This window comes from Mya arenaria, chromosome 12, assembly GCF_026914265.1.
Source record: "Mya arenaria isolate MELC-2E11 chromosome 12, ASM2691426v1".
NCBI classification, from domain to species: domain Eukaryota; kingdom Metazoa; phylum Mollusca; class Bivalvia; order Myida; family Myidae; genus Mya; species Mya arenaria.
The window spans coordinates 10,097,558-10,240,617 of NC_069133.1; the positions used below are offsets into that span (position 1 = coordinate 10,097,558).

Genomic DNA, 143,060 nt, shown 5'->3' on the forward strand with positions numbered 1-143,060 from the left:
TTTTTCGTCTTCATCATCATCATCATCATCATCATCATCATCATCGTGTTTATCATTGTTTATCATTTGTAGCAGCGGCAGCAGTAGCAGCAGATTTACATCATAACCATTGTCGTTGCCGTCATTATCGTTTGTATCATATAAATCATTCTCATTATCATCATGATGGTACCTCGACAATTCTGCACCAAAATTCTTCGGCATAGTCAATATGGCACAAACATATTCGGCAAGTAGTCGACTCGGCACTATACAGCTTAGTCAATTCGGCACATTATTCAAATTATCTGTATGCGGCCATGATTATTAGAATATAGTGATCATTTAGATAAAGTTGGCAATAAAAACCCAACTTTTCTCACTTCCAGTCGTTATGTTGTTCCTATATATCAACAAAAGTACCTTTCACAAATGTTTGGATTATTCAATAAGGGTACCATGTTTCATGTTTTCCGTCTTAACAAACGGCTCAAGATTACTGACATAAAAATAATGCACATCTGATCATTCTGTTCTATACAAACTTGTTTGTTTTCTATATATCTGATCTGATTTGTTTCAGCAGTTCGGATTTTAACTTTAATTGATTTATACGTATATACATTTGATCATTTGAGGATATTTTGCTTCTTCATTTTTAATCTAAAAATCATGTCAGTAAACTCTTACGTCGTGGACTAGGTAATGATAATAAGACACGCTAATTGTCAAACATTAAATTCGACATTCACATGCAATTCATCAATAGTCATTTGCAAATACAATATAGAGTTAACCAGTGAACATTTGTAAAGATTGGATCTTGAGGTGATCTTCCCTCGAGGCGTACGATTCTTCGTGTAGCTTAAACGTCCCAAAAATGGGTCTGAAATGAATGGGTATAAACACATTAAACAAAGTTATTTTTTTCCATTTTTATATCTTACATTGATTCTGATTTTGACAGTAAATTAGAACAGATGTAAAATAAATTGAAATAAAGAACAAATTTACAAATTGTAATATTTTTATGTATAATATACTTTTTGAAATATATTTTACTTGTTATTCATCTGCCATGAAATACATTTCAGATAATACCAAAATTTCCAGGCATCAACATTAAACATTTCAGTTAATGCAGCTATCAGACGGTTAGCTTATTTGTGCGTCGGACTTCTGAATGTATCGTTGGAAAATTATTAATTAAGACGTTGATGTTATGTGTGAGGGAATCCTTAAATTGTCCAACTGAACGTTTCATGTCAATTTGGTAGAAAAGGTATGCATCTAATGCACCATCTTATTCTAAATTTAGCCAAGGAGTACCCACAAACCCACATTTAATGATTAAAGGGTATATTTTTCAGTCCCTTTGGAAGGGGGAGACTCGAAAGAGTAATTGTGGTCTTGTGGTAAAAGTGTCCGTTAATCACCCAAAAGTTTTTTGGTTCAATTAGTGTACTTTCATATAGCCTCTAGGAATCGAACTTTCGTCACAATCGAGCCTAAGGAGATGTGTAAAAACTTAGATGGCGCACGCTCCTTCTAACGCCAAATCTAGGATATGCCCCTGGCCACTGTGGGAATTTCCATGCGTCACGTTGTTATGTAAAAATGGACAATACTCCCTCCCTTATATCTCGCATTTTGCATCGTGTGGAAGTAAGATAACACCAACAGTTACTATAAACGTACCAAGAACGCAAGGGCTGTCCAGGATTTGACATGGGGCGTAACTGGGGACACTCCTCCAACAGTTACTAGTAACGTACAAAGAATGCAAGTGTGGTCCAGGCTTTAATGTTGGGGCGTAACTTGGGACCTTCTACCAACCGTTACTAGAAGTGTACTAAGAACGCAATGGTGGTCCAGGAATTGACGTGGGGCGAAACTTGAGACACTCCACCAACAGTTACTAGAAACGTTTAGAGAACCCAAAAGCGGTCCAGGATTTGTCTTTGCACCCTGTCCCTTTTTGGGAGCATCCTTCTGCCCTCATGGAGACCAACCAGGGAATCCTTCTTCTTCCATTTAATTAAATAATTCAGATGCTCAAACATGTCTTTTGTTTTATTTAAAACTTAAACCATTATTATAAATTCATACAAACTTGACATATTTGGCAGTTAAAACATATCATTACATGTACTTCAATTAAACACAAATCCTACTTTTTGTGTATAATTCATGAAGTTTAAATTCTTCACTGCCAGACCCAATGTGCCCTTATCTACCTAAGCACCCCATTTTTTTAAAAACCTGGCTAAACCTTCTAATTCGATGATGATAATTAATATAATATGTCACATGATGTATTATATAGTTCTGGTATGCTTCAATGTCGCGCCATTTTGATTGATTATAATATCCACACGCTAGTTAAACGTATTTCTCTTATGTTTCGTGGTCGGTCCGTTTCTGAATAATGTTGAAATTGTTGTTTAGCTTTTCAAATAGATTCTAATTATCATAGACTTCAAGCTTAATTTCGAAAACGTCCAAATTGGGAAAAAAAAAAGAAAGTCAAAAGGTCTGTATATGTTTCGTGGATTTTGATCATTGTAGACTAGTAATTATTTTAACTCATATAACTCATTTGCACCAGAGGACCCGATCTACACCAGGGGACCGGACCCGATCTACACCAGGGGACCCGATCTACACCAGAGGACCCGATCTACTCCAGGGAACCCGATCTACACCAGAGGACCCGATCTACACCAGAGGACCCGATCTGCACCAGAGGACCCGATCTATACCAGGGGACCCGATCTACACCAGACGACCAGATCTACATCAGGGGACCCGATCTACACCAGGGTACCCTTCCAATAACGATAGTAGTCGCTAAGAGAACTTAGCGATTCAAATTTTCGATATTTCTATTTGCGAAAATAAAGCTATATAGCATTAGCCAAAATATAAACAGCATTTATCATAAGGCTAATTTCAATTTTGAATCTAAACACTCTCAAATAAATAAATATGACACAAATAATGAATTGTTTTTTTAGTAAAGCTTAGCTTGATCCTGTTATAACACTAATGAAGTTTCGAGAAATCGTGTCATGGGTACAACATTGAATCGTTGCCAACTGTACGTTCCTACATGATCTAAATAATAGACGTAAATGAATATAATTGATAAAAATTAGATGGTTATCAAAAAAGCCGTGCAAAACATAAGGTTAATATTTTCACCAAGAAACTAAAAGAATAAGGCACCAGAATGTTGATTCTTAATGCTCAAGTCAAACTTTTGCCATCGCTAGTTCATAAGCAGTTGAAATCACAAACCATTAAACTATTGTTGTTGTTTTTAGTTTTCAGTAGCCTAACGTTTATTTGTTACTAACGTTTCATGACGTGTATCCAATGAAAAATGAGTTAGAGAGTATATTTATATCCTGTTTAAAACGATGTGAATCTGTTTTACTACGCATGAAAAACGTTTACCTTACATGAGTGAAATCAACTGTTCTGATTGTGAATGCCGGGAATGAAGAATTTTGGAATTTTAATCGTTCTCTTGGTAACAACTTGTATTTCTTTCATTTCATGTGTTCAATCAGTATCTCAAACTATATTTGACAATATGTTCTTGTTTGAATAATTGAAAAGCCCGATCAATCAAATAAGTATACGTTTCTCTACATTATAAACAATGACACTGCATTATAAAATAACATTTTGACTTTTTCATATTGTTATTCTTGTTTGTTTCTTGTTGTGCACTACAATGACGATTACATCAATAATGAATGGAGGTAAAGGGGTGACAACATTTTAGTCTTTATTTGTTTTAATTTTACAAAAACAAAATTAGTAACGTTAGTAAAACGCCCCCTCTCTCAGCCTAGACCGATTTAGTGTAGGAAACTTTATATGGTTATTCTGATTTTCAGGTAGTCGGTGAGGAGACTCGGTGTGGAGTTCCCAATGGCTCCTATGGACGTAACAGGTAATGTATACGTCTCTATTTGGTTGTTGATCTTCGTTCAATTCAACTCGAGTACAAAGTTAAACTTTTTACATTTCGGCTATGCAATGTGGAATTTGATAAGAACGAACATGTTAACAGAGATTTTCATCTTCGAATCGGACGCATTTTGCTTCCAGGAAAACAAACAGTGACGTCAAAGAGCACGAGGTAGGGCCATACTGGTACTTTCTAAAGAAGTTTCATTCACTCTTTCTTTAGATATGAACGTCCAGTGATACCGTGCAGCAGCTCGAGCGAGTGCCCCGACAATTCGTGCTGTATGAACGCGGACGGACAGCTAGTCAATGGGGAGGGACAGGAATTATGGGGCGGCCTGGGGCCAGGATTGGGTGCGTATTTATATTATGTTAATCTTAAAAATAATCAGTCCGAAATCCTAAATGGCACAGAAATCATACATTATTATATTTCGAAAGAAAACAGAAAACGAATTAAAAAACGAGAATTTTAAAAAGTTGGAAAATATGGCTTCGATATATGAGCCAAATCTGATACCATGGCTAGTGTGATACTGTATAAAAGTCAGATCAGCAGATATCTTGGCTAGTTTGGTCCCCTATATATGCCCAATCTGTAGAATTCTGGGCTTGTTTTATCCCATATATATATGTATATACCAAATCTGCAAATACTTTGGCTAGTTTGATCCTATATATATATGCCAGATCTGTAGGTAACTTGGCTAGTTTGATCGCAAATCTTAGTTAAAACTGCAACTATATTGGCTAGTTTGATTCCTGATATGAGTCAGTTCGGCAGGGTAGTTTGATTCGATATATAGGTCCTATTTGTAGATACCCCGGCTAGGTTGATCCGATATATGTATTTATCGGATCAATCTAACCGGGGTATCTGCAAAAACGACCTATATATTCGATATAATTATTTACTATATGCCTTTAAAGTTCCTTTTCCATATCCAACAGTGAAAATACAGCACGCCGTATTGAAAAAACCGTATCACCAGTCCATAATGTCGTTTTCTGATTCCGTATCATGCGAGTACCGTCTGTAGTCTCGAAACTACTTTCGTGTTGATAATTTAATCCCATATATATCCCATATCTGCACCCTCCTTGGCCTGTTTGATCCCATATATATCCATGATCTGCAGATATCTTGGCTAGTTTGATCCCATATATATCCCAGATCTGCAGATACCTTGGCTAGTTTGATAATATATATATCCCAGATCTGAAGATACCTTGGCTAGTTTGATCCGATATATATTCCAGATCTGCAGATATCTTGGCTATATTGATCCCATATATATCCCAGATCTGCAGATACCTTGGCTAGTTTGATCCGATATATATTCCATATCTGCAGATATCTTGGCTAGTTTGATCCCATATATATCCCAGATCTGCAGATATCTTGGCTAGTTTGATCCCATATATATTCCAGATCTGCAGATACCTTGGCTAGTTTGATCCGATATATCCCAGATCTGCAGATACCTTGGCTAGTTTGATCCGATATATATTCCAGATCTACAGATACCTTGGCTAGTTTGATCATATATATTCCAGATCTGCAGATACCTTGGCTAGTTTGATCAGATATATTTCAGATCTGCAGATACCTTGGCTAGTTTGATCCCATATATATTCCAGATCTGCAGATACCTTGGCTAGTTTTTATCCCATATATAGACCAGATCTTCAGATACCTTAGCTAGTTTGATCTCATATATATTCCACATCTGCAGATACCTTAGCTAGTTTAATCCCATATATAGGCCAGATATGCAGATACCTTAGCTAGTTTGATCCCATTTATAGGCCATATCTCCAGATACCTTGGCTAGTTTGATCCCATTTATAGGCCATATCTGCAGATACCTTAGCTAGTTTTATCCCATTTATAGGCCATATCTGCAGATACCTTAGCTAGTTTGATCCCATTTAAAGGCTACAACTGCAGATACCTTGGTTAGTTTGATCCCATATATATTCCAGATCTGCAGATACCTTAGCTAGTTTGATCCCATATATAGGCTACATCCGCAGATACCTTTAGTTAGTTTGATTCCATTTATAGGTCAGATCTGCAGATACCTTAGCTAGTTTGATCCCATTTATAGGCCAGATCTGCAGATACCTTAGCTAGTTTGATCCCATTTATAGGCCAGATCTGCAGATACCTTAGCTAGTTTGATCCCATTTATAGGCCAGATCTGCAGATACCTTAGCTAGTTTGATCCCATTTAAAGGCTACAACTGCAGATACCTTGGTTAGTTTGATCCCATATATATTCCAGATCTGCAGATACCTTAGCTAGTTTGATCCCATATATAGGCTACATCCGCAGATACCTTTAGTTAGTTTGATTCCATTTATAGGTCAGATCTGCAGATACCTTAGCTAGTTTGATCCCATTTATAGGCCAGATTTGCAGAATGCTTGGTTAGTTTGATCCAATATATAGGCCAGATCTGCAGATACCTTAGCTAATTTGATCCCATATATATATCCCAGATCTGCAGATACCTTAGCTAGTTTAATCCAATATATATCCCAGATCTGCAGATACCTTAGCTAGTTTGATCCCATATTTATCCCAGATCTGCAGATACTTAAGCTAGTTTGATCCCATTGATAGGCCAGATCTGCAGATACCTTAGCTAGTTTAATCCTATATATAGGCAAAATCGTCAGATACCTAGGCTTGTTTGATCCCATATATAGGCAAAATCGGCAGATACCTTGGGTAGTTTGATCCCATATAAAGGCAAAATCGGCAGATACCTTGGCTAGTTTGATCCCTTATATAGACAAAATCGGCAGATACCTTGGCTATTTTGATGCCATATAAAGGCCAAATCGGCAGATACCTTGGCTAGTTTGATGACATATAAAGGCCAAATCGGCAGATACCTAGGCTTGTTTAATCCCATATATAGGCAGATTCGGCAGATACCTTGGCTAGTTTGATGACATATAGAGGCCAAATCGGCAGATACCTAGGCTTGTTTGATCCCATATATAGGCAGATTCGGCAGATACCTTGGCTAGTTTGATGACATATAAAGGCCAAATCGGCAGATACCTTGGCTAGTTTGATGCCATATATAGGCCAAATCGGCAGATACCTTGGCTGGTTTGATCCCATATAAAGGCCAAATCGGCAGATACCTTGGCTAGTTTAATCCTATATATAGGCAAAATCGGCAGATACCTTGGCTAGTTTGATCCCATATATAGGCAAAATCGGCAGATACCTACGCTAGTTTGATTCCATATATAGGCAAAATCGGCAGATACCTTGGCTAGTTTGATCCTATATATAGGCAAAATCGGCAGATAGCTAGGCTAGTTTGATCCCATATAAAGGCAAAATCGGCAGATACCTTGGCTGGTTTGATGCCATATATAGGCCAAATCGGCAGATACCTTGGCTAGTTTGATCCCATATATAGGCCATATCAGCAGATACCTTAGTTAGTTTGATCCCATATATAGGCCAAATCGGCAGATACCTTGTCTAGTTTGATGATATATTTAGGCCAAATCGGCAGATACCTAGGCTTGTTTGATCCCATATATAGGCCAAATCGGCAGATACCTTGTCTAGTTTGATCCCATATATAGGCCAAATCGGCAGATACTTTAGTTAGTTTGATCCCATATATAGGCCAAATCGGCAGATACCTGGCTAGTTTGATCCCATTTATAGGCCAAATCGGCAGATACCTGGCTAGTTTGATCCCATATATAGGCCAAATCGGCAGATACCTAGGCTTGTTTGATCCCATATATAGGCCAAAATCGGCAGATACCTTGTCTAGTTTGATCCCATATATAGGCCAAATCGGCAGATACCTGGCTAGTTTGATCCCATTTATAGGCCAAATCGGCAGATACCTTGGCTAGTTTGATCCTATATATAGGCCAAATCGGCAGAAACCTTGGCTAGTTTGATCCTATATATAGGCCAAATCGGCAGATACCTTGGCTAGTTTGATCCCATATAAAGGCCAAATCGGCAGATACCTGGCTAGTTTGATCCCATTTATAGGCCAAATCGGCAGATACCTTGGCTAGTTTGATCCCATATAAAGGCCAAATCGGCAGATACCTTGGCTAGTTTGATCCCATATATAGGCCAAATCGGCAGATACCTGGCTAGTTTGATCCCATTTATAGGCCAAATCGGCAGATACCTTGGCTGGTTTGATCCCATATATAGGCCAAATCGGCAGATACCTTGGCTGGTTTGATCCCATATAAAGGCCAAATCGGCAGATACCTTGGCTAGTTTGATCCGATATAAATGCCAGATCTGCAGATACCTGGACTTGTTTGATCACATATATATTTCAGATCTGCAGTAATATTGGCTAGTTTGATTTCATTAACATCCCAGATCTGCAGATACCTAGGCTAGATTGATCTCATATATAGGCCAGATCTAGAGATACCTTTGCTTGTTTGATCCCATAAATAGGCCAGATCTGCAGATACCTTAGCTAGAATGACCCATATATAGGTCAGATCTAAAGATACCTTGGTTAGTTTGATCCCATATATATGTGCCGGATATGCAGATTCCTTGGCTTTTTTGATCACATATACTAGTAACTTATAAAGACAGTCTACGTATTTATTGAATGGCCCTCGTACTTTCAGAGAACGGGACGTGCAGTAGGGCAGTTAGCGGGCCGGGGGCTGTGTGCACACAACGGTGTGGATGTCAGGTTACACATTTTATAGACGTTGAACATGTTACCATGGTGATGGAATGGTATAACCGTAAACAAGTAAAGTAACCTGATTGCACGACCTTTTGCCAACCAAAACTTACTATAACACGTATAGACGAGATCGCACCTGGATCACTAAATACGAAATACGATCGAACGAATTAATTAGAAGATATAAAGTAAAATCGTGTTGGTTAAGAAGGAACGGAGCAAGAGGAGTGGGCGCAACGAGCAAGATCTATTTTACCAGTAAGATTTGACATCTGCAAACAGACTAAGACTGTAGGCTACATTTTCATTAGTCATCGTATTCGGCACACAACCCCGATCATGCTGCATTCACGCATCTGAACATTGCCGCCTGTTGGCTTATGTTCCATTGCTGAAGTAGTTTAACATCATTTAAGAGTTGGAAGCACTTTATTTACTGGTCCTTCCTTATTAAATTTTTCAGTTTAGAAATGATTTTGATTGAAAATGTTCATGCAATGCTCGATTTGTCTGCAGTACACGAAATGTTCGTTCATCTCCATGTATATGAAATTACAAAACAGAATCTATTATTTTTCCAGTTTGCTACAATGCATTATTTTTTTCGATGTAAATGCAGTTGAACACCGCTATTCCGAACACCGTTTATCCGAAATTATCGCTGTTTCGAAATTTCTTTTCGGTCCCGATTTTACTCATTCTTTGAGTAACTCACTCTTTATTTTCACTCATTTTCTGAAAATTGTTAATTCGAAATATCGCTATTTCGAAATATTTTTTAGGTCCCTACGATTTCGGATTAATGGTGTTCAACAGTAAAAACAAACACCATGGTAACTTTTTGCTCATGTATAGCACAAAACAAAATTTCAAGTGCTGAAATGAACAAACAAATCAACCTCTTTTGGAATAAATATAAATAAAACAATATACAAACGATAAGTATAATGTGCTTTAAAATCAGTAAATGTGTTTTTATAATTGCATTTAATCGACTCTAGTAGTCCAGTTCATCGCACACTATACACCTGCGTTTTCCACAATATATATAAAGAACAGTATTTCGTGATATTAGATAAATATTTAAATGTATGCGAGTGTTCCAACTGCAGGTTACACCTGTTACCGAACCATAACAGGAGCCTGCTGCCCACCAACGACATGCTGGGAGGCAGAGGCGGCCCGGATTGACAGAGAATACTGGGAAAATTGCTTTAAAGACCCGAACTGCCAACTTCCGCCATCCGCGAACCCCGGTGGTCAAGGGATTGGCGGTCTGAAGTGAACATGGGAGAGAACTGAATTTCTTTTAGCGATATAGAAGCAAAGAAATCAATAATAAAACTATAAGTTAACACTGTTACATTTGTTCAAGAACACCAGTAATTACGATACTTGATATATATGAATGACGTGTTTAGTATAGTCATAGGCTTGTTAAATACAACAGAGTTACCGTTCATTGATTGGAGAAAATGCTCTTATGATTATTATTATTATTATATTATTATACCAGATTTGTTGAGCGCCCTTTTCATAAAAAAATGCGTTCAATGGCGCTTTACAATCAAACATGTGACATATCGCAGATATGTGGAAATCACAAAAATGACATATTTTAACATATTAAACCAATTCAAGTGAAACTCATATGTTGTAAAAACACACACACAAGTGTCTTAAAATGCTATATGCAATAAAATAAGCATAAAAAAGTAAAATAAGAATAAGAAATCAACAACATGAAACCAAATATATATATATATAAAGTTACTGTAGTTCTGTATCGTAAAAATAAGTAGGGATAAAAACAGTCACAGTTGTTATCTATACGTTGTAGGAAGTTTTGAAAAGTTGTGTTTTGATAGCTCTTTTGAATGAATTAAGTGATGATTCTTTTCTAAGAGTGTCCGGGAGAGAATTCCATAGTTTTGCGGCAGCAACTTTAAAACTCCTATCACCGTAAGGGACCAGTCGACATTTTTGTGGCACAAGGGTGGTTGCTGCACTTGCTGATCTCAGGTTTCTAGTTGGCACGTAAACCTTTACTAAGTCGCTAATGTAAACCGGCGACTGACCATGCAAGGTCTTGAACGTTTGAATGATAATTTTATATTTCATTCTATCTTGTATTTGAAGCCAGTAAAGATCTTTAAGGATTGGTGTTATGTGTTCAAAACGGATTGTTTTCGTAATGATACGTGCAGCTGTGTTTTGAACAGTTTGCAGTTTGTTCGTTGTTGATTTCGGCACGCCATACAAGAGAGCATTGCAATAATCTAACCGTGATGTCACAAGCGAGTTTATGAGAGTCTTTGTGGCATCAGCGGTCAAATATGGCCGAATGTTACCAATCTGTCGTATCTGACCATAGCATGTTCGAGTCACCGAATAAACATGCTGGTCCATGTGCATATTCGAATCAAGCGTAACACCAAGGTTTCGAACAGTTTTTGATGGTTTTATGCTCGAATCGCCAATTTCCAGTTCTAGATTTTCAACAAGTTTGGAGTGTTTTTGACTTGAAAAAAGAATTAATTCAGTTTTGTCTGTATTCAATTTTAACATGTTTGAATTCATCCATGATATGATTTCTTTTAGGCATTATTCAACTCGCGTGATTGTGACTACCTTTGATGCTTGGTCAGTTGGTTTAAACGAAAGATAGAGTTGGGAGTCATCTGCATACACATGGTGGTTTAGACGATGTTTTTTACAGATAGACCCGACCGGCTTAGGGCCCAGTACCGATCCTTGAGGAACACTGAATTTCATAAGGACCGGTTCAGAGAGTTTGCCGTCGATGCATACCGTTTGGTAGCGGTCTGTTAGGTATGAGGCGACCCATTGACGAGGTTTATCTACAAATCCAAAGTCAGATTCGAGTCTTTGAAGAAGGGTGTTATGGTCAATGGTGTCAAATGCAGCCGACAGGTCCAGCATCACGAGTACTGTAACATCACCTGTGTCTAATGATTCAAGAATGTCGTTTTGAACTTTTACCTATGCCGTTTCAGTTGAATGAAATTTCCTGTATGCTGACTGGTTTGTTTCATGTAATTGATTGTTTGTCAAATGTTCCTCAATTCTTCTGTTTACCACTTTTTCGAGGATTTTTGAGAGATATGGCAAATTTAATACTGGTCTGTAGTTCTTGAGTATGTTTTTGTCAAGACTAGGCTTTTTTAACAATGGCCTTATTCGTGATGCTTTAAATGATTTTGGCACGATTGAACTTTGTAGCGAGCTGATAACCATTTTTCAGCAAAATTGGTAGAAGTTCGTTTATACACGATTTCAAGAGCCATGTAGGAAGAGGGTCTAGTTCACAAGACTTGTTAGCTGACTGTTGAACAAGCTTTTTCACCTCCTCCTCTGTTGCTGGAATGAAATTATCCATTCGCGCAATATCACGTACTTCTGTGCGTCGATCTTCTGGTACTGAATCACTCTGATGCTGAGATGAAATGTTCGTTCTGATTGTTTCTATTTTATCTATAAAGAAATCGCTGAACTCCTGTGCTAGAACTTCTGGTTTCTTACCCGGTGGAAGTACAACTTCGCTTGGGCCATTCAATAAATGTTTTGTTAATTTGAACAAACTTATTGGTCCCGTTCACTTGATTCTACTTTCTCTGAGTAATAATCAATTCTTGCCTTTTTCAACATTTTGTTAACGATTGCGCATTAGTTCCTATACATTAAATGTTCAACGTTGAGTCTTGAAATCTGCCATTTACGTTCTAGCTTACGCTTCACATGTTTGGCACCGTGAAGCTCCTCCGTGTACCAGGGACAAGATGGTCTCAATGTAATGGTTTTTAAACACAATGGCGCGTGATTGTCTATTAAAGCTGAAAGTTCACTATTGTATGATGAGACAAGAGTGCCTGCATCTGACGTGCTGTTAATGTTGATGATGTTATGTTAGTCTACATATATATGTAAAAGAAAAGTTGCTAAAAGTTGGTTTAAATAATATGCGATATTTTCAAGCAAATGTCGTGTTTTGAACGCATATTTTCTCAGCTGTAAAATGTATTGCTCCCTGCAACTTTGCCAATTCGATGCAATACTATCGTAACGTTCTATGCGAGCGTTGGCCAATATTCGTTAAGATAACGAGGATAACGAAGACACGAAAAGGCTGAAGTTTCTACCTTCGGAGTTTTTATTTATGACACATGCATAATATATGAATCATACTCGTTGGCTCTTCTTGATTTGGATTGGAATTACTCTAATACGCTACAGTACAAACTAATGGTCTAGGATGAATAAAAAGAATACAAAGACGAAATGTGAGCCTGCAGGCAGGATACTATGTCAACACAGGACTGCCATATTTCTGATCTGCTAATTATGCTGTATCCCTGTCTTCTGTCTGACCCCATTTGGCGTGTGTATGTAAGCTTATTTATACCCGCACGTGGGCCGGTTAATCCGGCGAGTGCTCCGATATGACTGTTAGTTATTTTATGTTTATTGAGCATATTGTACAGACAGAATGTTATTCTTGTTAGAGCTACCCTGGTTCTTTTACGTTCAACAGAGTATAACGCTGTCACGGGACCCCCTTTAACATCCCTCCCTGAAGACGATAATTATTATTTTAGTGATGCGGCGGGGAATCGAACCTACGACCCATGGATGACAGTCAAAAGTGTTACCACTAGGCCACGGATCCGCCACAAATGGCACAGAACCGCTTGATATATTTTACTTGGTCCAGAAGTACCACGTGATCAAAAACCAGCCACTGACTACTTGCCCGGAGAGCGCTCATCCAAAGAAAGGAGGACCGCCCGGGCGCCCACAGATCAACCGATCACCGCCCACTGATTAATGGATGACCCCTCGGCACCAGCCAATCAAAGGCTGACCGTTCGGAAATTCCAAGGGAGCGTTGCTGGCAAACTATGACAGATTGGACTACGAACAAATATAAGCAAGTAAATAATGAAGTTGCTCTTTATGGATGCGAGAATACATCGAATATGAGCATGAAGTAAAGGTATGTTTATATTGTTACAATATAGTTGTTAAGAGCTGGAGTAAGATCAGAGAGGTATGATGAGGTTAGTCCATTTTTCCCCTTGTAGAAGAGCAGAAGTCTATGTTGGCGCCTTCTTTCAGTCTTAGAAAACCAGTTTAGTTATGTGAGAAGTCGTTCAATATTACAAAGTTTTCTGGCTCCTGTGATTATTCTTGCAGCTTCGTTCTGGACGGATTTTATGTCATTCTTGAGGTCATTGGAGCAGTTATCCTATGTAACAACACTGTATTTAGGAAGCGTGAAAGCCTGGTAATTGATATGTGCATGCGTTCCAGACTTTGGCGAGATAAATCAAATTTAAAAGATCCGATTCGATGACAGCATTTGGTTACTGAAAATGGTACATGTGATGTCCATTTGACGTAGTCCAGTAGGGTAAGACCAAGGTGTTTGTGTGTTTTGACTTGACTCACTGGTACTTAATCCATAACAATTTTTAGATGTGCTTGCCTATTGCATCGACTCTCTTTTTGCATAATTAAAAGATACCATTCAAGACATAGACCATTGTAGACATTTTGACAAATCGCTTTTAAGAACGGAGCTAGCTTCGATTGGATCGTCCACTATTATATATAAACTGGTGCCATCAGCAAAGAGGTGAATATTGACTTAGATATCGTCGACAATATCGTTAATGTAGACTAGAAAAAGGAAGGAGCCAAGAACGGAGCCCTGTGGTACGCCAGCGTTGAAAGGTTTACAGCTCGTAAAAGAATTTGAAATAACAACTCGTTGCTTACGATCCGAAAGGTAGGAGAAACACCAGTTAAGAATAGTACCCTAAATACCAATAGAAGAAAAACACGATGCCATACTCTGCCAAACGCTTTGGCTATATCACAAAATACAACGCGAACTTCTTTTCCTTTGCCCAGTGCTCTACAGATGTCGTCGTAAAGATACGTAAAATGGTTCACAGTATAATCCCCTTTTGATAAAGCCATATTTTTTTAATAAGTTTCATGAGAGTTTTGTTTCAAACCAGGTAGTTGTACATATATTTGTTGAACACGGCATTCCATGAGTTTTCTGACAGCTTTGGAGTGAAATTGGACGATAGTTGGACGAATTTGATAGATCTGACTGTTTAATGATTGGTGCAACATTTTTAAGTTTCCAAGAGGGAGGAAACAGTAAACTTTGAAGTAGTATGTCGTAAAAGCGAGGAAGTTGTGCAGCTTGTACATGTGCACCTTCTTTAAGTAGACTCGGCCTCCGTTTAAATATGCTTTTGGCTTCGGCACTGTTGAATAGACTTATCACGTATCCTAAAAGAGGTTGAATCAAACATACAAGGACATTAAGAACATTGTACAGTGGGGGAGGTGTTAGTTGCCTTCTTTGCATTTTCATATCAACAACACATAATGGGTTGATAATAGTGTTTAAAAATCGGACTCCATTTGCTATCGATAATCGAATCGAATTGGATCAAGCATTTCGATTTACTATCGGACAATAATCGAAAGTTCATGATATCAGTAAGCAATACATTCTTTATACATAGTATCATCATGATCATTTAAATGGTTTAACCTGAGATCAGTACGTGTGATGCTATAGTCATGCCATTTGCAACAGTAAGTAAATTTCCATAACCTTTTTCTGTCTTTTATAACTCAACGAAACAACATAACAACACAACAAATACTAATAATTGCACATTAATTGCGAATTGATGCATACCCCATCAAGAAAGTTATATTAGCGTATTATCCATGTAAATGCATATTAAATATTTGTGAACTAGCTTAACATTCAATAAACTGTTATATTGAACATTACATTAGAAAATCTTAATTTCATAAAACTTTCACAAAAAAAGTTAATTAATCAATTACAAACGATTTAAAAAGAAAATGCATCGAGCCGGGATCACCGGTAAGACCGGACCCATTACACCATAGAGACAGGTTATTGAAGAAGATTTTATGAAATATATAAACAATTAAATACAAGTTGTAATTTTGGGAGAGTTCTTACGCAAAAGTGTTTACATGCACCACATTTGTGTAAGAGAGTGACTTGCCATGTACAAATGACTTCAACGAGAATTTATGCACCAGTCAATTGTAATTTGTAACAACGCCCCCCCCCCCCCCCCCTCAGGTCCGGGGGTATACCGGGGATAGCCGGGCCGTGTTTTTACTTTCCAGGTGGCACCGCAGTGATGGTTTACTGCGGTGGTTTTGTCTTCACACCAAATTTAACGGGAAATTGGCCTTATCTAGGGTCCCTTGGGTACGGGGGCATTTGGCGGGGGTTTTACCAGCAGATTGTCCCCGCAGGGCTTGGCTGGACCGAAAGTCAAAGTCCCCGCTATTTCCCGGACCTGGGGGGCCGTGGTTACAAATGACTGGTGCATTACCGGAAACAAAAATTGACATTTAATCGACATTTACCACAACAAAAAATACGTAGTTACCGGAAGGAGCATTAGCGACATCGATTTTGGACAACCACTATCGATAGTCGTCGACATAGCATTGTCAGCGACGATTAATCGATTCTACTCGATTATCGTTTTATCACTAGTTGATAACCTCATAAAAGTATGATTAGGAATAACTACTTTCTTTTATATATTAATTATAGTAATACAGTATATATATACATAAATGTTTGAGAGATTTCATGTCACAGGCAGGTATTGGTACTGGACATTGCATTCCACAGGTAAGTGTTGAAAGTTCCTTTGACTGGTTCAGTAAAGACATAGTTATTACATTGTGTGTATACCACGTGATAAATTACGTTATATATGCTACGTCGTAGGCAATATTTTGCTTAAAATGAAGACTTAAATCAAAGATTCAGTATATTATTACTTTCTGCCCAGTCAGTTACTCTTTTATTTAATATTCCGGTAAAAATCTTTGCAAAACAGCTTACTAATGTAATCCCGCGGTAAATACTAGGGTTATCGAGTCGTTCTTTTTGTATACAGGAACAATAATACCTTTAGACCACTTCAATGGAAAGTGACCCGAATTAAGAATAGCATTAAATAAATCAACTAGATTTGACGACAGAACATCGACTGCCTCGATAAAATACTCATTTAATAATTGGTCATTACCAAATGCTTTACCCCTCTGGAGTGATTTAACTACATTTTTATTTCTTCAGAAGTAATAGGATTATCTAGTTCCTCGAACCTACAATTAATATTTTCAAAATCATGGTTATTGCTAAAAAAGCTTGCTTCATGGTTTTCAGCTGAAGGTATATCGTTTTGCAATGCTGAAAAGTGATTCTAGAAATCATCCATAGAAACATTGTTATTTGAATTAGGTTTATTCTTTTTAAATATTTTCCAAACATCACGTGGCTTAGAATGCCTCAACCTTTCAATTTCCTTAATTTTACTGTTTTCGTAGACTCTGCGTTTACGCTTAACTAAGCGCTTGTAGGCTATTTTATATTCAATCATAATTGATCTGTTATAATCATTCTTATCACAATTATAGACATATAAGGCATTTTGAAACAACAATTTGGCCTCTCGGCACGCTTGGTCGAACCACTCGGACTTTTTAAAATGACTATTTCGTGGACGATTTGAGGTATCAACACGGCTATTTATACGAAATAATGGGTCGACAACGCCCTTTATTAAACATGTAAAATCATGGACACTATTTTCAATACTTTCGGAACTGTGTAGATCACGTTATTAAAGTCAGTCAGCTTACCAAATAACCCCCGGTGAAAATCATTTTTAAGTGCGTCATTCAAATGAACTCTTAATCGCTCGGATGGAGGCTCTACAAAACATACATCACTATTTGTTTTGATAACAAATGACAGTGAGCAATGATCAGACCACTCACTAAACTCTTCGACCTTAAGTGTGTTAATACAATGAAAATCTTCATCTTTCAATAGCAGATAATCTATTACGCTAGAGCCCACGTGACTCATGAACGTGAATGACTCAGTCAGTAGTATGACCTATTCTACCGTTGGCTATTCGCAAAGAACTTGATTTACAAACGTTAATCAATTTTAGACCGTACTGATTATTAACCTCGTCATCAGTAAATCTAGGCGATGTCAAATCGGATATATAGTCTTCATGGTCAATGAAATTAATAGAATTATCGCACACTATATAATCGCGTTTATTTCCTACTCGGGCATTCATATCCCCTGTTATTAAAACTTTTCCCTGAGACTGGAAATTATCAATATCTTTCTGTAAAATATCAAAAAGATCGACATCGACAGTATTATAAGCAGGAGAATTTTCGGGCCAAATATACAGTCCCGCTAAAAATTATCAGATTCTAACTTAAAACATAGTTTATCAAGTTTCGACCACAAAATAGTATCATGTCTATTTAGAACAACAGATGCACCTTTATGAATTGAATTTCTAATATATAATACAATTCCGCCACTACAGCGTTTGACACGCCTATGTTGAAATTTCTAAACAAATTTAAACATTTATATCCTTCGACATCATAATTGGAATCAAAGTTACCCCATGATTCATACAAAAATATATATCATATTTAAACAGCTTATTTAAAAAGTCTTGGGGCCGAATTCAGAACAACCACTCTCACTCACACTCAATGAGTTAATCCTCTGTAATCACATAATGGTCGAGGTATTTTCGAGTGAAAAGTATATCCGTATTCACAGGTGTGAGTGAGACTCAAGTGTTTGCGTGAGTGGGACATTTGTGAGTGCTCGGCTAGGTCACTTGAACAGCCCTCGAGGATTGGTTGTGAATACGAATTGAATGAGTGTGAGTGATAAATGTACATGACAAGTAGAAAAGGTGAAATATATCAGATTTTGGAACTAACAAGGGTTATCCTCGTTCCAAGATTCGAGACCGGGATAATCCATTGAAGTACGTGTGCATCAAAAACGTTGCCTTCTACAAAAATCAATTTTTCAAAAAGATGCGCCAAACGTTATTTGTTTTGTTTCTTGAACGCCAAGCAAACTTGATGGTTGAGTTTCATCGATGGCTGCAAGAACATGCAGCTAAATGCACGCGAAGTAAGCAGCCTAGCGGCATGAAAGTAGCGGCCTAGCGGCATGAACTTGACGAACTAGCGGCCTAAATTTGTTCTCTGTTTCAGTTGTTGTTAAGTTATTGTTCATGCGTTTAATTGGGAAATACATTCGTACATAATCATAGCGGTCTTAAATTGTTTTTCGCATCAAAGCATGTTTATATGAGTTTTCCTCTAAAACAATGCTAAAATAATGTTTTTGTATGTAAAATTCATAACGCTGGAGCGATTTATTTCTTCAAAGAGTCGATCAAGCATTCCAGCGGCCTAGTGGCGTGTAGTTAGCGGCCTAGTGGCCAAAAATTCCCAAAACCACAATCCAGCAGCCCCCAAAAGGGGGAAATGCTGATATTCGCTAAAGGATGTGGATATATGAATATAACATTTAATTTATCATTGTTTTGGAAAATAACTCATATAAAATGTTTTAAAATAGGCAACAGTTTTAGACCGCTATGCACTCGAAGCAGTCAGGCCGCCTGGCTGCTATCTATACGCCGATAGGCCGGTTGACTTTATGTACACGGTTTAACGCAATGATCATGTTCATTTCAGAGCGTGGTCGGAGAATTGATTTGTATTTTCCAGCCTATATTCAGTTGGACCATTATTATTATTATTATTATTATTATTATTATTATTATTATTATTATTATTATGGTCATCTTCATCCCCTACATTTCATAAGTTGTTTTTCACTCCGAGGTGTAATTTCCCCATAAGAGGTAGATTCATTCGCTAATTTTATCCATGTGCTATTTTTAATAAAGTGTTTTCAACTTTCATATTATTTCCAAACGTCAAAGACCGCTTTATGCAGACTACAAAAGCAAGATTATATACCAGTACATATTTAAATTATGTGATACAATGGAAAACGGCTACATAATTAAAACAACAACAACAACAAAAAACATGCATTTAAAGTTTTTAAACGCATTTTGCAACAGTTATTTACAAGAGTTTTTTTCTTTACCAAATGTTTTAAAATGTTAAGTTTCAGAATAACAATAATTGTCATTTGTTTGTCGCCATATTTACCAGTAAGGTACTCAAATCGCAAATAAACATATGTTTGCTGTAAACATCACTTTAGTCAAACAGATAATCCGCTATGTTATCGAGGCGTGTGAATACGAACAGATCACTTGAGTGTCACTCCCCTTATTTCACTCAAGTCGTTGAGTGTCCCTTACGGGAATGTGGTTGGAGTATGAGTGAGAGTGGATGTTCTGAATTCGGCCCTTGGTCCAAAAGTTTATCCCGTGTAAGTCCATTAATGTTCCATGACAGGACATTTACCCCAGCCTCCTGAACCGCTACTCGGTTCCGTTCCTGTTATGGTCGTCACTTCCGTTGCTCCTCGCTTCGTGTCCCCCTCGTTCCCCACGCCCATTACTCCCGATGTTCCGGTCGCCGAGTCCCGTTTCGACGCGCCCCTGGTTAGCGTCCCCGTTGACATCGCGTCCCGCTCCGACGCTCCCACTGCGGACGTTTACAGGTTTACCTTTTTAAATAATAATCGGTAAACATAGCTTCAATTGAATCAGACAACAGTTTTGCATAGTGAGCTGTATAAAAAACTGTTGTCTGTATCATGTAAAATTTGCTTTTTTTAAAGTAAGGAAGGAAAAATAAACCTTAAACTCATAATTATTCGTTGAATAGTCTATCCAGGGGCGTAGCTAGGCCTAAAAAAGGCCCGATGGCTCTAGGTGGGTTTGGGGGCATGCGCCCCAGATTTTTTTTTTTTAATTTAAAAGCAAAATGGTGCAATCTGGGGAAAACAAAACAAACGGCTCATACATGTTATATGCACATTACACACACCTAATTAAATTTGCAGTGATTATAATAAAATCAAATAATTCACCCTGCACGTAGTTCAAATAAACTCTATTTCGGGTTTTGGCGGCAACAAAGCTTTCTACAACCGCGTCGCCATCTATGTCTATATCTCGGTGGATGTGCATGAGTCCCAGGCTAGACAGCCTATTTGGAGACATTGTGTTCCTTAGATAGTTTTGATGCGCTGAAGACTACTGAACGATCCATCGCATGTCGCGGTTGTAGCGGGGATGTTGGCTAACGTATGCGGTAAATATACAAGCTCTACACATTGTTGTTGTTTTTAATTTTCATTAGCCTAACGTTCAATTTTTACTAACGTTTCATGACGTGTATCCATTGAAAAATGAGTAAGTAAATATATATCCTGTTTAAATTGATGTGAATCTGTTTTACCACGCATGAAAAAACGTTTACGATTGTGAATGCCGGGAATGAAGAGTTTTGGAATTTTAATCGCTCTCCTGGTAACAACTTGTATTTCTATATTTTATTGTGTTAAATCAGTATCTTAAACTATTTTTGACAATATGTTCTTGTTTGAATAATTGAAATGGTCGATCAAACAAACAATTATACGTTTCTCAACATTATAAACAATGACACTGCATTATAAAATAAAATTTTGCTACTGTTAAATCCAACTTGTTCATATTGTTATTCTTGTTTGTTTCTTGTTTCTTGTTGTGCACTACAATGACGATTACATCAATAATGAATGGAGATAAAGGGGATGACAATATTTTAGTCCTTTTTGTTTTAATTTTATCAAAACAAATTTAGTGACAATAGTAAAATGCTCTCTCTCTCTCTCTCTCTCTCTCTCTCTCTCTCTCTCTCTCTCTCTCTCTCGTACGGATAAACATATATATTTTTGTACCGGGCATAGACTGGTTTAATATTCTAAACTGTATACGGTCAGTCTGTTTTTTAGGTAGTTGTTGAAGAGACACGGGGTGGGGTTTCGAAGATCCGGTATCCCCATGGGTCCTACGGACGTCGCAGGTAATGTATACGTATCTTTTTGCATGCTGATCAATTCGTGTACATTTTTTATAACAATTTGATTAAACGCTCTGTAGAGTGATTTGATAAGAAAGAACATTTTCATCTTCGATTCGGACGCAATCTCGGGAAAACAATCAGTGACGCCAAAGAACACGAGGTAGGGCCATACCGATACTTTCTGATAAAGTCTCATTCTCTTTTCTCTCTAGATATGGACGTCCAGTGATACCGTGCACCAGCTCGAGTGAGTGCCGCGACAATATGTGCTGTAGGAACGCAGATGGACGGCTGGTCAACGGGGAGGGACAAGGTGGGAGGGTCAGGCATCCGGATTGGGTGCGTACTTATATTATGTATATCTTATAAATAATCAGTCCGAAATCCTAAATGGCACATACATCATACATTATTATATTTCGAAAGAAAAAAGAAAACGAATTAAAAAAACGATAATTTCAAAAAGTTTGAAAATATTGGTTCGATATATCAGCCAGATCTGATCCCTTGGTTAGTGTGATACTGTATACAAGCCAGATCAGCAGATATCTTGGCTAGTTTTATCCCATATATATTTCAGATCTGCAGATACCTTAGCTAGTTTGATCCCATATATAGGCGAGATCTGCATATATCTTAGCTAGTTTGATCCCATATAAAGGCGAGATCTGCAGATACCTAGGCTAGTTTAATCCGCTATATATTTGTCAGATCTACAGATACCTAGGCGTATTTGATCCCATACACATGCCATACCTGCAGACATCTAGGCTAGTTTGAACTGATACATATATATGCCAGATCTGCAGATACCTTGACTAGTTTGATCCAATATATATCACATATCTGCAGATACCTTGGCTGGTTGACCCGATATATATCCAAGATCTGTAGATACCTTGGCTTTTTGATCCGATCTATATATCCCAGATCTGCAGATACCCTGGCTAGTTTGATCCGATATATATCCCAGATCTGCAGATACCTTGGCTAGTTTGATCCGATATATATCCCAGATCTGCAGATACCCTGGCTAGTTTGATCCGATATATATATCCCAGATCTGCAGATACCCTGGCTAGTTTGATCCGATATATATCCCAGATCTGCAGATACCTTGGCTAGTTTGATCCGATATATATCCCAGATCTGCAGATACCTTGACTAGTTTGATCCAATATATATCACATATCTGCAGATACCTTGACTAGTTTGATCCAATATATATCACATATCTGCAGATACCTTGGCTGGTTGACCCGATATATATCCAAGATCTGTAGATACCTTGGCTTTTTGATCCGATATATATATCCCAGATCTGCAGATACCCTGGCTAGTTTGATCCGATATATATCCCAGATCTGCAGATACCTTGGCTAGTTTGATCCGATATATATCCCAGATCTGCAGATACCTTGGCTAGTTTGATCCGATATATATCCCAGATCTGCAGATACCTTGGCTAGTTTGATCCGATATATATCCCAGATCTGCAGATACCCTGGCTAGTTTGATCCGATATATATCCCAGATCTGCAGATACCTTGGCTAGTTTGATCCGATATATATCCCAGATCTGCAGATACCTTGGCTAGTTTGATCCGATATATATCCAAGATCTGTAGATACCTTGGCTTTTTGATCCGATATATATATCCCAGATCTACAGATTCCTTGACTAGTTTGATCCGATATACATCCCAGATCTGCAGATACCTTGACTAGTTTGATCCAATATATATATCACTTATCTGCAGATACCTTGGCTGGTTGACCCGATATATATCCAAGATCTGTAGATACCTTGGCTTTTTGATCCGATATATATATCCCAGATCTGCAGATACCTTGGAATACTGTATATAATGAAAATAATACATTAACGATATCAATGCTGTTTTGTTTGTGATATACATGAGCGAATAGTTTCCATGATGTTTGTTTTTATTTACATCGAAAAAAATAATATAAAGTAGCAAACTGTAAAAATGATAGCAACTACTGTTTTGTCATGTCATAAACATGAGTAACGATTGTCAAACATATTGACCCTCAAAAATGAGTTGGATAAACATTTCGTATACTGCTGTCTAGTCGAACATTGCATGAACATTTTCAATCAAAATCATTTTTTAAACAGACAAAAATAAATAAGGATGGACGAGTAGGTAAAGCGCTTCCAACTCTAAAATGCTGTTAAACTGCTTCAACAATTCAACATAAGCCAACAGGCGCCAATGCGTTAATGCAACAGGGTATTGTTGTGTACCGAATACGGTGGGCAATGACAATGTATCTACATTCTTAGTCTGTTAGCAGATGTCAAATCTTACTGGTAAAATAGATCATGCTCGTTGCGCCCACTACTCTTGCTCCGTCCCTTCTTAACCAACACGATTTTACTTTATATCGTATTTTATCGTATTATGTGATCCAAGTTCGACTCCGTTTTTGCCTGGTATAATAAGGATTTGATGTCATGAGGTCGTAAAATAAGGTTACATAACTTTTTTACGGTTATACCATCCCATTACCAATTAACAAGTTCAACGTCTATAAGATGTGTAACCTTTTTGACATCCACACCGTTCTGTGCACACAGCTCCCGGTCCGCTCACCGCCCTACTGCACGTCCCGTTCTCTGAAAGATCAGTACGAAGGTCATTCAAATTATGAATACTATCTTAATAAGTTAATGATGTATAAAATATTGTGATTATATGTTTCCCTTTAATAATACAGTGAAACCAAATAGACATTATTCATTGACATGTTGGTATGTATGTTAAAACAAACGGCTAAGAGGAAGCTCATTGTAAAGAGTGGTTGTATTTAAATGGTATAGTGATTTAACATATTTGATAAACATGCGTAGAATGCTATTAAAATTTGTTTTTCATATCGTAACTTGGTGAATGAACTGAAAATACTCCTGAAAAAAACAATACTAAACTATTGATTGTAGGCGTATTTTATTTGTATAATTATTAAATGGAACATTGCCCACATGTATCGTGCCTAACACACTAGATATCGAAAACATAGCCAAGGATATGTATATCATATACCAAACCAGGTATCTGCAGATCTGGGATATATATCGGGTCAAATAGCAAAGGTATCTGCAGATCTTGGATATGTATCGGATCAACTAGCCCAGGTATCTGCAGATCTTGGATATATATTGGATCAACTAACCAAGGTATCTGCAGATCTGGGATATATATCGGATCAACTAGCCAAGGTATCTGCAGATCTGGGATATATATATGATCAACTAGCCAAGGTATCTGCAGATCTGGGATATATAGGATCAACTAGCCAAGGTATCTGCAGATCTGGGATATATCGGATCAACTAGCCAAGGTATCTGCAGATCTGGGATATATATCGGATCAAACTAGCCAAGGTATCTGTAGATCTGTGATATATCAGATCAACTAGCCAAGGTATCTGCAGATCTGGGATATATATCGGATCAAACTAGCCAAGGTATCTGCAGATCTGGGATATATCGGATCAACTAACCAAGGTATCTGCAGATCTGGGATATATATCGGATCAACTAGCCAAGGTATCTGCAGATCTGGGATATATATCGGATCAACTAGCCAAGGTATCTGCAGGTCTGGGATATATATCGGATCAAACTAGCCAAGGTATCTGCAGATCTGGGATATATATCGGATCAAAAAGCCAAGGTATCTACAGATCTGGGATATATTTCGGATCAAAAAGCCAAGGTATCTGCAGATCTGGGATGTATATCGGATCAAAAAGCCAAGGTATCTGCAGATCTGGGATATAAATCGGATCAAACTAGCCAAGGTATCTGCAGATCTGGGATATATATCGGATCAAAAAGCCAAGGTATCTGCAGATCTGGGATATATATCGGATCAACTAGCCAAGGTATCTGCAGATCTGGGATATATATCGGATCAAAAAGCCAAGGTATCTGCAGATCTGGGATATATATCGGATCAACTAGCCAAGGTATCTGCAGATCTGGGATATATATAGGATCAACTAGCCAAGGTAACTGCAGATCTGGGATATATCGGATCAACTAGCCAAGGTATCTGCAGATCTGGGATATATCGGATCAACTAGCCAAGGTATCTGCAGATCTGGGATATATATCGGATCAACTAGCCAAGGTATCTGCAGATCTGGGATGTATATCGGATCAAAAAGCCAAGGTATCTGCAGATCTTGGATATATATCGGGTCAACTAGCCAAGGTATCTGCAGATCTTGGATATATATCGGGTCAACTAGCCAAGGTATCTGCAGATCTGGGATATATATCGGGTCAACTAGCCAAGGTATCTGCAGATCTGGGATATATATCGGGTCAATTAGCCAAGGTATCTGCAGATCTGGGATATATATCGGGTCAACTAGCCAAGGTATCTGCAGATCTGGGATATATATCGGGTCAACTAGCCAAGGTATCTGCAGATCTGGGATATATATCGGATCAACTAGCCAAGGTATCTGCAGATCTGGGATATATATCGGGTCAACTAGCCAAGGTATCTGCAGATCTGGGATATATATCGGGTCAACTAGCCAAGGTATCTGCAGATCTGGGATATATATCGGGTCAACTAGCCAAGGTATCTGCAGATCTTGGATATATATCGGGTCAACTAGCCAAGGTATCTGCAGATCTGGGATATGTATCGGATCAACTAGCCAGGGTATCTGCAGATCTGGGATATATATCGGATCAAACTAGCCAAGGTATCTGCAGATCTGGGATATATATATCGGATCAAAAAGCCAAGGTATCTACAGATCTTGGATATATATCGGGTCAACCAGCCAAGGTATCTGCAGATATGTGATATATATTGGATCAAACTAGTCAAGGTATCTGAAGATCTGGGATATATATCGGATCAAACTAGTCAAGGTATCTGTAGATCTGGGATATATATATCGGATCAAAAAGCCAAGGTATCTACAGATCTTGGATATATATCGGATCAAACTAGCCAAGGTATCTGCAGATCTGGGATATATATCGGATCAAACTAGCCAAGGTATCTGCAGATCTGGGATATATATCGGATCAAACTACCCAGGGTATCTGCAGATCTGGGATATATATCGGATCAAACTAGCCAAGGTATCTGCAGATCTGGGATATATATCGGATCAAACTAGCCAAGGTATCTGCAGATCTGGGATATATATCGGATCAAACTAGCCAAGGTATCTGCAGATCTGGGATATATATCGGATCAAACTAGCCAGGGTATCTGCAGATCTGGGATATATATATCGGATCAAAAAGCCAAGGTATCTACAGATCTTGGATATATATCGGGTCAACCAGCCAAGGTATCTGCAGATATGTGATATATATTGGATCAAACTAGTCAAGGTATCTGCAGATATGTGATATATATTGGATCAAACTAGTCAAGGTATCTGCAGATCTGGGATATATATCGGATCAAACTAGCCAAGGTATCTGCAGATCTGGGATATATATCGGATCAAACTAGCCAGGGTATCTGCAGATCTGGGATATATATATCGGATCAAACTAGCCAGGGTATCTGCAGATCTGGGATATATATCGGATCAAACTAGCCAAGGTATCTGCAGATCTGGGATATATATCGGATCAAACTAGCCAGGGTATCTGCAGATCTGGGATATATATATCGGATCAAAAAGCCAAGGTATCTACAGATCTTGGATATATATCGGGTCAACCAGCCAAGGTATCTGCAGATATGTGATATATATTGGATCAAACTAGTCAAGGTATCTGCAGATCTGGCATATATATATATATCAGTTCAAACTAGCCTAGATGTCTGCAGGTATGGCATGTGTATGGGATCAAACACGCCTAGGTATCTGTAGATCTGACAAATATATAGCGGATTAAACTAGCCTAGGTATCTGCAGATCTCGCCTTTATATGGGATCAAACTAGCTAAGATATATGCAGATCTCGCCTATATATGGGATCAAACTAGCTAAGGTATCTGCAGATCTGAAATATATATGGGATAAAACTAGCCAAGATATCTGCTGATCTGGCTTGTATACAGTATCACACTAACCAAGGTATCAGATCTGGCTGATATATCGAACCAATATTTTCAAACTTTTTGAAATTATCGTTTTTTTAATTCGTTTTCTTTTTTCTTTCGAAATATAATAATGTATGATGTATATGCCATTTAGGATTTCGGACTGATTATTTTTAAGATATACATAATATAAGTACGCACCCAATCCGGATGCCTGACCCTCCCACCTTGTCCCTCCCCGTTGACCAGCCGTCCATCTGCGTTCCTACAGCACATATTGTCGCGGCACTCACTCGAGCTGGTGCACGGTATCACTGGACGTCCATATCTAGAGAGAAAAGAGAATGAGACTTTATCAGAAAGTATCGGTATGGCCCTACCTCGTGTTCTTTGGCGTCACTGATTGTTTTCCCGAGATTGCGTCCGAATCGAAGATGAAAATGTTCTTTCTTATCAAATCACTCTACAGAGCGTTTAATCAAATTGTTATAAAAAATTTACACGAATTGATCAGCATGCAAAATATACGTATACATTACCTGCGACGTCCGTAGGACCCATGGGGATACCGGATCTTCGAAACCCCACCCCGTGTCTCTTCAACAACTACCTAAAAAACAGACTGACCGTATACAGTTTAGAATATTAAACCAGTCTATGCCCGGTACAAAAATATATATGTTTATCCGTACGAGAGAGAGAGAGAGAGAGAGAGAGAGAGAGAGAGAGAGAGAGAGAGAGAGAGAGAGAGCATTTTACTATTGTCACTAAATTTGTTTTGATAAAATTAAAACAAAAAGGACTAAAATATTGTCATCCCCTTTACCTCCATTCATTATTGATGTAATCGTCATTGTAGTGCACAACAAGAAACAAGAAACAAACAAGAATAACAATATGAACAAGTTGGATTTAACAGTAGCAAAATTTTATTTTATAATGCAGTGTCATTGTTTATAATGTTGAGAAACGTATAATTGTTTGTTTGATCGACCATTTCAATTATTCAAACAAGAACATATTGTCAAAAATAGTTTAAGATACTGATTTAACACAATAAAATATAGAAATACAAGTTGTTACCAGGAGAGCGATTAAAATTCCAAAACTCTTCATTCCCGGCATTCACAATCGTAAACGTTTTTTCATGCGTGGTAAAACAGATTCACATCAATTTAAACAGGATATATATTTACTTACTCATTTTTCATTGGATACACGTCATGAAACGTTAGTAAAAATTGAACGTTAGGCTAATGAAAATTAAAAACAACAACAATGTGTAGAGCTTGTATATTTACCGCATACGTTAGCCAACATCCCCGCTACAACCGCGACATGCGATGGATCGTTCAGTAGTCTTCAGCGCATCAAAACTATCTAAGGAACACAATGTCTCCAAATAGGCTGTCTAGCCTGGGACTCATGCACATCCACCGAGATATAGACATAGATGGCGACGCGGTTGTAGAAAGCTTTGTTGCCGCCAAAACCCGAAATAGAGTTTATTTGAACTACGTGCAGGGTGAATTATTTGATTTTATTATAATCACTGCAAATTTAATTAGGTGTGTGTAATGTGCATATAACATGTATGAGCCGTTTGTTTTGTTTTCTCCCAGATTGCACCATTTTGCTTTTAAATTAAAAAAAAATAATTCTGGGGCGCATGCCCCCAAACCCACCTAGAGCCATCGGGCCTTTTTTAGGCCTAGCTACGCCCCTGGATAGACTATTCAACGATTAATTATGAGTTTAAGGTTTATTTTTCCTTCCTTACTTTAAAAAAAGCAAAATTTACATGATACAGACAACAGTTTTTTATACAGCTCACTATGCAAAACTGTTGTCTGATTCAATTGAAGCTATGTTTACCGATTATTATTTAAAAAGGTAAACCTGTAAACGTCCGCAGTGGGAGCGTCGGAGCGGGACGCGATGTCAACGGGGACGCTAACCAGGGGCGCGTCGAAACGGGACTCGGCGACCGGAACATCGGGAGTCATGGGCGTGGGGAACGAGGGGGACACGAAGCGAGGAGCAACGGAAGTGACGACCATAACAGGAACGGAACCGAGTAGCGGTTCAGGAGGCTGGGGTAAATGTCCTGTCATGGAACATTAATGGACTTACACGGGATAAACTTTTGGACCAAGGGCCGAATTCAGAACATCCACTCTCACTCATACTCCAACCACATTCCCGTAAGAGACACTCAACGACTTGAGTGAAATAAGGGGAGTGACACTCAAGTGATCTGTTCGTATTCACACGCCTCGATAACATAGCGGATTATCTGTTTGACTAAAGTGATGTTTACAGCAAACATATGTTTATTTGCGATTTGAGTACCTTACTGGTAAATATGGCGACAAACAAATGACAATTATTGTTATTCTGAAACTTAACATTTTAAAACATTTGGTTAATAAAAAAACTCTTGTAAATAACTGTTGCAAAATGCGTTTAAAAACTTTAAATGCATGTTTTTTGTTGTTGTTGTTGTTGTTTTAATTATGTAGCCGTTTTCCATTGTATCACGTAATTTAAATATGTACTGGTATATAATCTTGCTTTTGTAGTCTGCATAAAGCGGTCTTTGACGTTTGGAAATAATATGAAAGTTGAAAACACTTTATTAAAAATAGCACATGGATAAAATTAGCGAATGAATCTACCTCTTATGGGGAAATTACACCTCGGAGTGAAAAACAACTTATGAAATGTAGGGGATGAAGATGACAATAATAATAATAATAATAATAATAATAATAATAATAATAATAATGGTCCAACTGAATATAGGCTGGAAAATACAAATCAATTCTCCGACCACGCTCTGAAATGAACATGATCATTGCGTTAAACCGTGTACATAAAGTCAACCGGCCTATCGGCGTATAGATAGCGGCCAGGCGGCCTGACTGCTTCGAGTGCATAGCGGTCTAAAACTGTTGCCTATTTTAAAACATTTTATATGAGTTATTTTCCAAAACAATGATAAATTAAATGTTATATTCATATATCCACATCCTTTAGCGAATATCAGCATTTCCCCCTTTTGGGGGCTGCTGGATTGTGGTTTTGGGAATTTTTGGCCACTAGGCCGCTAACTACACGCCACTAGGCCGCTGGAATGCTTGATCGACTCTTTGAAGAAATAAATCGCTCCAGCGTTATGAATTTTACATAGAAAAACATTATTTTAGCATTGTTTTAGAGGAAAACTCATATAAACATGCTTTGATGCGAAAAACAATTTAAGACCGCTATGATTATGTACGAATGTATTTCCCAATTAAACGCATGAACAATAACTTAACAACAACTGAAACAGAGAACAAATTTAGGCCGCTAGTTCGTCAAGTTCACGCCGCTAGGCCGCTACTTTCATGCCGCTAGGCTGCTTACTTCGCGTACATTTAGCTGCATGTTCTTGCAGCCATCGATGAAACTCAACCATCAAGTTTGCTTGGCGTTCAAGAAACAAAACAAATAACGTTTGGCGCATCTTTTTGAAAAATTGATTTTTGTAGAAGGCAACGTTTTTGATGCACACGTACTTCAATGGATTATCCCGGTCTCGAATCTTGGAACGAGGATAACCCTTGTTAGTTCCAAAATCTGATATATTTCACCTTTTCTACTTGTCATGTACATTTATCACTCACACTCATTCAATTCGTATTCACAACCAATCCTCGAGGGCTGTTCAAGTGACCTAGCCGAGCACTCACAAATGTCCCACTCACGCAAACACTTGAGTCTCACTCACACCTGTGAATACGGATATACTTTTCACTCGAAAATACCTCGACCGTTATGTGATTACAGAGGATTAACTCATTGAGTGTGAGTGAGAGTGGTTGTTCTGAATTCGGCCCCAAGACTTTTTAAATAAGCTGTTTAAATATGATATATATTTTTGTATGAATCATGGGGTAACTTTGATTCCAATTATGATGTCGAAGGATATAAATGTTTAAATTTGTTTAGAAATTTCAACATAGGCGTGTCAAACGCTGTAGTGGCGGAATTGTATTATATATTAGAAATTCAATTCATAAAGGTGCATCTGTTGTTCTAAATAGACATGATACTATTTTGTGGTCGAAACTTGATAAACTATGTTTTAAGTTAGAATCTGATAATTTTTAGCGGGACTGTATATTTGGCCCGAAAATTCTCCTGCTTATAATACTGTCGATGTCGATCTTTTTGATATTTTACAGAAAGATATTGATAATTTCCAGTCTCAGGGAAAAGTTTTAATAACAGGGGATATGAATGCCCGAGTAGGAAATAAACGCGATTATATAGTGTGCGATAATTCTATTAATTTCATTGACCATGAAGACTATATATCCGATTTGACATCGCCTAGATTTACTGATGACGAGGTTAATAATCAGTACGGTCTAAAATTGATTGACGTTTGTAAATCAAGTTCTTTGCGAATAGCCAACGGTAGAATAGGTCATACTACTGACTGAGTCATTCACGTTCATGAGTCACGTGGGCTCTAGCGTAATAGATTATCTGCTATTGAAAGATGAAGATTTTCATTGTATTAACACACTTAAGGTCGAAGAGTTTAGTGAGTGGTCTGATCATTGCTCACTGTCATTTGTTATCAACACAAATAGTGATGTATGTTTTGTAGAGCCTCCATCCGAGCGATTAAGAGTTCATTTGAATGACGCACTTAAAAATGATTTTCACCGGGGGTTATTTGGTAAGCTGACTGACTTTAATAACGTGATCTACACAGTTCCGAAAGTATTGAAAATAGTGTCCATGATTTTACATGTTTAATAAAGGGCGTTGTCGACCCATTATTTCGTATAAATAGCCGTGTTGATACCTCAAATCGTCCACGAAATAGTCATTTTAAAAAGTCCGAGTGGTTCGACCAAGTGTGCCGAGAGGCCAAATTGTTGTTTCAAAATGCCTTATATGTCTATAATTGTGATAAGAATGATTATAACAGATCAATTATGATTGAATATAAAATAGCCTACAGGCGCTTAGTTAAGCGTAAACGCAGAGTCTACGAAAACAGTAAAATTAAGGAAATTGAAAGGTTGAGGCATTCTAAGCCACGTGATGTTTGGAAAATATTTAAAAAGAATAAACCTAATTCAAATAACAATGTTTCTATGGATGATTTCTAGAATCACTTTTCAGCATTGCAAAACGATATACCTTCAGCTGAAAACCATGAAGCAAGCTTTTTTAGCAATAACCATGATTTTGAAAATATTAATTGTAGGTTCGAGGAACTAGATAATCCTATTACTTCTGAAGAAATAAAAATGTAGTTAAATCACTCCAGAGGGGTAAAGCATTTGGTAATTACCAATTATTAAATGAGTATTTTATCGAGGCAGTCGATGTTCTGTCGTCACATCTAGTTGATTTATTTAATGCTATTCTTAATTCGGGTCACTTTCCATTGAAGTGGTCTAAAGGTATTATTGTTCCTGTATACAAAAAGAACGACTCGATAACCCTAGTATTTACCGCGGGATTACATTAGTAAGCTGTTTTGCAAAGATTTTTACCGGAATATTAAATAAAAGAGTAACTGACTGGGCAGAAAGTAATAATATACTGAATCTTTGATTTAAGTCTTCATTTTAAGCAAAATATTGCCTACGACGTAGCATATATAACGTAATTTATCACGTGGTATACACACAATGTAATAACTATGTCTTTACTGAACCAGTCAAAGGAACTTTCAACACTTACCTGTGGAATGCAATGTCCAGTACCAATACCTGCCTGTGACATGAAATCTCTCAAACATTTATGTATATATATACTGTATTACTATAATTAATATATAAAAGAAAGTAGTTATTCCTAATCATACTTTTATGAGGTTATCAACTAGTGATAAAACGATAATCGAGTAGAATCGATTAATCGTCGCTGACAATGCTATGTCGACGACTATCGATAGTGGTTGTCCAAAATCGATGTCGCTAATGCTCCTTCCGGTAACTACGTATTTTTTGTTGTGGTAAATGTCGATTAAATGTCAATTTTTGTTTCCGGTAATGCACCAGTCATTTGTAACCACGGCCCCCCAGGTCCGGGAAATAGCGGGGACTTTGACTTTCGGTCCAGCCAAGCCCTGCGGGGACAATCTGCTGGTAAAACCCCCGCCAAATGCCCCCGTACCCAAGGGACCCTAGATAAGGCCAATTTCCCGTTAAATTTGGTGTGAAGACAAAACCACCGCAGTAAACCAGCACTGCGGTGCCACCTGGAAATAAAAACACGGCCCGGCTATCCCCGGTATACCCCCGGACCTGAGGGGGGGGGGGGGGCGTTGTTACAATTTACAATTGACTGGTGCATAAATTCTCGTTGAAGTCATTTGTACATGGCAAGTCACTCTCTTACACAAATGTGGTGCATGTAAACACTTTTGCGTAAGAACTCTCCCAAAATTACAACTTGTATTTAATTGTTTATATATTTCATAAAATCTTCTTCAATAACCTGTCTCTATGGTGTAATGGGTCCGGTCTTACCGGTGATCCCGGCTCGATGCATTTTCTTTTTAAATCGTTTGTAATTGATTAATTAACTTTTTTTGTGAAAGTTTTATGAAATTAAGATTTTCTAATGTAATGTTCAATATAACAGTTTATTGAATGTTAAGCTGGTTCACAAATATTTAATATGCATTTACATGGATAATACGCTAATATAACTTTCTTGATGGGGTATGCATCAATTCGCAATTAATGTGCAATTATTAGTATTTGTTGTGTTGTTATGTTGTTTCGTTGAGTTATAAAAGACAGAAAAAGGTTATGGAAATTTACTTACTGTTGCAAATGGCATGACTATAGCATCACACGTACTGATCTCAGGTTAAACCATTTAAATGATCATGATGATACTATGTATAAAGAATGTATTGCTTACTGATATCATGAACTTTCGATTATTGTCCGATAGTAAATCCAAATGCTTGATCCAATTCGATTCGATTATCGATAGCAAATGGAGTCCGATTTTTAAACACTATTATCAACCCATTATGTGTTGTTGATATGAAAATGCAAAGAAGGCAACTAACACCTCCCCCACTGTACAATGTTCTTAATGTCCTTGTATGTTTGATTCAACCTCTTTTAGGATACGTGATAAGTCTATTCAACAGTGCTGTAGCCAAAAGCATATTTAAACGGAGGCCGAGTCTACTTAAAGAAGGTGCACATGTACAAGCTGCACAACTTCCTCGCTTTTACGACATACTACTTCAAAGTTTACTGTTTCCTCCCTCTTGGAAACTTAAAAATGTTGCACCAATCATTAAACAGTCAGATCTATCAAATTCGTCCAACTATCGTCCAATTTCACTCCAAAGCTGTCAGAAAACTCATGGAATGCCGTGTTCAACAAATATATGTACAACTACCTGGTTTGAAACAAAATTCTCATGAAACTTGAAAAAAAATATGGCTTTATCAAAAGGGGATTATACTGTGAACCATTTCACGTATCTTTACGACGACATCTGTAGAGCACTGGGCAAAGGAAAAGAAGTTCGCGTTGTATTTTGTGATATAGCCAAAGCGTTTGGCAGAGTATGGCATCGTGTTTTTCTTCTATTGGTATTTAGGGTACTATTCTTAACTGGTGTTTCTCCTACCTTTCGGATCGTAAGCAACGAGTTGTTATTTCAAATTCTTTTACGAGCTGTAAACCTTTCAACGCTGGCGTACCACAGGGCTCCGTTCTTGGCTCCTACCTTTTTCTAGTCTACATTAACGATATTGTCGACGATATCTAAGTCAATATTCACCTCTTTGCTGATGGCACCAGTTTATATATAATAGTGGACGATCCAATCGAAGCTAGCTCCGTTCTTTAAAGCGATTTGTCAAAATGTCTACAATGGTCTATGTCTTGAATGGTATCTTTTAATTATGCAAAAAGAGAGTCGATGCTTTTCTCACGAGAATGCAATAGGCAAGCACATCTAAAAATTGTTATGGATTAAGTACCAGTGAGTCAAGTCAAAACACACAAACACCTTGGTCTTACCCTACTGGACTACGTCAAATGGACATCACATGTACCATTTTCAGTAACCAAATGCTGTCATCGAATCGGATCTTTTAAATTTGATTTATCTCGCTAAAGTCTGGAACGCATGCACATATCAATTACCAGGCTTTCACGCTTCTTAAATACAGTGTTGTTACATAGGATAACTGCTCCAATGACCTCAAGAATGACATCAAATCCGTCCAGAACGAAGCTGCAAGAATAATCACAGGAGCCAGAAAACTTTGTAATATTGAACGACTTCTCACATAACTAAACTGGTTTTCTATGACTGAAAGAAGGCGCCAACATAGACTTCTGCTCTTCTACAAGGGGAAAAATGGACTAACCTCATCATACCTCTCTGATCTTACTCCAGCTCTTAACAACTATATTGTAACAATATAAACATACCTTTACTTCATGCTCATATTCGATGTATTCTCGCATCCATAAAGAGCAACTTCATTATTTACTTGCTTATATTTGTTCGTAGTCCAATCTGTCATAGTTTGCCAGCAACGCTCCCTTGGAATTTCCGAGCGGTCAGCCTTTGATTGGCTGGTGCCGAGGGGTCATCCATTAATCAGTGGGCGGTGATCGGTTGATCTGTGGGCGCCCGGGCGGTCCTCCTTTCTTTGGATGAGCGCTCTCCGGGCAAGTAGTCAGTGGCTGGTTTTTGATCACGTGGTACTTCTGGACCAAGTAAAATATATCAAGCGGTTCTGTGCCATTTGTGGCGGATCCGTGGCCTAGTGGTAACACTTTTGACTGTCATCCATGGGTCGTAGGTTCGATTCCCCGCCGCATCACTAAAATAATAATTATCGTCTTCAGGGAGGGATGTTAAAGGGGGTCCCGTGACAGCGTTATACTCTGTTGAACGTAAAAGAACCAGGGTAGCTCTAACAAGAATAACATTCTGTCTGTACAATATGCTCAATAAACATAAAATAACTAACAGTCATATCGGAGCACTCGCCGGATTAACCAGCCCACGTGCGGGTATAAATAAGCTTACATACACACGCCAAATGGGGTCAGACAGAAGACAGGGATACAGCATAATTAGCAGATCAGAAATATGGCAGTCCTGTGTTGACATAGTATCCTGCCTGCAGGCTCACATTTCGTCTTTGTATTCTTTTTATTCATCCTAGACCATTAGTTTGTACTGTAGCGTATTAGAGTAATTCCAATCCAAATCAAGAAGAGCCAACGAGTATGATTCATATATTATGCATGTGTCATAAATAAAAACTCCGAAGGTAGAAACTTCAGCCTTTTCGTGTCTTCGTTATCCTCGTTATCTTAACGAATATTGGCCAACGCTCGCATAGAACGTTACGATAGTATTGCATCGAATTGGCAAAGTTGCAGGGAGCAATACATTTTACAGCTGAGAAAATATGCGTTCAAAACACGACATTTGCTTGAAAATATCGCATATTATTTAAACCAACTTTTAGCAACTTTTCTTTTACATATATATGTAGACTAACATAACATCATCAACATTAACAGCACGTCAGATGCAGGCACTCTTGTCTCATCATACAATAGTGAACTTTCAGCTTTAATAGACAATCACGCGCCATTGTGTTTAAAAACCATTACATTGAGACCATCTTGTCCCTGGTACACGGAGGAGCTTCACGGTGCCAAACATGTGAAGCGTAAGCTAGAACGTAAATGGCAGATTTCAAGACTCAACGTTGAATATTTAATGTATAGGAACTAATGCGCAATCGTTAACAAAATGTTGAAAAAGGCAAGAATTGATTATTACTCAGAGAAAGTAGAATCAAGTGAACGGGACCAAAAAAGTTTGTTCAAATTAACAAAACATTTATTGAATGGCCCAAGCGAAGTTGTACTTCCACCGGGTAAGAAACCAGAAGTTCTAGCACAGGAGTTCAGCGATTTCTTTATAGATAAAATAAAAACAATCAGAACGAACATTTCATCTCAGCATCAGAGTGATTAAGTACCAGAAGATCGACGCACAGAAGTACGTGATATTGCGCGAATGGATAATTTCATTCCAGCAACAGAGGAGGAGGTGAAAAAGCTTGTTCAACAGTCAGCTAACAAGTCTTGTGAACTAGACCCTCTTCCTACATGGCTCTTGAAATCGTGTATAAACGAACTTCTACCAATTTTGCTGAAAAATGGTTATCAGCTCGCTACAAAGTTCAATCGTGCCAAAATCATTTAAAGCATCACGAATAAGGCCATTGTTAAAAAAGCCTAGTCTTGACAAAAACATACTCAAGAACTACAGACCAGTATTAAATTTGCCATATCTCTCAAAAATCCTCGAAAAAGTGGTAAACAGAAGAATTGAGGAACATTTGACAAACAATCAATTACATGAAACAAACCAGTCAGCATACAGGAAATTTCATTCAACTGAAACGGCATAGGTAAAAGTTCAAAACGACATTCTTGAATCATTAGACACAGGTGATGTTACAGTACTCGTGATGCTGGACCTGTCGGCTGCATTTGACACCATTGACCATAACACCCTTCTTCAAAGACTCGAATCTGACTTTGGATTTGTAGATAAACCTCGTCAATGGGTCGCCTCATACCTAACAGACCGCTACCAAACGGTATGCATCGACGGCAAACTCTCTGAACCGGTCCTTATGAAATTCAGTGTTCCTCAAGGATCGGTACTGGGCCCTAAGCCGGTCGGGTCTATCTGTAAAAAACATCGTCTAAACCACCATGTGTATGCAGATGACTCCCAACTCTATCTTTCGTTTAAACCAACTGACCAAGCATCAAAGGTAGTCACAATCACGCGAGTTGAATAATGCCTAAAAGAAATCATATCATGGATGAATTTAAACATGTTAAAATTGAATACAGACAAAACTGAATTAATTCTTTTTTCAAGTCAAAAACACTCCAAACTTGTTGAAAATCTAGAACTGGAAATTGGCGATTCGAGCATAAAACCATCAAAAACTGTTCGAAACCTTGGTGTTACGCTTGATTCGAACATGCACATGGACCAGCATGTTTATTCGGTGACTCGAACATGCTATGGTCAGATACGACAGATTGGTAACATTCGGCCATATTTGACGCTGATGCCACAAAGACTCTCATAAACTCGCTTGTGACATCACGGTTAGATTATTGCAATGCTCTCTTGTATGGCGTGCCGAAATCAACAACGAACAAACTGCAAACTTTTCAAAACACAGCTGCACGTATCATTACGAAAACAATCCGTTTTGAACACATAACACCAATCCTTAAAGATCTTTACTGGCTTCAAATACAAGATAGAATGAAATATAAAATTATCATTCAAACCTTGCATGGTCAGTCGCCGGTTTACATTAGCGACTTAGTAAAGGTTTACGTGCCAACTAGAAACCTGAGATCAGCTAGTGCAGCAACCACCCTTGTGCCACAAAAATGTCGACTGGTCCCTTACGGTGATAGGAGTTTTAAAGTTGCTGCCGCAAAACTATGGAATTCTCTCCCGGACACTCTTAGAAAAGAATAATCACTTAATTCATTCAAAAGAGCTATCAAAACACAACTTTTCAAAACTTCCTACAACGTATAGATAACAACTGTGACTGTTTTTATCCCTACTTATTTTTACGATACAGAACTACAGTAACTTTATATATATATATATTTGGTTTCATGTTGTTGATTTCTTATTCTTATTTTACTTTTTTATGCTTATTTTATTGCATATAGCATTTTAAGACACTTGTGTGTGTGTTTTTACAACATATGAGTTTCACTTGAATTGGTTTAATATGTTAAAATATGTCATTTTTGTGATTTCCACATATCTGCGATATGTCACATGTTTGATTGTAAAGCGCCATTGAACGCATTTTTTTATGAAAAGGGCGCTCAACAAATCTGGTATAATAATATAATAATAATAATAATCATAAGAGCATTTTCTCCAATCAATGAACGGTAACTCTGTTGTATTTAACAAGCCTATGACTATACTAAACACGTCATTCATATATATCAAGTATCGTAATTACTGGTGTTCTTGAACAAATGTAACAGTGTTAACTTATAGTTTTATTATTGATTTCTTTGCTTCTACATCGGTAAAAGAAATTCAGTTCTCTCCCATGTTCACTTCAGACCGCCAATCCCTTGACCACCGGGGTTCGCGGATGGCGGAAGTTGGCAGTTCGGGTCTTTAGAGCAATTTTTCCAGTATTCTCTGTCAATCCGGGCCGCCTCTGCCTCCCAGCATGTCATTGGTGGGCAGCAGGCTCCTGTTATGGTTCGGTAACAGGTGTAACCTGCAGTTGGAACACTCGCATACATTTAAATATTTATCTCATATCACGAAATACTGTTCTTTATATATATTGTGGAAAACGCAGGTGTATAGTGTGCGATGAACTGGACTACTAGAGTCGATTAAATGCAATTATAAAAACACATTTACTGATTTTAAAGCACATTATACTTATCGTTTGTATATTGTTTTATTTATATTTATTCCAAAAGAGGTTGATTTGTTTGTTCATTTCAGCACTTGAAATTTTGTTTTGTGATATACATGAGCAAAAAGTTACCATGGTGTTTGTTTTTACTGTTGAACACCATTAATCCGAAATCGTAGGGACCAAAAAAATATTTCGAAATAGCGATATTTCGAATTAACAATTTTCAGAAAATGAGTGAAAATAAAGAGTGAGTTACTCAAAGAATGAGTAAAATCGGGACCGAAAAGAAATTTCGAAACAGCGATAATTTCGGATAAACGGTGTTCGGAATAGCGGTGTTCAACTGTATTTACATCGAAAAAAATGATGCATTGTAGCAAACTGGAAAAATAATAGATTCTGTTTTGTAATTTCATATACATGGAGATGAACGAACATTTCGTGTACTGCAGACAAATCGAGCATTGCATGAACATTTTCAATCAAAATCATTTCTAAACTGAAAAATTTAATAAGGAAGGACGAGTAAGTAAAGTGCTTCCAACTCTTAAATGATGTTAAACTACTTGTGTGCACACAGCCCCCGGCCCGCTAACTGCCCTACTGCACGTCCCGTTCTCTGAAAGTACGAGGGCCATTCAATAAATATCGTACGATTTCTGTTGATTGTTTTGACAAAAGAGACGAGTAACCTTTTTGGCATCCACAAGATCCGCAGAGAGATCCCGGGCCGCCTGCGTCCCCAATGCACGTCCCATTCTCTGAAAAGTACAATATAACATACCGTGACGTAGAAAAATTACAATAAATTTTTCTACAATTGAATTTTACGCAACTTTGCTAGGAAATCAATATTTAAATATTACATTGTCAGCTAGTTTTTGTGACTTAAAAAGAATGATGATGCTCACATTTTGTTCCGGTCGGTATGGCAGCACAAGTATATATATAAATTATTATATATACGTGTGTGTGTGTGTGTGTGTGTGTGTGCGTGCGTGCGTGCGTGCGTACATGCGCGCGCGCGTGTGTGTGTGTGTGTGTGTGAATAATATATGATCGAATATGTATTATTTTACAAAATGACTCTCATATCTGGGTTTAACCGTACCCACATCTCTCCAAACTGTGTGAAGTTCTCGTTTTCTCGTTCTCGAATGAAGAATGGAGAATGGATGGTCTGTAATGCATATTTGCCTAACATGTTTGTGTGCAACAGAACTTTGCGTTTACTATTTTTCAAATTAACCTTATCATTAGACCCACCCAATCTGAGCGCCAGGCCGTCCCACCATCCCTGACTGTCCCCGCTGACAAATCCCCTGTCCGCGGTCCTACAGCACGTATTGCCAGGGCACTCGCTCGAGCTGCTGCACGGTATCACTTGTGGCTCGTTTCTAGAGAAAGAGAGAACGAAACATGTTAAGACAGTACAAGTATGGCCCTACCTCGTGCTTTGTGACGTCATTTTTTTTGTTTTTCATGGAAGCAAAATGCGCCCGATTCGAAGATTAAAATTTCTGTAAGCATTGTATTTGCTTTTTATTTCAACGACGTATAACGCACAGTTTAACGGATGAAAATGAATTCTGCACATCGTCAAGTAAATACAGAAGTGAACTTCACCTGCTACGACCATAGGAGCGGATCGCCGGAACCCCAGCCCGAGTCACCTTAACCACAACCTAGAAATAAGACTAACTATTTCAAGTTTCCTGTTTTGTAACAGTTGTTAAATAGAGAGAGAGAGAGAGGGAGAGAGAGACAGAGAGAGAGAAAGAGAGAGAGAGAGAGAGAGAGAGGGAGAGAGAGAGAGAGAGAGAGAAGGGAGAGAGAGAGAGAGAGAGAGAGAGAGAGAGGGGAGGAAACCCCCATCCAAAAAGATGTCAACGTCAATGTAATTAATATCATTAATTTCATTGTTTTCCCGCCAGCCCATCTATAAATATGTCAACGTCAAAGTAATTAATATATAATTGTTTTCTCGCAAGCCCCATCCAAAACGATGTAAGTACAAAAACACGTCCTTCTACGTAACATATAACAGGGTGTTTCCTCAAGCAGAACCATGTAACTTTTAAAATTCGTCTAGGTTTTATACATCATTGTGCTACCGCCAGCCTCATCTAGATAAATGTTATTACTAAAAAAACGCCTAGGAAAAAATATGGCAGGCTTCTACCTCAAGTCCCATCAAGAAAGATGCTACTACCAAAGGTTTAATCTGACAAACATGTTCCCTTTTGATGGAATTGTCAAAGGTCATTGTAGCAGTCGACAAAAACATTAGTGAAAATGTTGAAGTATTTAAAACGTAAGGTTAAATAGTGGGAAAATGCAATGTCATTTTTTATAGTTTAGTGAAAATATACGTGCTATATGATTGTTTTATTGATCGACCTTTACAAGAACATATGGTCAAATACTGTAAAAGATTCTGATTGTACACCATCAATGAATGAAATACAAATTGTTACCGTGAGGGCGATTAAAATTCCAAAATTCTTCATTCTCGACGTGCACAATTATAACAATTAATTTAACACTTGTAAGGTAAACGTGTATTAATGCGAGATAAAACTGATTCACATCATTTCAATCAGGACAAATTAACTCATCTTTCATTTAAAACACGTCATGAAACGAAAGTAACAAATAAACATAAGGTTACTGAAAACAAAAAAAACAACAACAGTAGTTTAAATCCGTGTTTGTCTTTGTGGTGTGGGCCAATGACAATCGAGGATTTTTAGGTAATTTTACGTATATCGATTCTGATGAATGCACCAAAAACACCAAATAACATATATTTGAGAAGCTAAATATTATAAATCATTCAGAAACGCACCGATCGTGAAACATATGGAAAATACGCACTACGGCGTGTGATTATTAAATAATAACAACTTGTTATAAAAGCGTGTAGACAGCAAATAAAGGTAAATGCATATTCCTAACGAGGATGCTAGATAAACGCAAATCGACCACAGTTGAATCATATTTCACATAATGAAATAGGGAGAGAGTACTCTCCACCCCTCCCCCAACCTTATGACAAGTATTGCTAAGAAAAATACAAAAATCATTTGGGACATTATGTGGAGGACCCAGATCCCAGGTCAAATTCTGAACCGCTTTTGTGTTAATTTAACGTATTTTTATCTAGTAATTGTTTATGTTTCCTTACCAATATAAGACTAAGAGTGTATGATATAATAGGTTAACACTTTCACCTCGTGGAGCAGCTCCCATAAGAAACGAAAATATTGTCTTTTATTGTCCCCCCCCCCCCAGGTTGTGGATATTCTTAAATAAAAGTTTGGATAATTTTATATTAGTATGCATTTTTTCTACCATATTGACATGACACATTCAGTTGGACAATTTTAGGAACAGCTTAACCATTACGTCAACGTCATAATAATATTGCAATGGCTCATTAGGAACCTGACCCTGACCTAATATTTTTTTTAAAGGCTGAACAATAATCAACAATAATTTCGTTCCCTAGATTAAGTCTTTTTTGGGAGGGGAGTAACCGTTGCGTGGCGTTTTATATTGTATATAGATCGGTGTATAATTGGGTTCAATGAATTCAATCAAAAAGGCTATTTCCGGTATAAACATCAAATTTCGGAAATTTAATCTTATTTTGGACAATAAATGTGTTGTGGGCATGATCAAACTCATTGTTCACCAATTGGGCATCGATTGCTTATTGGACCACTATATTGGATGGAACATACGTGTTGGTTGAACAACAGTTACTATAAATGGTTGGACCGGAAGTGTTGGTTGGACCACCAGTGTTGTTTGGACTGCTTGTTGGACAGAATGTGTATTATTTGAATCACTGTTGGAAAGACAGCTTTTGTTTAATCAGACAGTTATAATCAGTTGATTTACAAGTTCCTGGTGGATAAATATTCACTGTATAGAAGGAAACAAAAAAGCTCTTTTGCTAACTGTAACAATCACAAGGTTGGTGAATTGGTATCAGACAATTTGCAGCCAAGACAACACAGTGAAGTGATAGCCGATTCCTTAAACTCTAAATGGCAAATAAATTTACCGAAAATAGTTGATTTTTTATGTCACTTGTCTATTATAACATGCATTTACAAAGTATAAAGAGTGATTAATGAAAATATGAAGTGAACTTGTCAGATAAAGCAAAAACAAATGTGCACACACTTACATGTTGACTTGACAATAAAATAGAAAATCATAGAGAATACATCATAGCTTTTGCTTTTCTATGTGTTTTTTTCCCGACCAAAAAATAAAATTCCAGAAATGTAATTTTATTTTTATTTTTATTTCCTCCTCCTCTGACACTTCACAACTCTGGCCGTTCGTAAAACATATAATTAAAAAAAAGCCTAAACTATGGAAGGAAATTATTTTTGATTATTTTTCAGCCTTTAAAATTTTTGTTACCACTTAAGTTCTGGTTGGCGGTTAAAATATAGGTGCGGTCGTATATTTTTTTTTCGATTCTCAAACATATAGGTGTGGTAAATCCGCGGAACGAAACGTCAATTGAATGTGACCTTATATGGATAACAAAAATAGAACTGAACTTTGTCATTGCTGAAGTGTTTCGAACATATGTTTAACAAACATATACGAACCGCATTTTTCCATCAGCGATTGTACTCTATGTCATTTTACTTCCATTTCAATCTGAAATAATGAGCAAACTTACAAGCAGTAATAACTTTATGTATAATATACTTTTGTGCAATATCTTTTACTTATTACTATAATTATACCAATATTATATGGGCTACCAGGCATCAACACTTGAAATTAAAGTTAATGTAGCTATGAGAGAGTCAGCTTCTTTGTGGGTCAGGTTCCTTAATGAGCCATTGCAATATTATTATGACGTTTACGTAATGGTTGAGCTGTACCTAAAACTGTCCAACTGAATGTGTAATGGCAATATGGTAGAAAAATGCATAGAATGCACCATACTTTACTAAAATTACCCAAACGTTTCTTTAGAAGTATCAACAACCTGGGGGGGGGGGGGGGGGGGCACACTAAAAGGCAATATTTTCGGTTCTTATGTAAGGTGACAGTGTTCACCTTTTATATCATACACTCTTAGTCTTAGATAAAAACAACGTAAAATGTACGCAAGGGCGGTTCATTATTTGACTTGGGGGCGTAACTGGGGACACGCCCCTTCCTCATAATGCCCGAACTGATGTTTGATTTTTTCTTGGCAGTACATGTCAAAAGGTGGAGGCGCAGAGTACTCCCCCCACCCCCTTTTACCGTAAGAGAAACATTAATCAACTTTACGTTTATCTCGCATCCGCGTTAACAGTATGCATTTGCCTTTAATTGCTGTCTGCACATTTCATTACGAATGGTTTAATTAAATAATAATAATAAACTCACGCTGCATTACGTCTTCCCCATATGTTTCACAGTCGGTGCGTTTCTGAATTATTAATACCATTTAGCTTCTCAAATTGATTTTATTTACGAAAAGCTTCAATCTTAATTTCAAAACTTTTTGACCTGGTAAAACATCACATGAAAGGATTTTTTTATCTTTCGGGACCTTTGATCAGTCTAGACCAGTATTTATTTTTAGAGACAAAAACAATCTTATTAACAGGGGCACAAAGCTACTAGTGAAAAATTGAAAAGCTATTTTTAATTTAATTAAAGCTAACAATATTTTATACCGACAATACGGAAATGGGCAAAACAATTGTCTATATCTTATATTATGCTTTTGGTGAATTCATTAGAATCGATCTATGTAAAATTTATAAACAGAAAATTTGAATAATCCTCGATTGTCATTGGCCCACACCAAACAGACAAGCACCAAATTAAACTACTGTTGTTGTTTTTAGCTTTCAGTAGCCTTATGTTTACTTTCTACTTATGTGCCATGACGTGCTTCAAATGAAAGATGAGACAATGCATCCTGATTGAATTGATGTGAATCAGTTTTATCACGCATAAATACACGTTTACCTAACAAGAATTAAACTAATTGTTTTAATTGTGCATGTCGAAAATGAAGAATTTCGGAATATTAATCGCTCTCCTGGTAACATCTTTTTTTTATTGTGTTCAAACAATATCTTAATCTTTGACAATATGTCCTTGTTTGATTATTTGAAAAGGCCGATCAATCAAACAATCATAAAACACGTATATTTCGTTTTCTCTAGATTATAAAAAGGATATTTCATTATTTTCTACTTTTAAATCCTTCTATTTCAATACTTCACCATTATTTTACTCTTGCATTCTGTTGACCACAACAATGTACTTTGACGATTCTATTAATAGGGAACAGACTTAAAGCTGCACTCTCACAGATTGAAAATTTTGACAACTTTTTTATTTTTTGTCTTGGAACGAGCCAATTTTTACGAAAATCCATGGAAACCAGTGATATAAGACAAAAAATAGATCGCAGAATTTCCTTTTTAAGTTCAAAAACTCATGTTGAATGCATTTTTCTTAAACCGTTAGTAACGGTTTATGTCATAAAACATTAATTTTCGAACGAAAATATGCAAATCTGCAATATTACCTAGACGCATTTTACCAGTAACATGTTGCTGGGTGGGGCTTGAGGTAGAACGATATATATTACCTAGACGTATTTTACCAGTGACATGTTGCTGGGTGGGGCTTGAGGTAGAACGATATATATATTACCTAGACGCATTTTAGCAGTAACATGTTGCTGGGTGGGGCTTGAGGTAGAACAATATATATATTACCTAGACGCATTTTACCAGTGACATGTTGCTGGGTGGGGCTTGAGGTAGAACAATATATATATTACCTAGACGCATTTTAGCAGTAACATGTTGCTGGGTGGGGCTTGAGGTAGAACGATATATATTACCTAGACGCATTTTAGCAGTAACATGTTGCTGGGTGGGGCTTGAGGTAGAACGATATATATTACCTAGACGCATTTTAGCAGTAACATGTTGCTGGGTGGGGCTTGAGGTAGAACAATATATATATATTACCTAGACGCATTTTAGCAGTAACATGTTGCTGGGTGGGGCTTGAGGTAGAACAATATATATATTACCTAGACGCATTTTAGCAGTAACATGTTGCTGGGTGGGGCTTGAGGTAGAACGATATATATATTACCTAGACGCATTTTAGCAGTAACATGTTGCTGGGTGGGGCTTGAGGTAGAACGATATATATATTACCTAGACGCATTTTAGCAGTAACATGTTGCTGGGTGGGGCTTGAGGTAGAACGATATATATTACCTAGACGCATTTTAGCAGTAACATGTTGCTGGGTGGGGCTTGAGGTAGAACAATATATATATTACCTAGACGCATTTTAGCAGTAACATGTTGCTGGGTGGGGCTTGAGGTAGAACAATATATATATTACCTAGACGCATTTTAGCAGTAACATGTTGCTGGGTGGGGCTTGAGGTAGAACGATATATATTACCTAGACGCATTTTAGCAGTAACATGTTGCTGGGTGGGGCTTGAGGTAGAACGATATATATTACCTAGACGCATTTCAGCAGTAACATGTTGCTGGGTGGGGCTTGAGGTAGAACAATATATATATTACCTAGACGCATTTTAGCAGTAACATGTTGCTGGGTGGGGCTTGAGGTAAAACAATATATATATTACCTAGACGTATTTTAGCAGTAACATGTTGCTGGGTGGGGCTTGAGGTAGAACAATATATATATTACCTAGACGCATTTTAGCAGTAACATGTTGCTGGGTGGGGCTTGAGGTAGAACAATATATATATTACCTAGACGCATTTTAGCAGTAACATGTTGCTGGGTGGGGCTTGAGGTAGAACAATATATATATTACCTAGACGCATTTTAGCAGTAACATGTTGCTGGGTGGGGTTTGAGGTAGAACGATATATATTACCTAGACGTATTTTACCAGTGACATGTTGCTGGGTGGGGCTTGAGGTAGAACGATATATATATTACCTAGACGCATTTTAGCAGTAACATGTTGCTGGGTGGGGCTTGAGGTAGAACAATATATATATTACCTAGACGCATTTTACCAGTGACATGTTGCTGGGTGGGGCTTGAGGTAGAACAATATATATATTACCTAGACGCATTTTAGCAGTAACATGTTGCTGGGTGGGGCTTGAGGTAGAACGATATATATTACCTAGACGCATTTTAGCAGTAACATGTTGCTGGGTGGGGCTTGAGGTAGAACAATATATATATTACCTAGACGCATTTTAGCAGTAACATGTTGCTGGGTGGGGCTTAAGGTAGAACAATATATATTACCTAGACGCATTTTAGCAGTAACATGTTGCTGGGTGGGGCTTGAGGTAGAACGATATATATTACCTAGACGCATTTTAGCAGTAACATGTTGCTGGTTGGGGCTTGAGGTAGAACGATATATATTACCTAGACGCATCTTAGCAGTAACATTTTGCTGGGTGGGGCTTGAGGTAAAACAATATATAAATATAACCTCGACGCATTTTAGCAGTAACATGTTGCTGGGTGGGGCTTGAGGTAGAACAATATATATATTACCTAGACGCATTTTAGCAGTAACATGTTGCTGGGTGGGGCTTGAGGTAGAACAATATATATATTACCTAGACGCATTTTAGCAGTAACATGTTGCTGGGTGGGGCTTGAGGTAGAACGATATATATTACCTAGACGCATTTTAGCAGTAACATGTTGCTGGGTGGGGCTTGAGGTAGAACGATATATATTACCTAGACGCATTTTAGCAGTAACATGTTGCTGGGTGGGGCTTGAGGTAGAACAATATATATATTACCTAGACGCATTTTAGCAGTAACATGTTGCTGGGTGGGGCTTGAGGTAGAACAATATATATATTACCTAGACGCATTTTAGCAGTAACATGTTGCTGGGTGGGGCTTGAGGTAGAACAATATATATATTACCTAGACGTATTTTAGCAGTAACATGTTGCTGGGTGGGGCTTGAGGTAAAACATTATATATATTACCTAGACGTATTTTAGCAGTAACATGTTGCTGGGTGGGGCTTGAGGTAAAACAATATATATATTACCTAGACGTATTTTAGCAGTAACATGTTGCTGGGTGGAGCTTGAGGTAAAACAATATATATATTACCTAGACGCATTTTAGCAGTAACATGTTGCTGGGTGGGGCTTGAGGTAAAACAATATATATATTACCTAGACGTATTTTAGCAGTAACATGTTGCTGGGTGGGGCTTGAGGTAAAACAATATATATATTACCTAGACGCATTTTAGCAGTAACATGTTGCTGGGTGGGGCTTGAGGTAAAACAATATATATATTACCTAGACGTATTTTAGCAGTAACATGTTGCTGGGTGGGGCTTGAGGTAAAACAATATATATATTACCTAGACGTATTTTAGCAGTAACATGTTGCTGGGTGGGGCTTGAGGTAGAACGATATATATTACCTAGACGCATTTTAGCAGTAACATGTTGCTGGGTGGGGCTTGAGGTAGAACAATATATATATTACCTAGACGCATTTTAGCAGTAACATGTTGCTGGGTGGGGCTTGAGGTAGAACAATATATATATTACCTAGACGCATTTTAGCAGTAACATGTTGCTGGGTGGGGCTTGAGGTAGAACAATATATATATTACCTAGACGCATTTTAGCAGTAACATGTTGCTGGGTGGGGCTTGAGGTAGAACGATATATATTACCTAGACGCATTTTAGCAGTAACATGTTGCTGGGTGGGGCTTGAGGTAGAACAATATATATATTACCTAGACGCATTTTAGCAGTAACATGTTGCTGGGTGGGGTTTGAGGTAGAACGATATATATTACCTAGACGTATTTTACCAGTGACATGTTGCTGGGTGGGGCTTGAGGTAGAACGATATATATATTACCTAGACGCATTTTAGCAGTAACATGTTGCTGGGTGGGGCTTGAGGTAGAACAATATATATATTACCTAGACGCATTTTACCAGTGACATGTTGCTGGGTGGGGCTTGAGGTAGAAAAATATTTATATTACCTAGACGCATTTTAGCAGTAACATGTTGCTGGGTGGGGCTTGAGGTAGAACGATATATATTACCTAGACGCATTTTAGCAGTAACATGTTGCTGGGTGGGGCTTGAGGTAGAACAATATATATATTACCTAGACGCATTTTAGCAGTAACATGTTGCTGGGTGGGGCTTAAGGTAGAACAATATATATTACCTAGACGCATTTAAGCAGTAACATGTTGCTGGGTGGGGCTTGAGGTAGAACGATATATATTACCTAGACGCATTTTAGCAGTAACATGTTGCTGGTTGGGGCTTGAGGTAGAACGATATATATTACCTAGACGCATCTTAGCAGTAACATTTTGCTGGGTGGGGCTTGAGGTAAAACAATATATAAATATAACCTCGACGCATTTTAGCAGTAACATGTTGCTGGGTGGGGCTTGAGGTAGAACAATATATATATTACCTAGACGCATTTTAGCAGTAACATGTTGCTGGGTGGGGCTTGAGGTAGAACAATATATATATTACCTAGACGCATTTTAGCAGTAACATGTTGCTGGGTGGGGCTTGAGGTAGAACGATATATATTACCTAGACGCATTTTAGCAGTAACATGTTGCTGGGTGGGGCTTGAGGTAGAACGATATATATTACCTAGACGCATTTTAGCAGTAACATGTTGCTGGGTGGGGCTTGAGGTAGAACAATATATATATTACCTAGACGCATTTTAGCAGTAACATGTTGCTAGGTGGGGCTTGAGGTAGAACAATATATATATTACCTAGACGCATTTTAGCAGTAACATGTTGCTGGGTGGGGCTTGAGGTAGAACAATATATATATTACCTAGACGTATTTTAGCAGTAACATGTTGCTGGGTGGGGCTTGAGGTAAAACATTATATATATTACCTAGACGTATTTTAGCAGTAACATGTTGCTGGGTGGGGCTTGAGGTAAAACAATATATATATTACCTAGACGTATTTTAGCAGTAACATGTTGCTGGGTGGGGCTTGAGGTAAAACAATATATATATTACCTAGACGCATTTTAGCAGTAACATGTTGCTGGGTGGGGCTTGAGGTAAAACAATATATATATTACCTAGACGTATTTTAGCAGTAACATGTTGCTGGGTGGGGCTTGAGGTAAAACAATATATATATTACCTAGACGCATTTTAGCAGTAACATGTTGCTGGGTGGGGCTTGAGGTAAAACAATATATATATTACCTAGACGTATTTTAGCAGTAACATGTTGCTGGGTGGGGCTTGAGGTAGAACAATATATATATTACCTAGACGTATTTTAGCAGTAACATGTTGCTGGGTGGGGCTTGAGGTAGAACGATATATATTACCTAGACGCATTTTAGCAGTAACATGTTGCTGGGTGGGGCTTGAGGTAGAACAATATATATATTACCTAGACGCATTTTAGCAGTAACATGTTGCTGGGTGGGGCTTGAGGTAGAACAATATATATATTACCTAGACGCATTTTAGCAGTAACATGTTGCTGGGTGGGGCTTGAGGTAGAACAATATATATATTACCTAGACGCATTTTAGCAGTAACATGTTGCTGGGTGTGGCATGAGGTAGAACGATATATATTACCTAGACGCATTTTAGCAGTAACATGTTGCTGGGTGGGGCTTGAGTAGAACAATATATATTACCTAGACGCATTTTAGCAGTAACATGTTGCTGGGTGGGGCTTGAGGTAGAACGATATATATTACCTAGACGCATTTTAGCAGTAACATGTTGCTGGGTGGGGCTTGAGGTAGAACGATATATATTACCTAGACGCATTTTAGCAGTAACATGTTGCTGGGTGGGGCTTGAGGTAAAACAATATATATATTACCTAGACTTATTTTAGCAGTAACATGTTGCTGGGTGGGGCTTGAGGTAAAACAATATATATATTACCTAGACGTATTTTAGCAGTAACATGTTGCTGGGTGGGGCTTGAGGTAAAACAATATATATATTACCTAGACGCATTTTAGCAGTAACATGTTGTTGGGTGGGGCTTGAGGTAAAACAATATATATATTACCTAGACGTATTTTAGCAGTAACATGTTGCTGGGTGGGGCTTGAGGTAAAACAATATATATATTACCTAGACGCATTTTAGCAGTAACATGTTGCTGGGTGGGGCTTGAGGTAAAACAATATATATATTACCTAGACGTATTTTAGCAGTAACATGTTGCTGGGTGGGGCTTGAGGTAGAACAATATATATATTACCTAGACGTATTTTAGCAGTAACATGTTGCTGGGTGGGGCTTGAGGTAGAACGATATATATTACCTAGACGCATTTTAGCAGTAACATGTTGCTGGGTGGGGCTTGAGGTAGAACGATATATATATTACCTAGACGCATTTTAGCAGTAACATGTTGCTGGGTGGGGCTTGAGGTAGAACAATATATATATTACCTAGACGCATTTTAGCAGTAACATGTTGCTGGGTGGGGCTTGAGGTAGAACAATATATATATTACCTAGACGCATTTTAGCAGTAACATGTTGCTGGGTGGGGCTTGAGGTAGAACGATATATATTACCTAGACGCATTTTAGCAGTAACATGTTGCTGGGTGGGGCTTGAGGTAGAACAATATATATTACCTAGACGCATTTTAGCAGTAACATGTTGCTGGGTGGGGCTTGAGGTAGAACGATATATATTACCTAGACGCATTTTAGCAGTAACATGTTGCTGGGTGGGGCTTGAGGTAGAACGATATATATTACCTAGACGCATTTTAGCAGTAACATGTTGCTGGGTGGGGCTTGAGGTAGAACGATATATATTACCTAGACGCATTTTAGCAGTAACATGTTGCTGGGTGGGGCTTGAGGTAAAACAATATATATATATAACCTCGACGCATTTTAGCAGTAACATGTTGCTGGGTGGGGCTTGATGTAGAACAATATATATATATTACCTAGACGCATTTTAGCAGTAACATGTTGCTGGGTGGGGCTTGAGGTAGAACAATATATATTACCTAGACGTATTTTAGCAGTAACATGTTGCTGGTTGGTAGTTGAGGTAGAACGATATATATATTACCTAGACGCATTTTAGCAGTAACATCATGCTGGGTGGGGCTTGAGGTAGAACAATATATATATTACCTAGACGCATTTTAGCAGTAACATGTTGCTGGGAGGGGCTTGAGGTAGAACGATATATATTACCTAGACGCATTTTAGCAGTAACATGTTGCTGGGTGGGGCTTGAGGTAGAACGATATATATTACCTAGACGCATTTTACCAGTGACATGTTGCTGGGTGGGGCTTGAGGTAGAACAATATATATATTACCTAGACGCATTTTAGCAGTAACATGTTGCTGGGTGGGGCTTGAGGTAGAACAATATATATATTACGTAGACGCATTTTAGCAGTAACATGTTGCTGGGTGGGGCTTGAGGTAGAACGATATATATTACCTAGACGCATTTTAGCAGTAACATGTTGCTGGGTGGGGCTTGAGGTAGAACGATATATATTACCTAGACGCATTTTAGCAGTAACATGTTGCTGGGTGGGGCTTGAGGTAGAACGATATATATATTACCTAGACGCATTTTAGCAGTAACATGTTGCTGGGTGGGGCTTGAGGTAGAACAATATATATATTACCTAGACGCATTTTAGCAGTAACATGTTGCTGGGTGGGGCTTGAGGTAAAACAATATATATATTACCTAGACGCATTTTAGCAGTAACATGTTGCTGGGTGGGGCTTGAGGTAGAACAATATATATATTACCTAGACGCATTTTAGCAGTAACATGTTGCTGGGTGGGGCTTGAGGTAGAACAATATATATATTACCTAGACGCATTTTAGCAGTAACATGTTGCTGGGTGGGGCTTGAGGTAGAACAATATATATATTACCTAGACGCATTTTAGCAGTAACATGTTGCTGGGTGGGGCTTGAGGTGAAACAATGATATATATTACCAAGACGCATTTTAGTAGTAACATGATGCTGGGTGGGGCTTGAGGTAGAACAATATATATTACCTAGACGCATCTTAGAAGTAAAATGTTGCTGGGTGGGGCTTGAGGTGAAACAATGATATATATTACCAAGACGCATTTTAGCAGTAACATGTTGCTGGGTGGGGCTTGAGGTGAAACAATGATATATATTACCAAGACGCATTTTAGCAGTAACATGTTGCTGGGTGGGGCTTGAGGTAAAACAATATATATTACCTAGACGCATTTTAGTAGTAACATGTTGCTGAGTTGGGCTTGAGGTAAAACAATATATATTACCTAGACGCATTTTAGTAGTAACATGTTGCTGGGTGGGGCTTGAGGTAAAACAATATGTATTACCTAGACCCATTTTAGCAGTAACATGTTGCTGGGTGGGGCTTGAGGTAAAACAATATATATTATCTAGACGTATTTCAGCAGTAACATGTTGCTGGGTGGGGCTTGAGGTAGAACAATATATATTACCTAGACGTATTTCAGCAGTAACATGTTGCTGGGTGGGGCTTGAGGTAGAACAATATATATATCCTAGACGCATTTTAGCAGTAACATGTTGCTGGGTGGGGCTTGAGGTAAAACAATATATATATTACCTAGACGCATTTTAGCTTGAGGTAGAACGATATATATTACCTAGTCGCATTTTAGCAGTAACATGTTGCTGGGTGGGGCTTGAGGTGAAACAATATATATTACCTAGACGCATTCTGGCAGTAACATGTTGCTGGTTGGTTTTGAGGTAGAACAATGATATATATTACCTAGTCGCATTTTAGCAGTAACATGTTGCTGGGTGGGGCTTGAGGTAAAACAATATATATATATAACCTCGACGCATTTTAGCAGTAACATGTTGCTGGGTGGGGCTTGAGGTAGAACAATATGTATTACCTAGACGCATTTTAGCAGTAACATGTTGCTGGGTGGGGCTTGAGGTAGAACTATATATATTACCTAGACGCATTTTAGCAGTAACATGCTGCTGGGTGGGGCTTGAGGTGAAACAATGATATATATTACCAAGACGCATTTTAGCAGTAACATGTTGCTAGGTGGGGCTTGAGGTAGAACAATATATATTACCTAGACGCATATTAGCAGTGACATGTTGCTGGGTTGGGCTTGAGGTAGAACAATATATATTACCTAGACGCATTTTAGCAGTAACATGTTGCTGGTTGGTAGTTGATGTAGAACAATATATATTACCTAGACGCATTTTAGCAGTAACATGTTGCTGGGTGGGGCTTGAAGTAGAACAACATGTATTACCTAGACGCATTTTAGCAGTAACATGTTGCTGGGTGGGGCTTGAGGTAAAACAATATGTATTACCTAGACGCATTTTAGCAGTAACATGTTGCTGGGTGGGGCTTGAGGTAGAACAATATATATTACCTATACGCATTTTAGAAGTAACATGTTGCTGGGTGGGGCTTGAGGTAGAAAAATATATATTACCTATACGCTTTTTAGAAGTAACATGGTGCTGGGCTGGACTTGATGTAGAACAATGATATATATTACCTAGACGCATTTCAGCAGTAACATGTTGCTGGGTGGGGCTTGAGGTAGAACAATGGTATAAATTAACTAGACGTAATAATAACGTCTTTCTTGATGAGGCTGACGGTAGCACAATTATTTATATTACATACATTTTTCTAGATTGCGCATGAGGTAACGCCATAATATATATGAATAGACGGACGTATTTGAGTAGTAATAGCTCTTTTTGATGGGGCTTGAGTGAACACAATAACATATTAATTACGTAGACGTTTTGAGGTACAACTTTTTGGATGGGGCTACATGTAACAACCGGATATATATTGGGCTTGAGGTAGCACAATGATATATGTAACCTAGACGCCTGCTGGAAGTAAAATCTCTCCTTTTCACACGCACGCACGCACGCACGCACGCACGCACGCACGCACGCACACACACACACACCTAAACCTCTCTCTCTCTCTCTCTCTCTCTCTCTCTCTCTGTCTCTCTCTCGACTCTCTCTCTCTCTCTCTCTCTCTCTCTCTCTCTCGACTGGAACAAAATAGGAAACTTTAATAGGTTAGTCTTATTTTCAGGTAGTGTTTAAGGTGACTTGGGCTAGGGTGCCGACCCTCATATCCTATGTGCGCAGCAGGTGTGCCACACGTCTATATTTACTTGTAGATTTTTGATTTAAGGTCAATTCGTGATAATTCAACATTCACGTACAGAGTTCATTTTTATCCACAAGACTGTGCGCAAACGTGTCGTTGAAATTTAAAGCAAATAAAATGCTTACAGAGATTTTAATCTTTGTATCGGGCGCATTTTGCTTCTCTTGAAAACAATACCATGACATCACAAAGCACTTGGTAGGACTTTCTTAAGAAGTTTCATTCTCTCATTCTCCAGATACGAGCCTCCAGTGATACCGTGCAGCAGTTCGAGCGAATGCCCCGGCACTACGTGCTGTAGGAACGCGGACGGACACTTGGTCAACGGGGAGGGACAGGAATGGTTGGGCGGTCTGGACCCCGGATTGAGTGCGTGCTTACATTATGGTCTATTACAATCAGTCCGAAATACTTAATGGCACAGAAATCATGCATAATTCTCTTTCTAAACAAAAAAGCAAAATAATCTAAAACGAGAATTTCACACAATTGGATTCGATGTATGAGCCAGATCTAATAATTTAAGTTTGTGTGATCCTACATGCAAGACAGATTGAAGATATCTTGAGCAGTTTTATCCCACATTCGAGCTTGAACTGTACCTATTTAGGCTAGTTTGAATTCAGATATGAGTCAGATTTGCAGATACTTTTGGAAGTTTGATTCGATATATTGCTTGCCCAGATTTGCAGATACCTCAGGTAGTTTGATCCAATATACAGCCCGGATCTTCAGATACCTAGTTAGGTTTGATCCGACATATATTCCAGGTCTTCAGATACCTAGGCTAGTTTGATCCGACATATATTACAGGTCTTCAGATACCTAGGCTAGTTTGATCCGACATACATTACAGGTCTTCAGATACCTAGGCTAGTTTGATCCGATATATATTACAGGTCTTCAGATACCTAGGCTAGTTTGATCCGAGATATATTACAGGTCTTCAGATACCTAGGCTAGTTTGATCCGATATATATTACAGGTCATCAGATACCTAGGCTAGTTTGATCCGATATATATTCCAGTCTTTAGATACCTAGGCTAGTTTGATCTGATATATATTCCAGGTCTTCAGATACCTAGGCTAGTTTGATCTGTTATATATTCCAGGTCTTCAGATACCTAGTCTAGTTTGATCCGACATATATTCCAGGTCTTCAGATACCTAGGCTAGTTTGATCCGATATATATTCCAGGTCTTCAGATACTTAGGCTAGTTTGATCCGATATATATTCCAGGTCTTTAGATACCTAGTCTAGTTTGATCCGACATATATTCCAGGTCTTCAGATACTTAGGCTAGTTTGATCCGACATATATTCCAGGTCTTCAGATTCTTAGGCTAGTTTGATCTGATATAGTTAGATCTGATATATCTGAGATATCTGATTGTTCAGCACAATACATTCGGGGAATGTTCCATTTAGGTATTATATATTTTCCTAACTAGAATTACGCATACAATCCATACATTAAGGTGTTTTTTCACGAGCATTTATAGTTCGTTCAACACGTATGAATAACACAGTTTGTTGGCATTCAATGCATGTTTATAATTTATGTTTAAATACTTAAACATTTAAATACTTATCCTTTTTATACCAAGTGCTCTCCCTTAGCAGCTTGTTTCAAAATACGATTACCGCCCTTTGTTATAAATTAGCCATTTGCGCTTACAAAGTTAAATGTCTGGCGGTGTATTTCAAAGGTTAGTTTTACATTTTAGACTTATTTATTCCATACAAATATTTTATTAGCGACAATAATAATTAAAGAAATCATGTTAAACATTATTAATTAACCGGGAGTTGTTTTCATAAAGAGTATAAGTAAAAATAAAGCTGTCTCCCTTCATGTTTTCGCAAAGCCCGTTTTACCCATTTTAATAATTTTAATAATGAACTCCTCCGCCCGGTGAGTATATAAGCGCGTCGCTCAGCTGAAAGATTTATTCTGTGTTTGACCGCCGTCGAGGTAACATCAAACAGTAAACCGGAAATAGTCTTTTGAAGGCAAATAATTAGAGTCTGGACCTTCTGGTTGTTTATTATTGAACACAGAGCATTGCGATCTGTAGGATAAAAAGGCACCAGGAACTTGACATCTATAGGGTAATCTAGCGTTCCAGTTCAAGTAGCCAGATACATAGAGCATTGCGATCTAGTCTGGTGAACGGAGCTGGTGGCTAGAAACTCTAGTAAGCCTCATACCTGACATCTGCGTTGGCCACAGAGCATTGCGATCTGCGCGCTGACAAAGGTTAAGGTATTTTGCATCGCAAATAAACAAGCTCCCGTAAGAGAAAGCCATTCATCAAGTGACTGAACTTTATATAAACCAATGCATAATCGTTGAACCCTGATTATTTGGTTGATTATGTTTTAACTCACCAATCATTTTTCGAATCATTTGTTTTAATCATAAGGCAAGGTAGCCTGAGGAAAATTTATATAAGAGCGATCCATATAGGCTTTACGACACCGATTGAACATACAGCCGGTAGAGTAATAACCAAATATTTCGATACAATAACAAAAGCTTTATAACCTTGATAAGAAAGTCTACGTATTTTTGAAAGGCCCTGGTACTGTATTTCCAGAGAACGGGACGTGCAGTAGGGCCTTGAGCGGGCCGGGAGCTGCGTGCACAGAACGGTGTGGATGTCAGAAAGGTTACACATCTTATCAACGATGAGCATGTTACCATGGTGATGGCATGGTATTACCGTAAACAAGTAAATTCATGACATCAAAACCTAACGTAAACACGCATTGAGGAGATCGAACCTGGATCACTAAGTACGACAAAACGAATTTATTAGAACATATAAAGTAAAATCGTGTTAGTTAAGAAAGGTTAGAGCAAGTGGAGTGAGCACAACGACCAAGCTCATTTTACCAGTAAGAGTTTACATCTGCTACCAGACTAAGAATGTAGGTACATTTTCATTGGCCACCGAATTCGGCACATTAACTCGATCATGCTGCATTCACACACCTGAATAGTGGCGCCTGTTTGCTTTTGTTTCATTTCTGAAGTATTTTTACAGCATTTTAGAGTTTGAAGCAATGTTTACTTACTAATCCTTTAATATTTATTTTGATCAGTTTTAAATGAGTTTGATTGAAAATGGTCATGCAGTGCTCGACTAAACTGCACTACGCGAACTGTTTGTTCATTAACAAATGTTTGTTAATATGTTTAAAAACCGTTATACAATACAATGTATATGAAATAACAAAACAGTAGATACTGTTATTTTTTCCAATTTTTTTGCAATAGATTCATTTTTCGATGTTTATAAAAACAACAACAACATGAAAACTATTCACTCATGTTTATCTCAAAACAAAACAGTTTTAATATCGTTAAGGCTACAACAAAATAGATCTGATTTGCCGCACCTAAAAATCGAAAAACGATTGGGTTTTTTTGCCGCCCGCACATATTATTTGGCCGCGCAGATTAATTTTATGTTTACTTCTGAATTTCCCCTATTTCTGATTTTTTTTAACTTAAAATTCATCCTGCAAAGTCGACTTCTCATTTTTATTGAAGGTATTCCCATGCTTTACATTTTTCGCAAGCAACCTTTCCTTGTAGTCGCATACAATTAGGTCCGGGTCAGCTTAAAACGACTGATATTTGTTGACAGTCTTTTTTGTCGGGAATATTTTGCAGGACGCACCGTTGTATTTAATTTCGGTGTTAATTTTCAGTTTACTTTCAGTTTTCAATATGTAAAATACACGTTTTGAGTGAAAATTCATTGTCAAAGTCAATAGATTTTGGCCTGTTTCTTACGTGTCATGAAGCAATGGAGGCCGTCATGCTATTCTTTTTCATGACACGGATCTATAAACCATAGGTTCGTGGTCAAGGCAAGGTCTTGAATTGGAAACATCTTTTATCCACCTCTTGCATTTAATATAATGACTGGTGCCACATTTGCAGATGTATTTACTATATTGTCCCACAATTCAATCCATAGTGTCTCTTTTTAGAAATTTTCTCTGTGTTATTAACAGTTTTCAACTTCTGTCATGTCAAAGTCACTACACAATATTTTGAAAAGCTCAAATGAGGAATTACTCTTACAAGTCTAAAAATGCTTTTTGTGATAATAAAGTAGATCAATACGGAATGAATACAATATTTGTTATTTTTGGTCTTCGAATAATTGCACGTTACTGTGAGGAATGCTGTCTAAATAATATATCCACGTTTATATTGTTAACGCAATGAAAGTTAAAAGTAAAGCACTGGATCTTGTTGCCATTTGTTAAATATTGAGACATATTTTCATGTATTACAATCAAAACTTTTTCATTAAAAGATTAATCGCATTTTTTCTTGCGTTAATGCTGTATGAACGCAGTACGGCACGCGAGCAAATTCCATGCGCGTTTTGGTAATTTGCTCGCTTGTACTCCTGCGTTCATACAGCAGAAACGCAAGAAAAAAAAATGCCATCAATGCTTAAATTTACATATTAAATAATTCTCATTACGATTAAAAATAAGTAGTATCTTCTGCAATTGAGTATTTTTTCTTAAAGATGTAACGACAACATACTTGTAACGTCTTTTATCATTGGTTAAAATAATTTAATGACGTCGCGCATATCCAATCGGAGCGCAATATTGAAATAAACAATGACGTCATAACTCCTTGCGTATTATACAATATGAATGTCAAGTTTTATCTATACAAAGGGCTAGGTGTATATAATTATAAATGTATGCGAGTGTTCCAACTGCAGGTTACACGTGTTACCGAACCATATCAGGATTATGCTGCCCACCAACGACATGCTGGGAGGCGGAGGCGGCCCGGATTGACAGAGAATACTGGGACAATTGCTCTAAGGACCCGAACTGCCATCTTCCGCCATCCGTGAACCCCGGCGGTCCAGCCATTGACGGTTGAAAGTGAACATGGGAGAAAACTGAATTTCTTTCGCCAATGTAGAAGCAAAGAAATAGATAATAAAAATATAAGTTAACGTTGTTTCCTACTTTCAAGGCACCAGTAATCACAACACTTGATATCGATGAATAACGTGTTTTTGAATATCCACACGCTTATTTAGTACAACAGAGTTATCGTTCATTGATTGGAGAAAATGCTCTGATGATGTTATGTTTGCCTACATATATATGTAAAATGATTGTTGCTAAAAGTTGTTTTAAGGTATTAGCCGCGTAATACACACTTTTATAAAAGCTTTAACCGACAACATAGTTATAATCATGGTACACTATGGGACTTTTATCCAAAATTTGAAGATTTTTTACCGTGAATTAAAAAAGTTATTTATTTTTTTTTCGCATTATCAGAGATAATGAAATAAACACAACAGTTTCTGGTAAAATAATACTTCAGTTAACAGAAAACTAAAGTTCAAACGAACAAATTATTGATACACATGGAAAAAATCATTTTGATTGATCTTGTGAGTCTTCGGAACAGAGCAGTATTTCGATGTTTGAAAAAATATAGCAGTTTTACAAAATTCATAAAAAATAGTTAAATATAAGGCAAGTTGCTGAAATCATTTTAAATATTATCTATGATGTCTATTGAACAATTTAGAAGACAATTTATGATAGTTTTGAAGAAAATATACATAATGTCATGTAATCATACATTTTTATAGCTAATAAAATGCTTAAAAATCAATCTTTTTCTTGTAAAAATTTATAAAGCTTAAATGGACTTATTCATAAAATGTACTTTTTCAATTAAATGAATTTAATTATAATACTAACTCAGAATACAGAGTTTAAAACAATGAGTGTAAACAAGAATACTAAGTGGGCGGTAATGCCCCTCCAAAAATGTCAGAGTGAAAATTCTCAACTAATGTCTTTTTAATATTATAACCTGTAAACAATCTCTGTGGGTAATTTGATGTCTATCTGTCTTATTTTGTCATTGGTATTCTAACATTTAGATTTATTCACAATAATTCTTCACTCTTAAACATTTGAAGTTTGGTCTGTTCCCATGCGTTTGTACTTGTAGTGAGAGCACAGATGATAACTACTCAATGCTGAGTCAATGCTGATTTGGTTTTCATGCCCCTTCAGGTACTTTACCCATCCAGAATGCTTAGTGCTGTAAAGGAAAAAAGGTGTACTTTAAAGCCTTTCTAACTAATTAGTATAGATAACTATACTGCCATACATATACACAATAAAATATAAACAGTTTAATATTTCTCGACATTATTTTGAAAAAAACACAAAAACAAGCTGATACATACATGTATATATAAAGAAAATTATTAAATTTATAAATATAATTCATCATCATCATCATCATCATCATCATCATCATCATCCCCACCATCATCATCATCATCACTACCACCACCACCACAACCACAACCACCACCACCACCACCACTTGATTATTGAATACAGTGGGTTTATAAAAACAAAAACCAAGTCATATATGTTTTATATGAAATACTCATATCATCTCTATCAGATGCGACTGCCTTGTGGATAGACATGGCTGTCAAATCTGTCTCAATGATCCAACATAGTATTTAATGCAGGCTGGAATTCTTCATAACCCAGTGTTGGTGACTTAGTAATATTCAGTCATTTTCCTGCCTGAAAGAAATTAGACTTCTGATTATCAACCAACAGAAACTACCACCATAAAATACAAATGCACAAGTATTATACATTCTGCACTAATATCCGTTTTAGCCAAGAGTAAGGGTTGGTAGGTACATACATATATGTAGTTGTTGTGCGTATGGTTGATAATCATTCACAACAGTCTGGGGTTTTAACGAGACCTACACCAAGCAATTGAATGTCGCTAGTGTCCAAGCAGTTGTGGCTTCAAGCCCCAAACCATGTACTACTTTTTCTCACAAGTTAATTTTGAAAATATGCATTTTGTAAACAAATAACGGGTATGTACATGTATTATGGTATGTTAGAAATAGGTCACGTACCAAAACACATAATTTTTAAACACAATTTTAAGTCTAATATTTTTCTAAGATATAACAATCAAATTAAAGATTACATACTCATATCATATACATAAATAATGTACGTAAGTACATATAAAAATATGTAGCATATACATAAGTACATGAAAAATATGTAACATGTACATGAGTACAGTACATATAAAATATGAACACGCTGTCTAAACATTTAGCTAACAAAAATTATTTAAGAATTCCAAAGATAAATTAAAAAACAAACATCAACGTACAAAACTGCTCAAGGATACTTACATCCATAGCCCTTTGATACGAATATCTGAATATCCCAGTTCCATGCTGATTATTGACAGTTCGTTTTTTCGACAGAAAATCTTCTCTTACTCGTATAAATCACTTATAATCCATGTTTTAGTGTAATGACTCAAGTTGTTAGATGTATCGTAATCAACTGTCAGCGTGCACATTAAGTGTTTATTTATTTTAAACGTGTATTCATGATAAATGCATCACAGAATTTCTAAATACTGCAATGTAGAAATTCCATTATTGACCTATGAATAGCGGGGAAATACCTTCTGTTTCTAAAAATAGCAACATCCGGTACAGGCCGAATACGCCCGATGTTCGTCGCGATCTGTTACGGCGAGTGGCGATATATGTCGATGTTACCCGATGTTTCCCGAGTTTTATTACATGGCTAATACCTTAAGTCATATGCAATATTTTCAAGCAAAGGTCGTTTTTTGAATGCATATCTTCTCAACTGTAAAATTTATAGCTCCCTGCAACTTTGTCAATTCTATGCAATACTAATGTTCTACGCGAGTGCTGGCCAACTTTTGTTAAGATACCGAGATAACGAAGATAAGAAAAGACTGAAGTTTCTACCTTCGGAGTTTTTATTTATGACGCATGCATAATGTATGAATCATACTTCTTTGCTATTCTTGATTTGGATTTGAATAACTTTATAACGCTACTGTACAAACAAATGATATAGGATGAATAAAAAGAATACAAACACGTAATGTGAGACTGCAGGCAGGATACTATGTCAACACAGGACTGCCATATTTCTGATCTGCTAAGTCTCCTGTCTCTTCCGTCTGTCCCCATTGGCGTGTGTATGTAAGCTTATTTATACCCGCACGTGGGCAAGGTCAATCCGGCGAGTGCTCCGATAAGATTGTTAGTCATTTTTTTGTTTAGGGAGCATATTGTACAAACAAAATGTAACCATATTTAGAGCTACCCTGGTTCTTTTACATTCAACAGTGTATAACGCTGTCACGGGACCCCCTTAACATCCTTCCCTGAAGATGATTAGTATTATTTTAGTGGGCGGCGGGGAATCGAACCTGCGACCCGGATGACCGCTCGAGCTTCCAGTGATCAACGGGTGACCGCTCGGCACAAATCAATAAAAGGCTGACCTCTCGGAGAATCGAAGGGAGCGTTGCTGGCAAGCATCTAATGACAGTTTGGGTTACGAACAAATATAAACAATTAAATAATGAAGTTGCTCTATATGAATGCGAGAATACATAGAATATGAGCATGAAATAAATTTATGTTACAATATAGTTTTTATGAGCTGGAGTAAGATCAGAGAGGTATGATGAGGTAAGTCGTTTTTTTTCATCTTGTAGAAGAGCAGAAGTCTATGTTGGCGCCTTCTTAAAGTCATAGAAAGCCAGTTTAATTGTTTGAGCGAGAAGTCGTTCAATATTACAAAATTTGGTGGCTCCTATGAATATTCTTGCAGCTTCGTTCCGAACGGATTCGATGTCATTCTTGAGGTCATTGGAGCAGTAATCCCATTTCACATCACTTTATTCAAGAAGCGGCCTGGTGAAGGATATGTTCATGCGTTCCAGGCGAAAAAAATAAAATTTTAAAATTCTTAGGATTCCCATTTGATCCCAGACTTTGGTTTCTGAAAATGGTACATGTGATGTCCATTTGACGTCGTTCGATAGGAAAGATCAAGGTGTTTGTGTGTTTTGAATTGACTTACTGGTACTTAATCTATAACTATTTCTATATAATAAATTATTATCAATTAAGGATTAATTCTAAATTCGAGATGATTACATGATACCATACAGGACGTATGTAATCGGCAAACATATTTTACAAAAAAAATGAACTACACAAGTATGCAGATACTAATATTAGCGGTCGTACTGAATGTTGTTCATTTACTGTATAGTGAAATAAGATACAATAAAGTAAAATATATATTGTCGTGTAAATAATTATGTCACAAACGTTTACCTCAAAGTTTGCGGCCATGTCGACAGATATACAGTGACTGGTACACAGAGGCGTCCTCTCGCTCGCTCTGGAGGATGTTTGCCGCCACTTGCGCTTTTCGAACAGCTTTTATCATTATATTAATTTCAGCCTGAAATACAACAATTACACCTTTTTGTAAATGCATATCATACTACTAGTAATGGCGAAAAAAAGATACTTACACTTTAAAATTATCAATCAGATACACACGTTCTTCAATATAACGTTTTAAAAGAATTTACTTACAAGCGATTTCATCAAATGAAAAATAAACAGACGAAGGAATGTACAGTTCATTTAGGGCCAGTTTTATTAATCTTCGTACGAAGTACCTCAGACTTTTAACTAGTAAGTCAAATACGGTCAGAGGGACTTTTCCATTGATCATGAACGAGGAAATCATATAATAAGTAACGTTTGCTTGCTGATTTATTTTATTTCTTAACCTGTAGATGATTGTGTCCGTTTTCACTGAGATATTGACTTTTTGAAATATATAATATTTGCGTAATTAAATCAACAAATTAAAATGATAATCTAAGACTATAAATAGCATGTGCTATTTCTTACCTTCTGTACAATCTTGACAAGAACATTCAGAGCGTTCAATGCGCGCTGCATGACTACAACGGTCATGATAAAATCGAATCGTAGAATTGCGATGAGGAAGACACTTCAAGAGTGTAGACCACCGCCGAAAACGCGTTCTTGAATGTGCACAGAGCGTCCGACCTTGCAATACTATGGAAGGGATTATCCGCCAGTTAATTCATGCTGCTTTATGACATTTCTCATTTTAAATTTCAGTTGCATTCGTCTAAATGGCAGGTGCCTTCGTGCAATTGCTTCGTGCCTTTTTGTTATTGATAAAAAACATTTGTATATGTATACAAGTCTAAGATGCCTTCACTTTATTGCTTAGGGTTAACGTCTAAACGACAAATGCCATGTGTCAAGTTCTTACATTTAAATAACTAAATTGTGTACAAAACTACAACTTAACTATAAATCCTAAATAACTAATAGTATTTATATACTGTAATAAGACCATTGAAAGCTAAATTAATATTCATCAATAGCAGTATGCATTTGTCAATAAGCATATATACGATAGACGAATGCATATAGACGAACGCAACTTAACGAATGGAATTAGAAGGGAACCAGTAAATATTGGTATCCTGCGTCAGCAGCATTAAATGGGAATGGAAACCAAATGCTGGTACCCTTCTTATCCACGGTAGAGCACTCTCGCAACTTTGCTACGATGGCAGTCAACAGTTTAGTGCAGGAGCTGTCAAAAATATATCTAGAAGAGTTCATGTATAACATTATCTGAACCTAAAAAAAATACTGCTTGATGCTATTTTCTGCTGATTGTTTTTCCTGGATGTTTTTATTCGATACTGAGTTAGACACATATCCAAATTCTAATCTGCGTTTCGGCCTGAAATTGAAATTGAAATGTGTTGTCTACTAGGCCGTGACCAATTGTCAATTCACTCAAATTTTCAATTTGGAGGGAAATGTAAAAGTAGGTAGGAAATGATAAAATGCAATATGATATAAACCAATTTTATGAATAATACAATAAGATGAATTTATATTGAAACAATGTTGGGCATCTTACTTTGAGCAGTTAACTGGTATAACATAATTGTTATTTAACTTATATGAACAATAAACAAGAAATAAAATGCCACCAGAATGGTGTTTTTCATGTTTTCTTAAATACCCTACTTATTTTTTTTTAAAAAGACAATAATTTTCATAAAATATCCAACTATTTCAGTTGAAATATGGGAATGTAAGTTATGTGTTTCTTGTAGTTTAAACATTAAAAGGCGTTTTCATAAATGTATTATATTGTGCTGTATTAAACAATATTTTATAACTTTTTGTCTCTTTCAGGACACTGAAAAATCACAAGGTTTCAAACATTTAGAATATGCTCACAGTCAGTCTTCAAGATACTCACCTTAAAGGTTCCGGTGTGTTTTAGGAGACTTTGTCAGAACAGTACTTTATACCTACATACACTGGAGATACCAGACCCAGCAGATAACTACAGATATATTGACACAGAATCTGAAATTAATTGCATATCCCAACACAACATAAAACTTTAAACTGTTAAATAGGCAGTGAGGCATTTGTGTGTAACCTTCATTATTTGAAATGAAATTTCTTATTTATTTTTTAAGTTTGACTTGGCATTTAAAAGCCATTGTCATTAGATTTTACAAATATATATATATTTTTATACAGTTTCAACTGTGATGTATATCCAGTTGTACATGTTTCCTCTAAGGATTAAAACACTTCTGAATTATATAGGAAAATCTAAATGATTCATTTATTCAAACTTATGATAATATATAAAACGCACACTACCATGGTTGATCATGTAAACATTCATACTATCTTTTTATAGAAATTAAGTGCATCTTTTGATATTTCTGAATACATTTATTTTTACTTTGACTGGCTCGTGTATAAACACGGAATGCTACATGAAGTGTATACTCCAGTGTATATCATAACATGATTGAAATAGATAATAGATAATATTTGCATGAAACTCTGAACACTTAACCACTATGGCAATCTGCACCAGTTAAGATACTTTTTGTTGAATAATGTGTTTTGATGAGACGAGCTTGTAAAATATCTGTATTTCTTTTAGTAATTTTGTGTATTTGAAGTATGTCTGCAAATGTAGATTTTATCATGTATTTTGAATGGATTTGAAATGCTGTTTATTAAACTGTTAACTGACACAATAAAGATGGATTTATGAATTGTCTTCATACAAAAAATCCAACCGGTCAAAGTTGTATTTTCAAACTATTTCCCAATACAATAACCCTCAGTCACAGTTTTGGTGCATAAACGTATGAACTTTACTCGTTATCCGAACTAAGGCCGGTTGTTGATGATTGGAATCAGTCATCATCATGATCATCATCATCATCCTCATCATCATCCTCATCATCATCATCATCATCCACCGCACCCACCACAACAACCACCACCACCAACTTCACCACTTTCGTCATCATCAAATATCAGCAACATCTACATATCATCATTTCGTCATGATCATTGTCGTCATCGTCACATCATAATTAGTATCATTGCCGTGGTGCATCATCATTATTATTATCATCATCATCTTAGTGGTCGTCGTCGCATTATCATTATAATACTCATAATATTCGTCGACGTCGTCGCCGCATTATCACTATCGTCGTCATTGCATCATTATGATAGTGTCGTCGCCGCATTATCACTATCGTCGTCATTGCATCATTATGATAGTGTCGTCGCCGCATTATCACTATCGTCGTCATTGCATCATCATGATAGTGTCGTCGCCGTATTATCACTATCGTCGTCATTGCATCATCATGATAGTGTCGTCGTAGCATTATCACTATCGTCGTCATTGCATCATCATGATAGTGTCGTCGCCGTAATATCACTATCGTCGTCATTGCATCATCATGATAGTGTCGTCGTCGCATTATCACTATCGTCGTCATTGCATCATCATGATAGTGTCGTCGTCGCATTATCACTATCTTCGTCATTGCATCATCATGATAGTGTCGTCGCCGTATTATCACTACCGTCGTCATTGCATCATCATGATAGTGTCGTCGCCGCATTATCACTATCTTCGTCATTGCATTATCATGATAGTGTCGTCGTCGCATTATCACTATCTTCGTTATTGCATTATCATGATAGTGTCGTCGTCGCATTATCACTATCTTCGTTATTGCATTATCAATACGCACCCCAGATTTGGCTAATCGAGCTATCTCTTTCGAGCGACTCGGTCCCTAGGGTGATCTCTTGGACTGAGAATTATAAAAAAATATGTTCTTGTACTCTATGATACACATATGTCTACTGGCCGCAGTTATTTAAATCTAATTGCGCTGATAACCACGTTAAATTCAAAAGAAATAATTCCCTCAATGTATAGGTAACTATATCTAATAACGAGCACGTACCTTGAAAGCGAATGTGATGAATTGTAAAGTTGACACCATTGTGCGCACACATTGTAATTTTGAGCTGTGTACGGCCGCTTACTTCCAACATCGTGACTAACAATGTAAAACAATGAGCACGCGGAACTCTACGTTGTTACCCGAATTAAAAACAAATCTGGTCTTACATATGTCCTTAAACTAATCGTTAAGAAGAAATTATTTCAGCTGTGGTATATTTTCTGGCAAATTTCTTGGAAACGTATCGTTAAAAATGGCGGTTTTGAAATATCACGAAGAAAATAAGATATCACACATCGAATAAAGAAATGTTCTTACAAATGTATAACTCTAACATACAGAAAATTTACAACTATTGGATGTGCAATTCAAGCAACTGATATAACGCTAAACAAAATTTTGGTTTTTAAGTACGCTTTGCTGGAAATTAAGATATTGAAACTAACACTGAAACTTTTTTATCATGCTGTATGACTACAAGAAAGACCATTTCCACTCGACGATGCATCTTCTTATGTGTTTAAAAAACATAGGTAAAATCATTTATATGTGACCAATAAACTTGAATGTGGACATAAATTACTATGTCACGCCTTCAACATGAACGACGCAACGCCATTGGTCCAGGACTGGTCACGCGGTGACCCCATATTTTGCCATATTTGGTCACCAAAATTAGATCGTGCCAAAATGGCGTATTTTTTCCGATTTCGATGAATACATGAAATATTTAAACATGTAATCAGGTTGTCGACGTCATATATACGTTACGGGATTAGTAGGTGGCCCGATATGGGATATACGGGGCGCAGGAAACCATATTCGAGTTCGAGCTTCACTCCCACCAGATATGGTGTCCTTTGCCCCGATTATCCCATATGGGGTCACCAACAACCCCCGTAACTTATAGTATTACAACTTCACATATTACTTTTTTGCCTTTTATACTTATATTGTTTTAGATATAAACATATTTTAACAATAAAATACATATATTCGGCAACTTTACATGATGTATTATGGGTTGATGCATAACACTTGTTATCATCTACAGAATGAATATGTAGGATTATATTATGTGCTAAAAGCCTAAAATATATCTATTTAAATGCTGATGTATTACACATGTCTTTTTTCTGCATTATATTGAACTATTTGTTAATACATGTTCTATAAATTGTATAATTTGTATATATATATATTATGATATTTTTATATAACCTTAACTAAAGGTGAGATTAATAAATTAATAAAATAAATATCACGACGGTTGCGGGTGACGTACTGTTATTTTCTATGTTGTCAATGACAATGTTCAATAACTAAAGTGCGTTCGTAATTCTACCCGCACGCTAGTTATTGCACGATTAAGCCTCGTATACGTGTTAACGTTCCGATATACGAGTAGAAGTGCAGACAACAACAAAGAAGACACTGGCGAACATTGTGCAAATGATTTGGCGGTCATTTTCGTCTGAAGCTTTCTTAAACGATTAAATCAGAATTCATCAGACGATCTCATTGGTGGATACATGAGCGTTAAAGCACTTAAACAAAACCGTTTAGGAAAAAACGAACGTCATAAAAATTATCTAGGTCTGCTTAAAATAGGCAGGAAATACTCCAATTGGTACTGATGAATGTTAAAGCGTGTAAAAGTATGTTAAAGTATGTTAAGGCCAGTACAAAGGCATGTAAGCATCCCTGCAACAAGATTTAAACATCGTAGAACACGATTATACCTTGTCCGAGAATATGTCATGGAATACAAAACAGGATGTTGTTGAAACAGAGATAATAGCGAAGAAAGGTATTCACTACCGTATATATACTATAGGCCTCAAATTCTCGAAATCTCCTTAAGTCCCTTAAACCTGGGTTAATCTAAGCTCACCAATTTTATTTTAATTTCTATAATTTACCTAGTACTTATTTCTTTAAGCGTATTTATTAAATGGGAAATATGGTTATGATAATTAAACTAAACCATTTTCTTATTGTTTCTTTTTGTGAATTTTATTTTTTTGCCCCTTGAAATAAGCTTATTAAGCCTGTTAATCTTGAGAAGTTTACAGAAATTTGGGCCATAATGTTTAATGAAATTGATGACACCATCATCTCTTGTGCAAATCAATGTTTAATGCGCAAGATTGGTATAAATACTGTCTTTTTAAGACGTCCTCTTGCATAATATTAATCAAATTCTATAGATACTGTTGTTAATAATATGATACAAATATACTAGTTTATAGTTTAATTCATTGATTTATTATTTATGATATCTATATCAAACTCTTTAGATACAGTTGCTATTTATTTGTCACAAATATACTTTATAGTTTGCTATTTGTATTTGTTTACGTAGGCCGTTTTTTTTCGATGAATTTGATCATGGGTCATGTTGGCCTATTTCAAATATATAATTGTGTGTTATATTTCCTTGAATAAACTTTCTTCTTCTTTTTTCCTATATACCGATATCTTTAAGAAATAATCTATTTTGACCTAGGGATATTGTAGATCAAGTCTGATATCAGTTGGAAGCAAAACAAAAAATACCTGCAATTATTTTATTCATAATGTCAGTTTTAAAATTTATTTTACATTTTTTTATCAGAATATGTACAATACCCTTTCAAATGATACCAGCGAAATTATTTAAGGGTCACCAGGCATAACCAGGGCTCAATGAAGTGACAAGCCTAATTGTACATCGAATACCTTAAATATACACTCGTATTCAAAATCATCACATACACATGTATAAAAAACATAAAGTTTGAATAATTAACCTTTAACTACTTACTAAATAATGCATTTATGGAACTTACTAAATACTAATAACAAGATTGTAACCGTGTATTTAATAGCTGAAAACACAAAAAATATTAAATGATTGGTGAGTGCTAAAAGATTTACTGTGATCTACTATCGTCTCATAAGGTAGAACTACCGTGTTTTCTGCACTTTTCTTTCAAATTAAACACAATTTCCTTCAGAAGAACCATTGTTTTCGATATTAATTCATCCTTTTCGGTAAATTCAACCAATTGTATTAATTGTGGTACATCTAACTTGAGAGTAAGAGTGCATCTTTATAGTACGGACATAACCATTTTAACTGTTTTTTGTAGTATCTAGACCAACTACGGTATTCGTAACATGAGTATTACAGCTGTTTCACAACGCACACCTTTTGACAAAGTCGACGTCAGGTCAGTTACGTTATGGTAATTGATTAGGGCCGTAAGTAATGAGCCGTTTTACCAATCATTCATTACTCGCTTCATTAGTAAGAATAGTATTAGTAATAGTAATGGACTAAATGACAGTGAATGACACATCTTATGTTTTGAAAATTTTCTTCAGTAACTTTTTGTTTAACATACATCTTCAAAGCAAAAACATGGATCATTAAAATGGATATTAAGCCTCCGGCTACCTTCAGCATCCTCATCTTCAGCGTTTGCGCATTCTTGTTTAAAGGTATGGTTACCATTTTGAGTTATTATAAAAATGGCTTTAAATGAACAATCAATAACAATCATAGAAAAACGAGCGACGACGTCGGTGTGTTATAATATGAAATTTTATATTATTACTTTAAGTAGACATGTATATTGATAATAAACAGCAACCGCAAGAAAAAAAGTAAAAACACTAACAAACAATTAAAACAGACAGACATCAAGCAAAACAATGATATCTTCACGTCTGCTTTTCGGCTTTGCTATCTTCATAACGCTATCATAACGCTACTTTATTTTTTTATTTTATGGCGAACGCTAGATTTAGTGGACGCGTGCGACCTAACGGCAGTGACGTCATGCACGAGTATCCTAAGTGGTCAGGGTGACGTTAACGTTACTACAGACGTTTTGGCAGCGATACCTACCGTTGACCAACTGACGGCACTTTGTGGGTAAGTTGAACAATGTGTCTTCTTGTTGATAGATTGTTATACTGTCACCACAGCTTTTAAAATGTTCTAACAACGCCAGATTAACGTACAGCAACATAATTTATAATCATCTAAAGTAAATGTTGGTAATAATAATAATAATAATAATAATAATAACAATAATAATAATAATAATAATAATAATAATAATAATAATAACAATAATAATAATAATAATAATAATAATAATAATAATAATAATAATAATACAACTACTACTACAACAACAACAACAACAACTACTACTACTACTACTACCACTACCACTACCACTACAACTACCACTACAACTACTACTACTACTACTACTACTACTACTACTACTACTACTACTACTACTACTACTGCCACTACCACTACCACTACCACTACCACTACCACTACTACTACTACTACTACTACTACTAATAGTAATAATAATAGTAATACTACTAATAAAATAAGATAAAATAATAATAATAATAATAATAATAATAATAATAATAATAATAATAATAATAATAATAATAATAATAATCATCATCATCATCATCATTGCTCAGTTCTTATCTTACGTGTATTCAACATAATGCTGGTTAATGTATGCGTGTATTGATCGAATATGACAAGTTAATTACTGTCGGATTGAAAACAATCATATAACAATAACCCTCCCATTGTCATGTTTTGACATTAAAATAAACATGATGTGCGCTACTGTCACAGTGACTCGCTCAAGTAGGAGCAAAGGTCAGACAGATTCAAATAATCGGTATAAATTTATCGCCATTTATAAAATTGTGAAAATATTGCCCTCATGCAAATATTTGTGAGTGTGGATAAAACAGGAGTCTTCAGCAAAAGGCTGATATATTAAAAGTGTCCTAAAACTAGGGATTAAAAATCGACCAAAGTCATAATCGATCATCGAAAATAATCGGAGGAGCCATTTCGATCAATCATCGATTATATAATCGAAACGGAACAAGTGAATATTACAAATACATCCCAAACTATATTGGTTTGTACATACATATGTCTTTAAGTGAATAAACATATTAAAATCAGTTATGTTTTATATGCTGTTTTGTTATACATTCCAGGTTACAATTGATAATTTAGTAAAATGTTTTTAGGCGATAACTTAATTCTAAAATAATTGAGAATAAAAACTTGATTTTTCCATACTACCAGTATATACCAAACAGTAGTTTTATATTTATTAAAAAGATCAACCATAAACTGGTGAAATCTTTACATAGTTATCAGCATTTTCATCACTTTAAAACAAATATTACATAATTTGGAACAAAAATGTAGTACAAAATGTATTTACATGTAGCATTTTAAAAATGTTCCAATCTTTTACATGAAATACTTATCAATTATCATGACATCATGTTGAAATGAATTTAATATTTTTCTAGCAAGATATAACATGGGGAAATGCTGAATAAATAATCATTTTTACTTGATAAACTTTTTTTATATTTGATATTACAATGAAGATGATTTTTTACTTAAAAAAGACACGTTCGTCCATGGGAGCTGACATTTTGAAACGGATGTTGCGAGAGTTAGCTCCCCTGATTTCTAATTGCCGTATAACCCCGTATAAGTCCGTGCCGTTTCCCGTTTTAAAGAAAATCAGTACATACACAACACGGTTACTTCCCTTTGCCGTACATTAGCGATACTCGATTATGGAATAATGAAATCGATTATCGCCGACCTCGGACACAAATAATCGACTTTCGACAAAACTCGATCATCGTTTTATCTCTACTTAAAACTGATCGTTCTCAATCTGAGGCTGCTGTATATCATGATAGGGTAGCTTATTTAGCATGTCGCCAGGTTAAATGCTAAAACGATTCCGTAGTAAGATGGTTTTCTTTTTAATATACAATATTTGGTTCCGAATTGTAAGTAAATCAGTCAAACAATGTAATAAAGTGGATAAAATAACAGCTTCATTAGCTTCATTGTCGCCGACAATAGTTAGTTTATACTTTATTTATTTGACAAATAGCATACAAACATACATACGTTATATGTATAGAAATGAAATACATAACAATATGTTCGAGGATTAGAAAACAGGAAATAACTTATATTTATTCTGCTTCTCTATTTCTCCCATAACGGTGTTTTAGGTTCTTTGAACTAAAGAAACACATTTTCGGTATTCTCTATGGCATTGTACCACAAGCACTAACACTGAGAGAATTGAGATATACACTAACTTGTCAGCAGAACATGTATGTTTATGCATGAAACTCACTTTTGTTTGTCCAATCGTTTTGTTATTCCTCCGTTACGCAATTTTCCTTTGTCTGTTTGGACATACATATACCAAACCAGTATTTACAAACAAGTATATGCATGCCGCAGGCTCTGAATGAGCACCTCGACACCATTTCTTAAATACATTAATGGAGAAAAAATATATCCGAGTAATTAAAAGAATATTTGTCCTCGAAACGTTATTCCTCCATAACCATATCCATTTTTTGGCACAGCATTTGAGAAAAAAATGTTAAGACATACTCTCTTACAGTAGCTTGCAACCATGCCATAAATTTGCTGATTGTGTCAGAAATTCTACCTTCATGTGATTAATTATTGACTTTATTGTTCAATACATTTGATTATTACAGCGAAGTCATAATGAACACTCCAAAAGAAACTATGTCATGAATGAGTTTAAAAAGAAGTAATGGTAAACATGCTATCATGAATAGGAACATGAGTAATCACTGAAAGTTCATTAAAGTAACATTATATTTCTCCATAACGGTTGAATTACTACTATGTTATATAAAAAGTGAGCACAATTTCTCAAACCAAAAATGATGTTTTAAACTTTATATAAGGTATTAGTTATAGCCAAGGACACATGATTGAACTTTTAAAGAGAACATAAGTCAATTAAAAAGAATTTTGTTTAATTTAAAAGTTAAATACATATAATATGTGCATGAAATGTTGAGGTATAGTGTTTCAGGTGGCATATAACTGCCGTAAGATAACCTGTTGACGTTCGCGAATTGTTTCGTGTTAACCACTTAATTTTCGCGATAATTAACTAGTTTCTAATTAATATTTGCGTTACTTGTTCGGTAAGATAAATATCATAAGACTAAAAACAGGATTTAAAGTACCCAGAAATGCCACCTTTTACCCTTTTTAGCTATTAACGGGTCATCTAGTTATGGTTTGCGAATTCCACTTAATAAGTCCGATACTTACAGGCTAACGTAATAAGATTAAGTGGTTAACACGAAATAATTCGCAATCGTTAACAGGTTATCTTACGGCAGTTATATGCCACCAAAGTAGTGTTAAAAGTAGTGAAACATATGTTAATGACTGTTTAACATGGTTTCTTCGATGTTAGAACTGATACAAGGGAAATTACATTCATGTGTTAGCGAGTATGGTAACATAAATAAGTATGTCTAGTTGTATTCATATTATTATACGGTGGTGCTTTATTTGAGTATGTATACTCCATATGTTTTAGTTTATTCCATTCCATACCATTTATTACAACCAGAGTTAACTATCGGGAATAAAGATTATACAGGAATTTGTTATTTCACTTTATTGCACATATATCTATTCCAACTGGCCTTCTTTATTATTCCATATCTTTTAAAGTTTGTCATTGCAATAACATTTCGTAAATTATCGCTTGAGAATAGACTGTGAACGGCGATTTTAATACGTAACTATCGGTCATTTTCCTCAGTAGCGGTGGGTTGACTGATAAAAAACACGGACCCAAAGTAATTTTACTCCCAGAATGTTATTAGCCAATCTCAAATATAAAGTTTGGATGATTGAGATCATTTTTCAATTTTTCCTATTACGAATTGGGATCATTTTTTAGACCCGGCTAAGGTGTGTATAGCAATCAAACAGTTAGATGTAACCGAAAAATATTTGTTTCGGTCCTGTTTATCGAACAACCCAGTTTTCCAACCGACTCATTTATTAATTGCAATTAGACAGTTATTTTTTCTGACTGATTTTCCCCTTCTTTTGGGAACATTTTTCCTGATTCGGTAAGACGTCTAAATGTATTTTAATACAGCGCTGTAGTTACCAAATGGCATCGATGAAAACGATATTCCGCCACAACTTTACTTTGAAAATATGACCCCGACCTACCTACCTACCCTAGTATCGGGGGGGGGGGGGGGTGTTATTGGAAACAAACATTATTTTTTTACCTTATTTATAGGGGTTTCATTTATAACGTAAGCTGTGGGGCAAAAACTGACCACTGAATTATATTTTAAATATGAACTTTCAATTCTCATTTCTCAAAAGCTTTGGTTTACAGAGCTGAAGGGTGTCAATGGAGCACTATTTATCCTGTCACTTGCATACAAATCTGCTCACCCGATATATTTCTCCGTCTTGCCAGATAAACTTCCTCCATCCACGGCACTAAACCAGTATTCTCTATATGTGACCAATGGCGTGAAAAGAGCATAATGTGAACAAGCATAATGTTCACCATTCTTGCTCGATAACAAAAATGTAGTAATACGCCATATAAATTATTTTGATAAAAACAACACACCTGATATATATCTTTCAGATCTTTCGGAAGATTTAAGGAATGTTATGACCCGAAAGCGGCAGCGTGTAAAGATGACGTCATATTTGCTATGACGTTTGGCACAGTTGAGAATACGGTCGACTACTTGTGCGTAGAGGCATTTGACGGTACGTGTGATTATACACAATAGCATGCGGATGAGGGGCGGGGCACCCATAATGTCAGAATCAGTAAACACTATCGGACCATGGGGTGGGGGTGGGGGGGGGGGGCACTCATACGATGTCACTACTAGTAAACACGATCCGATAATCTCTTAAACACACAAGTATGAAGCACGACAATCAGAAAGAAATAAGTATTATAAAAGTAAATTGTCGAAATAAATTTGCGCCATGTGAAACATATTCTACGTAGCATGAAATGGAAAAGCATTGAAAGTAGTCCAATTCTTCTAAACATGTAACAGCACGGGCGCCGCTACTTTGCTGTCTCAGGAAGCCATGCCATGTCATATTTCCTGCTAACGTCATATTGACTATAAGACCCACTGCTGCTTGTCGCTCTCAATTGATTTTATTCGTCAAAAACACAATTAAAGGGACTATACATCAGATTGGCACCAACAATTTTTTTTCTGTAACGAATCTCAGGACAATTGTTTAATAAAATGTTTTAATCTACGGTATCATAATTGTAAAGAATACCAAAATGTAAAAAAAAATCGTGTTGGAGACCGGGTTCGAACCGGTGTCGCAAAAATTGCAGTCCAGTGTTGTATCCAATGTGCTATGAGTACTTCAATGCATTCTTCGCATCGATACCAAGTTTATGTCAGTTATTGACAATTTTCTCTTTTTTTCGCTATTTCATCACACGGAGTGAAGCCCCTTTAAATAGCAGATCAAAGCCAAAATGTGACGGTGTTTTGCAGTACACACAAACAACACCGACTAGTGTTTCGTTCGACGGATTTTGGCTGACTCAATTTGAGGGGCGAGCTAATTTTTGTTTCACTAAGTTCGAATCAGGAGCGGGCGATTTATAAAAATATGGAATTAAGTTGCTAAGGAATTATAACATTCTGTTTTTCTTTAACGGAAATACACATATGAAGAACCAAGGCGGTCATTTCATATAGCTCTTGAAGGTGTTGCCTAAACATTTCGCTGATTAAAGCCTAACAGAAACGGGGTTACAGCATCAGTGTTCCCGAAACCATTCGATACAACTATATAATGCCATTGTTTGCTTCATTTCAAGCAACATTGTTAAACTAATTTGTATTAATATAACGCTCATTTGTATTGAGAGTTTTGGTGAAAAATAGAAGCGGTGGTTTAAAAACAACAACAGACTTTAAGAATATAAGTGCGTGGCTCCAACCTGTATTTGTTTGCACCAAATAAAATTACTTCTTAATTACTTAGAAATTCTACAATATGCGTCCTGTTGGAATCAGACGGAAGTGACGTCATCAACAACAGATTGTCACGTGGTCCAGGCGGAAATGATATCTGACCTACAGAGTCGATCCAGCCAATTTAACGCTGCCGACATGCGTTCACAATGGTGTCAGTAAGTAACGTTTGATCGATTCTATCGGAGTACTTTGACACTTCCTGTTTCACACGAAACAGGCGACTAATTTCACGTGTCTGGTGGGATTGTATGTACTCGTATATCAGTTTAAAAGGATGTTACTCAAAATTACCGTATTTCCTGATTTTATTCTGATCCGATTGAGTGTTAGGATGTCCATGAAAAATCCTCTGTAATGACTACCATTCACAACATGTTTAAAATAATGGAAATGCAAGTGGTGGAATGTTATGTAGCTATTTACCTTTACCTCATATTTAAAGGATCCTTAAGAACACCACTGACTGTATGAGTGGTGCGGTGGACGCCCGATGTGGACACGCCCCCGCCTGTATCATGCGGAGAATGATGGGACGCGCGCTTCGGGGACTCGCCTCGCTCATGAAGTGTCCCAAGTGTAAGTGTAGTTACTTTGTCAATTAGGCAATGGAAACTGCAGGGACAAGCACGATTGCCAAACTTTGTTTAGTTTAAACTTTTTTATTTTACAATGATTACGCAACAAGTTATAACAACATTATATTAATCTCTCTCGTTGGCACGATATTACGCGAGAGTGTGGTCTTGCGTTGTGGGGGAAACCGGAGTAGCCGGAGTAAACCCACTTGTCCGGCTTGGTGACCACAAACCAAACCTTGTTGTAGTCTTAATTGACAATCTCTTTCGCATTTATCTCCCTTGACGAGCAGAGAAGTACACTGTACGGCAAAGGGGAAGTAATTGCTGCCTGGAGTTTGCTGTATTGGTACAATTATAAAATCCAAAACATTTGACTTTCAGCAAGAATCACACCGAGTAACAGTCACAGTTTACAGGAATACTCTAATATCGTACATCTCTTAATGTTAGCGTTACCGCCTTTTACCAATATGCGAAAATAGATGAGTTCATTGGAGTTTAAGCTCGTCCTACTGATAACCTTACATAGTTTAAACGATAGCTTACATTTGACTCTTAGAAATACTTTTTTTAACTGCCTTAGAGTTGGCGCGATTATTTCTATACAACCCAACGCGTATACAACCAATCAACGACTAAATTGGACGTTCTCGTTCGTTTTCGTCTGAAGCTTTCTAAATGATTAAATTGCAATACGTTAGCGTAAACACGAATATGTATTTTCCATAATATATGGGCTGCTCATAAGGGTTGTGAATGTATAGTAACCATATGAATCTGTATACTTTGAAATATATCAGGATATTGAATATGTCTGTATACGAGTGCTCCGAGCTATTAACAGCAGCCTATATATTCAGTATTCAAGGACCAATGAGAGTTTAAAAATGTTCCAATATTGTTTTTACAGTGCCCGAATGTTCACTGGAGCCCCCTGTGACAGATACAAGGGACCTGTCCCTAGAGAAAGGGGGACAAGCCGCACCGGAGAGTGGGCCGGGAAACAACGCGAGAAGATGCGACTGGGAAACGAGAGAAGCAGGAATTGTGTTGCTTATAGTGTATTTGGCGTGTATATACTTTGAAGGCCTGAAATAAATCCATGAATTGTTTCGTTGTTGTACGGAATTTTATTTAGATCGATTAATTGTACTGTCTGCGTTCTTTGCTAGGGATAAGACATAATTAAAGACATAATTTAAAAAATAAAAAAAATGGGGAAAAAGGATAATGGCCAAAGGCAACACTTACCGGATGTTAATTTTAGCGAACTTAGGACCGATACATTTTCTTATTTCAATTTTTCCCCTAATTATGACCACATCTCTGTATTTCACGTCCATTTGTTGCAGAATCAAAATCTTGCAAACTTTATAAACATTAAAAGAACATGTTTAAAATGACTTACGTTTGAAATTTAGAATGTGATAAGCGTTCTAGAAGAAGAAACCGCGAGATTCTGTTACCCTCACGCTCATGCTAGTCTAGGTCAATGTTGAGGTCATTTGTAGATAAAGTTTGTAAGGTCAAACAGCTCTTGATTATTTCATTTCGCAGATAAGGGTTGTTTAAATCGAGCAATGTTGTGGAGAACATTTGGTTAGTACTATTATTTGGCAACCTTATATAAAGGCATATAAAGAATGTGTACACATGAAGTTTATAGCTGAAATGAGTATCAAATAATATATGGCTGCTGTATATTCTGTGACGTTAATTTATACGATAAAATAATTCAATTTTGTCATGTTTTCGTGTTGTTTTTCAGTTCTTTTGTTTGTGAACGTTAATGCGGTGTTCGGGACTGGTTTGGCAAATCGATGTAAGTCAATATGGTACAATTACGTAAATATGTTTAAAATATAATTCGTGTTCCAAGGCATGTCTTTTTAGAGCAGAAAATTAGTAGTGCACACGGCACTTTCCTGTAACGAATTATCAACAATATGACGCTAATAAACACGCTAAGAAATAAAGAAATAAACGACAGCGATTGGTTGAAGATTCTTTATGACAAAAATGCCTAGCTGCTTTAAACAGGAAGCAAATTGAATACTATTTCTGAAAATTATTGTTTGACCTAATGCCGTGAGTAATAGGAGACTGTTCACTGTTCTAAGCGACCTTTTCTGTTTAAGATGTTAGACTACAACCTACATTTTAAGCCAATGGTATTGCAGATAGGTTATCATTAAGCGCCAGACTTTATCATTAAGAATTCCACCTTTCGCGTGTGTTTAAAGATCCGCCTACTGCCACTCATCCGATACACATTCCCTGCATCAGATTTTGCTTTGTCAATGTTTCAGCCAATGAGGTTGTATTCTAAGTCAGTTAGATGACCTGAAGAAATTTCGCTACGCTCACTACGCCCATTATTATTCATTAAGAATTTTCTTCATGTCAACTAACTATTACATGAACATTGAATGCATGCATAGAGCTTTTTAGACATGGATTCGTCATACAAAATCCATATTAGGTTTGTTTTGTTCTATTAACCAGCCACAAAGAACGCATGTAGTCCGAGCCCGTGTGTTCACGGGTCATGTTTCGCCGGCACTTCAAACAACTATTTATGCGTGTGTGATGCCCATTTCACCGGCCAGAAATGCGACACTCCAATCTGTAAGTTGCTCGTATGATGCTCGTATGATGCACAGATCACAGGTATGCTAGAGGCTGCAAAGGTTTTAAAAATGCAACAACGACACATATCAACATTATTTGATATACTGAATATGTGGCCATGTCAGGGGGTCCAACGTGTTTTGTGGTTTACGAATTTTAAGTGAGGGAAATATGTGATGCGGAATAAAATGGCGGTGTTCGAAGAGATTTTGGTGTTTTGGGAGAATATTTTCACCTTGTAAGTAAATTTAATCATTTTTCTCGCAATATAAATACGCCTACCCAGAGGCCACACGTGTAAGCTTCTCTCAGATTTTTAACCTATGTTTCTAGAGGCATTAACAAAAAAGTTATTGAATGTATAAGCCGAACGATTGCTTGTTAACAAAGTGAAAATAGAAAATTGCGTGACTTGAAACTGTGTTTTTTAGTCAGAGTGCACCTCTCTTGTATCTATTTTAGTTATTTTTCATTGAATTTTGCATATAATTTCCGACGGTTATTGCACTTACATGGGCACTACACGGCCTATTTTTCTATGTTTTAACACCTTTTATGTAGGGCGAGGAAGTTTATAATGGAAATACCTTATGTACATTATCTGTATTTTCCTATATATGTCTATAGCCCAAAATAGTCTCTAAAGCAACATCGTTGACTACAGTGCAGGACTGCCCACCAGGAAACAACTGGATTGATTTTGGCAACTCTTGCTACCTGATTGGCGATAGAAACATTAGCTGGTCTGATTCGCAGGTACCTGGCTGGACTCTGGTCAGCCTCTTTTTCATGAAAACTTTTTGAAAAGGGGCAGAATATAGGTCTAATACACTTAATGTATGATTTTAAAATAAAATCTAAATGCATTATTGTATTGATCTCATTTGACTTAAATTAAAAAAAAACCCGCATGATTTGTGTCAGAAAAATAAATTTAAGTGATATTATGGCGTTTCTTTTAATGGGCAACGTCGCTATCAAAGTCTCATTCTGTTTCAGTAATGTAAAGTATTTATTTGTATTCATATCCAGTCCAAATAACTTCTTTGAACCTTTTCTGACCTTTTTAACCATAGAATGATAAAAAATTGCATTTTTCGCAATTACAAAATGCAACAAAACCGAAAGCAAATCTAAATTTAGCGCGCACAATGTCTTTACGAAATTTGCATATTACGTGACTTTCTATTTGCCTTATATTTTTTGTTGCTCTAAGAAAAGTAAAGCTAAGAAAATATAGTAAATAACATATAACAACCTGTAATCAACTAAAACACGAATACTTTGATAGATATATTGACAAATCTTCTTATCGCTGTATTGACACATTGATCATACATGGGTAACATCACGTGATAATGTCAATCAACCAATCACTCAACAACAAAGCTGTTGACGCTTATTAATATGAAAAGTGTTGTCTTCAAATACGATATTTGAGCAGATATCAACATTTTCAGAAGGGTTCCAGCTTAGTATCTTAGTTTTAACAATGCTAATGATTTGCCACACTTTATTTTGTCATACACAAAAAGTGCATTTTACAAAAACCTCTGCGACTTTTCACTAACGACATTGATGGTATACTCCGCCCACTTATCTGCCTTATTTGCATATAATAAGTCAGTATACCAGTTTATAATTTCGTAGGTTTTTCCCATACATTTCATAAAGTTTTATTCGGTATACACTATAGTTATTTTTTTTTTGAAAAGGACAAATTCAAGTATAATAATTTTAATAATTAAAGGGCAATAACTCTGATGGTGATGATTCATTAAAACCATGTGCATGCAGCACAACACTGTGTTCAATCAGGTATGTTGTATTAAAGTTCACACGAAGTTATTTTCATTAGTTAGAAGACAATTACTCTTGCGTTAGTGGTCTTATTCACACCAATCTTGCAAATGCTCCATGACATAAAGTTATACACATTTCCTGTCATCAAACTGGAAAGAACAACAGAAAGAACGAAATGATGGACTGTCGAATAACAGCATATCAAAGTCGTAAAGTGCAGATCCTAGATAGAGGAATTGGTCTTGCCGAGTGTGACTGAAACAATTTTTTGAATATTTATGCAAAAAGCTGCAGAAACAAGCTCAGTAGCAAAAAGTTTAAACATAAACCCGGTTTAATGGCACTGGGTGAACGCCAAAGACATAGATCATAAAATCACAAACAAGAAACATACAAAACAGCACAAAACTCCACAAACAGCACAGTGCATACAAACTATATATAAAAAACTAGGTATGTTTATCAAGAATTGTTAGGTACCGCCTTGGAACGGTCAGTAAAATGTAAATTTACTGGGGGTTTAAACCAGTTTATGTGCACAGACCTCACTCTTATTCCAACAATCCTTAACCCAAAGCGGGATTTTCCCCACCGGTTGATGGGATATGCGCCAAATTATGCGCGTTTATCTCGGTAGTCCGGAGATGAAATATTTGTTTACCGCGCTCGTAGATGTTGGTTAGTCGAGGTGATGATATTCATTGTATATGAGTGTGGCTTTTTTCCGGATAACATTCGTAAGTCCATTCGTATAATTAGCAAGAAAGAAAATTTTGATAGTGTGATAGAGTAAGATATGTAAAATTATATATGCTAAATACATTTTGCTGTTCGCTTTGTATTTTGTTTGCCAATTAAATCGCACACATGTGTTTCACTTATGGTGCCGATTACCGTGTCGTTTTATTGTTCATTTTGGCGATCTAGAAAAAAATGGAGCGAGAACATCAAAATAAATTCTAACTTATCTATTAGAAAAACTTACTGTATAATAATGCCAAGAACAGTATACCTTTCAAGTTTCATGCCACATATTAAACCGTAACTAGTGTGTTGTACAGATTGAGGACGAAAGTGAACCATGCTATTCTTCGTACAATTGATGGTCATATGATTAATATAACACCAATTGGCTGAAGTATTTAAAACTTGCTGTGAGTGAGATTCGTTTGAACCTTACAGAACAATGTCATCTGCATATAATTGAATTTTTAGTTTCTCATCATTGTCAAAATTTGGATATCGAAACTTTCTAAGAACTCAACAAGATCTTCGTAGAATATATATTATAAAAAACAGAATGCGACCCTGCCGGAGACCATAAGAAACATCAAACCAGTCTGTAAAAGAGAATTACCCGACATTATAGACTTAAGCATATTATCAGATATTCCTAGTCCAAAAAGTCGCATCCATAAGTTATATAAAATCGTAATTTTCATAAAACAAAATAAAATCTGAAATTGTAGATACATTTTTGCATTTTTACTCTATGAATCAAAAATGCTTGTAAGACTTGGTCGACTATATGTTCGATTTCTTCGAAAACCACACTGCTTGTCCTCCAGTGTTTTTTTTATCGTAGACCCAGTAGATCAGCCGATGAGTGAAATGGTATAAGAAATTGTATACACTTAAAAAACAATAACCATACACACAAACACATTTGGTGATCGCACATATTTGTAGGCCAATAAAAGTCGAAAAACTAGAATTCTAAAGCTGTTGATCAGAGTGCCAAACGTGCCCTTGGACTTCTTATTTTTATTGTAATGCTGACTACTGAAATGTACATCGTGAATAACAAATTTGTTTACAATAAATTTCGTGAAGGAGTACAGGCATATTAACAAAACAATAACAATCAAACAAGAGTATATATACAAAATATATTACAATCACATGCGTACATATGGGTTAACGTAATTGGTTGTAAAATCGATATTTAATTCAAAGAATAAACAATATGAAACAATATTACGTATTAATATTAACAATGGTCAAAATTTCTTAACAAACAGACATATTTTTATAAGTTTATTTCTATTATTTGATTGTAAAAATTTGGCATTATTTTCTTTTTCAGACTTACTGTCAGCAGCATGGCGGATTTCTCGCGCGCATCGATACCAAGGCAAAAAATGATTACATCAAGGCTTATCTGAACTCATACCCTGGTAGGCTGTGTATGCTTTAGAAAAACAAATTTATATGTTTTTTTTAAAACAAACACACAATATATGTTTTAAATATCCTGTTAGGCTTTTGAAAAAGACATTTTATATGTTTTAATACCCAGGTAGGCTTTAGAAAAACACATTTAATATGTCCTAATACCCAGGTAGGCTTTAGAAAAACACACTTTATATGTCCTAATACCCAGGTAGGCTTTAGAAAAACACACTTTATATGTTCTAATACCCAGGTAGGCTTTAGAAAAAACACACTTTATATGTTCTAATACCCAGGTAGGCTTAAGAAAAACACACTTTATATGTTCTTATACCCAGGTAGGCTTTAGAAAAACACACTTTATATGTTCTTTTACCCAGGTAGGCTTTAGAAAAACACACTTTATATGTTCTTATACCCAGGTAGGCTTTAGAAAAACACACTTCATATGTTCTAATACCCAGGTAGGCTTTAGAAAAACACACTTTATATGTTCTTATACCCAGGTAAGCTTTAGAAAAACACACTTTATATGTTCTAATACCAAGGTAGGCTTTAGAAAAACACACTTTATATGTTCTAATACCCCAGGTAGGCTTTAGAAAAACACACTTTATATGTTCTTATACCCAGGTAGGCTTTAGAAAAACACACTTTATATGTTCTTATACCCAGGTAGGCTTTAGAAAAACACACTTTATATGTTCTAATACCCAGCTAGGTTTTAGAAAAATACACTTTATATGTTCTTATACCCAGGTATGCTTTAGAAAAACACACTTTATATGTTCTTATACCCAGGTAAGCTTTAGAAAAACACACTTTATATGCTCTAATACCCAGGTAGATTTTAGAAAAATACACTTTATATGTTCTTATACCCAGGTAGGCTTTAGAAAAATACACTTTATATGTTCTTATACTCAGGTAGGCTTTAGAAAGCCTACCTGGGGTATTAGAACATATAAAGTGTGTTTTTCTAAAGCCTACCTGGGTATTAGAACATATAAAGTGTGTTTTTCTAAAGCCTACCTGGGTATTAGAACATATAAAGTGTGTTTTTCTAAAGCCTACCTGGGTATTAGAACATATAAAGTGTGTTTTTCTAAAGCCTACCTGGGTATAAGAACATATAAAGTGTATTTTTCTAAAACCTACCTGGGTATTAGAACATATAAAGTGTGTTTTTCTAAAGCCTACCTGGGTATAAGAACATATAAAGTGTATTTTTCTAAAACCTACCTGGGTATTAGAACATATAAAGTGTGTTTTTCTAAAGCCTACCTGGGTATAAGAACATATAAAGTGTGTTTTTCTAAAGCCTACCTGGGTATAAGAACATATAAAGTGTGTTTTTCTAAAGCCTACCTGGGTATAAGAACATATAAAGTGTGTTTTTCTAAAGCCTACCTGGGTATAAGAACATATAAAGTGTGTTTTTCTAAAGCCTACCTGGGTATAAGAACATATAAAGTGTGTTTTTCTAAAGCTTACCTGGGTATTAGAACATATAAAGTGTGTTTTTCTAAAGCCTACCTGGGGTATTAGAACATATAAAGTGTGTTTTTCTAAAGCCTACCTGGGTATAAGAACATATAAAGTGTGTTTTTCTTAAGCCTAATTGGGTATTAGAACATATAAAGTGTGTTTTTCTAAAGCCTACCTGGGTATAAGAACATATAAAGTGTATTTTTCTAAAACCTACCTGGGTATGAGAACATATAAAGTGTGTTTTTCTAAAGCCTACCTGGGTATAAGAACATATAAAGTGTATTTTTCTAAAACCTACCTGGGTATTAGAACATATAAAGTGTGTCTTTCTAAAGCCTACCTGGGTATAAGAACATATAAAGTGTATTTTTCTAAAACCTACCTGGGTATTAGAACATCTAAAGGCTTTAGAAAAACACACTTTATATGTTCTAATACCCCAGGTAGGCTTTAGAAAAACACACTTTATATGTTCTAATACCCAGGTAGGCTTTAGAAAAACACACTTTATATGTTCTAATACCCCAGGTAGGCTTTAGAAAAACACACTTTATATGTTCTAATACCCAGGTAGGCTTTAGAAAAACACACTTTATATGTTCTTATACCCAGGTAAGCTTTAGAAAAACACACTTTATATGTTCTAATACCCAGGTAGGCTTTAGAAAAACACACTTTATATGTTCTTATACACAGGTAGGCTTTAGAACACACTTAATATGCTCTAATACCCAGGTAAGCTTTAGAAAAACACACTTTATATGTTCTTATACCCAGGTAAGCTTTAGAAAAACACACTTTATATGTTCTTATACTCAGGTAGGCTTTAGAAAAACACACTTTATATGTTCTTTTACCCAGGTAGGCTTTAGAAAAACACACTTTATATGTTCTTATACCTAGGTAGGTTTTAGAAAAACACACTTTATATGTTCTAATACCCAGGTAGGCTTTAGAAAAACACACTTTATATGTTCTTATACTCAGGTAGGCTTTGGAAAAACACACTTTATATGTTCTAATACCCAGGTAGGCTTTAGAAAAACACACTTTATATGCTCTAATACCCAGGTAGGCTTTAGAAAAACACACTTTATATGTTCTAATACCACAGGTAGGCTTTAGAAAAACACACTTTATATGTTCTTATACTCAGGTAGGCTTTAGAAAAACACACTTTATATGTTCTAATACCCAGGTAGGCTTTAGAAAAACACACTTTATATGTTCTTATACTCAGGTAGGCTTTAGAAAAACACACTTTATATGTTCTAATACCCCAGGTAGGCTTTAGAAAAACACACTTTATATGTTCTAATACCCAGGTAAGCTTTAGAAAAACACACTTTATATGTTCTAATACCCAGGTAGGCTTTAGAAAAACACACTTTATATGTTCTAATACTCAGGTAGGCTTTATAAAAACACACTTTATATGTTCTAATACCCAGGTAGGCTTTAGAAAAACACACTTTATATGTTCTAATACCCAGGTAGGCTTTAGAAAAACACACTTTATATGTTCTAATACCCAGGTAGGCTTTAGAAAAATACACTTTATATGTTCTTATACCCAGGTAGGCTTTAGAAAAAACACACTTTATATGTTTTAATACCCAGGTAGGCTTTAGAAAAATACACTTTATATGTTCTTATACCCAGGTAGGCTTTAGAAAAACACACTTTATATGTTCTAATACCCAGGTAGGCTTTAGAAAAATACACTTTATATGTTCTAATACCCAGGTAGGCTTTAGAAAAATACACTTTATATGTTCTAATACCCAGGTAGGCTTTAGAAAAACACACTTAATATGTTCTAATACCCAGGTAGGCTTTAGAAAAACACACTTTATATGTTCTTATACCCAGGTAGGCTTTAGAAAAACACACTTTATATGTTCTTATACCCAGGTAGGCTTTAGAAAAACACACTTTATATGTTCTAATACCCAGGTAGGCTTTAGAAAAACACACTTTATATGTTCTTATACCCAGGTAAGCTTTAGAAAAACACACTTTATATGCTCTAATACCCAGGTAGGCTTTAGAAAAACACACTTTATATGCTCTAATACCCAGGTAGGCTTTAGAAAAACACACTTTATATGTTCTAATACCCAGGTAGGCTTTAGAAAAACACACTTTATATGTTCTAATACCCAGGTAGGCTTTAGAAAAACACACTTTATATGTTCTTATACCCAGGTAGGCTTTAGAAAAACACACTTTATATGTTCTAATACCCAGGTAGGCTTAAGAAAAACACACTTTATATGTTCTAATACCCAGGTAGGCTTTAGAAAAACACACTTTATATGTTCTTATACCCAGGTAGGTGTAGAAAAACACACTTTATATGTTCTTATACCCAGGTAGGCTTTAGAAAAACACACTTTATATGCTCTAATACCCAGGTAGGTTTTAGAAAAACACACTTTATATGCTCTTATACCCAGGTAGGCTTTAGAAAAACACACTTTATATGTTCTTATACCCAGGTAGGCTTTAGAAAAACACACTTTATATGTTCTAATACCCAGGTAGGCTTTAGAAAAACACACTTTATATGTTCTTATACCCAGGTAGGCTTTAGAAAAACACACTTTATATGTTCTAATACCCAGGTAGGCTTTAGAAAAACACACTTTATATGTTCTAATACCCAGGTAGGCTTTAGAAAAACACACTTTATATGTTCTAATACCCCAGGTAGGCTTTAGAAAAACACACTTTATATGTTCTAATACCCAGGTAGGCTTTAGAAAAACACACTTTATATGTTCTTATACTCAGGTAGGCTTTAGAAAAACACACTTTATATGTTCTAATACCCAGGTAGGCTTTAGAAAAACACACTTTATATGTTCTTATACCCAGGTAGGCTTTAGAAAAACACACTTTATATGTTCTAATACCCAGGTAGGCTTTAGAAAAACACACTTTATATGTTCTTATACCCAGGTAGGCTTTAGAAAAACACACTTTATATGTTCTAATACCCAGGTAGGCTTTAGAAAAACACACTTTATATGTTCTAATACCCAGGTAGGCTTTAGAAAAACACACTTTATATGCTCTAATACCCAGGTAGGCTTTAGAAAAACACACTTTATATGTTCTAATACCCAGGTAGGCTTTAGAAAAACACACTTTATATGTTCTAATACCCATGTAGGCTTTAGAAAAGCACACTTTATATGTTCTTATACCCAGGTAGGTTTTAGAAAAACACACTTTATATGTTCTTATACCCAGGTAGGCTTTAGAAAAACACACTTTATATGTTCTTATACCCAGGTAGGCTTTAGAAAAACACACTTTATATGTTCTAATACCCAGGTAGGCTTTAGAAAGACACACTTTATATGTTCTTATACCCAGGTAGGCTTTATAAAAACACACTTTATATGTTCTTATACCCAGGTAGGCTTTAGAAAGACACACTTTATATGTTCTTATACCCAGGTAGGCTTTAGAAAAACACACTTTATATGTTCTTATACCCAGGTAGGCTTTAGAAAAACACACTTTATATGTTCTAATACCCAGGTAGGCTTTAGAAAAACACACTTTATATGTTCTTATACCCAGGTAGGCTTTAGAAAAACACACTTTATATGTTCTTATACCCAGGTAGGCTTTAGAAAAACACACTTTATATGTTCTTATACCCAGGTAGGCTTTAGAAAAACACACTTTATATGTTCTTATACCCAGGTAGGCTTTAGAAAAACACACTTTATATGTTCTTATACCCAGGTAGGCTTTAGAAAAACACACTTTATATGTTCTTATACCCAGGTAGGCTTTAGAAAAAACACACTTTATATGTTCTAATACCCAGGTAGGCTTTAGAAAAATACACTTTATATGTTCTTATACCCAGGTAGGCTTTAGAAAAAACACACTTTATATGTTTTAATACCCAGGTAGGCTTTAGAAAAATACACTATATATGTTCTTATACCCAGGTAGGCTTTAGAAAAACACACTTTATATGTTCTAATACCCAGGTAGGCTTTAGAAAAACACACTTTATATGTTCTTATACCCAGGTAGGCTTTAGAAAAACACACTTTATATGTTCTTATACCCAGGTAGGCTTTAGAAAAACACACTTTATATGTTCTTATACCCAGGTAGGCTTTAGAAAAACACACTTTATATGCTCTAATACCCAGGTAGGCTTTAGAAAAACACACTTTATATGTTCTTATACCCAGGTAAGCTTTAGAAAAACACACTTTATATGCTCTAATACCCAGGTAGGCTTTAGAAAAACACACTTTATATGCTCTAATACCCAGGTAGGCTTTAGAAAAACACACTTTATATGTTCTAATACCCAGGTAGGCTTTAGAAAAACACACTTTATATGTTCTAATACCCAGGTAGGCTTTAGAAAAACACACTTTATATGTTCTTATACCCAGGTAGGCTTTAGAAAAACACACTTTATATGTTCTAATACCCAGGTAGGCTTAAGAAAAACACACTTTATATGTTTTAATACCCAGGTAGGCTTTAGAAAAACACACTTTATATGTTCTTATACCCAGGTAGGTGTAGAAAAACACACTTTATATGTTCTTATACCCAGGTAGGCTTTAGAAAAATACACTTTATATGCTCTAATACCCAGGTAGGTTTTAGAAAAATACACTTTATATGTTCTAATACCCAGGTAGGCTTTAGAAAAACACACTTTATATGCTCTTATACCCAGGTAGGCTTTAGAAAAACACACTTTATATGTTCTTATACCCAGGTAGGCTTTAGAAAAACACACTTTATATGTTCTAATACCCAGGTAGGCTTTAGAAAAACACACTTTATATGTTCTTATACCCAGGTAGGCTTTAGAAAAACACACTTTATATGTTCTAATACCCAGGTAGGCTTTAGAAAAACACACTTTATATGCTCTAATACCCAGGTAGGTTTTAGAAAAATACACTTTATATGTTCTAATACCCAGGTAGGTTTTAAAACACACTTTATATGCTCTAATACCCAGGTAGGCTTTAGAAAAACACACTTTATATGTTCTAATACCCAGGTAGGCTTTAGAAAAACACACTTTATATGCTCTAATACCCAGGTAGGTTTTAGAAAAATACACTTTATATGTTCTAATACCCAGGTAGGTTTTAAAACACACTTTATATGTTCTAATACCCAGGTAGGCTTTAGAAAAACACACTTTATATGCTCTAATACCCAGGTAGGTTTTAGAAAAATACACTTTATATGTTCTAATACCCAGGTAGGTTTTAAAACACACTTTATATGCTCTAATAACCAGGTATGCTTAAGAAAAACACACTTTATATGCTCTAATACCCAGGTATGCTTAAGAAAAACACACTTTATATGTTCTTATACCCAGGTAGGCTTTAGAAAAACACACTTTATATGCTCTAATACCCAGGTAGGCTTTAGAAAAACACACTTTATATGCTCTAATACCCAGGTAGGCTTTAAAACACACTTTATATGCTCTAATACCCAGGTATGCTTAAGAAAAACACACTTTAAATGTTCTAAAGTAGTGCTTTGATACGAAAGAAAAAAGTAAACAAAATATATCAATCCAAAACATTGACCCAAATATCACTATGCTGCTGATGCGTACAATTCATCCCCAATATTTGTTTACTATTAAATGTTTTTAACATAAAAAAACTAAAACATATGCCTAGTGTTCTCGCGCGCATCGATACCAAGGCAAAAAATGATTACATCAAGGCTTATCTGAACTCATACCCTGGTAGGCTGTGTATGCTTTAGAAAAACACACTTTATACGTTTTTTTTAAAACAAACACACAATATATGTTTTAAATATCCTGTTAGGCTTTTGAAAAAGACATTTTATGTGTCATAGTGTTTTCTCTGTTTGTATTGGAAACTGGAGCCAGGTATTCTTGGATTGCTTAATGACATGCTCGTCATGTAAATGTTAAAAATATATCAATCGGGGTTCTGTAAACATCGCAAACTGCAGTTGCATTTTCATGTTTAATTATTGTTTTCTTTACAAATATACCTATTTTAAGACACTGATCTTAGTTAACGTTTAAGATATTGAACGTATTTGGTTCGTTTGAACTTATCTGTGTTTATAACAAATACACGTTATATTTGTATATACGCTTGTGAAATAAGGGATGCGATGAATTGTGTTTAATTAAAAGAGAAAACATATGCACACGCAAACGAACTGATTTTATTTTTTATATTTTTTGAATGTAAAGGTAAGTACTCCATATGTAATATTAAACGCTGACTTTGAACGTTTTCCGTTATACCATGAACATAAGTTTGTACGGTTTGTACAGAGTGGTTGAATTCCCCGACGATATTCCAACTTGTATACTGAGAATATATCAATATAAATATAAATACTGATGGAGGTTTTGTAATAAACAACATTTCAGCCGCAGCAGACCGCAATGTAGTGTACTGGATCGGTTTGAATGATATAAAGACTGAAGGGGTCTACGTATGGGCCGACACTAACACTCCTGCGACATACATCGGTAATCTTAATATGACTATGGCTGGTGGTGGTGTGTTAGCTTATTTATACTCGCACTCGGTCCATGCCCATTCGGGGAGTTTTGTAGAATTATTCCTTTGTTTATATGTCTATTTTAATTATTTCTATGTGTTAACAATCTGCTTTTATCTAAAACCAACAAAACTGCTCACGAATTTTACACATTTACCGGCATTTCCATTCAATATTACAGTTCAATTGCATAAATGCATTTAGGAATTCGATACTTTCGAAATCATGTCTTTAGCAATATCGTTTGTTCCTGAATTGAAAAGTTAGTTAATATAATGTAAAATCTTTAATAAACATCAGTGTTTATAGGCAGCACTGAGCATTTTGGTACTATGTTAATTCGGGTTTGGAAAACGACAGCAGCATTATACAGATTTGTCAATACGGCGTACTGTATATTCACTGTTGGATATGGAAAAGAACATTGATAGGCATATAATAAACAGCTGTAAAATATGAATATTTAGGATTCAATGTTTTTATATACGAAATTAAGCTTTTCAATGTTGGGGATTTTGATGAAAAGTGATTGCCGACGTTAACTTGCTGGCTTGTCCACCGGAGTATGGCATGTTTAAGCTGTACAGAAGCTATCATCATAATAATACAATATGTTTTCTCTGAAATAAGGAGTTCCATTTTAACACACAGATTTATGTAATGATGTAATGAAACTCAGGCTGACAACGGGTCAGCCGAAAAGTGGTGTTTTTATGTTGTTGTATGAAGTTTTACATTCAATGACCCTTAGACTGGCACCCGGGCCAGCGGAAAAGACGTGTTTTATGCTGTTGTACCGTGTTTCTTGTTTGTGATTTTTTGTTCTTTGTTCTATGTCCCTGTGTCATTAAACGGGATTTATGTTTAAATTTTTGGCTACTGAGCTTCTTTCTGTAGCTTTTCAAATATATATTTATATAGTTTTACTTTCAATGAACCTCAGACTGGCACCCGGGTCAGCCGGAAAATATGTTATTATGTTGTTGAAGTTATGCTTTCAATGAACCTCAGACTAGCACCCGAGCCAGCCGGAAAGAAGTGTTTTATGTGTTTTATATAGTTTTACTTTCAATGAACCTCAGACTGGCACCCGGGCCAGCCGGAAAGTGGTGCAGATGACTGTGTTGTGGCTGCCCATTATTTCAACTGGGAATGGGGAGACTACAATTGCATGACTACGGAATCAAACCAGCTATGCGAAATGTAAGTCAATAGAAAAGTTTTACATGTAGCATTCTAATACATGTAAAAAATAAATATATTATACGTTTAAAAGTAATACGAACTATTTTTAATAGTAAATTCTATACGAAAATCATGCCTTCGTAAATATTAAACAGGGTTTTGATGGTGCTTATAAATGAAGTAGTATTGATACGATCTACACAGAATTTCAGCGTCTGAAATAGTGCATTTATTGTTGTATATTCCGTTATGTTTGGTTTTGGTACTACCAGTGCAAGAACAAAAAATGGGGAGCATTTATATAGATGATCTACCGTTTCATGGAGAAAATTGTATCCGAATAACGCTAGGTCACTGTTATTCGTCAAATAAATCTTACTTGCTCACTGTTTCAGATGTATTAATTGGGCAAAGAATACTAAAAAGTAATATAAAACTTGACTTGAAATTATTTTTTACAATAAAATGAAATGATAATTGCCCATTCTTTTCTGAGCGTTCTTCCATCAAATGTATGATAATCTCGGAAATGTAATTATTGACGAATTACAAAATTCCAGTCGTCCTTTATTATAACCTGTATTACCGAACACGTGGCTGATTCCTCACGGTCCTTCGACATAGCAATGCATCAACCAGTTTTAATATTGACATGAACGAAAAATGATGACCGTATTTTGATTTTATTTTCACCCGAGTTAAACATTTAATGACAACCCGCTGCTCCTTGCTCTTGACTTTGACGTCTTTTTCTTTACTGTCATACGTATATGCGATCATAATTCTAATTTGTTTACCATTGACAAAATATTTTATTTTATTCAGACCCAAGACAACCGGCGGAGGCGTAGTTGGTTAATGGAAACGAGATGCAACTGACATAAATTCTGCTTGTGTCTTCAAAATCTCAATCTTGATTAAAGCACTTAATTACATACTTACATTAAACCTTTTCGGCGTACTTATGTAACGTTATTCCGAGCGCCTTTTATCATATATAGCATTTTTGACTGGCTCTCCCACTTTATTTTCATTTGATAAACGGGCATGTAGCATAAAAGTAAACGCCCAAAAACGTTTTAAACTTAAAAAGAACATTTCATTCAACGCAGTTTAGTCTGATTGCACTTAAAAAGGCTTTTTCTATGTATTCAATTGTTGTTTGAAGTGCATTTGTGAATTTCTGAAACTTGTGTTGCCGTGGACTGTACATTTCGAATTTGGAATAAATTTTGTGTAACAATTTGTTAACCGGACATTACTTGCAAATAATGCATGCACCCTTAATAACCGATTCTACTTCAATCAGTGCCTGCAAACAGCAACGCTGGCAAAGAAGCGGGTATGGTGTAGACATAACTTTGACTAAAACAGATGAAACGAGTGCTAATTTAGTTTTTCAGCACTAAGGCTGATTGATAGATTGAAAAAGAAGATGGACAGAGAGGGTGCATGAGGGATTACCCTCTTGCTAAGCAACACCGTGTCTATGTGAGAGATTTTTGATTAAACGGTGGACGGGGAGGTTACAGGCAGGGTATCCCCTCCTGCCAAGTAACACCGTGTCTGTGTGAGAGATTGTAATTAAAAAAAGAAACGCCAGCCCGCTAATTAACATTGTGACTGATAAAGCAATTTGGGCTAAACAGATAAAAACGGCAGGGGTGTCCCTTCTGACAACCTACACCGTAGCTGATATAGAGATCGTAACTAATACATTGGACGAGGGAGGAGTTTCCCCTATTGTCAATCAATCAATGTAAGTCGCTTTAATTGTTACGTTATTCCCGCTTGTATCAGTAACAGAAAACAAGGTAATTGTGGATGTGAGATGGGATGGACACTTTGCGTACAAACTGCATGAATACGGGAAATATAACTTTTTTGATTGTTGATGTTTTCATTAACCACATGGAATCATGTTAGCAAGTGCACTTGACGTACGTTCCTGCCATTGAACCAATGTCGTGTGAATTGAGATTCGTGAATAATGGCGTACCAACAATACTACTCTGCATTGACCTCATCATAAGCATGACCTCATCATAAGGATTTCGCTGTTAATTCACTTAAAATTTAGAAAAACAATAGTAATTGAATTACATTTACTCATTATTTACTCACTCTTGTATGTATTTTACAGATATGTTAAGGTTATAACTAAGGGAAATTACTGTTCATTTTTACACTAGATGCAACTAATTATTCCATCTTGACAGGTAGAAGACATTATATATCCGGGTATATTACCATATAATTACACTCAATAATTTATTCTAGACCCTGTAAGACTACCTACCATTAGTACACGTACTTCTGTGAACATAAGTTATTAACCGCAGTGAAGTGCTTATTCACTCAACATCGTCGATGAGTTGAACGTGGCAGTGGGGTCCTCCAACACGAACAATTCACTTTTCGTCAGTTTAAAATGGTGTATTTTAGAGTATTAAATGTTGCTAAAATATTACGCAAGTGTATCTGGTGGGTAATTTTGCATAACAAATACGCGTTATTTTCTTATTGGGTATGTGTTTTCTTTTATTATTGATATTAACATGTGTTACAGCTCATGAATTAATTGCACTTATTAAAGCACGCTTATTCTGATTCTGCTTCACACAAAAACTGCATAAAACTTCGTCGCCCAGCATAAAAGTTGTTTAAACATAAAATAATCGACCGTATAGTGCCCATGTAAGTGCCTTACCCGTGGAGAAGATAATTAATGCAAAAAATCAATAAGAAATAACTAAAATAGGTACAAGAATGGTAAACTTGGACTGAAAATACAGTTTCAAGTCACGCAATTATGTATTTTCACTTTGTAAACAATCAATCGCTCAGCTTATACATTCAATAACTTCTTTGTTAAGACCTCTAGACACAAAAGTTTAAAAAACGAGAGACGCTTACACGTGTGGTCTCCGGGTAGGCGTATTTATGTTGCGAGAATGGTGAGGTAACTTACTTACAAGGTGAAAATATCTACCTGAAACACCGAAATTCCTTCAAACGCCGCCATTTGATTCGGCTTCACACAATTTCCCTCACTTAAAATTCGGCAAACACAAATCACGTTGGACCCCCTGATAGAAGACGATGACATATTAATAAGTTTGAAGTAAGAACTCAATGTTAAGTGCTTATTTTTTTGTTTTGCCTTTTTATCGGCTAAAAGGTTTTCCGATAACTGTGATATAATTGAATAAGAACCAACATTAAGCGACGATATTAATAAGTTATTTAAGCTGCTTAACATATTATACTATTTGCTATTGTTATCAATACTGGAAGGGAAACTTTAGCAAGAACCTTAGTGGGAATATGCTTACTGCAAATTCCCACTAGCCGATGTAAACGGATTATAAGAACGCTCTCAAATCACCAAGCACACTTATTTATAAATATACAGTAAACACATTGAAACATTTAAAGAAAACAAATGAGATTACTTAACTTGCAAATTAAAAGGAAAAAAGAAAAGAAAAAAGGATAAAAGTAAATATATCGGTTTCATTTAAGGTTTGTTGCCGACTCTCTTGATGACAAAGAGGGTAAACGAACACGTGTCGCCATTCCCAACTACCATGGAATCGTCAAATATGAGGTCGCATATGACCAATCTGCATCAGAAGATGTGCCAACACGAGGATGGTCAGAAATTACTCGTCAAGAAAGTACATCTACACTGAGAACCCTTTAAGATGGGGACCGTTTGCGCGTATGGGTCAGAGCTACTGATGTTATGGGAAATACAAAGACAGATTCGACGTTCATGAGAATTGACCGATCACCGCCGACAATTTCAAGTGGAAGTAGCTCTGATCATCGCGTTTAATTTAATGTTGATGATGGGGCATACAGACATGAATCTAGATTTGTAATATTCTTTCGGAAGTATGATTTCTTTTAAATTCTCTATAATAAGTGCGAGTTAGTTTTACAGCTACAGATACTGGTATTAAAATTATTAAAAAAATGTTTGTAACAAACTCTCATTCAACTTTAATCTGAAACACAACTTTTGACAACAGTGTAGATTCTGTTATAGTGATTGAAGAGTGTCATTCTTAACGTTACTGTTCTTTTGTTTCTCGAATTCCGGAGAAAGTTATTTTTCGTTTTCAGAGCAACCTTTTTGGCGTCTGATCGAGAAAGAGGTGTTTACAAGATTGGAATAAAACTTACATCGAAAATGCCTGGGAAGGATGACATGGTGACGTACCACAATTTTACAGAAACAAGAAGAGGCGTACTTAAATCTTACTTATGATAGAAGTATTTGTCTTGACGTACTATTTTATTGTGTATTTGCACCGAAATAATCCGACTGCACATAATCATAATACGGCCTCCACATGTGAAAACACTTTTTACATACTTACACCCCCTACCCTAATATAAACTCCACAAACAGATCTAATTCGGATGTTTTCGTTTAACAAAAAAGAACGCTTCTTCTTATCTATAAGTTATTTTCGGTTTTCATGTCGCTGATGCTGTATTATTCAGAATGACAACTCAGATCCGCGATGTATCGGTTTAGACCAGAATGGGATATGCCTCCTACCAACACAGATTGTGGACATTGACAATTGCTGGCTGACGGTCAGCAAGACTGATCTTGAAACGGCTTCAGGCGAGCTAGAGATCACAGCTTACAATCAAGCAATGCTTACAGCAATCACTTTATCTGACGTAAGATTTGCTTCCTTCGGACGTGAAGTTTTCCAATATCAACATGTTCAGTCTAAACTTGTAAGACAAGTGATGGAAACATTATCATAATATCGCTATTTGATAAAGTGTTCCCCGGGATCGTGGTCTTACGGTATATGGGGAACTTGGTTATCCACATGGCTCGGCTATGCAGCGCAAGAATCAACTTATTGCTTGTGTTTAAAATTTCAGCTATTGGGCTTGTTTCTGTAGATATTCACATAAATACTAAGACAAGTGGGCTAAGCTAGACATATTAATACCTCTGCCATTTCATTCAATGACAAGGTCGGTTAGAGAACCTATCATACTTTTGTATATATAACTTCAAAGACGTGAAAGTCGTGAAGACAATTCATCTCTATTTAATTGTTACGCCTTTGACCCAAAACGTACATGTTTCTATCCCCAGCATCGTAACCTTCTTATGACCACCCAATAGACAGAAAGCAAAATGACACAAGCATAAACCATAACCCTGTCCGCTAATTGATGTCTTCATAATAGGACCATAATAAATTGGCATAGCCTCTTATATATCATTGCCTGACACCACTACCGTTGTATTTTAAAAAATATTCAAAAGAAGAGTACAACATGATATCTTGATGTTGTTAAAAACTATGTCATGCCACTTTTTCTTTTCAGATGGGTCCATTGACAAAACTTCTTGGTTTGGAAAAATGTAAGTAGAATTAATCTATGAAAGTAATTTTGCTTTGTTCCTTTAAATGTTCAGACTGCTTTTTCAAACTGTTTTCGTATTCGCTAGCCCTTTATATTAATTGAATATATTATATTAATTAATTGGAAAAGTGTTCCGGTTCTATAATGCTTCGATTATGATGTTCTTACCAAATGTTACCAATTCTTTAAAGGGGCTCGTTCTAAGACTTAAAATTGACATAGTTTTCAGTCTTGTTAAAAAACTAATTAGTGTACCCAATTATCAGCAAACCAAAAAAACACAAACAATCAATAAGTGACAGATTCTTATTAGATATTATTAATTTCAAAACTTCACGTAACATTGAATAATTTTCGATAGTCTCATTAATGACTTTTTTTCAATATCTGTTAACTAAATACCTCTTTTCCGAACTTACAATGATGTTTGATCATTGTAACAAGTGTTTAGTTCACATATTTTACACGGACATCATTTGTTCGAAATCTGACAATATAAAACGTGCATATGCCCTTTTAGTAGTCTCCAATAAACCGAGACTTTTGTCATCATTTTTTTTATTATGTACTTTGTGCAACCGGACAAAACTTGAACGTCTTGTCTTAAATAGGATACGAGAGGGCAAGGTTACCGCCTCTCACCCAAGAGGTTGTGAGTTCGAGCTCTACAAGGGATACTTGACCTGTCAATATGGACACTAGTACTTATTTCTTCACAGGATCAGGACTGTAATTCTATTAACTTCTAATAGTTACAAATTTCCTAATGGAAGCCAAATAGTTGAAGTACGTAATTCCAGTTCCATGACAATAGTGTTTTTATCTACAGACAATGGCCCAACGAACATGAGGATTGAAAACAAGTCACCAACTGGCTTCAGACTTGCATGGGACCTGCCTGAATCGGAGTCCTGTTTTGGAGCTGCAGACATCGTAATTATCCTTACAGACAGGGTAAGACAGAGCTTTCTGACCAGGTGTTAAGAAGTTTATACTTTTCATCAAATGCACACATAATACAGAAGTACAGTAGATTATATTTGTACATCGATATGCAATATTTAATTTGTTCTGATGTCATATATAAACATTAGAAGAAAAACACCACCTACCTCAGACAACCTAACCAGTGTGTAAGCAATTACACATGATTTTACTAATATTTAAAAGTTGTTGTTATGTATGAAGTGGCAATTGACATTCACTTTGCTGTTTAGAAATAAATTTTAAAGCCTGAAATATTTTTCATAAAAAACAATTACATATTTAGCATTTTAGATTCTTTATTTTTACAGGACTCAAATGGTGAAATTGAACTGAAATCGTTTGCAACTCCTACTACTGCTACCTACTTCGATTTTCTCGGACTGAACCCTGAGGTGAAATACAACTTAGGGCTTCAGTTAAAGGCCAAAGGCGGAACGGCTCAGGTATTTGGGGAAGACCTGTCCGTTGTTACTCGTACGTACGCAATATTGTTGCAAGTATTGTATGTCTAACATAAATATAGTTTGCACAATAAGATAAAGGCAGCATATCTTTCCTTCATCTCGAATGTACCTAAATGAATAAACGAATACTTCATTTAACATTTTCAGGAAAGAGAGTTAAACATAAGTTAATGGCCATATGTAATGGAGCCCATTTGTATTATCATAACTCTGAGATCCATATTTACACGTACCTTTAATATTTCTTTGATAATGTGGCAATGTTAACTTATTTACATTTCAAAAAAACAACTTTCAATCGAAATTGTAATTTAAAACGCACATTAGTCTTGATAATCACATCTCTCAGTCTTCCTAAAAAAGACGTTTTAATTTATTTTTAATATAAACCGAAATACCTCAAAGCAAATGCTTTCAGTCTCAGAACTTCAATTTACTGCATATGTTATAGTTATACGGTTATCCCAGATAGCTTGTCACCTGTCTTTAAATAGCTCCAATCAAGTTTATGCCATTATTCAAGGGTATTAAAATACCATGTGATTGATTTAGTAAACGTTATCTTTCTCCACGACTCAGGTAGTGGTGTTATAAAAATACATTTTGAACTTTATTGTAAAATTTATATTCAATTATAATTTTTATGTCGTAATTAAAGTCGAATATTTAATATATCTACAGTTTTTGTTGAGATTGAAACAGATGATGTCACGATAAGTTTAAGACAACTCATGTGTATTTTATCGCTCTACAGGACCTTTTTTGAATATTTATGTCACAATTTAAGATATTGAATTTAGTTCATGTAGATTATTTTGCATTGTTACTATATTCGTACTATTCAAATGATGTTAAACCCCTCTACCATTTAGTATAACAAAGTTGCCGTGTACTTTTATTAAAACATATAATTTTGACGGTTTTTTTCAACGAAACAAGAATCAACAGGAGTTTCTACTGGCGCTGTTGCCGGAATCGTTATTGGAATGTATGAAACAATAACGTAATCTTGTAGCGTGAAAACACCAGGAGTAAATGCATTTGGAATGTTTATACCCGAGCTATTAAATTCGTAATGTTTTCTGTAAATCATAATACTTTGCATACTGTATGTTTAGCAATATAAACATATTTAGATAATATTCGTTAAAGGTATATTGTTGATGTGCGCTTTGGCTGTTGCCGTCCTCTTCGTCCTCACGCGCCGTGGAATCATCAACATTCAACCGCAACAAAGAATGGACGAGATACGTCGAGCCGTCACGAAGCGTGTACGTCAATCGAGAATGTTTGCGACTGATACTTCAAGTCAATCATATAAGAACAGAACTATGATGTTAGATTATCTAGTTATCGGAAACAAGATCAGTTTGACAGTACTTGGCTAGTGAACATCGGGCAGACACATTGACGTGTGAATACATATTATGCGGTCTAGTAAAGGCTGGGAGTCAGTAGCTTTGTTAGTGGCTATGTGTGATCTGTCTATGTATGTTTCCCTTGTTAAGTTTATGATAGGCCTTAGCTCTTTTCCTCTGAACAGGTCTTTCTTATACTTGTGATTTCGGGGATTATCCTTGTCGTTTCTTTCATTTTATTTTATGATTTTATTTATTGTGATTAATATCATCTTTATATGTTTCATGCCGATATAATGTGTGAAATATAATGTAGTAAGGCAAACATTGTAAATTATGTTATAACTCACAACTGAAGATGAGAGATTAGTAGATGCATCGTACATGGGAACGAACATGTTCTATCCGGACGTTCTTGTTTTCAAAATTCATATCTGAGATGCTTATGTCAACAATGCATTTTCCTACAAGAGCGCACGGATAGAACATGTTTGTACGATGCATCTACTAAAGTGTCGCTTAATATGCGTATGTTACTTATTCAACATGAATATACTTTATATACAAGCACATTCCTTAACTTGTTTCTGTAGCTTTTTGCATATATATATTAGAAGGTCTGTTCTTTTTCTTTTTCAGAATCGCCAGAGTGAGTTGTACTTATACGGGGGAATGGACTTCAATACATCCAGCAAAGGCTACATAAGTAGGAACCATATTACATTTGACGTCCTCTTGAAGAGTGGACATTTTGCAAACATATACCGAGCACGTTATAATGGACAAAACGTTGTGGCTAAAAGTCTGAAAGGTACATATCTTCATGTTCGGTGTTAACCGCTGTTTTTAAAGTATAAGTGTACAAATATAGTTGCTAATAAACAAGGGACTTCACACATCTTGCAAAAGATGATGTGTCATCAACTCATGATAGTATGACAAGTCAAATACATGTAGATAAAAAGCTGTGTTCGCTGCCAGTTGATACATATACATTTTTATTATTCAAGTATCTACAGTACATTTTTTCTTTCACATATGTTTTAAGTTAAACCGATGTTGTAAAATCTTTAACATAAATTCGATGAAATTTTAGAAAACTTTACGACGGATGACGAACTACTTATGAATGCGAAAATAAATTTCTCTTCCGACAGAGTTGGCGATCATCCGAACTTCATCAAGTTTATTGGAGCGGTCGTGGATGATGTAACAAGTAGGGCAATTTGAAACTTAACACTCTATACTATTTTTTAACATTTATGAGTAGCGCATATATAGTAGAACCGGCACATTTTTTGGTTTGGGAAATTAATCTGGGCGTATCGATAACTGATAGCTTGTCCGGTCTATGTTCTAGTTGACGTCGTCGTCATTGGGAATGTTTTGGAAGACAAAAAACTTTGGTTTTGTTTCCCGTGTATCGTCGCTTTATATCATGCACGTTAAAGAACCAAGAGGTCTCTACGGGTCTTCTTGTATCTGTTTTTTTATTTTTTCAATAGCTACATTTTAATGCCATTAAATCATTTTACATGGCTTTTGCGCTACGGCAAGGTCAAGCCGTGATGAAACCAATGAGTGCAGGTAAACAAAGAAACAAAGTTATTTAGCCAGCTTGTCGACGAGCGTTCATGATATAAACATATCATATTTTGAAACAAATATGTAGGATTGAAAAGATACATAAGATTAATTTGACACTCGCCCTGTATCCATGTTCGTTTGTTCGCCTTACTCGAGTTTGTAAGATGGTCCCAATATAAATTATCAAAATTCTCGTCGGAATAGTTATTGCTGTTGAACAGTGACGAAACTTTGTAGTATATTGCACAAGTAACTGCTTCATATAACGTCTTTACTGAATGGCATATATTTGAAATGTGTGTCAATCTAATACATTAAAAATAGTTCCCGTAATCGTAATGGTTTAGCGTCGTGAATTTATTGACTGTTTGTTTTTAAACCCAGTGGGTCCAATGATCATCTATGAGTTTCGTGAAAACAAAACTCTGAGAGACTACATTGAGAAAAACAAATCTAACATGACCGTTGAGATGCAAGAAAATCTCTTCCGCTTTGGACTTGACATCGCTAAAGGCATGGACTACCTAACCACTAAAGGGGTAAGCATGTGTTAGTACTAAACAACAACAACAACAACAACAACAACAACAACAACAACAACAACAACAACAACTGGAATGACTACAAAATAAATACTATATTGAGTATTGAACCGCTAGAATGTATTCGGTAGGGTTAGTGGTTGTATTTTTCTTTTAGTCTTTTAGTACTTTTTTAGGACATTGGCAATATATAGCTTTTCTGTTTCTCTTCACTTAACCGATGCAGTTTCACTTAAAATAAACTTTAATTATTAATAAAGAAGTGTATGTATATAGTTTCTTATTCAAACAATTTAATGACAACGAACCAACTCCATGCCGTTGAATCATACACAGTGTTGGTTGTGGCCTTCAATGAACCCTTACTATTGGTTTTACTTTGGTGCTTTTAATCTATCACTATTTCAGAATCCGCATTCATGAAATGTTTATTAAAGCTACAATTGGTATCTTCAGGTGACACATCGACGTCTCGCTGCTCGTAACATCCTCCTGAATCACCTCAATGAGGTAAAAATCGCAGGATTTGGACCCCAAACGGCTGGTGAGGAGGACGGAAGAGACGCGGAAACAGGAAAGAAGGTACGATTGTTTATTTCGACCTACTTATTATAGTTTATATGTGTAAAAGCATTTAAAAACTTAAAACAATGTATATTTGTTACTTCTATAATCAGTGACAGTTGCACTTGTTTGGCAGCTTTTCTCTCTTGGTAATTGCTCAGATTCAAGTACAATAATATAATAATGGGAGAGTCGAAATGTTGCTTAAACAAGTTTATTTTGATAAAAAGATAAACCTTGCAATGAAATGTTTATGTTTCTATGCACATAATAGATATTATAATCTATTCAATATTTTCTAGGAGAACTCCGTACACGGGTAAAAGTCGCAATCTTCCCCAGTGCCTGAAGAGGGGCGAGCATCTCGAGAAGCCAGGGATTTGCGATGAAACGTGAGTTTTAGATTCTTAATTGCGACGTTTTACTCGTTAAATTTCCGCCCCGATAAAGGTACAATGAAAAAAATCAATGATTATTGAATCTTGGATTTAATTTATTATTTTTGATCGAAACACATACATCATAATAATGCCTGAATAACACATTCGTTTGTGAAAGGGATGTATGAAAACATTTTAATTTCTTTAAAAACATGTTGAAAACAACAAGTTAAAAAACAGTTACTTTACGGGTTAATGGTTTTTTCAGATGATATAAGGTGATGCAGCATTGTTGGGGGTACGACCCCAAGAAACGACCCCGCTTTGCGGAGGTCCGCGAGCAACTTGACACACTCTTCGTCAATTCTCCAGCAGACGACTTCTATTACTACAAACGCTAATTTCATCGAAAAACTGTATTTGTTTTGTGTGAAATGTTAAAGAATTATTGAATAACTACATATACCCCCATGTCTTCAGAAATACCATCTACTTGTATAAGCACTCTCCCAAGACACAATTCACCTTGAACAAAAATGTTGAATATAATTTTTAATATATAATATTTCAACGTGTTATGCAATCCTAGTCGCTTCTCCGTGAGGCGGCTTCTACTATTTAAAACGCTTACCTAAAATATATATTGATGTTGCTTTCAAAGACGTTGAAGTTTTCGAAAATGTTAATGTATTATCTTATCTTCATTTATATTGGTTTGAACGTTTGAGTTATTACTTTGTAACGGAACGTTTGCGTTGTTTCGATGGAGATAAATAATATGATGATGGTGAATCACCATTATTTCTTAATTAAGTAATATATAAAATCATTTAACACTCTGTTGCATAGGGGATGGGGGGGATATTCCGCTACATTTGAAGTTGAAGATTTCGATCTAAACAATATCTCAGTTGCTTGTGCTGTTAAGTACTTTGAAATCATCCTATCCAAATTCAAATGCACACTTTATTTGAACGAGATATGTCACGTTCGCGATTTTAAACGAAGTATTTCATTATATTGTTAATCTCCAATCTCCATTACGTATTCATTCTACGTGTGCTTTGCACAATCATATTTGTAATCAATTTTATATCTTTTCAAAATACTTTCATGTTATTGATATATGACTTTTGTGTAAATGTTGTTGTTTTTTAAATCTTGCTGTTTTTTCCTGAATGTCGCATTATGCTTTTGTGATAAAATAATAATTCTCTTTTATTTTTGTTCATTCAAATGAGGCCTATATATCAGCCGTTCGATGACTTTAGTATGTGTATTATCGTACAAAACCTTCTTTTTCGGACTGTACGTCGATGGTCGAAAACGTGTATTATATTATTAATCAATGTGGCGTTAATGTGTCTTTTTCGTATACATGTATACCCGGTTCCAGTTTTGACCTGACATAAGAATCACTTGATTTCGACTGTTGGCCTCATTTTTAGAAGAGAGTTAAATTATCACGCACAAAACTTTCAACAAGTTATATCATCTGTGATGATCAAATGGCAAATACAGAGCCACAACGGTCCATTAAAAATCATCACCGCAAGCCAAATGCTTTTTCAATTTGAAGATGGAGCTAGAATTCTTAAATTTTAGATACTGACATTTAAATAATGCAAACAAGACTACACACTGAAGCTTTATCAGAAATTGAAGTAAGTTGGTTAATGTAATTTATTATGAATATACTAGTTGAAACAACCACTAATAGCAAGCAAAGATATACCAATGAAAAACAAACGCATACCATAGTGTGGCATATTTACAAGTCAGTTTCATCAAAGTAATATGTTGGTACTACAATTAAAAAATGAAATTAGCCGTTTTTTCATCGGTGGTTTCCCTGTTGGTCAGAACATAATTAATATATGCGTGTTTGGATGAAGTTCTAAACACCAGGCCAGTATGCTATGTCTAACCCTGTGTATAATGATTATGACGATACATGCTGCTCCATTACAGGACTCCGATTCAGACAGGTCCTATGCAAGTCTGAGACTAGTTGCAAATACGTTTTCAATTCTTACGTTCGTTGGGCCTTTGTCAGTAGATAAAAAAAAGTAAAAATAGTTTTTAGATTTATATAAGCGTATAGAATCAAGTCCTTATTATATGTGAAAAGTAGCTTTGTATCAATCTACTTTTTTCAAACCATATCCGCCTGCGTTTCGACTTTAACAATAAGATTTGTCGTAACTATTTAGACATTTTCGAGACAATCTCCGTCTGCTTTTCGTAGTACTCTATGTCTCTAGTTGATTATGTCCTCTTGATTGATTGATATTTGAGATATCGCTTCATAGCATCAAACAACTAGAACTTTCATCAGAACCTATCCTTCAGTTCTTCGCGTATCATTTCATGCATTCTTGTTTGCTTCGCTTTCACTGAGATCGATATCTTATCCTATTAGAATACGCACTTCCTCTTCGATATCTGACTGAAGCCTTTGATAAACTGCATCGCCCTTCTCTTGTCAAGGGTAGAAATGTTTAGACTTATCGGAGGCTACATACATGATTTCGTTGATGTTTATCAGACTCTTTTTCTCCATCAGGTTCAAATATATATTATTAGTCAGTAACGTCAGACATTGAGTCGTCATCCGAATCTTCTTTTGAATGCAAAAGCTGTCTATGTCGCAACATATTATCGCGCCTTTGAAACGTTTCAAACGAATATTACATTGATAGATAGTATACAAATATCATAGCGCGTATGACGACGGTTGAGTGCAACATTAAGCTTAACACATGTGTGATAGGAATGAGATTTCCGGATTTTTCCTGAAGTTTTCTTGACTTTTATACTGCCTAGATGACACCAAAGAAAATGCATCCACCCTTCAAACCATGTCCTTTTGTTTTTGATACCTTCTTCCATTCTTTGTAATTCCAAGTCAATCAAAATAACGTTAGGTTGCGACTGAAGATGAAGCAAGCTCGTAGTAAAAGCTGTCGTCTGTTCAGCTGAGAAAACTATCATCATTTCCGTGAGGCTCATTTTTTGACAGCCACTGCTTTCACATTTCTTCCTCATCTTATTTCATAGTAAATAGAATAGAATCGTTTTCTCCATTAAGGTAGGACTAATAACTTGTCACCAAAACACACACGGAGGTTTAAAATATCAAAACATTTTATTTTATAGTAACATCATGAAACAAACTTATTTGTACCAAGTGTTTTTTTTTAGATGAAATAAAAACGTTTTACAACCCTGAAGGCTTCATTGCATATAAATGCTTTGGAATAGGCGCATTGCAATCCTTCAGAACTTATTCAAACGCATCACAAAGCTTAAAAGCCTAATTAAAGGAATGTTCTGCATGGTAATCCCCTGCTATGCATCTTCTACTGATTGCACTGGTTTTACAGTAGAAGCCAATTTCCTTTGTATTTGTTTATTGGTTTAGAGCCATTTAGGGTTCAATATTATAATGTCACCTCCAAAATTAAACAGCAGGATACTCAGATTGGAGATCTGATAAGAAGGCACCATGCAATTAGATTAAGATCAATACACATATGTTGTGTACTATACACCGATTTAGGGGAGGGGGTCACTTATAGAAGACTTAAACTAGGCCTTTAAGGTTAAACACAAAGAAACAAAAGCCTCCTTGTCACTCAATCATGCTGCCTTTCTACTTCCTCGTGGCTTTATATGATAATAAAGAAGTGTATTCATGCCTGTTTGAATGTGTGTTCAAGAAGAATGCAGTATTTATATGAAAAACTACAAAAACAAGTCCAGTAGTGGAAATTTAAACACAACCCCCGTTTAATGGCAATGGCCAAATCCAATGACATAAAGCACAAAAAATAAACAATCACAAACCAGAAACATGGAACAAATCAATACTTATGTTAACAGATAACAATCCTCATCAGGTGGGTGTTGGTTATTTGTTAAATAATATCGTTTTATCATCATTCTCGACGCCGTTATATTTTAAAGATTACTTTTAAATTAAAAAAAAAGCAACTTATAAGATGAACCGGATTGTTTAAAGTAAAACTGTATTCTATTCGACGCGTCATCATTACTTAGCGATGTAAAAGATTGATAGCTTTTAAGTTTAATTCAATATTTTATTCAGTATAATAAGCTAGTAGCTTTCTTACAAACTAGCCCCTGTTTCACATTTCCGAAACACGCGACTGATTTGCCTCCCTTGGCGCTGCTGTACGTGGTGTGTGTACTTCCCTTGGTACTGGCTCTCGATTTTGATATATACGATGACGATGAAACGGGAGCCAGTAAATCGCAATATCAACTTCTGCATCCGCGATTCAGTAACAAATATAAAGTATTTCGTCCCCTCACTGTTTTGGTTATTAAAAAACTAGTACAACATACGGATTCTGAAGCATTCAAAGATGCTTGTAAATTGAGCACTAACAAAAGTAAATGGTAGCATAATGTTTAGCCACGTACAGTATACAACAATGTCAGCCTGACAATGATAAATCCTAAATTTCTGAACAGGCTGAATTTTGACTCTGTGAATAATGAATTGTACCAGTACCATTACAATATGCAGGGGTGGTTCCAGATTTAAATTTGGACTGGGTGTGCTACGCAAAGGTACCCCTCAACCCACGCCACAAAATAGTAGACAGCTTTGTCGCTGACCAGATGTTAGCTACAGTAATGAGCGTTAAGGGATACTCTTTATTTTTGACATTTCTTATGTACTCTTGTAACGCTACAATTCTCTCCAACTTCAACAGTGGGTGGAAGTTTATATAACAATACTATGAATATATATGCCTGTTAAATAACAATATTTATACGGTACCAAATGTATCTTAGAATGATCAGAACTGGAAGGAAATGTTCGTTATTTTCACATAAATATTCCAGGTAAAAAAATCAGTGTTGGGCATGTACCATTTCAAGCTACTGGCTAATTTTCATATTTGTTCGTTTTGAAGATGAATGCTTTACGATTTGAAAAGCAAACTGAAGACATTAGAACATTTTTATGTTTACATTTTTACCGCATTGTTTGCCCTGGTACTCCGGATATTGTCATTTTACCTAGAACGTCATTTTATTTCGGGTTTATGCGCAGACATCTCAATGCCACTTTTTTAGTAGATCAAGCAAACTGATAAGCAACATCTGTTTTCTAAAATAAGCTTTAAAAAGATTAAAACCTCGCTGTCAGAAAAACACACTAAAATATCATTTGCCATGACACGGAGCGATACGGACACAGTTAGGTTACACTCAACTATAATGAAAAAAAGAAATCGTCTTCAGAAGCGGGATGGGTTGCGTTCAACCAATTTTAAGTTTTAGGTGAAACGTATTTTTTTACCAGCGTTGTTTCATATTTACTACTGAACTGGGGCATTCTCCCCATTTATAGTATATGGGTCGTGAATTACTAAAAATCAGTGTCAGATTGCATGCAAATTATTCAATTGACTAAAGGAACATAGGAAACATTAAGTGGTGTTTTAACAGTTTATATTTCGTCAATAATTTTAATCCTCGAACGCACACCATTAGGAGATGATATTGTCCCCGAGGGCAACGTCAATTGTAAACATAATTAATTTTGTACATCATCATCATCATCATCATCTTCATCATCATCATTTTCAAATAAGTAAGTTTCGATATTTTAAAAGATAATTGGATAATTGAAAAGAAATGGCGGGTCGCAATAACGTTAAGTATGTCCCAACATTAACTCGATTTTCGGAAACGCTTTATGTTTGTTTTATTTTATGTCCAATCTAAGATAAATGAATGATCATTAGAAATGTTTAATTTGCTTTTGAAGTCAATTCCACTTTTGCAAGGAAATTCGGATATATTTTTCCATATTTGTCTTCTTATGGATTGCATTACTTTATTACGATATCGTATTTGGTTCTGTAATTTCAATGCTTATTCTAGACATTACATGTAATAGCCTTTGGTGTGTGCTTTTAATATATTTCTCGAAGGGTTTACAGGGGCTGTTTCACGTATGATAAAATAGCGGAAAAAAGAGAAAATTGTCGAAAACTGACATAAATTTGGCATCGATGTGTACAATGCATTGAAACTTACTTACAGAAGAATCACATAGTTTACAATTTATTTAAGTTGGTATGTCTACCAGGTATAATTCATTCTTTATGCGTGATTGGCTAGTCGGTGTTATAACGGGATATTACCGATGTAGGTCTATAGCTTAATTATGTCACCCGATTTGAGTAAGCCTTTGAAGCTCAGTGAGTACGACGCTGGACTGCAATTTCGGCGACATGGGTTCGAACCCGGTCTCCGACACATTTTGTTTTACATTGTGGTACTTTTTTTGCAATTAAGATATCAAAGCGTAACACATTCTATTAGATAATTGTCCTGAGATTCGTTACAGAAAAAAACTTGTTTTGGTGGCAATACGTGAAACAGCCCCTTTAAGGGAATGATTTATCAAATCGCAAAGACGCATCACACATGGCTTTTATCTTTATGCTTTTATGTGTGTCATTTTGTTACGGCAATTCCCTCTTTTCATATAAATATTACATAATTATATTAGGAAATCAGTTGCCCTTGAACGACGATGATGATAGTGATGAATTGATTTGAAATGCACTGTAATATGTACACATATGTTAACCATTTCGTGTTCCAATGAAAGCGATGCTTCAAGACTTACGCATTGTAATGATAGCGATACGCAAGCGGTCTAATGATTGCGATACTCAAGCGGTCTAATGATTGCGATACTCAAGCGGTGTAATGATAGCGATACTCAAGCGGTCTAATGATTGCGATACTCAAGCGGTCTAATGATAGCGATACTCAAGCGGTCTAATGATAGCGATACTAAAGCGGTCTAATGATAGCGATACTCAACCGGTCTAATTAAAGCGATACTCAAGCGGTCTAATGATAGCGATACTCAAGCGGTCTAATGATAGCGATACTCAAGCGGTCTAATGATAGCGATACTCAAGCGGTCTAATGATAGCGATACTCAAGCGGTCTAATGATTGCGATACTCAAGCGGTCTAATGATAGCGATACTCAACCGGTCTAATTAAAGCGATGCTTAATGACTTACATATTCTAATGATAGCGATACTCAAGCGGTCAAATGATAGCGATACTCAAGCGGTCTAATGATAGCGATACTCAACCGGTCTAATGATAGCGATACTCAAGCGGTCTAATGATAGCGATACTCAACCGGTCTAATGATAGCGATACTCAAGCGGTCAAATGATAGCGATACTCAAGCGGTCTAATGATAGCGATACTCAAGCGGTCTAATGATAGCGATACTCAAGCGGTCTAATGATAGCGATACTCAACCGGTCTAATGATAGCGATACTCAAGTGGTCTAATGATAGCGATACTCAAGCGGTCTAATGATAGCGATATTCAAGCGGTCTAATGGTAGCGATACTAAAGCGGTCTAATGATAGCGATACTCGATCGGCCTAATGAAAGCGATACTCAACCGATCTAATGAAAGCGATGCTTCAAGACTTACATATTCTAATGATAGCGATACTCAAGCGGTCAAATGATAGCGATACTCAAGCGGTCTAATGATAGCAATACTCAAGCGGTCTAATGATAGCGATACTTAAGCGGTCTAATGATAGCGATAGTCAAGCGGTCTAATGATAGTGGTACTCCAGCGGTCTAATGAAAGCGATACTACAATACTAACGTGTTCTAATGATAGGGATGCTACGATTATGACGTGTTCTAATGAAAGCGATACTACAAAACTAACGTGTTCTAATGATAGCGATGCTACGATAATTACGTGTTCTAATGATAGCGATACAACAATACTTACGTGTTCAAATAATAGCGATACTACAATACTTACGTGCTCTAATGATAGCGATGCTACAAAACTTAAGTGTTTTAATGATAGCGATACAACAATACTTACGTGTTCTAATGATAGCGATGCTAGAATACTAACGTGCTCTAATGATAGCGATGCTACAATTATTACGTGTTAGCGATGCTACGATACTTACGTGTTCTAATGATAGCGATGCTACGATACTTACGTGTTCTAATGATAGCGATGCTACGATACTTACTTGTTCTAATGATAGAGATGCTACGATACTTACTTGATCTAATGATAGAGATGCTACGATACTTACTTGTTCTAATGATATAGATGCTACGATACTTACTTGTTCTAATGATAGCGATGCTACGATACTTACTTGTTCTAATGATAGAGATGCTACGATACTTACGTGTTCGAATGATAGCTTTGCTACGATACTTACGTGTTCGAATGATAGCTTTGCTACGATACTTACTTGTTCGAATGATAGCGATGCTACGATACTTACTTGTTCTAATGATAGCGATGCTACGATACTTACTTGTTCTAATGATAGAGATGCTACGATACTTACTTGATCTAATGATAGAGATGCTACGATACTTACTTGTTCTAATGATAGAGATGCTACGATACTTACTTGTTCTAATGATAGAGATGCTACGATACTTACTTGTTCTAATGATAGAGATGCTACGACACTTACTTGATCTAATGATAGAGATGCTACGATACTTACTTGTTCTAATGATAGCGATGCTACGATACTTACTTGTACTAATGATAGCGATGCTACGATACTTACTTGTACTAATGATATCGATGCTACAATAATAACGTGTTCTAATGATAACGATGCTTCAATACTCACGCGTTCTAATACCAGCGATTTTCCATATATTCCATATGTACATGTGCTATTTATAGCTAGGTTACAGAGACTGCTGTTGCAACACCGTCTTGGGAGAACGTTACTGGTTACCGATGACAACACGCTGCAAATCTGTAAACAGAAGTGGAACATGCATTTATATTTTTGTGAACGTATATGTAAATGTGTTTGCATGTCTATCGTTAAATAAATTTAAGAATTAATACCTATATTTTTACGTATAGTCGAACCCCATTGGCTCAAACTTCGAGAGACCGGTGATAAAACGAGATTTCGAGCCAAGCGAGTTCGAGACAACGGTGTTCGACTGTTCTTTTCAGAAATACTTTTGCATTTTAAACGTTCAGATTTATTCTGAACCATATTTGAGACACCATTACACATATCTCATATATTTTCTACAGTTCAGTGACCAACTTGACAAATTTGCATGCAATATAACACTGATGCATACTTAGTGCGTCGCGACCCCACCACCATATATGGGGAGGAAGTTCCACTTGTGAACTTAACACTAAACAAGTTTAGAAAAAAAAATCTTAAAGGAAGAAAAAGGATTAAAAGTAACAACTGTGTATTCGATACAGTAACCATTTATGGTGTGTGAGTATAAACATCGGGTAAAAATGTAAACACAAAAGTAGATCAAGTATATCCGGCATGAAATCACAAACTATTCAGCTTCAATACATATAAAGATTGAAATAAGTCAACGGACTGAAATGGAATAGCCTTACTTTGATAAAACGCCATGTGTTGATACAAAAAACGATTAAAAAATCAACGCGTTACGCTTAGTAATCACTTTCGCATTGGTTTGAATGGCCCTGAATCTATAATAGATATATTAACCACACACTTTAAGATATGGTACCAGTAGCTCCCTTTGCCTAGCGCTGGGCATTTAAAGTGTAGTACTTGTAAAAGTGGTGTTCTCAGTACTGGTTCAATCCAGGAAAGTTGTATCCCGTGTATCGGTAATTCACACCGAGCAAATTCATGAACAAATAAATATTTTCGCATCGAGCTAGTGTATAGCAACCATATCTCTTGTATCTCTGTAGTTTGTTTTTCAAGTATTCTATTATCTCGATTTGACTGCGAATTGCTGTCACTTCTATCTCATGTCACTTATGTTATAAACACAATTTAAGTCATGATTGCTTCACGTCGGGGTTAAGCCATATTGTAGCAGAAGTAAACACAGCGCTGAGCCGGAAGTGTCGACAGCTCATTTTCTTTTCACCATCGTTAAGTGGCGGAGCTGGCGTTTAGTGGCCGTGCCATTGCCACTGACATATTTACAATAGATCTTTCGTACCCTCTCGTTTTTAAATCCATTAAATACTCCGCATTTTATATACAATATACTTCTGAAAAAATGTGCACTTTATGATTACACGACGAGAAATTAAATCTTAATGATTGAATAATGGGAACTTCAAGGGTGATCGTAGCGAACATAACCCTTCTTAGTCATTCAGATTTAACTTCATGTCATGACACGGAACTGACTTAGAATACAGCCTAATTTGCTGACACATTGTCAACGCAAAATCTGACACAGGGTGTGTATCGGACAAGTTACAGTAGGCGGCCCTTTTAATAGCCGCGAAAGTAAAAAGTCTTAATGATAATGATTGCCTATCTGCAATTTCATTGGCTGAAATCGTATGTTTTATTCCAAAAAGGTCATTATTTGAGAGTAAATATCTAAACATATTGATTACCTATTTCTTGATGTATGTACCGTTTTTCTAGACTTAGAAAATGATTTTTATTAAATTTCAAAGAATGATCGACATTCCATTTATTGTGGCCCCAGCTGGATCTGTTCAAACATAAACAAAAACAATGACACTTCCGAGCTAGAGGCAAAGAGTGTCCATCATTATAAAATAGCCTCTAGTTTGGAAGTGGCATTGGTCTTTTTGTATACAGCTCTTTAAAAAGCTGGAGCCATTGTTTAACATTCGTGGCAATGGGAGAAACGGTTTTGATTGAAAGTTAAACATATTACCAGTTGCGGGTATGAAACTAACAAAAGGCCTTTCTCTTATGGAAGCATGTAGCACACTGTTAAGCAATTATCACCACAACCAACAATGATGAGCGATTTTTACCGATGTGCGAACCATTATTTTTTCTTTATACTTTATTTTTACATATTGTAGGGAGTTTGGCTTTATGGGTGTAGTATAACTTGAGGGTAAACAATCAGTAACGGATTAGTCAGTCTATACCTTGTATTAATTTATATTTCACACATCTTTAAAATACTTGAAGTATCAGTAGTTTGAGCAAAATATCTGGCTGACGCAGAAATGGAGGAAACAAGCTAAGTTGCATAATTTAAAATAATTATTGTTGTTTAAATATATGAACTATGTCAATGTTGTATAGTTTTTCTGCATGTTCTATGTGTGTTATTGCTTCCCTTTATCGAATAATGTGCTTATTACTTAACACGGTTGTCAAAGTTGTCAATTTTTAATGCGGACATTTCATACAGCATGTGTTGGTTCTTTCGATTTAGCACCACTCAAACACACGCTAATGCGAGGATATATGATGTATCGATGAAGTTTATACCTAAATGAAATAAGTAAATGAAGAAAATAACATAAATGAGTGAAAATGCAAAATATTATTTTAACTATAGCGATGTTACGGTTGTCTAGGTTTGGTAGCGCTTGTTCAGGTTATCTTGTAAGTGGAATGACTCTTTGCTCAACCTTGGTGGACACGCGCTCGACGCCTTTTAGAAATCTGTGACAGATATCCTCAGAACTCTATGTGCAGGTAGCGACAGGGACCTAGGCGGCTAAGAGAGACTTTCATGAGCGGGGCTGCCTCCGCAAGCGCTTATCAGATCTAGATCACTATGTTGTCGTTGTAGGATATATGAAGATCAATCGAAAAGGCAGTTAATCCAGCTTTGGTTAATACAGCATTAGTTGGCAACTGCATTTCCGTAGATCGCCATTGTTTTAGTGTCGTATTGTAGGGATCTCGTTTTCGCATTTATTTAAAAGAAGTTTCAATTAGTGATAATTTAGGAGCGATAATGTGCTCTTTTAACAAGGCTTAAACGATGAATCAGTTATTCAAACTTTGGCTAATACTGCATTAGTTTATAGCTGTTTTTGTCGTCCACCGCCTTGACATTTCAAAAGCGTTCAACAAAATGTCAACCATATCATAACTAATATCATCATAAAATGCAGAATCTGTGTTAAAGCACCGTTACAGAAACTGATAGGAGCGGAAACATTTTACCAAGAAGAACCAACATTAGCAATGTATATTCATATAGACAAGGAGATTGAACATGTTACTGTATGTTATGATTTTCTACAGATTGTGAAGATGAAAAGATAATTACTGTTTCTAACTTGCCCTCCGTCATTTCTTCCCTATTTTATCACTATTTCTTAGCCAGGAATCGAACCCAAAGCGGCTGTACTTGAAACAAGGACTGTTTAAACTGATCTACCAAGAAAACATTGAGTATAGAGAACTAATTATCCAAATAATATACAAGATGTATGGGTACTCGATGTTTTGTATTCTTTTATTTCAGATATCCGGGTACAGATGTGGATGCGGGGTTATCTAGCATATTCTGGAGGGGCGGACTATTTGTTCATGGCGGAGAAGCCGGGAATGGACTAATTTCAGACCGGGAGTTATGACAACCTATCGGCGGAATTCACAGAGATTTGATCAGCATGACGTAAGTGCTTTAAACATTAAGTTGACCATAGTTGTATACAATTTCAAAAGTTAAGTCAACAGTCGGTTGACATTTGAATGTATTTGAACGGATATTTGATGAAGATCTGCAGAAATATGAGATGGCTGTATTGCGTGGGCGTATCATGAATCGCAATTGAACACAAAGTGTTCTTGGTTAGCTTCCGGTCGTTGTCCGTCGGTTATAGTCTATTGTAAACATTTCGTCGCCTTATTTCATGTCGTTTTTATGTTTTGAGAAAATCATATTAAAAATTTGAATAAACTGTATTTTGGAATTGTAATTTGAACAATTTATTAAACTTTCAAAATCAAACTAATTAAACTATTTAAAATATCACTATGATGTGAGTTCAGCGGTACAAGACTCATTATATGGTCATATAGGACAAATGGGATTATAGAAATGGAGCGATTATTTTATTAATATCACCCTAACGATGCTACATTATGTGTGCGTTATTACCTTTTGAGTGAAGTTCGATTATGAGTCAAGCCGATTAAGAGTTTTGCTCTCACGTTTCATTTATAAAGAAAGTACAGTCAAACCCCGTTGGCTCGAATTCGCTTGGCTCGATTCCCTGGTTAGCTTAATCTGGATGTTAAGAACCGATTTCTTTCAACTGAATGTTAGAGATCTCGCTTCGCTCGAATTTTCGAGGCTCGAGGTATTTCCGCCAGTTCATGCGAGTTCGAGTCAACGGGGTTTGATTGTACTCTAAACACTTGAAGTTCTTTTCTGAAAAGATTTATTGAGAAATGGAGAAATTTGACGTTAGATTAGAAAGGCAAATTGACAAGACTGTCAATCTATTTAATAGTAGTGTATCTAGTGTGTCTTTACTTTTGTCAGTTTCTTAAGAAATCAACAGTGAAGTGTCATAGTCTTGCAGCTGTCAGCATTGTTGGAAGTGGGGAGGTGGGGCAACATGACAAATTTTGCACATGAACATGTTCACGTCATTCATAAGAAAATTCATACACATGTTATCAATGAAAGAACACATCCCTGACGGAAGGCCAATAACTCTGGCTTAATATTTGTAAACATTTACACATCCCTAAAGGAAGGCCAATAACGCTGACTCAATATTTGTAAACATGTACACATCCCTAAGGGTAGGCCCGCAACTCTGACTTGATATTTTTTAACATGTACCCATCCCTAAATGAGGCCCACAACTCTGACTTAATATTTGTAAATCAGTACACATCTCTAAAGGAAGGCCCACAACTCTGGCGTATTATCTGTAAACATGTTCGTCTTGTGTGTGCATATTCAAGTTAAAAAAGTAGATCAAACCCGAAATCAACAACGTTGCAATTGTACCTTGGGGAACATGTTATACCAAATATCTGGAAACGTTGACAGAATATCAATCTTGATCATGTTAAAGCATCGCGTTAGTTAGTGTGACATGTCCAGTTTAGACGGGTCACTAGAAAAACCTAGGTACTTTGCTTATATCAATGATATCGCGAGTTGTACAAAAAAAAACAAAAAAAAAACAACAACAATCAAGTACTAATGAAGCCCGTTAAAATATAAATCAATATTTGAAAGTTGGTAACGTTTCGTTAAGAAAAACGGTTTCGTTACTTAATACTAAACAACTCTTTTTTACAAAACAGATGGCACAATTGATGGTTATATTGTATTTTTCTATCATACATATAAAGGTCAAGGTTGACTATGTATTATGTCAGGGTAAATCAATGTAGGTCAAGAGGCCAGATGTTCAATAATCCCCATTTTCACCATCAAGGTTATTTGTCTGAACACATACTGATACTAATATCCAAATTGTAAATTGTATTAAGACTATTTTTCGGAATATGGAGGTATGATCCGTGAACCTTGAAACGTAAAGTCCTAGCACGGCAGTGAAGACAATTAAATATTTCTTGCAAAAACCATACACGTAGGTCATCAAAACAGTTCAAAGATTTGCATACGACTTTGTATGTCAAAACATACATATATACTCAAGTGTTTAATTATGTCTTGACATTGGTTGGTGTCCTTCAATCAACATAAGGAAAATGAAACGAACGTTTGGCAAAAGGTCAAGTGTTCAATTACTCAAGGTCATATGTTTGAACCAATACAATACTCAAATTCTTTGTAAATACAATATATAAGCCATTTTGGAGTAAAAAGGTATTATGATACTTCATCATTGTAGTACCGTATTTAGGAGAGATCTAGCAATGTCGACTCTATCGTGTACAAATCATAATCGATTGTCACATCTGAACGCGTTTTGAGATAAACTTATAAGATTTAGCAATCATATTATTATTTTCAAAACACACATGTTTCAAGGTCCATAATTCTCTAATTCTCATAATTCGTTACTTATGATTATTTTGGGTCAAATAACTTGATCACTAGGGTAAAAAAGAAAAATTATTGTTGACATTCTACAGGCCATTTTTTCACCCACTATTAATGAAACTTTGTCATAATATGGGTCGCCAAGAACTGTTGACCTAATAAGAACGTTTAAACGATTAGACTTATAACACCTTCGGTGAAATGCGAGCACCTTTACCTCTAAACCTACACACCGACCGTATGGAGTAGGCAAAAGTTAACGTCGATAAATAGTTTATATCTTTATTTGAGTCTCGTCAATATACACACTAAAAGTTACATGCAACACATTAAACAAGTACATGGCCATTATACGCAAAATTATCGGAAACAATTTGACAAATACACAAAACAAATGATTACGAAATAAAATACTGAATTGTTATAACATATGTGACTGATACTGACTGGTAAAAAAACAAAAAAACAACAACTGTACTTACAAATTAAACACTAATATGCCACACAAACAATTTTTGTCCATTAATGAGCATAAGATTTGCTTTAAAAGCCCATAGAAAAGTGAAACACCCGACTTAATACTGGCAAAATATGAATGTAACCACAATGCAATGTGTTGATTACTAAACTGTTAACTCTTGTAAGAAAGCGTGAAATGTATTTTCACCTTTGCAATACATCGTTCGAACTATTTTCAAGTAATAATAAATTAATTGTCCTAAACCAAAACTATTGATTCTATTTTAGGCGATGATGTATAGGGAGCCGTCGGTACCAGCAACACCAGGCCGGAAGTTGCGTGCAGAGATTCAAGAGAATCCGCGACACTAGTCCGGGCGTAACCCGCTGTAAATCATCAGAACACCCGTAACAAAACTGGACGTTGCGCGTTGCGACTCATCAGAACTCGTGACACCAGGCCGGAAGTAGCGATAATTGACCACAGCGGTCCTAACATTTGTTATAAAAAATGAGTTACTGAAACCCGCGCTAACCAACCAGACCGGAAAGTATGTGTAATCTTCAAGCAAGGACGCTTAACAAGATCCGATCTTCCATTTCAGCTGCATAATTAAACGTGATACTAGAGCAGAAGCTTTGTATAATGATCAAGCAAACACCGCCCTTCCGAAACGGAAGCTCCGTATTAGGATACAATCGAATCCGTGATACCAAGCCGGAAGTTCTGTACAGGGATCAAGCAAAGAACATAACATCAGACTGGAAACTCCGTATTGGGATGTGGCATCATCCGTGATATCAAGCCGGAAGTTCTGTACACGAATCAAGCAGAAATCATGATATCAGAACGAAAGCTCCATATTGAGATGTAGCACCATCCATGTACACTAAAGCAGAAATCGTGATGTCAGACCGGAAGCTCAATTAGGAGATGTAGCAGCATCCGTACCTTCAAACCAAAAGCAAGCAGAAATTGAGATGCAACATCAGCTATAATACCAAACCGGACGCTCTTCAAGGGGGTGAAGCAGAAGCCCCGTCACGGAAGAGCGGAAGTGCAGAGATAATTTATGTATTATGATTGTAATCACTTCATTGTTATTTCACGATTGCTCTATATTTCGCATTTGCCATTCACAGTATTTATAGTTTTTATGATGTGTATGTTTGCTTCATATTCGTCAATTAATATATGTTTTTTGTCGCAGGCATAATATTGCAATCACGAGCAGTCATATCGGCGTCTACGAACTGCATTATAAGGTCTCAAAATCTGAAAAAAATGTGTTGAACCGTTAAAAATTGTCCGGCGTCGAAGTCCGTGTCTATAAACTCGCTTACATTGTCTTAAAATATGAAGAAATGCGTTGAAACGTTAAACACTAGAGCAAGTTGCATATAATCGATCATAGGTATAATATTTTTGTTCGAGAATTCGAAACATAAGCATCAACGTGATCAAGGTATTTAACTTAAAAGTTACGAACATTGACAATCTTTCTATACACTGTTTTTGAACATTTTGATAATACATATTTTGCATGCAGTCCATATAAATTATTATATTTTTAAAATTAACAGAATCATGCGTATATAAGAATGAATGGGCAGTTGATCAAGGACAATGTGGGTACCTTTGGATATATGCGTCTAGCAGTAGAAATACAAATCAAGCATAAGTTTACATTTTATAAAAAACTCAATTTAACCACATTAAGTTCTGGCCTTTTATGTTAAAATGAGCCTTACTATTTCTTTCACACCTTTATCTTGAAGTCCGGCTAATGTTACTTATTAAAACACTAGAACATTGCATACGATCAATAAGAAGAGACAAAGCTCAACGTTAAGCAAGATACCATTCATAGCGTTAGAGATATTAGTATGTCAAACAGAACTGATGAGATATCGTTTTAAAACACTCATCAAAGAAAATACACACTTAGCTAAAACAAACACTTGCATCGGAATCTTCTACATTCGTCATGGTCAACCGAACTTGTAAAGCACCTTATTTACGTAAGGCCAATTGTTCTTTGTTTTTTTCGCTTGAATGACGTGACTTATCATTCATTAAAAAGGATAAATATTATGCATTGGCGGACAAAGAATTAGTTACCGTATGTTTAGAAATGGGGCGGGGTGGGGATTCGGGGGACGTAGACAATAACAATTCAATAAAGGTCAAACAACATCTGTGTTGTAAATATGAGTGACACTTCTGTCAATTAATGCAATATATATGGGGAACATACAGAAGCTAGAGTTCAACTGGAACGATGGGGAATGAATACGGCCTGCTTAATAAAAGTGGTCAGATGGAACATTTGGGACATTTTAATGAACGACTGATTATTTCGATTGCATCCTTTTGGATTTTAATTCAATTTGAAATATCAATTAAGGCTTATTTGGTTTTAAATTCCATTTTTGTCACTAGTTTTGCACTCAATTAAATTCTTGTTCTTTCGGTATCTTCCGGTATAGTCCGGATTATTCCGGTATATTCCGGTATATTCCGGTGTCTTACTGTGTCGTGCGCTGGTTGAAAACAAACGGTTGACTTGGCGTTTACAAAATACTTAAAATTCGTCAATCGTAGTACCAAGACAAATATATACGATTTTATTTGATGTAGGAAATGCGTTCTTCTAAGAGTATCACGTACATATAGGTTAAACAACACAAGGCCCAAATCGTAATATAACTAAGGCGCTGCCTCTATGGGCTTGAAGTGTTTGTGCCGGAAACTTTAAAGGCGCTGTACTCCGTATGATGAAATAGCGGAAAAAAGAAAATTGTCAAAAACTGACATAAACATGGTATCGATGTGTACAATGCATTCAAACTTACAAACTGAAGTACATTTACATTTTGGTATCTTTTTACAATTGCGATATAAAAGTATAAAACTGTATTAAATTATTGTCCTGAGATTCGTTACAGAAAAAATAAATTTTTGGTGCCAATCAGGTGAACAGTCCCGTTGAATTTTATTTAATGACTAAGGCCACACCAAATTAATGTTTAGTTCCTCAGATTTCTGCCCAAAAAAATTGGAGCGAGCGAGCGAAAAAAAATAAAAATTTTTTGTCAGTTTTCATAAAAACAGAAGCGAGCGAAGAGCGAAAAATATATTTTTCCTTATATTCAATATAAAAAAGACAGATTGTTCAAAATAATTGCCCTTAAACCCATTTTAATGCCATCTTGAACTGAACCTCTAATGGACATTGGGAAAATGTCGGAATACATACTATTTATTCATTCGTGCTTAGTACAAACATTATATGGATAAATCTAATTTCTTATATAATTAAAACATACTTTAATATGACGATCATTCATAATAATAAATAACCCTGCTTATAGTAAAAAGTTTGAAACGACTTATATAAATCTACCTCAATCAGTTTAACATCATATGCAACTGTATTTAGACATAACTTAGGATTGATTTTGGATTTGTAAAAAATGATCACTTACACAGGCACCATCAAACATCAGACTCCATATAACATAGACTAAATTTTGTTTTTATTATCACAGGAAATGCAATGACATGTGCTTATTAAAACAAAAAGTACAAGGGTATTTTTTAGAGTACTTTTTTGGTTATTTAGATGTTTTTATGCACCAGCCAATTGTATATGCCCCCCCCCCTAAGTCCATATGTAAGCTTTCATAGCTCAGTGGATACGACGCTGGACTGCAATTTTGGCGACACTGGTTCGAACCCGGTCTCCGACACAATTTTTTTTTACATTTTGGTACTTTTTTACAATTATGATTTCAAAGCGTAACACATTCTATAAGATAATAATCCTGAGATTCGTTACAGAAAAAACTGTTTTGGGTGCCAATCTGGTGTACAGTCCCTTTAACTTAAAATAAACCTACTATGCATTAGAGATCAAGTCAACAAACGCATTTGAAGAATATGTTACAAACAGAAAATAAATAAAAATGATCACATACCAATGATGTTGCACTGAAGTATAGAACAATCAGGGGTAATTATAATTTTAACTATAATTGAATGTGAAAAAATATAATGGTAAAACATAGCAAAACATTTACTCAATTACTAATAATAATCAAACAAATCTCCCTAACCAAAAACATTGAAGAAATTATTGATTGTGTATGAGAAATTTCTCAGTGAGAATACAAAATATATTCTTATTTGTTTGTTACAAAAACATACCCCCATCTTCCCCCCCCCCCCCTCAAAAAAGTTGCAAAAAGTTAATTATGAACAGAAAATGTATTGCTTTCAATAAACTTTGGTTTCAAGAATTGGCGCTTGAAATGACAAATTGACAAATGAATCTGACAAACATCATGTCTAATGATCAAAATTATCTAAATTTCAATTGATTATATATTTTAAACAGCTTTGCTAAAATCAGGTATTCACTAAAGATACCTGCTTAAGCCGTTGTCAGTTAAATATGCATTAACACATGTATTTTAACAGATCACCCACAGTGACCTTAATGTCTTACTTTTTGATAAAAAGATTGTTGTTTTTACGTCTGGTGGGAAATAAAATTGTTTGAATAAACAAATGTTTAAATTTTCTAGAATTTTAAAGGTCCAATATGCTATGACCTGTCAAACCATTAAATAATATTTTAACCCTCAGGGTGATCTAAAAAGAAATAATAAATTGCAATTACAATCAACATTTAACAGAACAGAACAGAACAGATATTTTATTAAGACTTATACTAACGTACATCGTCTTATCACATAATAATTCACTTAAATAAGTCATGTGTATGTACAAGGTAAGTTTTAAAGTTGAACAAATATTTGTGTTACAGGAGCGTTATTCAATTATAATAAACTAATATAAGGTATAATATGTAAACACAGTGGTGTAATAGCTTAATAAACAGGTTGTAAAAGAGGATGAACAGAATTATGTAGCATTGTTTAGAATACAGTTTCGGATACATAGTGATTCCTTAACGTATTTACAGACTTAATAAGCTCAAATCTATTAACAGAATTTAATAGTTGATGATATTTAAAAACAGAAGGGCGAACATAATAATGACGTTTAATGTATTTCTGTCTAATAACTAAATAGCATGGGCATACACATACAAAATGGTATTCATCTTCAATATCAAGATGGTTACAACACATACAGTAGCGTTGATTACGCGGAGTATTATTTCTTGCATAACGTCCAGTTTGTATCCTTAATGGATGTACAGATAATCGTAATCTACAAATATAAAGGCGGTATTTCGTTGCTAATATATTCAGATATTCCTCATACTGTAATGTATTTTAAATACCTTATACATATCAAGAACAGAGCCATTAGATAATGAACCATACCATTCCTGCTTAAATGTATCTATAACTCTACATTTAAATTCGTGACCAAATGCGTTTACGTTTACATTTTGTACATTATCAAATATATGTGTAAAACCATAATCATTAAGAAGTTTTTTAACATTGGTAACCCAATTGGTATATCCTTTATTACTATCAGCTTCTGCGTGAAGATATACAACACGTAACAATATATTATAAGTATTAGCTATTTTCAACCAGTACTTAATTATACGTAAGTATCTAGTAATATATAAAGGATATCTACCTAATTCTCCATATACACTAGCAGTACAAGTGTTGATTTTAACATATAATAATCTTTTACAGAACTTCAAATGAATTCGTTCTATTTCTTTCGATTTAGTTTAACCCCATATTTCACATGAATAGTTTAATACAGACCCTACAAAGGCGTCAAACAACAGACAAAATATATGAGGCTTTAAATCATACTCTTAACATTTATATAATAACACATTTAAAGCCTTTAGAGCTTTTCCAGCTAAATGTTCTTGGTTTAAGGTATAACTACCAGTATAGTTAAAAACAGTACCTAGGTAGTAAAAATCACTAACGACGATGTATTGGCCATCATAGGTCCAGCTTTCATGTGGTAATAAACGTCCGCGCTTACGAAATACCATAATTTTGGTTTTATTAGTATTTACTTTAAGACCCCATGCATTACAAGATGTATTAAGTAACTCCAATTGTTGTTGAGTTTCAGCCGGTGTCTTTCCTAAAATGGCCATATCATCGGCAAACAGTAACATAATTAATACAACAGTATCTATGTTTATACCAGAATTAACGCTATCTTGTAAAAATAATTCTAGGTCTTCGACAAATAGTGAAAATAAAACGGGGGACATAACCTTCCCTTGTCGTAAACCAGTTGCATAGCTAAAGTATTTTGAGTATGATGAACATGATTTTACACATGATTTAACATTCTGATACATATCTTTCATAACATTCAATATTTTCACTTGAATACCACATTTATATAATTTTAACCACAGTGCATTTCTATAAATAGTATCAAAACACTTCATCATATCGACAAATATAACGTACAATCGTTTATTTTCATTTATATAATTTTGCACTAAAGACGTAAGTAAAAATATAGCGTCGACAGTCGATCGACCTTTACGAAATCCAAATTGGGCGTCCGAAATAATATTATTGTTATTGCATATAAATTCAATGCATTTATTTAATACAGTCGTAAACAGTTTCGAAAAGCAACTAACTAGAGTAATACACCTATAATTGTTAACATCATTTACACATAAAAATACAATGGTAGAATAATCCCTTCTGACCATTTATCCGGATAACATCCGGAGTTCAAAATACAGTTAAATACATCACATATGTGTGCAGCAAGTATGTCGGCACATTCGATAAAATATTCATTTAACATGCAATCATTACCATTGGATTTACAATGTTTTAATGCTTTAATAGCTTTCTTAACCTCATCAATACTAATCGGATTATTTAATTCAGGGTATACCGTATTAGCCTGACTGAAGTCATTGTTATCACAAAACGATTCTGCTTCTTCATTGGAACAACCTACTATATTATTACTAAGATTTTCAAAAAATAATTTAAACTCATCTAACGAAATATTGTTCTTTGCACTCTTCTTTTAGATTTAAAATACTTCCAAAAATCGTTTGGCTTATGTATCTTTAAATGTTCTATTTCCTGCATATTACGTCTATACATTTGGCCTTTCTTTCTACGGATCAAATCTTTATATTCTTTTTTCTTTTGACATAATATCAAGCGGCTTTCATTATTCTTATTTGCATTGTACAATTTTAAAGCATCTAAATAACAAGTGCGTGGATTTATGCAATCTTCATCAAACCAATCTGCTTTTTTAATACAATCATCGTTGTCAAATACAGGTTCATCACTAAACGTACATTGTTTGGAAAATAAAGGATCCGCCACACTCCGTGTTATTAACGGATTCCTTATTTGTACAATCGATGTGACTAATAACATTATTAAATTGTGGTAACATAGAAATAATTCCTGCTCGAAACTGAGCTTAATAATTATTATCCAGTCTATACTTAACATCATTGTATTTATTTAGCTTAGGTGTATTATTAATACAATGCAGTGAAAAATGTATCGGGGCGTGATCCCTCAACTCATTAAATGACCCGATTGTAAAACATTTTAACAATGAAAAATTGCGCCCATGTGTTAAAAGATAATTTATAATGGAAGAGCCGTTATGTGAAAAATAAGTATATTGGTTCGTATTGCCTACTCGACCGTTTAATATGCGTAAACATTTAGATTTACAAATATCATTTTCTAACAATTCAAAAAGATCAACATTATTAGTATTATATCCTGGGGAATCCTCTCCCCATATATAAGCACCACACAAATATACATCATCGTCCATATTGAAAAATGTTTTATCGAGTTTAAGCCAAATAAAAGTGTCTAAATTATTTTTAACAATTGTTATACCATCTTTCAAATGATCTTTATAATATATTAAAACGCCACCACTATTTCTACGAGCATTCCTATGCTGGAATTTTCTATATAAATTATGCGAAACATAACCATTCAAATTTATCTTACTTTTTGAATTACTCCATGATTCAAAAAGTTAACAAATATCATGAGATGAAATAATATTTACAAAATCGTCACTATTTTGCTTAATAGCAGTAAGTCCCTGAACATTCCAGGAGGGCACACGGAGTTCATCCTCCACGCATCCCTAGTCCCTTACAGCGACACCGTTAACGTAGAGTGTATCATAAGCAATGCAGAAGGTCTTGCTTCCTTCATCTTCGGCACGAGCTTGCGGCGCTTAGCAACCACTTACGGTAGAAAGTGTTCAAACACATTGTATGATGAACCGGTAAGTTCTTTATATTGCCTACGAACAAGCTCCCTATCCTTAAAATATGTAAACTTTGCCACAATAGACCCCGTCTTGTCTGGAGTCGGTGCGCTCGGGGAGCTGTGAACGCGCTCAAACCGGAAGCCCTCGACGGTTTCTTTCGCAATCTTCATCGCCTCGTGGATGTGCTTTCGCAGCTTTTTCTCTGTTGCCTCAATAGTTTCGTGGCCGGTGTCCTCTTGAATCCCAGTAAACACAAGGTTGTTGCGCATTGATTAGGATTTCAAATACGCAACATCGTCCCGCAAACTGGCTCTATCTTTCTTAAGATCTGAGATTCTGTTTTGCAACAGCCCGATCTCAATGTCCATGCCATCTACCTTTTCTGCCACCCTGGCCACGGCTCGTCCGTCCGTTTGCTCCGCTCGTCCACCACAACCCACATACTTTCCTTCTCAAAATTCCTCATCCTTTCCTCAAGCTTGTCGAGTGCCCCCAGTTTATTTTCAAGTTGACCCAACCTGCAATTAATGCTTTCGAGAAGTTTTATGATATCCGAGTTGGTGGGTTCCTTAATATCTTCTGCCATATTGGAGATGATGGTTGGGGTGAAGTTCACCTGAGAGTCCGCACAGAATACACTTGTTTCTACTGCACTGTTAACATTATCCTCTGCATATAAAACAGAATAAGTTTGTCCAAGAATTTCACTTACAAAAATGTTAACACATTGTTCCTCAGAAGGGCCTCTTTGTTTTGCAATTTTTCTATTGTTTATTGAATCACTATCAATTCCACTACTATTCATATCCTTGCGCTTTTTGTTTGATTTTTTAGTCATGTTGATAAAAAGGTCCACATCATGATCAAATATATTCCCAAGTTTGAACCTTTTAAGTGATATTTGAAAAAAACGCAGAGCTGAAAATAAATTTAGCACCTATACAGCATAATTATACAAAAATAAATCATGTCAGTGATATTGTTGGAACACACCCAAATAAGAACCCAGTGAATAACTGCCAGCTGAGCTTACTAAGCACTATTTCATACATATTTGTTTAATGTACCAGCAAATAGAGCAAGCCCAAATTTTCATTCCAAAACCATTTATATATGAAAATAATTGAAACAATTAAAATGATTATATTATATTATTTATACAGAATGCCATCACGAGGCGATTAAATTATTCACATATGCTAATATGCACAAACTAAGGCTACAATTATCTACTATTAATTCATATAGATTTATCTGACAAAAATGCTTGCAATATGTACAGTGTCAAATTATGTTAATAAAATTCAGTGATTTAAGAAGCACAATCAATGTTTTCTGTACTGATAGCTGGATCTTGATTATTTAACATATCAGTTCAACTACATACAGTGATACAGTGATCTTGGATTAATTGAAAGTCAAAACACCGTAAATCTAATATATACTGAACTGATTGCTTCTTGAAAAAAATATGCAATTAAAGAAACCGAAGAATCAAGCAAAAACTGAAAGTATATGGTTTTAAATACTAAAGTTGGTACAAAATGAACAGAACACCGGTTGTCCGGTTAGCGCAGTGGTTAGCGCACTAAATTCTCAACAAGGCGATCCGGGATTGATTCTCGGCATTGGCGCATGTGAGTTTGGTTAGTGGTCACCAAGCCGGACAAGTGGGTTTTCTCCGGGTACTTCGGTTTCCCCCCACAACACAAGACCACACTCTCGCGCAACATCGTGCCAACTAGAGTGACTAGTATAAGCTATCAAAGATTCCTTCACTAAATGTTGCTTAAGTATTACATATTTGCTGTAAATGTCACATTTTGTATTATTTACACACAAAAAGTACTAAACTACTACTGTGAAGGTATGCCACTTAACAATCATTTGAGGCATACAAATTCTTTATGTAGTCATAAATTTGATATAGTCACATAGTGTAATTTCATGGATTCAAAGATCAAGACAGAATAGAAGAAATATATTATGTTTTTATATTTTGCAATAAGTATTTAACTCTCCCAGGTAATTGACTACAAAAATACATTTTGAAGGAGTCAGAAATGCGCTTGCTTAGTATCTTTTCTTACTTGAACACTTCTTCCATTCTCTAAATCCAGAATGGACTATATTGAACAGCAATTTTGCCCATAAAATTCCTCTAGGGCTTCAGCAACCAGGTGGCTATAAAAAGCAACATTACATTTGTGTTTTTACAGAATGTTGAAATGTATTAAAAAGTATTGAGGGATAAGTAAAAAACCCTGATGTAACTAACACACTTTTTATCCTATTTGCCTTGTGATATTTTAAGTTTTGTTGCACTGTCGTAGTTTTCGGGCACATGTAAGTCGGATGTTGTGTTTTAAAGCGGCACTCTCACAGATTTACCATTTTTACAACATTTTTATTTTTTGTAAATCTGTAAACGTGTAATCTGTGAGAGTGCAGCTTTAAATCGACTTAATGTTATTGAAAGTGCATTTTCAAGCACAATCTGCCGCATAGCCCTAGATCTCTAGATATATTTGCACTTTGCCTTTGTATTGGGATAGGCACTTTTTGAAAATTAAATATATTAAGAGCTGTACTCTTGCTCGTCTTAGGAGGACTTCTTTGCCATGTTCGACATTGTTTTATATTATTTGAATCGTACATATCACCTTCGATGCTTGATGTGTCTCAATCAATTCCGTCGACATTCATTGTTCTTATATGCCGCAGCATATTATCTTGTCTAATAAATGGCTTTCCGGAAAATTTGTATGCGAACAAGTTAAAATCTCGAGGGGGATTGAAAATTGAGGACTGTGGAGGCTTTAATATGTAGCTGGTGTTGCTAAATTGTGCATCAAAAGTCTGCACATACAAATACGACTAAACATCGCCTTCTACCGCAAAACTAACGGTTTTAATGAGAAAATTCCTTATTGCATCTGATACATACATATGTATAACGTCATTACAATATAGATCACGTGATACTAAAAAGTTAAATTGGCATGTGAACAGCATTTAAGAAAAAGAAAGACTCTAGGATTTTTTGAGAAGGATCAACGAGAGGGTCAGGAGGCCTTCGGAAAGATTGCAGAGGTAGGAGGAGGCCGTCATAATGTCCTAACATACGGGTCGTATATTAAATAGTACGTTTAACTGGACCTGTTTTTTAAAGCCTACATGAGCGCGAAAATAATATCATATCGTTTTCCGGTAAACACTGCGGAATTTCCGATCAAAATAGCGTATTTTCCTCTTTTGGCAATTCTTTAATGGAGTGATTCACAACCACAAGAAAGGGGAAATACAGCTCACACAATACCACTGATGGATAACTCAGTTTAATTTAGTGTGCAACAGTATCATAGTGCCAATGCTTATCATAAACGATTTGATATATTTGAAACACGACCACTTAAGTTTTCTCAGTATTACCTTGCATCCACACAGCTCATAATACGTACTTAAATGGTCGAAACGTTTTTGCAGGTCTACAGGAGTTGTCTTATCATCCGCGTGAAGTAGTTACGTTAAAGTGATTTAGTTAAGGTTAAAACCACTGTCATGTTAAGGGGCCAATACAATTCAAAAAAATATATATGAACGGAGAATAAGATAACTATCTCAAAAACAAGCAGTCTTATTTCAACTTATGAGCGCTGTTTTTTACATAAACAAGGCGGAATCTTTTCTAAGATTTCTTGCTCCGTATTGGTCGTGATTATTTTTAATGAACTGTTGGGTGTTAATGTTTGTTACATATAAAAAAGTCGACAGTTGGAATTGTGTGATCCGTGCCTCAAGTAAAAGCTAAAATCTGATATGCAGAGGAAATTAGTCGTTGGCGACACATGGATTTATCTGATTAATACACGTTTTCTGCTGACGCCCATTCCTTGCTCGCAAATACTCCAGAAGAGACCGAGAACATACATCTGATGCGATAATACACAACCAGAATCAGCTGACCGCTGATATTGTTTTGGTATTAGTCTCAATTGAATTACAAAAAGGAGTTTTAATATTTTATAACCAAAGCATTAAGCAACATTCAGTTAAAACAAAAACTTTTAAAACTTAGAACTTAGAATTGTTTTTTACATTAATACATAAATTAACAATCATAAGACATTTACATTAAATACATATATCAACACTAAGGAAAATTGCTTTGAAAGAAGAAAAAAAGATAGTTTAAGACTAAGAACGTGATATATCTCGCCTGTATAATAATGTTCTTATGCGTGTTCAAAGGATGTCTAAACGTTTATTAGGCCCGCTCCACAGAGCGAGCCATTTTTAATGATTGCTTTATGAGATCGTACTGGAGACGGAAATGATTGATTTTAGCCTTTCGATTGTAAATGTATGCACAGAAAAGTGTTGTTGAAAATTTAGAATTAGAGTATGATACTGTTTTGACTACTGTTAGAGTGATTTCGATTTATCTTTTGTGAAAATGTTTTTCGTTTACCTGATTGGCAAAAAGTGTAAAAAAAATGTAATTTGTCGATTTCGAGGCGTATAAATAAAGGACCGGAGGTCAATAACTCCTTTCAATTGTTGAGCATGCGCATAGCAATTCTACGCGGTAATTTTGCGCGTTTGTTTATAAACAAAATCACGCGTTGACGCATTTCTCAGCAGCTATTTTACATTCTGATTGAAGAAGCTGAAACAAAAACGGGTAAGTAATAAATGCTTTCTTTTACAGATTGAGTCATTGCGTTGTTTCGTCTATTTGTTGTAAACTGATGGTACAGTACTGAACGTTCACCAGGTCTGACAAGTGGCTTTCCTCCTGGCTCTCCATTTTTCTCTCTACAATTGCATCTGCTGATCTACGGCCAATGTCGTTCGATCCGACAACAAGCGCAATCGTCTGAATGGTATAAATAAACACTAGTTTGTCAGCACACTTTAACTTTGAAAACATTTTATTTCCGAATTAATTAAGGGCCGGCAGAGACGCAAACGTGGATTGGGAAGGTAAAAACTAAAACGTTTAAAATACAGGTTTTATTTAGCTTTAAGGAATAATTTCTTTGGGGTAGTGAAACATTTATTCTTGGTGACATGTTTTGGGTTAGTTAGGAGATAAACACATTTTACAAAAAAAAAAGATTTTGGATCAAAAGCATTCACATTATTAAGGAAAAGTCTGACGACATAAGTACAGGTACTTCGTTTTTATGTCAAAATGCACAAGACAACTATTCAACAATGTCTTGAAAGATCTTTTTGATACCTTCTCAAATTAGAAAGTTATTCAGAGAAGTTATGAAATTTCGTGGATGAAATTAATTTCATTTCCGAATTAAACATCTAAGTTCCTGGTAAGCAAAGTTCGAAAAAGGTTGACCAGCAGTAAGGACTCAAATAACGCTGACCAAAGTTGTTCTTTATAAAACTCTAAGATACTCGCATGCACTCTAACATATCATAATTATTCAAGTTTACATATGCATTTATTACACAAAGGTTAAATTCTGCAGTCGTTTCCTTTTTTGCTATTGTTGCATCTTTTCTGTTTTTAATAATACTGTTTATAGCAAATAATTCAAGACAAGTCATCAATGTAAAAAAATGTTGATAAACAACAACGTGTAATGTCAAAATGCCCGTATAAAATAAAAAAAATCTACATTTCCTTTACCTCTGAAGTTTTAGTTTATATCAATTTCAGCTTGCAGAAACGAGAAAATCGCAGATGGCAAATGTCCATCCTGCAAAAAGATGCCAGACACTCAGAACAACATTATGGGTCTGCCATGGTCCTCCTGAAGAAAGAAGAACGTTTTTTAGTTTAAAATTCGATACCATCCCTATGCCTCATAAACTTCAAACCTTATTCTTATTTAAAAAAAATGTTTTTTTTACATTTACTGATCATTCTCACAGATTACATAATTTGCTATCTCAAAATATTTGTAACATTTGCATCTGTGTGCTATATTGCAACTGTACTATTTATATTTCTGCTTGCCATATTTTTAAGATATTGAACAATTATCTGTCATCAGCTGCATTGCCTTTGCATTCATATTTTTTTGTCAATCGCTGCATGTACACATTTTTAATATGCAACCTAACAAAAATGACACAATCCATGTGCACATCTGTCTTTTCTTCATTCCTGTTATTGCTTAAAACAATGTCAAATACATAAAAAAAGCATATAACTTATTAACAAAATTATTAACATATCAGATTATCAGCTCATATTTGTTACTTTAAATAAAAAATCACTTGCTATTTATCATTCCTGACAGAACATTTATTATGTAAACAATATCAGTTAAAATTTTCTTCCATTATGAAACAACATTAGTATTTGGACGTTTTACCTTTAACAGTGGCAATTCACTCCTAACGACTATTGACATTGCAACTTTTGCAAACCTTAGTATTTGAACTTTCGCTTTTTGTTAACAAATGCTTCCCACAGTTGCAAATCAATCTTGACAGCTATTGACATTGCAAATTTTGCACACCTTAGTATTTGAACTTTCGATTTTTGCTAACAAATACTTCCCACAGGTGCAAATCACTCATAATGGCTATTGACATTGCAACTTTTGCACACCTAGTATTTCAACTTTCCATTTTCGATTACAAATACTTCCCACAGGTGCAAATCACTCATAATGGCTATTGACATTGCAACTTTTGCACACCTAGTATTTCAACTTTCCATTTTCGATTACAAATACTTCCAACAGGTGCAAATCACTCATAATGGCTATTGACATTGCAACTTTTGCACACCTAGTATTTAAACTTTCCATTTTCGATTACAAATACTTCCCACAGGTGCAAATCACTTTTTACAGAATAGAACAGATTAAAACATTTATTGTTAACTTGAAAATATACAGTTCATCGTTATTACAATAACATAACACATAGCATGGCAATAGTTGATAAATGCGAGAGTGCATTATACATATATACATATACATAAATTATCAATGATTTCAACATGTTAAAATCAATAAATTTCAGCATTATTATCCAAAGCATTGTACCGTAGCTTTTACAGCTATTGACATTGCAAATTTTGCACACCTTAGTATTTGAACTTTTGATTTTTGCTAACAAATACTTTGCACAAGTGCAAATCCCTCATAATGGCTATTGAAACAACCACTTTTGCACAACTTTGTGTTTTAGCTTTCGATTTTCGCTTACAAATACTGTGCACATGTGCTAATCACTCTTTAAATACTAACTATGGACACACCAACTTTTGCTCGTTTTAGTATTTTTACTTTTGAACATGTTGAACAAACTTTGAACATGTGCATTTTAATCTATTTTATCATCCATTAACACAACAACGTTTTGCACACCTCATATTTGAACTTTCTGTATTTTGACACCAATTTTAACACTATGTGCACATTGAAACACAGATTGCTTTTAAATATGTTATTTCATGGACCATTATTTTAACTTTGTATGTGTGAATTTAAACACAATAAGTAAATATGTAGCTAACTATGTACAATTATGTTTCATTTATTTCTAAAAATGCAGTATCATTATAAAGATCATTTGAAATGTCAATTTGATTTACATGGTATTGTTGCTGATTTCTTAATATTGATCACCAATAAAATTTTGTCAAATTGTTGTCCAGTCTCTGACAGTTAAAGGCAGCAGTTCAATTTACATGCTATAGTGAAATAATTTTCAGTATTGATCTCCAACAGCAAACTGTTTTATAATCACTGACCGTTGAAGGCCGCAGTTTGATTTACATCCTATTGTTAACTACTCTTCAGTATTGGTCTCCGACAGTAATTTGGCCAAACTGTTTTATAATCTCTGACCGTTGAAGGCTGCAGTTTGATTAACATGCTATTGTTAACTACTCTTCAGTATTGATCTCCCACAGTAATTTGGCCAAACTGCTGTTAAATGGTTTACGGTTGAAGGCCGCAGTCTGATTTACATGCTATTTTTAACTACTCTTCAGTATTGATCTCCAACAGCAATTTGGCCAGACAGTTGTATAATCACTTACGGGTGAAGGCCGCAGTTTGATTTACATGTTGTTGTTAACTACTCTTCAGTATTGATCTTCCACAGTAATTTGCCAAACTGTTGTAAAATGTCTGACGGTTGAAGGCCGCAGTTTGATTAACATGTGCTGTTTTTAACTACTCTTCAGTATTGATCTCTTACAGTAATTTGACCAAACTGTTGTATAATGTCTGATGGTTGAAGGCCGCAGTTTGATTTACATGCTAGACATATAGAATGTTAAAAAATGACGTTGACAACAATAATACATACAGTGGAATGAATAGGGCATATCAAATAAAGAAAATATTAGATGAAATTGGAATGTCAGAAATATGGTTAAATCAAGATATACAACCGATTTCGATCGAAATAATACGACAAAGAATGATTGATATTTATAAACAGTCGTGGAATACAGATATTAATGATTCAAACAGACTGGAAACATATCGCTGGTATAAAATGAACTCAAGCAAGAAAAATATCTAGATAGTATACACATAAATAAAAATAGAATTGCCCTTACAAAATTTCGAGTTTTCTCACATGACCTATTAATCGAAACGGGAAGACATCATAACATCCCAAGAACAGATAGAATATGTACGTTTTGTAATATGAATACCATCGAAAATGAATATCATTTTCTTTTAGTATGTCCAAAATATCACAATCTACGAAAACAATTTTTTAAACCATACTTTTGCCATTGGCCAACAAAACAAAAAAATATTACTCTTTTGTCCTCAGACAGCGGAAAAACTATGCTGTGTTAGTAAATATCTATATCATGCATTTTTATTACGATCGAAAACCTAATTATGTTGAAAATTGATATGATATATAGTATACTTCTCTATTGACTATGTCTTTGCTCTTCACGATGATTTGTTTCATATGATTTATTTCATATGTTTTGCATTTTGGCTATAGATGATATGTCATTTAATGCTGAATAAATATTATGTTATGTTATGTTAAAAAAAAACAACATGCTATTAATTCCTGTTTCTTAATATTGAAAAAAATGAACTGCTGCCATAGTACTTTGTTATGGATTGATTAAGAGCGAGCCTTTTTGCTGTCTTCTACAGCAACTTTGTACTTGTTTGCTATTGAGCTTGTTTCTGTAGTTTTTCACATAAGTATTGAGATGAGGCTCTTACGTACTGAACACCATCACAAACTGACATATTGTTGAAATCAGCGTTTTAACTTCAAAAGCACCAGCAAATCACTCCGAAACAAAAATATTACTGACTGGTTTGACATGATTAAAAGTTTTATACAATTTAGAACTAAGTGAGTAACTATATTCATGTAAAAGGCTTAGTCCTGTCTTTCACCGACACAAAAATATCGCATGCGTTCCATTCCGAACTATGAACAAAACTTCCAAGTCCATTTCAATGAAAATAAGTTGATAAAGCAATATTTTTGAATTCTTCAACGCCTTTAAAGGGACATGAATGAATACTTAGGTAAATAAGTGTATGGATAAGTTGAAGCCGTATCCTTGAGAAGGGATTAAGTGTATGTAATACGTTGCATACTTTCAAAAGTACTCACACTCTGTGTTAAAAATGCATTGCGCAAATAAGGAGTGTTTATAGCATACGATGGCGTTCTGAAAAAAAGGAAAAGAGTTATAAAGTGTGTATGTAATAATTACACATCTCTTCAACATTTGTTTGGTAAGGTCCTTCCAGGAGATTAGCGTGTATTGTAATAAAAGTTGTCTCCCGGATAATTAAAAAAGAATTTGTCAAGTTGGTCGCGGATTTCCGCAATGCAATATTTATGCAAGAAGCTACAGAAACAAGGTCAGTAGCAAAAAGTTCAAACATAAACCCGGTTTAGTGGCACTGGGCAAACGCCAAAGACATAGAACACAAAATCACAAACAAGAAACAAAGAACAGCACAAAACTCTACAAACATAATATATATATATATATATATATATATATATATATATATATATATATATATATATAATTGGTATGTTTATCAAGAATGGTAAGATACCGCCTTGAACGGTCAGTAAAATGTAAATTCACTGGGGGTTTAAACCAGTTTACGTGCCCAAACCTCACTCTTATCCCAACAATCCTAAATAAAGAAAAAATGCAAAAGGTTAATCTTATCAAAGTATACATTAACATGAGGAAACTTAACAATAAAGCAAATAATAATTAACTTATAGGTAAACTCCAAGTACTTCTATGATAACAGATCCCAACTCTATCTGCAGACGGAGTAATACAATTCAGAGCACCTAATTCAAAAACTTTTCAAAGATTTTTCAGTAATTGTTTGCAACTTTTAGCACCACACACAGTCTGCCTTATAAAATAAAAGGTTTAAACACTGATCTTAATCTGGCAATAACTTTATTTATGTTTCATTGGATACATATTATGGTACTGAATTTAATTAAAACAATAGCATGGATTGTCGATTAATGTAATTAATTTTATGTACTTTAAACAATATTTACTTCCCGATTTAAAGTGCATCTTTAATTTTATCAGATAATAAACGAGATTTAATATATAATTTTAATTAAAACATCGGACTTTGTAGTAAACATCCTGTTTGTAAGACTACCCTTTATCATCAGTATGCTATCATTTGTAAGATCTAAATTTAATATTTAAGGACCATCTTCTTAGCTGATATATTTCATGATATAACTGTATAGTAGTTTCAAAGATCCAGGAAGAATTTCAATTTGCAACAATTATTATTTCAAAATAATAATATGATATTTTGTTAACGTGTTTGGTGTATTTTTTCCAGATTGACAACAATAACTGTTTTTAACATGACAATACTGCACATGTACTATACATATCAACACCGTTTATAACATAAGTTTTGAATAGAAATCAGGATCCAGCATTATTTAATAGTAAATCAGGGTGGCATGTTCTGTGGCGTGTAATGCTTGGGTTTATTGCACATGGTAAATTCATGAAGATAAGTGTTTTTACTAGATAGCCATAAGTTATGTTAACAGTCAATTTGTAGATTCATTACTTGGTATATGCAATAAAAAGTATCTGCATAAAAATGAAAGTTTAACAACGATGTGGCAACCCGTAAACTCTATCCGATTGCAAGCATTGATATTGTAAGCGACAAAACCTCATACTGTGATCAGTATTTGTGCTTTTTATTGTAACACTTCGCCGGTAGATTTGTGAATTTAAGTTTGATTTTTTCAATAAGCGCAAATAACTCAACACACCTTAGGTTTATTTTCGGCGATAGTTAGTTTAACCTCAGTTTTGCCTTAGATGTTATGGCTTAAATTGTAGACCAATAATCAATTTTATTGAATGAATAATGTCGAAGAAATAAAGGAAACGAAACGTTTTGATTGGTTTAAAGTTATGTCGGAGCGCTCAGAGTGACACTAATAATATAAAGCTTCGAAATGAAAATTTTTGGATAATCACTTCTCATTAGTTTTTTTTAATAAAATGAATTTCTCCGAAAACACATCAAATGTAATTTTAAGTGCAAAATATTAAATTGTTGTTCAAAACATTAACCGTTTTCAGTTATTAGTTGTCTATAGAGACTTAAACCCCTCTTGCTAGCCTTTCGTAATCTCAAGTTATTTTGCGAATGACCTTAAATGATAAATAGAAAACAAGTGTCGGAAGCTGTTTATTTCTGCCCCAAAAAGCCTCTAAAATTCTCCATTTTCAGAGAAAATCTAACAAAAGTAATATATATTTTAAAAACCAAATTATTTCAATTCCACTGTTTTCTTATTTGTAAAGAAAGCGAAGTTTCGACGATCGTCATTACTTGCCAAGAGGGGCATCTGATTTTTAAAAATTTGCAATACCTTGCAGACTCGCTGTGGGATTAACCTTACCTAAATATAACTTTGGAAACTTATTCTGTAATGGTTACCGTTCAATGATTCGTACAATGGTGAAGCATAAGTGTTTATATTAAAATAGAAGAAAAAGAGGGAAATGAAACTTTTCTTCTGCTGAACAAAGTAAAACCTATAAATAAACCG

The 143,060-nt window shown here is 35.7% G+C and overlaps 4 protein-coding genes across 4 annotated transcripts; 3 read left to right on the top strand and 1 right to left on the bottom strand.

The window, feature by feature from the left end:
- Positions 1-3,011: 3,011 nt before the first annotated feature.
- LOC128210432 (uncharacterized) lies at positions 3,012-61,412 on the top strand. Its single transcript, XM_052914782.1, has 8 exons — positions 3,012-3,514; positions 3,888-3,943; positions 4,184-4,314; positions 8,618-8,685; positions 56,403-56,461; positions 56,719-56,849; positions 59,083-59,154; positions 61,246-61,412. Exons 1-8 carry the CDS (start codon positions 3,473-3,475, stop codon positions 61,410-61,412), a joined length of 726 nt encoding a protein of 241 aa, XP_052770742.1. The 5' UTR covers positions 3,012-3,472.
- On the bottom strand, positions 39,830-42,855 carry LOC128211932 (uncharacterized). Its single transcript, XM_052917079.1, has 5 exons — positions 42,700-42,855; positions 41,849-41,907; positions 41,489-41,619; positions 40,915-40,983; positions 39,830-40,072 (listed from the first exon to the last, which is right to left on the bottom strand). The coding sequence occupies exons 1-5, from the start codon at positions 42,730-42,732 to the stop codon at positions 39,900-39,902; spliced, it is 465 nt and encodes a 154-aa protein (XP_052773039.1). The 5' UTR covers positions 42,733-42,855; the 3' UTR covers positions 39,830-39,899.
- An 11,402-nt stretch (positions 61,413-72,814) lies between the features above and the next one.
- On the top strand, positions 72,815-97,349 carry LOC128210433 (brevican core protein-like). Its single transcript, XM_052914783.1, has 12 exons — positions 72,815-73,701; positions 78,332-78,459; positions 79,723-79,870; positions 80,158-80,291; positions 81,204-81,365; positions 82,062-82,115; positions 82,799-82,932; positions 83,552-83,680; positions 86,814-86,904; positions 94,833-94,934; positions 96,049-96,169; positions 96,977-97,349. Exons 2-12 carry the CDS (start codon positions 78,402-78,404, stop codon positions 97,008-97,010), a joined length of 1,167 nt encoding a protein of 388 aa, XP_052770743.1. The 5' UTR covers positions 72,815-73,701; positions 78,332-78,401; the 3' UTR covers positions 97,011-97,349.
- Positions 97,350-99,105: 1,756 nt separating this feature from the next.
- Positions 99,106-109,447, top strand: LOC128210434 (angiopoietin-1 receptor-like). Its single transcript, XM_052914784.1, has 13 exons — positions 99,106-99,113; positions 99,677-99,791; positions 100,667-100,852; positions 101,522-101,558; positions 102,390-102,514; positions 102,856-103,021; positions 104,164-104,360; positions 105,018-105,180; positions 105,466-105,585; positions 106,341-106,495; positions 106,955-107,088; positions 107,365-107,454; positions 109,414-109,447. Exons 1-13 carry the CDS (start codon positions 99,106-99,108, stop codon positions 109,445-109,447), a joined length of 1,530 nt encoding a protein of 509 aa, XP_052770744.1.
- Positions 109,448-143,060: the final 33,613 nt, after the last annotated feature.

Bases quoted from the DNA above. Each gene is read 5' to 3' on its own strand.
- LOC128211932 (XM_052917079.1), bottom strand. From the start codon at position 42,732: ATGAAGAATTTTGGAATTTTAATCGCCCTCACG. The intron at 41,908-42,699 runs GTAACAATTTGT...TCTTATTTCTAG, and splicing joins GAATTTTAATCGCCCTCACG to GTTGTGGTTAAGGTGACTCG. The intron at 41,620-41,848 runs GTGAAGTTCACT...CTCTTTCTCTAG, and splicing joins CGCTCCTATGGTCGTAGCAG to AAACGAGCCACAAGTGATAC.
- LOC128210433 (XM_052914783.1), top strand. From the start codon at position 78,402: ATGACGTTTGGCACAGTTGAGAATACGGTCGACTACTTGTGCGTAGAG. The intron at 78,460-79,722 runs GTACGTGTGATT...TTAATTACTTAG, and splicing joins GTGCGTAGAGGCATTTGACG to AAATTCTACAATATGCGTCC. The intron at 86,905-94,832 runs GTAGGCTGTGTA...ACAACATTTCAG, and splicing joins TTATCTGAACTCATACCCTG to CCGCAGCAGACCGCAATGTA.
- LOC128210434 (XM_052914784.1), top strand. The intron at 105,586-106,340 runs GTAGGGCAATTT...TTTTAAACCCAG, and splicing joins GGTCGTGGATGATGTAACAA to TGGGTCCAATGATCATCTAT. The intron at 107,089-107,364 runs GTTTATTTCGAC...AATATTTTCTAG, and splicing joins ACAGGAAAGAAGGTACGATT to GAGAACTCCGTACACGGGTA.
- LOC128210432 (XM_052914782.1), top strand. From the start codon at position 3,473: ATGCCGGGAATGAAGAATTTTGGAATTTTAATCGTTCTCTTG. The intron at 8,686-56,402 runs GTTACACATTTT...TCTTATTTTCAG, and splicing joins CACAACGGTGTGGATGTCAG to GTAGTGTTTAAGGTGACTTG. The intron at 56,850-59,082 runs GTGCGTGCTTAC...CTGTATTTCCAG, and splicing joins CGGTCTGGACCCCGGATTGA to AGAACGGGACGTGCAGTAGG.